The sequence below is a fragment of the Eutrema salsugineum genome, unplaced genomic scaffold (genome assembly GCF_000478725.1).
Source record: "Eutrema salsugineum unplaced genomic scaffold, Eutsalg1_0 scaffold_20, whole genome shotgun sequence".
Lineage (NCBI taxonomy): Eukaryota > Viridiplantae > Streptophyta > Magnoliopsida > Brassicales > Brassicaceae > Eutrema > Eutrema salsugineum.
The window spans coordinates 963,727-1,068,380 of record NW_006256828.1 but is presented as its reverse complement, the minus strand read 5'-3'; the positions used below and the strand labels follow the sequence as shown (position 1 = coordinate 1,068,380).

The window sequence follows — 104,654 nt, the reverse complement described above, 5'->3', positions numbered from 1 at the left end:
GAATGAATAATATGAGCTCCATATATGTGTATTATAGACATTTTGAGAAGATAATAGTATCGTTTCAGGTTTTTGGTATGATGCTATATATATAGAGAACAATTAAGCAGAAGAAACCCTAAACTTTTAATATTTGGAGGGATATTTGGTAATTAAAATATGGAATGAAATTCAAAATTGTGAATATTCGTATTGTGGTTATAAGAAGTTGTTATAGTTCAGTAAATGCTTTTTAATTCAAAGATTCAAATTGAATGAATTGCCATAGACGAGCGGTAAATATGGATATGTAATCTTACTGATTAAATTGAATTTATTATCGAAAGATCCTATATATGTGAAAAATGGTGGTAAAATATACTTTGGATAGTTGGTCCTGTATTCAGTCTTGGGCCATAAGATGTTTTTGAAAGACATTAAATTGAGTCGGGTCGGGTATAAGGAACCGCGTCTTTATCCCTTTTTTTGTTTTTAATTATTTTAATACAGCAAAAATTGCAGACATAATACACGTCGGAAATTGTGAACCAATAAAATTTAGCCGAGCAAGCGCTCTTGCCATGTCACATTTTACGTGGATTAAACTTCATCATTGATGTGGCAATGGCATTCTCTCTCCTCGTTTTAGCCAATCAAATTAAAAAAAATAAGCGGATTTCATTAAACTACATTCTCATTTAATAAATATGATATCCTATATAAAAATAAGATTTATTCTATTACAAACATACTTCTACAAATTTTCTTAAATTTTTTCATGACTGATAAGAAATTCAAAAAAATAGAAAATCACGATGAAAGAACTTATGATGAAAATGGATTACTGATCATTATGCCACCACCAAAAAAAAATCATTATGCCACCACCACTGAACATGCGATTTGGTGTGGCAGAACCAACGTCACCCCCTTCGATTTTTAAATCAGATATTCAGGAAACTAATATGTGGGAAGAGATGCATGACTACCTGAGCAAATCAAATGCAAAGGTCATTGAGATTCCTTCTGAGGTAATGTAATCTTAAAATTAACGGTTTTTATTATGTACTTTGTATTAGTGAATGGTTAATTCAACATGTAATCTTTGCAACCTGATACAGATATATCAACTGATGAAACAACAAATGAACTTTGCAAGAAAGGAAAACACGATCTCTATCTAGATCTGGAGATAGGTTTGAAATGTATACAATGCGGCTTCATTGAGACAGAGATCCGCTACCTAGATGCATCGGAGTGGGTAAGCTGTTAATATTCCATTAAGACATTGATTTGTTTAACTAATATGTTTGATGTTAATAATATTATATGTTTTTGGATCTTATAAGTACATAAGAAGAAAAGTGAAAGGAGAAACTTTAGAGTCTAGCAAAAATTATCTTTGTTTAAGAGAATATTATCTCTTAATGTTTGCTACAATAAGGTGTTTTATCTTGATTCTAATAAAATTGTCTTATTTTACATAATACAATATGTGTGTATTGCTTGTTACTTATAAAATTCTATGTGGAAAGATTAATCTTTTAGGAACTGAAAACAGATAAAGTTTGATAATAGATAAACGTCAGTTGTCAAAACTGAAAACAATACGTCAGACGAAATTAATTTCTATCTATTTTTACATGTGAATTTTGATAATAGTTCAATAATGAGCATTGGTGTCATTATTAGTTACATAGTATCTCGTAAAATATCCTGTCTTTATAGATTATTATAGTTGTATTGTTTGGGATAATTATAATTAGGGAATTTTATAAAAGGTCGTAGTAAATGTAAATGTCCAAGACTGCTTACGTATATAGTTATGATATTAAATTTGGCAAATATGGAACATGACCACTATTATATCATAGTAGTATATTTTGATAATATCTTATTATTATGGAAATATGCAATATTTGACAGAAGAAAATGTCTATAAAGAAAATAACATTTTTAAAATCAAATGCATTCTATATATAACTCGTATATGTTATATCCAAAACTATATATATATACATGTAAAAGATACAAACCATACAGACAAAAGATAGTAAAGGACATAAATAAATTGGCAATTAAATATTTATAAATCCTATATATTACATTCCAAACTTAGGAAAGTAAATTCAAATCTATCCCAGTTAGTAGGGAAAATATTACATAAATATCATAGTTTAACAGTTATGAAAAAATATTAGTACATAAGAGGGATTCATCTTAGGGTCAGCTCGGATCTCCATAGATATTGGTGAAATAAAGCCTGAAAATATAATACAACTTAACAATTGTAAAAAAGATCAAAGTTTACCATAAAACATGTTAAATATATTAAACCCAATTAGAAAAATTACCAGTCAAGAAAATCAGAAACCACTTTGATGTGAAGATTGAAAAGTATTTCAGATTGGTTTATCGCATTCTTTATGTGATATCTCCCTCTCTGATTTTAAAATATATGTTTCCATGTTACAACCCAAGTTATCATATTAACAAATTGTAAATGAATGTTTCTACTGGATAAAAAAATGAATTACTAACTTTCAGAATCATAGGTCAGACGAAACATCCGCAAAGTCAGGACTGTTTTATAAGTACCGGCCTATTTCTTCCCACTTCTTCCAGAAATCCAGAGCCGTCTTCCCAGTGAGTTTGATGTCCATATCAACACAACTAAAGAAAAAAAATTATGTTACAACAACCTTAACAAAGAAACATATGTACAACATAAAATAAATTCTTTGTTTTTACACATATAGATGATAATATCAAACATCTTACTTCATGTCCCTTATCTGAATGTCCAATTTGTGCGTCAGTCCAAAAATCATCTCGTAGGGGTCATCAATGTCAGTACTTAGTTCATCATCAACATAAATGATTACGCCGATCAAGTCTACCAAGAAAAAAGTTCATTACACAATATTTATAATAAATTTTATAATGAATAAGGGTGAGAAGCCAAACCGATAGAGTACTCAGTAGTGAAATTCCCTCTGATAATGGCATTAAATGGCAAATCCATCATATACTTATGATTGACTTTAAAGGTCTTGTCTACAACAGTATCGGCGTTCATGGTGATGAAGTGGTCGTTGATGGTATTTTTGAAAGATCCGAACGCATTGACAACGCTGAAGAATTTGACATAATTCCATTCTCTTTCTTTAAACTTTAAACCGAGAACAGAAATAAGATCCTGATATATTGATGCCTCTATTTTGTAGCCTTAAATTCGTGAACCAAGTAATTATTTAAGAGATTCATGGTTTTAAATATTCATAACATGCAACAGAGAAAAATAGTTTATAAAATAGAACTTACATTTTCGTCACCAAAGATAAGACGTATGATTACGATAGTTGAAGTGTTCCCAAACTCGTAGTACTTTGATAAGAATTCTGGAATCAGATTTTGTGGGAGAAATATACTCTAGGGTGCAATAGCAAGGCATATTTGACGAAAGTGGTTGTTTTCTGAAAACTTTTGTTTTTTTGGTTAAGATGGCCAGACATTTTTTTTCAAACGCTTATGAATGCTTTATATGTATAGCAAAGCAAGTATAGGGTTTGAAAGATTGTGTCGTTTAGTAAAATTATACTAAATTGTAAATTTTGACATTTATTGCACCGAGTGACTTCCGAACAAACCAAACTGCTTATATTCAATTCATAGGTATAGTTGACTTTAAACTTGTAGTATACATAGAACAATAAGTGAAGATGAAAGAAAAAGTCAAATCTGGTAATATCTGTTTTTATTTCATTGCGTCAATTATTTTCTTTAAAAATATTACAAATAATTTGCTTTGTGTGAATTAATTAAAGTATATGACCGGAAATTATTAATGCTACATTTTAATACAGACACATATCCCGGACCATTCAAATTTTTAATCTCAGATTTATTATTAAAAAAAAAACTTAATAACATTTACGAAAAAATGCTAACACAATTACACAATTTTATAAGATATAGTAATTGAATAAATCTCACAATTAGAACTAAATCAAAGTTTAGTTTTTCAAGTATAAAACTTTAAAAATAAGAAATAGAAACAATAATCTCTTTTACGGAGACTGCTCTTCATATTCATCGTAGACCAGAGTAAAATCAATTAAAGTTGCAAACCTGAAATAATATGACAATTTTCAATCATTATAAAAATTTAAGGCAATATTATTAATGTATAGGATACCATATCAAAGATGGAATAAACATACATCTACTTAGCTCTTTCCACTTCTGGACCCGTTAGAAGCCCGAGGAACGCCTGTTACTCTGATTGAGACTGTAAAAGGTGGGAAACTACAGGGTAAGAGGATTCTCGACAATATCAGATATGAATCTTTCAGATTCAACCATCCACTCATCTAATCCCATAAACATACTCAGTAAATGGAAAAAATATATATGTCAAACTTGTAATTAATTGCTGTATTGAAATAATGATATAGTTTCTATTTAGGTATCTCTCCATCTAGTGAAAGAGAAAAATCACAATTATTTATGTCTAGAAGACCTATCACGATTTCTCCAAAGTTCTTCAAATTTTCTTACTAGGTTATCTCAAGCAATACATTTTAAAGATTATCCACTGTTTACTTATACCAAAATAGAACATTATTAATATACTATCATGTCACGAAACTATAGTACGATAACAGTTGTTTTTAGGATAAGTTGTACTCACCTGAAATCTTCTAGCATAAAATGAATGAGTGCACGTTCCCTGGATGTGTTCGATGTTGAGTTACTTGTATCGATCAATTGAAGTTTTTGAACATAAGTGACAACCCCGAAAAGATCAACTGTAAAAATAAATAAATCAATTGAAAATTCATTAGGAGTTTCTTAGTTAAAGGATTAAAAATAAAAAGTTATAAAGAACATACCAAGATATGTGTTTGTATGAATAAATCTGTATAAAAAATTTTATGAATGCACAAAAAGAGAATATTCTTCTGGAAGACTTCAAATCGGTTTTCTCAATAAAGGTCTCCTCGATGAAATGTATATGATAGTTGGTTGATGATATACTTGGACTAATAACTCTGTCAGTAACTTCAAAATTACCAATAAAATACCATTCTCCTTCAAGCAATTGATAATGGAATTTCGACAAATTTTCATATTGAATAGTAGAAAGGATGCGATTGCCTTACACGGTTTATAAAAAAACTCCAATTAACAAATATATTCCAAAGACATACTGACGATTTCTAGACCTCCAAAATTTACAAATTCATCCGCAAGAACTAACATCCGATCAGGGCGATCGAAGAGATTAAAATTATAATAATCTCTTACTATTTGGACACAAATACGATATCCGCCGTATTTAAGCCAATATTTGGCAAATGTCTTCTCTCTCCTCGTTTTTAGCCAATCAAATTAAAACAAATAAGCAGATTTCATTAAACTACATTCTCATTTAATATATAATATCTTCTTTTGTGTATTTCTTTATAAAATCATATTGTATCATATTTTTTTAATAATTTTAGTAATCTTTTCTGTCTATTTTTAATAATTATTTGTTTTTATACTTTGAAAAATCTATATATATTTTTATTTTTATTTTCACAGATCTTCCAGTTATATATTTTGTCATTTTTTATTTTTAAATATTTTATTTTCTCTATTTTTTATAACTTGTTATCTCTTCCATTGAATATTCTTTTTATTATAATTTTATCTTTAGTGTCTTGAAAATTTATTAACCTATTATCATTTTTACTCTTTTTGTCATTTTCAGTGAGACTGAATTATCCTCAAAAGATGTCGATTAAATCACACAAAATAATATTTTAAAATTTTGTATTATTTAATAAATAAATAAATATATCTATATACATATATATATATATATATATATATATATATTAATTTTCTGTATTATTTAGTATTTATATGTTAGTGATGTATCAAAACTAAATAGTAAATGATGGTTTTAATATAAAAAGTTTCAATAAAATGGTTTTTATATGTAATTTTAGTTGAAAAAATGTCAACTTTTCATTTCCTGGAGAGTTCCTTTCATTAGATTTATGTGGCGTAGCAGAGTTAAATATGAAGCTTCCAAGAATGAGAATTCAACAACAATACAACTTGGAAATAGCCTTATTCATTTTTTTTTGGTCAACAGCCTTATTCATTTTAATGTTATAGTGTTAATATTTAAATTGCTGAGACTTGTTCAAAGAGATAGAGTGTTGCCGTTAAAAAAACCCACCAATTCAAATAAATTTCTGGTTGCTTTTAAAGAAGAGCTTTACGATGAAATATGAATAAGACCCACCATCATGGAAATTGCTTTAAAACAGAAAAACATATTATTTACATCAGCAAATTGCACTATAAGTTAAGACTCTATTGTTCACCATCCCCTGTTCCCAGAAACAGAGCATTCCCAATAAACCACCAATCTTAAGATTTTCTCAAGCCATGGCAGCTCGTAACAAGGTCAAAATCAGCTTCGATAGATCGGATGAGACAATAAGATGGTCTCTCGTCCCCCATCTATCGGCTGCTTTTGGTCGAAAAGGCATTTCTGTGCTCACAGATAAACATGATGAATTCTCCATGTCCATTGCTTCTGTTTTGATTTTCTCTAAGAACTACGCGTCCTCCAAGGAATCTTTGGATGATTTCTTAAAGACTATACAAAGGAGACATGACAAAGGTCATGTGGTGACCACTGTATTTTGTGGAGTTAGTAGATCTAATGTGAAGGCAAATTTCGCCAAGGCTCTCTTTGAGCATTGGACTTCATATCAAGCAAGTCAATGGTGCAATGCTCTTGAAGAAATTGCAAGCTTACCTGGCCACGAAGATATCAATTTTAAAAGGTTAGAAACACTTTTATTCTATTTTCGGTTAATACGTTATATAGATTATAAGTTACTAGTTGAAGATCTGCCTAATACGCAATACACAGTTTAACGATAAACATGGTTTCTCTCCAACTGATCCAATATTAAATAAATTTTGTTGTTATTTTAGGCTCCAACATTCATTTTTCCTTGGTTGATATCTCATGAGAGGCATCAAGTGATATAAAATAACATAGTAACTCCGTAATTAAGAGCAATACGAATTTCTTTTGTAGTGACTGCGAATTTGTGGAAAAGATTGCTAGAGATGTTTATGAGAAGATTTTTCCGAAAGAACGAATCGGAGTCTACTCAAGGATGCTACCGGATATAGAAAACTTGCTATGCAAGCAACAATGGGGAGTCAAAACCATAGGAATTTGGGGTATGCCAGGCATAGGCAAGACAACGCTTGCTAATGCAGTGTTTGATCAAATGTCTGGTGACTATGAAGCAACTTGCTTACTTCAAAACTTTCATGAAACCGTTCAAGAGAAGGGACTTTACCGTTTGCTGCAGGAACATTTCAAGACTCTTCCAAATCAAAAACTTAAACAAAGAGTTCTTGTTGTTCTTGATGACGTGAGGAATCATTTAGATGCAGAGTCTTTTCTCGCTGGGCTTGTCTCGTTTAGTCCTGGAAGCTTGATCATCATAACCTCCAGAGACGAGCAAGTGCTTTCTCAGTGTCAAGTCAACCAAGCTTACAAGGTTGAAGGGTTAAACAAGCGCGAGGCTCGTCAACTATTCTCCTGGTGTGCCTTTGAAAGAGATGTGAGAGAGACGAATCTTCTTACAGAAATTTCTATGAAGGTGATCGAATATGCTAATGGAAACCCTCTAGCTCTAAGAGTATACGGCAAAGAAATGTCATCACACGAGAAACCAATTCAAAAGGAGACTTTGTTTCTCAAGCTCAAGCAAGCTCCTCCACATCAGATTATGGAAGTAGTCAAGAGTAGCTACTATGCACTTAGTGACAACGAGAAGAACATACTTGTGTATATTTCTTTTTTCTTCACAGGCGAAAATATTGAATGTGTGTCGAAACTACTTCAAGACCTTGGTTTCTTTCCAGAGATTGGAATCAACCGGCTTGTGGAGAACTCTTTGGTGACTATTTCAGAAAACAGATTGGAAATGCATAGCATGATTCAAGCGGTAGTCCGAGAAATTGGGAGGTGTCATCAGCTCAAAATCAGTGAAGACCCCAAAACAAGTTTTAAATGTTTATTGGTATGTCCCTTTTCAAACCAATTAAGTTTTGAATTTCCCTCCTTGATCATCCATTAAGCTCTTATGTTGTGTTGTTTCAGGGCACTACAGACATCGAAGCCATTTCTCTGGATGCATCTATTTTTAACCAAGGTATCAAAATTTCTTCATTCGGATCCATGTATAATCTTAGGTACTTGAAGATTTACTACTCGAATCCTGGAAAACATCACAAGGCCCTCGAGTCTCTCTCTCTGCCTTATGGGCTTAGATATCTCTGTTGGGAACATTATCCTTTGACGTCCTTACCACAAGATTTTGATCCAAGCAACCTTGTTGAACTCGATATGCCTTACAGTCAACTCCAAACTCTTTGGGGAGGAACCAAAGTAAGCAAACCCAAATAAAAGTGTAAAGACATTCTTATTGTTATTATTTTCCTTTAGCCATTCACTTACAACTGTGTTTCTCTGTGCTCTCAGAACCTCAAGATGCTTAAGAGGATCAACCTTCGACATTCTCAGAAACTGCTTGAAGTTAATGAACTCTCAGAAGCAAGAAACCTCGAGCAAGTTGATCTCCGCGGCTGTAAGAACTTGCAGAGTTTCCCAGCCATTCGTCATTTGCAGAAACTCAGACTTGTTCATCTCCCTAGTTTCACAAAGATAAGTTTCCCAGAGTTCCCATCTAATGTTGAACTGAAGTTCGAGGGATCATCCATTAAGACCATCAACATGCAGAGCTTATTCATAGACAATCAGTTAAAACTTCTGAAGTCAGAGCCTCCTGAGCCCAGTAGCCAAGAAAGGGTAGCGGATCATCCAGACATGGTGGAATCACCGCCTACATTTAAAAATATGATGTGTCAAAAAGTCGTGTGGATGAGCCGCAGAAGTTTAGAGTGGGCTGTGGCAAATCTAATTGAATTTGATAGGTTCAAAATTCCTCTTCAGAATATGGATTCCAAAATGCTCAAGGAGGATAAGGCCTGATTCATGTCATGCGGACCAGATTCAGAATATAAAAATAATGTCTTTTCATTGTTTAATTTCTTGTGATGCGTGGTTATAAATTTTTTCTGTTTTTGCTGTCATAACGATGTAAATTTTCACTGTTTTCGATGAGCTTATGCTGTTAACAGACTCATTTATTATTTGTTTTATATCATTTGCTTAATCTAATAACATTTCTTTTTGTTAGAAACAACAAAGTGTAGAAACAAAAGAAAACGACAGAACTTTCACTTGATTTTCTACCTTGGAAAATTATACCAAGAACCAAGAATCATGTATAGACTAAACTAGTTTTTAAAAGAATGCTTATTAATCCATATCAAAGCCAAACACAGAATCTATTTACAAACGTAAAGGAAATAATATAACATGGGGGTATCTTTTAAGATCTTCACCTCTATATATGATGTAGGCGAGTGCTGTTCCATGATACACTCACGCCAAGCGTATTCGAATAAAGGCAAAGGCAAGCAAGCAGTAAGGATCGCTAATGCCTCCATTAATAAAATGATGGCAACCAAGCTAATGCAACCCACAATGCACCTCAACCATTCTTTTAATGTCACTAAATCGGATAACCAAGAGATCTTGCGAAAACCAAAACTCGAAAAAGAGTAGTTTATATGCATCCAACCATATCTCTTCTCTCTAGTCGACTTCTCCATATACATAACCTTCTTTAAATGCATCCCCTACCTCTTCTTTCTAATCAACTTTACCATTTCCTCAACCTCCAATTTATTCCATTCCGCATAATACCGAGAAATCAGCAAACCCGTTATGCTTATGTCACATTCCGATTTCTATTATTTATGTCATTAAAGTGCACTTATCTTTTCCGATCTATATCTTTTCCGATCTAGTGTCTTGAGAAAACTCCATATTTAAGCGTGCTTGAATTGAGAGCAATCTCAGGATGGGTGATCTACCGGGAAGTGGTCTGCGGTACCGTGTGAATGAGGACAAAGCACGAAGAAAAATCACGTAGTGATTACAGGAACAGTATACAAGTTTTACGACCCTTCCTGACTAACGCACCGACTGTTAGACTGTGGTGGACCAATGGGCCTAGGACGTTGGGCCAATGTGCCTAGAAAAGAGGGTGTTGGGCCAATGGACCTAAAGAGAGGACCCGGGTGTTGGGCCAACGGACCTAAAGAGAAGACGTTGGGTCCACGAGCCTAGATAGAGGGCGTTGGACTCACTGGAAGGAGCGGTTTGGACGTTCAGAGTTAATAGCCAATCTAAATGAAAAGCGGATCGGATCTCATGGATTTGATAACCGGTCTATCTGGTTCTCGGAATGGAAGACGGGAACAGGGTTTCACAATTGGTATCAGAGCCAAGGTTAGCCAAGCGGCTCTGATCCGGGTGGCGTCTTGGGACGTGGTTGAGTTAGAGAGAATCCGAGGGCGAATTCTTTGGAAGTCAGGGACAATTGTAACATCCTAATTTCTAGTATATATGTCATCAAAGTGCACTTATCTTTTTTGGTCAAGTGTCTTGAGAGAACTCCAGAGTTAAGCGTGCTTGAATTGGGAGTAATCTCAAGATAGGTGATCTACCGGAAAGTGGTCTGTGGTACCGTGTGAGTGAGGACAAAGCACGGAGAAAGATTATGTGGTGATTTCAGGGACAGTAGACAAGTCTTACGAGCCTCCCGGATTAACAGACCGACCATCGTACAGTAGTGAGCCAACAGGCCTAGAAAAGAGGGCGTTGGACCAACGTGTATAGAGAGAGGACGTTGAGCGGTTGGAGCATTCAGAATGGGCGGTTGGAGCATTCAGAATTGATTGCCAATTCAGATGAAAAACGGATCGGTTTCATGGATTTGATAACCCGTCCGTCTGATTTCCGAAAGTAAAAACAAAAGGAAAGACGGGAGCGGAGTCTCACAGCTCTTATCCAGCTTCGGTCCTTCAGGTTTCCACTCTACATGTATCTTCTTTGCTCCTTGTACATCATTCAGCTTCAATAAAGAGCTGATCACAGTTCGATATCGCTCATCTTTTGCTTCTTTCTTACACTCATTCCAAAGAACGTGCACTTTTCTTTCACTCCTTGCAACATCACCGTACATCTCTATGGCTTTTTCTATTGAACCGGATGCAGTGAAAGCCCTTTCCATTGCAACGATCGTGCCTCTTTCGATTTTGATTTCTTGTTCAGCAACCCACGTTTTAAACCCCTCCATCTCGTTTATCTTGTTTGGATCGCGTATACACTCAAAACACTGTTCACCGTGGGACCGTCCATCTCCACGTTGTTTTCTAGCATCTCGTGTACGAGCTTCCCGACCATATCTTGATTTTGAAGCTGACCATAGAGAGAAATCATCGAGTTGTACAGGAAAGGTTTCAAGAGGAACCCGAGCTCTCTCATCTTCTCAAACGTGGACTCGGCTTTATCCACTTCTTTCTTTGATCTCGTGTAAGAGCTCAAGAGAGTGGCGTAGACAGAGTAATCCCTCATGTTCTATGGGATGCTTTTGAAGAACTTCTCGGCTTCTTCCAAACCAAGAAGATTCTCAACGAGATGAAACCGTGCTGTGTAGTCTTCAGGAAATATTTCAAAAACGTTTTGTTCACCCATCCATTTTGACGCCTGAAAGATATCAGAAACGTTTTGTTACTAAATTACTAATGAAAGACTAAAAATATAAAATGAAAAACCTCAAGTGCTTTAGAGAATTTTTTGGAGTCACAGAGATTCTTGATGCTGGATCTGAGGTCAGAGGGCTTCACATGATGTTGCTCTTGTTTCCACTATTTCTCATTCTGATCTGAATCTTTCCCGACCCGACTCAGGGGAGTTCCATTTGGATCCGATAGGGTTTCAAAGGATCGAAAGAAACAACTTCTATTACTAAGTAGACGCCTTGTTTGTTGTTGAAGAATCTGCGTCTTAATCATGTTTGGCGATTGGAAAAAATCTTATTAGGATTTACGTGAGTTTGTATTTTTTTGGAATAGAAAAAAAAATAAGTTAAACTAGTTAAACATTTTTTTTTATTAACACTTCATTATACTCATCCGTAAGACTAGGGATTGTATTATTTTCTTAATCCACAAGGCTAAGGATTGTGTTACTTTCTGGGTCTGACTGGTTAATATTTAGTGTAAGGTTTTACTCTGGACCCATCATATTTGGAGTAAAACTTTTTTTGTTATCACATGTTTTTTTTTCAGTGTTAAATCTCCATTTACAATTTTACATAGAAATAGTGGGAAAATTCACTCTACTTAGTATGGGTCCATATTACTTTTTGTTATGCTCAAATCTCAATGACTTACCATTTCTAGTCTCTATTTTTCTAAACTCTTCACCTCATATTGTATGGGATAAAATACTTTAAAATAAAATAAAACTGAAATTTCGATGTGTTTCGAGGAATGATGTCATCGGATAATTTCCGATGGATATAGTTTTTTTACGACCTAAAACCAAAAATCCATTGCCCATTGGAAACAATAATTTGTGACGTATTTCCAATAATTTTTTATCGAAAAATTGACTATTTTAACGTAATGACATTCTTTATTAATCCATTATCACAGCCAAACTCTCTAGTAGGAGATGATCATAGTAGCTGAAGTTGGTATATCCTCTAGTGTTCTTTAGATATACCAAGAAAGATTGTATGGACATGAAGCAATATATACAATTCAAGAGTTCGACAATGATTTTCACAACTAGCTTCTTCCATGTATACATGTCAATGAAAGAAATATTATATGAGAAATTACCTAGAATGATTTTAGTTTTACGAAAAATTACTAGAATGATTCACCATTGACAGGTTTACTAGAATATGAGAGATAATTTAGAAAAGAAAGTTATGTGAAAACGTGGAACACACAAGCGATTGGATTTTTATATGGGTTTTTTTGCAAACCTTTATATGGATAATTTTTTTTGGTTTTCATATAACTCTATTTAGTATTTACTGGCTATAATTAATTTTTACATAATTGTTTTTGCATTTTATCTTGACGAATTTTCCTTTATAATTTTTTTTCCATTAGACAAGAATAAAGTTTAGAAGTCAGAATTCATAGTATTTCAGGAGTTTGTCTATCATTTCAAAAAAATTTAACGTCGTTTGTTTTGATTTCATAATAATGTAATATCTTTGTATTGTTTTTGGGTTTTTGTTCTAACGGAAGGTATATTATATTCTCAAAAACTTGGATCTTTATCCAAAACCCGAATACCCTGAGAAATACATTCAACGTGTCGTGCATGGCTCACCTCTCTGGCTCTCTCTGCCACATCTCTGTCTCTTTCCCTATCGAGTTTCCTTTGCTTCTCTCTGACTTCACTCGCTGCAACTTCTTCTCTTACAGTCACTCTTACTCTTACTCTGTGCCTAAAATAAAGGTATGCTTTTAATTTCTCCTTTCTTTTATGGAATTCTGATGCCGCTCTTAAAATAACTATAACAATAAAGCCATAAGAGTCAATTCTTCGAGATTCCCCAAGTTATAAATTTTTGGTATCGAAATTCACTACCTTTTAGGATATTAATCTCAAAATTCTCGACCTTTTGTGGAAATTCCTTTACCTAATGACTCATTGTGTGTGTTCATGTTGTCAAAGGGACAAACAAAATTTTGTCGGTGAAGAAAAATGGATCTTGGAGGTTTGGTTTCAGGGTTGGTCTCATATTCAGTTTATCTGATGACCAGACCTTTCTTTTTCTGCATATCTGCATGTGTGTTCTGTGTTAGAACAGCTCTTGTTACAACCTTTGTGTCTACTGATATGGTGAGCTCTGCTATTTGGTTCAACTTAAGTATGTTCTGGAGAGCTTTGTGGGGCACAATCTGGGGATCTGTTCTTCTCTTTACGTTTCCTATTCGCTTCTTCGCTTCTATACCAAGGGAAAGACTGGTTCGTTTCGGTTTGCAATCCTTTTCTTGTTTTCAGTTTTTGTAATCTTTGATTGGTTCTTACAAAAAGTTATTCACTTTGATTGAAATGTACAAGGTTCGAAATACATTTGTTTTAATCATCTTCGATTGATTTGAGCAAGATTTGGTATTGAGATTTTGATGAACAATTTTGGCTAAGTTCAATTGTTGTTTTAGTCATCTTTGATTGATTTGTGGAAGATTTGGTACTGACCTTTTATTGATCATTTAGGCTAATTTTGACTAATGTTTTAGTAAATCTTTTTTTGATTCTAATTAATGGAATGATCCTCAAGATTAGGCGAACATATCTTAAAATTGTTTCAGTAGTTATTCAAAATAAGTCTATTGTGTCCTCTTTTGATTTTAGAGAGTTAAGTAACTTTTGATCAAGAAATTGATGATATTTGGTTTATTTTAAAGCAGCTTCTTGAAAAGTTGATAAGATTTTCCAATTATGCATTTGAAGGGGATCTTTTGTATATTTTCAGCTTGAGCAGAGTATTTATGAGTTGCGGTATGAGCTAGAGAGTCTTGAATGGAATAGAAAAGAAATTGAAGACAATCTTCGAGCAGCGATCAAAGAATATCGAATCATGGAACGCGAGTTAGATGAACTAGAAGATGAAAATGAAGAAGCCAGTTCCAGAATCAAAAAGCTAGAGGCAGAGGTACCAAAACCAGTTTTATCAATCTTCTCATAACCAAATACATTTTATGCTGCCCGAATATTCTGGTTTAATTGACTTCTCGCTTAACAAAATATACATATGTTCTAAAACATTTGGATTTTGACAGTTGCAAGAACTAAAGGAGGAAAATCTTAAACTGAAGGAAGTTTGTGAAAAAGACTATTGGAGCAAGAAAAGCAAAGTCAAAGCCGAGGAAGAACCGAGTGAGATTCTTAGCACACCAAAGCCAAAGAATATCACTTATGTGTCAAAGGGAAGAACCGAGTTTACATCGGTTAAATCACCTCTTTACCCGTTTGCAAAATCGACAATCCCTAAAGACGAAGAGCTAACACCAAGAGTTCTAGGTTTGGAGAGAGACATTGCGGTTTCAAGAAGCATGTTCAGCGCGATGCTCGCTCTCGTGGTGGGTATAGTAGTGTATGGAGCCAAAGAACGGGAGCTTTGTACTCCACTCATAGGTGCACTCTTCACTGTGGTTGGTATCTCTTTGAGAAGTGTGGTTCAGTTTTTCAAAACGGTCAAGAACAAACCGGCTTTAGATGCTGTTGCTCTTATGAGTCTCAATTGGTTTATCGTTGGTACTCTTACTTACCCAACTCTACCGAGAATTGCTCGAATAGTGGTTCCACGAGTCTTTAGCACTGCTGGCTCGGTCTTGACTTTGCTCGGTCGTGGCTCGGTCCCGGTCCTCTCGCCGCCAGAGTTCGTGGACTATGTTGGTTAAGTTTTTTTGTGAGTCTTTTTATACTTCAAAAATATTTTTAGTACTTTTTCTTTGTGAATTATTCGAGTCTAGTCAAACCAGGATCTAGTCAAACTAGGATCTCATATATTTTGTAATAAATAATTTATGATGATACTGTATCTATAAGTTCTGTGTATATGATTTTATGATTATGAACATATCAAATCTAATCTTTTTACCAAAAAAAAAAAACATATCAAATTTATAGACTATAGGCGACTTTCCTGTGGATCGGAAATAACCGAGTCAAATCGAAATTCATAAATTAGAAAATAATTCGAATAGTGCATAAACATTTATACCGAATAATATTTGTAATTAAATTTGGATATATATCCAATATATCGGAATTGATTATTTATTTTTTAATTTGATTATACTTTTTTACATGAATTGAATAAAACTCAGATTCACGGTCGAGAAAACCGAACCATACCACATTAAACCGAAAAAAACCCAATGAGAGAGTGGCATAGTCGCATGTTTATGTTCACGTGCAGGTCGCGTGATAGTACTTAGACCGTCTCCATCCGAGAGATGTAGTGAGATATAAAGATTTTGAAGCAATAAAAATAAATCATAAAATTAGTAAAAGCTTATATCCTGAGTTAATAAACTCTTACGAAAAAGTTTCTCTTTCTTGAGTATATATCCATGTGGCGGTTTTTAATTGGAAGAAGCTTTTTTTGGATTTGGGCTTAAAATCATATATGACCTAATAAAAATCTCAGTCCAACCCCATTTTTCTTGTGTTTTTCGGTCCAAGTTTTTGTCGAGGTAAGAGAGTCGACATCGTCGAGAAAAATCAGAAAAAGTCGACGATTTGGAGTTTCAAGAATCAGTCTTTGACGGAGAAAATTGATCGGTGACGGAGGATGAAATCGATGGAGCATCATGCGGATGGACGAGCTAAACGATTGGCGGTGAATCAGCACAGCATCAGAGCAACTCTCGAAGGTAATGATTTTAGGGTTTTTTTTTCTAGTGAATTTCTGAGTTGAAATTGCGAAGTTGAGATGAAATTTGTAAGTTTCTTTGTGAGATTTGTGAGTTTCTTTAGTGAATTTTGCTTTCTCCTTGCTTTAGGGTTTGATCCAAACATTGAATCATTGAGTTGCATGTTCTGAGTTAAGTAATTTGCATGTTTTGGGTTGTCTGTAGTTATAAATCTCTAGAAATTGTTTGAATTCGATCAGTTTTCATATGTTTCTCAATTTGATTAGCTGTGATATATCGGTTAAAGGTCATGTTGGTTTACAGTTGTAATCGGTTGTCTTATTTCTTGTATTCTAATCGGTTGTTCTTGTTCAGCCTTGATTCTTGTTTGGTGTATGAGTCAAAGTCTGTTTGTTTGGTGTATGAGTCACTAGTTTGTTTGGTGTATTCTAATCGGTTGTCTTTGTTTGTTTGTAATCGGTTGTTTATTTCAGAAAGTGATTGGTTTACTGCTTACACTTGTAATCAGTTGTTTATTAGCTTGAACTAGTTTGTGATAAATGTTTGTTAGTGGTTTGTTAGGTGAAACAATTAAAGGTCTAGTTGGGTTTAATGCTTGGTTCGTTTACATGACTTGGAACTTCTCTCTGTTTTTTTTTTAGGACAATGGAGGAAAAATGGAGAGCAGCTCTTTCAAGGCCCATCAATTTCATTGAATCTGTGATGCAAGGTAAACCTTTCCTTACTCTGGTTTGCAAATTTACTTTGTAGGAGATAGCTTTTAGGTTTGTTTAGGATTTGTTATAAATTCTGGTTAGCTTTGTGATAAATGCTCTGGATAGCTTTTAACTTTGTTAGGTAAAAGTCTTGTTACACTTAAAAAATTATCAATGCTTGAGTGTTTGTTAGGTAAAGATGTAGATGATGTTAATGCTTGCTTGGTAAATTAACTTCAACACTTTCTGCTATTTAAAACTCAAACAGACTCGGTAAAAACACCTAATCACAAACACAAACTTCTTTCTTCTAAACACTAAAACCTTAACTCGCTAAACACTTGCCTTTGTTCTTCTCAACTTTGTTCAAAAAACACACTAGGCTAGAAAATGGATTCCACCGATCCCTTGAGTAACCCGCATGGCTTTGTTAACCTCTTAACTAGTCAACTAGTTAATGATGGTTACTCGCCATGTGTAGACCTTGGATCATCAGAAATGGTTCTCTTAAGTAGCCAAACTCCTGATGATCCAAATGTCACCAAAGGTACAAAGAAACGCAGGGAAAGAAGGCAGTGGTTACCAAAGGAGGATGTGGCTTTGATCACCGCATGGCTAAACACCTCAAAGGATCCAGTGGTGGGGAATGAGCAAAAGGCTCCTGCGTTTTGGAAGAGGATACAAGATTACTTTAATGCTAGTGAGCAGCTCGCAGAATTGCCAAACAGAGAGCTCAGTCATGTTAAGCAGAAGTGGGGTAGGATCAACGATCATGTTTGTAAATTTGTGGGGTGTTACGAAGCTGCTCGGAAAAGTCAGTCATCAGGCCAAAACGAGGATGACGTGATGAAAGCAGCACATGCTATCTTTTTTAACGATTACAAGATTAAGTTCACACTTGATCATGCATGGCGTGAGTTACGGTATGACCAGAAGTGGTCCTCGGCTTCTAAGGTGAAAGGTGGGTCAAGCTCGAAAAGAAGGTTGGATGAAGAGGACGAAGAACATTCATTTAGCACTCAACCAGACACTCGACCTCCTGGAGTAAAGGCTTCAAAGAAAGCTTCTAAGCAGAATGGGAACAAGTCAGCCGGTGGTAAAGAAGATCTCATCCTGTTACAAAACATCTGGGATATCAAAAAAGCAGATTTGGACATGAAGGACAAGGTCTCGAAGAACAAGATTCTACAACAACTTCTCGCCAAACCAGAACCACTATCTGAAGTGGAAGTGGCTGTTAAGACCAAGTTGCTGCTTGAATTGTTGTCTTAATAATTTTTTTTCGGTCTTTTCGTTTAAACTTTTATGATGCTTTATGTGTTTTATGTGTCATTTGTGTTTTTAACAACTTAAATGTCTGTTTTAATGAAGATGAATTATTATTACTTGTTTGGATGTCTTTGAATAAGTTTAAATGGTAATGTGAATTATTATTACTTGTTTGCAGGAATCTGTGCTTTCTTATGAAGAGAAGTGGCTAGTGCATTCATCAAGGGGCAATGTACTTGTTTGGATGTTTTTCAATATTCGATTTCGACGTGGAAGACAAGGGTCCATTTGATGTTGTTGTCTAGTATTGTAAACCACTCTTTTGTAATATGGGTCCATTTGCTTTTGTTTTGTAGTATTGTAAACCCACATATTTGTTAGTGGATGAAAACCACAAACGTGTAAGATTATTGTAGGTCATTCCCTTGTTATATATATGAAGACATTTCTCTTTGTTATTGTATCAAACGAACTCAAAGACTTTGTTATACAATTCAAGTTCTCACAAACTCAAACTTTTAATTTTTCTTTGTTGATCATTGTAGACAATTCTCTTTTATTCAAATTCTATTTGATCCAAACCCTATTTTCGATTTTCTTGTTTAAAAAAACACTAAAAGGATGGCATCTTCATCAAACAACAATAATAGTGATGATGATGGATCGTTTGAGGAAAATATTGAAGAAGCTTTTGATCGACAAATCAACAATATGTTAGAAGCTGTTCTTGATCGGCAAGCCGCAAGAAGGCAAAAGAAGAAATGAGCATATATAGAAAGACACCGTAAAGAAGGCCACAACCGTTTATGGAACGACTATTTTAATGAAGATGCTACATACCCTCCTCATATATTTCGACGTCGTTTTAGAATGAACAAGCCTATGTTCATGCGTATTGTTGATCGACTCTCCCAAGAAATTCCGTACTTTCAGCAAAGGAGAGATGCTATCGGACGGGTTGGTCTTTCTGCACTACAAAAGTGTACGCCAGCAATCCGTATGATGGCATACGGTTGTGCGACTGATGCGGTTGATGAATACCTCCGACTTGGTGAATCTACTGCAATTAAATGCTTGGAAAAATTCGTACAAGGAATAATACATTTGTTCGGAGATGAGTACTTAAGAAGACCCACCCAGAAGATCTTCAACAATTACTCGATATTGGAGAGGTACGTGGATTTCTCGGGATGATAGGAAGCATAGACTGCATGCATTGGGAGTGGAAGAATTGCCCTACCGCTTGGAAAGGGCAGTATACACGTGGATCAGGAAAACCGACAATCGTGTTAGAAGCTGTAGCATCATATAATCTTTGGATATGGCACACATTTTTTGGACCGCCATGTACTTTAAATGATATCAATGTTCTTGACCGTTCACCCGTGTTTGACGATATATTAGAAGGAAGAGCCCCAAAAGTGAATTATTGGGTCAACGGACACAAGTATCGTATGGCGTACTATCTCACCGATGGTATTTATCCAAACTGGGCAACATTTATACAATTTATTAATCGTCCTCAGGGTGAAAAAGCAAAATGCTGCAAACCGACAAGAATCCACTAGAAAAGATGTCGAGCGAGCTTTTGGCGTCTTGCAAGCTCGATTTGCTATCGTTAAAAACCCAGCTCTTATATGGGATAAAGAAAAAATAGGTCAGATTATGAGAGCATGCATCATATTGCACAATATGGTAGTGGAAAACGAACGAGCAAATCACACTCAGTTTGATGTATCTGGATTCCAACAAGTAGAAGGAAGCAGAACTTCACAGGTGGATATGACGTATTCAAGGAATATGCCTACAAATATTAGCAATATGATCGGCATCCAGAATGAAATTCGTGATAACGAAATACATGACAGATTGAAAGCCGATTTAATTGAGCATATATGGCAAAATTTTGGCTAATTACATGTATTTCTGATTTTAATAATGATTTTATATATATTTTGTATAATTTTCATGTTTTGAATGTTATAAATTATGTGTAATGCAATAAAATTTGGTTTACGGATTGATGTCGGATGATTTACAAATTGGGCCAGAAAATATGTTCACATTGTTTTGGGCCTTAGAAGAATATTTTTCTAAAAAATCAGCCCATTAATTCAGCCCATTTAACATTTTAACAACTCTTAAAGAATATGAAGAATGAACTTAAAAAGTAGAGAAGGGATTCTTAATTTTTAAGGATATTAAATTTATTATTAAATAATGTTAACAACCTCTCATGAGTATAAGGGGTGGAGATGCTCTTACTATCCATTAATTCAACCCATTTAATATTTTAGCAATTCTTAAAGAATATTAGGAATGAACTTAAAAATAGAGAAAAGATTCTTAATTTTTAAAGATGTCAAATTTATTATTAAATAATGTTAACAACCCAGGGGTGGAGATGCTTACTGCTTTATTTCACTCAAATCTAGTTAGGAACTTTGGAAAATAATGTGTTGGAAGAGAAGACCTTTTCAGAAGACACGCGTCAATATATGATTAGTCTGTTATTTTCGTTAAAACCCATCAAAGGAGGCTAATTAATTCTCGATATTTGATAGAGAGATAAAAATCTTTGCCAGATATGGCAGCTGTTTCTCGTTCTCTGTTCTCTTTATCTTTTTGCAATGAGAGAGAGAGATAGAGGAATACGATGATGATGATAAAGTTACCGGCGGTCTCGGATTCGCTTGGTGCAGGTCGGGAACTGATTGGCTGACACCGCCACGTGGCTTGCCATGTTTGGCTTGTGAGCAGGGATCGGATCCCGCCTTGCATCAACTGAATCGGAGCTCGAGGTGAAAAGAAAGAAAGGAAAAGGATCTAACTTTCAGATCTGACACAATCTTGTTTTAAGTTTTTTTTTGTTTGAAAAGTTGCGTAAGTTGTTTGATTCGGTATATGGTTTTCTCCAAATCCAGAAACTTTAGTTCTTTCTTCAAAGATTGATTGAATCCTTTATTTGATTTTGAAGGCTAAGAATAATGTACATGTTCTGAATTTTCAGGATCTAGGGTTTTGTTTGGTAGCTATAGATCTTGTCTTCGAATTCGCTTCATTGGCTAATTGAATTAGGGTTTTAATAGAATCTTCAAGGTAGAGATTCTGATGGAAAACTCTGTAAATATCGAAACTTTATGCTTTATGGGGTTTTGAGTATTTTTTAGGGTTTTATGTTGGTTTTACATTGGCCTAAAAATGGTGATGATGAGATTCAATATGTTCAATTAAGTTCCTTTACAGGTAAATATGTAATTAGATCTCTGAGTTTACCTTGATCTTGTGAATTAACTGATTTCTTGACTTAGTTTCGTGTTCAGATTTCTTGAGTTACCAAGCAAGCGAGATTGTGGCTATAGGCTTTTCGATATGTGTTTTTTTTCCATTTCAGTTAGGTTCTGCGGATGCATTTATTGTGTCTGGATTGCTGGTGAAACCATCATTCCAAAAATGGTGTTGCAGTTTGGCAACGACTTGCTAAATGCCTCTAAGAATGGGATCCTTCTCCCTACAACACACACACAGTCAGTTTCCAAGCATGGAAGATAGCTTGAGATTGTTAGGTATACTTAAAGGTACAGATGAACCAAGCAATCTTTCCTATGCTTCAGTAATTGATGGAGTTGATCTTGAGGCTTATCTAGCACGAAAGAAGGTATATTTCCTTTCTGGATGCTCAGTTCTTTGGCATTTGTACATCCTTCTACCACATTTCTGTAGAGATTTTTCTTTAAATCTACCAATCATAGTAGTCGTAAACTTTTGTATTGACAGTTAAAGTCTGCTGTTTTGCATTGGCAATTTTTCTTTAATTTCCACTGTGTTCAAGACTCTAGAATCTCTGGTTCTTATGTGGCAGACAAGGTTGGTTTTCTGCTTTGCTCGTTTGCTATATTTGCAGTTGTCTCAGTGATGCTTACTATTGAAGTTTTTACCATTGGAAAATAAGTTAACGCTCAAAACCCAAACGTTCTTCTCTACCTTTTTATTTTCCGAAAAATATTCTTCTCTACTAAACTAGCATTTTCGTTTATTCTTCAGCTATGACATTGCTTTGGTCATAACACAGTTGCATTTATTTTAAGCATCTTCTTCCATGGATATACAGCATGAAGGTGAATCATAGTCATTAAGAACCAAAAAACCAACAGCTGCTTAATACATTGCATAACGTAAGAGATAAGACTCGAGCCAAGGATTTTTGTTAGTTCTGTAAAATATGCTTGGTTTAACTATGTTATACTGTTCTTCCAGATTACCAAGTCCCGAGGAACAGCTCTTCAACAGTTATTACAGTTATAAGGTCGCTTACAACTTGTTACAGCCCAGGTTACATATCAATCATCCTCTTAATTAATTATCGACTTGGTTAGTAGCATATATGGCTATTTAGTTTTCAATAAAACTTTTCTTTTATGGCAGATCAATAAAGCTGCAGGAATCAGAGTCAAACAACAGGTCATGATCAAGAGATTGATGAAAGTGAGGATGAGGAAGAAGATGTAGTAAGAGCATTTCTATAATGAGAATGATAATGAATCTGCAGATACGTTTATTACCATTTTGTTAGTTAGTTGTTAATTTCTTTTCTCATTTTTAGATATATGAATGAATATAGGCTTTGTTTCTTAGTCCATGAACTCATAGACTACCGTCAACTCAACTGTAACCAACATAAATTTCTATAGCTTCTTGCCTAAAAGAGGACATGTTTTGTCTTTTTTTTTTATCTTCTTTCTTACTCTGGATAGTGAATATTTATATGTTTTATCAACAATGTCAAATGTATTGATGAAAAAAGATGAAATGCATTGATGAAAAGGTTGAAATTTCTGGATTTTATCGCCATATCTTGTGTATTTACAAGAAAAAGGATGTGGTCAAGGATTTTAGGGTTTAGTCAAAAGGATTTGTAGTCAAATTGCACATTAATACCTTCTTGTTTAGGTGCAACACTAAGACTTGTTAGTGTTTTGGTTTGAAGAATTTGGAAAAGGTAAGGTGTTAAATTAGTTAGTTTATCATTATCATCAACTAGTTAAGTGTGTAGAGGTTTACAATAAAAGATCAACCTTCTTAATTTTCAATCTTCTTAATTTAGGCCCTGAGAAGTGAGAAATAACAAAACAAAACAGCTTCTGAACTTTCGAACAAGACTAACTCTGTTTTGGTTTCCAACCACTGTTTATCTCTGCATGTCTCCTGCAAAGAAACAAAACAGAGTTAGAAGAAACATCAACTTGGCAATGCAAATAGGCGCGATAGATTGTGCGTGTGTACGTGCGGGAAAGCCTCACCGTGCATGCGTTTTATAAAGTAGTCCAAATCTGCAAAGCAAGACGATCCTTGAACCAGAGGAGACGGTTGGCGATAAGTGAAGAAGGAGAAGTGACAGCTATCTGGATGGTTTCTTGGTTTAGCCATTTCGATTAATCTCATGCAACCTTCTCTATCGAAACAAGTAATCGCATTCTCTCCTCCAATAAGAAGTCCCTTATCCCACGCTGCATTGATCACCTGCCACAAATATACCAAACTTAAGCTCAAGAATAAAATTTGCAGAGATTCAAGAAAGCTAAAGTCATCATCACATATTAAAAAATGTTTCATTACCTGCCAACTTAAACCTTCTGGATCAGCTAAGCCTTCTTCGTGCTCATTAGTAGACATTAGCTGACCAGGGCACACAAACTTCACAGTCACTGAATATTTCTTCAGAGTTTCGAAAAGAAGAGAATATCCATCACGATTCGAAGGATTATAGTATCCTGCAGTTAATTCAGCCGCATGACTAGCTGTCTTATATGACCAGTAAATCGCCGGTATCTGCATTTTTGTTGATGTATGAGTCTCACTGTTATGGTCGTTACTGATTTTGAAGGTCGAGTGACAAAAATATTGTACCTTGACGATAATCTTTGTCTCTTCGAAAGCAAGATTTGCAAGAGAGAGGACATTCTCTGCATGTCCTATTAACAACTGCGAATACCAGTTTAGGAAGAAGCGACCGTAGTAGCTGTCGTATTCACCTCTTTCCTGGAAGAAACCAGTTTCATGAGGTTGAGAATTGTATTGACCAGCATTCTCTGGTCCTTTACCCCAGAAAGCGAATCCTCGTGATTTTGCTTCCTTTAGCAGACTCGTTTGTGAATATTTGTCATAACACTGCAATAAGACATAGTAGATCAAAATATTAACCATGCTCAGACTTCATCATTCACAAGTTGGAACTAAGAAGTAAAGTTCAGCAATCTGAAAAATACCTGAAACTCACCAATACCGGGATAAATCCAACCCATCCTTTCCGGGAAAGATGGATACTTTAGTTCACCGGAAGCTCCAAGACCAATCTCAATTGCAGTAATTAGCCCCTCCTCAAAAAAATCATCGAACTCTGACCGGAAGCTTCTCATAAAATCAAAATAGACCTGAAATATTCAGTAACATGAAAATGCAATGTTCACATAATACACCAAGATGATTAGCAGTGTACGAGAAATGGATGTTCTTCTTACGTACCTCTATACCAGTTCGTCCATGCAATACCCGTTCCTTGTCAATGCACCAATTCAAACACTCGAAATTTCTTCTTCCTTCACGGTCAGTGAAAAATATGTCTGGATTGTCTTTTCCAATCTCCAAAACCCACTGTGGCAACGACACCGCATTCCCTCCATATTCATGAAATGCCATTACCACCTTCAAATATACCATACGCTCATTGCTAAGATAGTACGAAAAAAAACTGTTCTTTATCGCAATAGTTACAGTTTGGTCACATAAGATGAATTTGAAAAAGATATACAAGTAAGGATTTTCATACCTGTAGTTTAAGTTTGAACTCTCTGATAAGGTTAAAGAGCTCCTTATAGCCAGACCATACATATTTCTGAGGATTCCAGCCTTCAACTATTCCCCACCAACAATCTATGACCACTCCATCGACATTTAATGACTTCATGTAACTTAATTCTTGTTTCACACCTACAGGATCACCCAACTGGCCGAAGTTGTCTATAATGCCAACCTGAAAAGGCAAAGTATAGAACGTTAGCCCAAGAAAACTAAGCATGGCGGCAAAAGTGGTAAAAGAACACACAGTTCTCTCATCAGAAGCTCACTGGAAGCATGGCGTACACGGGGACATAAAAGCTCTCTGTGAAGCCAGTACGAGGCTCTGTGGAATGCACATCTTGTATAAGCTGAATGAACAACAAATTTGTTAGACAAAACAGAACTCTAGCTCAAATTCAACTCTCCTATCAATGCAATGCCAGTGTTCAATCGTTACCTGATTGGCTTCCACGCATCCCACTGAGGCGATAGGGCTAGCACCCGTATACCTTCCATTCCCGGGGTGATCATTCTCAGCGATAACCACAGAACCGAGAGACACAGGAGAGAGGTTCTCTTCGATTCTAAGAACGGGATGCTGCTGACAATCAAGTGTAGCCTTAGTACAGTTCTTCAAAGTACTAGAAGAAAGAGGACTCTCAATAGATCTCGTCGGAAACTGAACCTGTCCAGTGGCATGAAAACAATCAAAATTTTATATACCAAGCTCATGATGCTATATCTGTTACTGGTTTATAACTTAGCTTCAGAAACAAACTTAAACCAAGTGATCACAGAACAAGCTAATAACACAGGGAAGGTCTATACATATTTGAGATTAAATTGCTCAGCTTTTCAGATACACCCTAACTGAAACAGGTTAAAAGGAAACAACTTTGCTACATTTCGTTTCAGATGTATAACCAAGAACAGTGTAAGCTAACAACAACTGAGAAATGTTCGAGCTACGACAATCTACTGATTCTTTCTGGTCAAATGTCGTAATGGGTCTTTGAAAAGTTTGAATTTTTGAGAAAAAAAGGGTTCCAAAATCGGAATCGAACCACATGGTTTGGCTGATGTGATTGCCGATAAGTAGTACCGTCGGCGTCGACACTCCAGCCTGCTTCACGCGCCAAAGCAGCGATTACATCGTTCATATCCGCACGCGCCGGTAACGGAAAGTTCCCGTACTGTCTCAGTCCGGCGAGCATTCTACTAGTGATTGCTCGTCTGTGTCTTTCTCTCAGCTTCGTTCTCTCCTTTTCCTTCTCCCTCTCTCTCTTCCCCTTCCCTCCTCCTCCTCCTCCTCCTCCTCCGCTGCTCGTCTCTCCACCGCCGATTCCGGCGATGTTTCCGTTGTCGCTTTCAGCTGGACACATCGACGCCGCCGCAGCCGCGGCGAACCCGCGCGGCCGCCGAGACTGTGGATGATTGTTATTCCGGTGGGGAAACTGATCCGGGTCGAGATTTGAGTTCGGGTTCGGATTCGGGTTGATCGGATCTCGCGATCCGGTGGTGTTTAGAGTGTGCATTTTTTTTTGGCCGTGAAGCTTTTGCTCTCTCCTCTCTCTGCTGTTTCCACATTTGAGTTTTTTTGTAACTTTGTTAATTTACAAACGAGCGTCGGTAAATATGATTAATTACATAAAACGTCGGTGATCACCAAAATTACATATATAACCCATTTTCACAACCATTTTAAAACAACGGAATCCACCAAACCAAAACAAAACCAAATTGAAATCAAACCGAATTACTGGTTTTTTTTTTTTTCACAAAACTTCAAACCGGGACAACCAAACCGAATCCAAATTATAAATCGGATTGCACACCATAATCAACTGAAATAGGATCAGCTTGAAAATGGTTGTATAATCGGTTTAGTTTATGTAAACTGAAATCGTGTTTGGTTTGATTTTGATTTCGGCTTTCCGGTTTATCAGTTCAATTGATATCGGTTTATAAACAAATTTCAGTTTGATTTTAACTGAATCAGTTTTTTCTTTTTTCACACCTCTACTGACCATTTCAAGAAGAAAAAAAAAAGAAAAAAAAAGAAAAAAAATTCAATTGTAGTCGTCAATCGAGTCCAGTGATGATGATTGGAAAAGGATAAAATTTCAAAAGCAAAAAAACGTTAAAATAATTCGAAAAAAAGGAGAAATTGAAAATTAAAGAAATGGGAGTTTGGTTTATTGTTCCCTCTCCTTGGAACATCAAACACACACTCGTCCCGTAAAAGTCTCTCTCTCTATCGCAGATAGGTGCTTTGTCTCCTTCTTCGATAACTCCGATCACCTAAAAAAACAATCTTTTCTTTTGTTCAAAGCATTTCTCTTTGATAAAGAAACATACATAGCTTACTTAGCTAATTCAATTCCTCGCATTTTCGAGGTAGTTTTTGCAGTTTTTTTTCCCTTTCGATCGAGTTTCAGATCTGAAATTCAATTATTAGGGCTTTCGATTCTGCATTGTCAATGACGAATTCGCGTTTCAATGTAAAGATCTGAAGAAAAAGTTCCGATTTTTTGGATTTTGACTTGGAGATTTCCAATGGCTGGTTTTGAAGATGAGAAGGTCTTGTGGCAATGACGTAAATTTAAGCAGAAAAGTTGTTCGCTTTGAGATAAGAAGAAGATGGGATCTGGGCGGAGCAAATCATGTCGAGGCTCGTCGTTGCCGTCTTCGACGGCGAGAGAAGATTCCGTCACGGCTCCACCTCCGTCGTCTTTGAGTGGTGGTGGAAGGAGGAGAAGATCAATGAGTATGCTTTGTTCTCTTCACTCTTCTTGCCTTGCTTCATCTTCTACTTCTCACGACAGTGACGATGATGATGTACAGGTTTGGTTTTGATTTCTATACAACCTTCATTGATTTTGTTCCCAAAAAAGAATCTGTAATTGAGTCAAATTCATCTTCAGGTATGCAATAGATGGATGAGGAAGAGTAATGGAAGTGTCTCACGAAGAAGAACAGAATCTAGGAATCAAGGGGAAGCAGAGGATTGCTATGATAAAGAATTAAATGATAAGAAGAAATCTGAAAACGATGATCTTGAGCTTGATGATGATTGTGGTATTGAAGAAGAAGAAGAAGCAAGTGTAAGCACTGTACATGTTGGAGGTTCGATTCAAGAATCTACCACTCCAGGTCGCGTTTTCTCGCATTTCAAATTCATTCCTGGTAACATAAGCTCTAGACTTAGCAGAGCTTCAAGCTCAAGATCCTTTAACACCACTTATCCAGTCCCTTCCTCTCCTCAAACGATTGAACGAGAAGAAAGTGCTATTACTTCACCTTCACAATCTGCTATTAGGCTCGTTGATAGAATCGAATCTCCGAGAATTCCTGATAATGTAGTTAGAGATATTGATGGTAGCTTACGTTCTCCGATAGTAGTTAATGGCATGGACAGTACTTACGCTGGAGCTCTTGATAGAAGACACGTTGGTCGTGAACCTTCCATTGAGCGGAATGTTAGATTTAGCAGAACTCTGAGTGTTGGACGGCTCCGAGACAGAGTCCTTCGCCGATCTTCACTCTCTGATTTCACATTCCGACCGCGAGAAGACGATACTGATCTCTTCTCTGCTGATACAGCAGCAGCAGAAGATACTCCTGTGAGTTCAACATCTATACTTAACCGTTCCGCTACAACCATTCGAAGGACGTTATTTGGAATCCAAGATCATGAGACGCCAAGTCCTCTTGTCAGAGAAGGAAGGTATCAAGGTTTATTAGAGCACAGATCAGATTTTCTTGAAAGAAGGAGAAGAATAAGATCTCAGGTTTGTAAACTCTGTCGAATATTTCATCGTTTGATGTGTCTGTTCAACTCAAGATCTAATAACTGATGCAACTATAACTAAATTCCACAGGTTCGTGCTCTTCAGAGATTAGGAAGCCGGTTTGAAAATGTCACAGGGCATCATGATAGGGCTTGTGTCTTATCTGGTCAAGATCAAGCAGGTCGTTGCACATGCCGTGCAGTTACTAACCGTGGCTCAACTACAACAACTACAACTACAACCGATGAAACAAATGCAAGAGCTAGCATCTCAAGGATAGTATTGTTAGCTGAAGCTCTCTTCGAGGTAAATTTGCATGTCTTCCCATTAACAAGTATTGCCACACTCTTTCTCTCTGTATGCTGAGGATTTATGGTGTGTTCGTTTTAGGTTCTTGATGAAATTCATCAGCAATCTGTTGTTTTATCCTCTCAACAACCATCAGTATCATCAATAGGATCTGTTCCTGCACCCAACGACGTTGTGGACTTGTTACCTGTAAAAAAGTATACTAAATCACAAAGCGATGATTCGTCACAGTAAGGCCTACTAGTCCCCAGTTGCTTTTGTGTTCTTTTACTTGCTCGAAAGTCGAGACATTATTGACTAAACATATGTTCTTTTTTCTGGAATCTTTCAGATGTTACATATGCCTTGTTGAGTATGAAGAAGGAGACACTATAAGGACACTTCCTTGTCATCATGAATTCCATAGAACATGTGTGGATAAATGGCTGAAAGAGATTCACAGGTATGTTCTGATTTTGTGGCAACAATTTTTGACCTTTTTCGTGCTTGAGATGTGATCTAATGATGTTTTTATGACAATGCAGAGTATGTCCACTATGTCGTGGAGACATTTGTAGACATGATCCATCACCTGAACGACACTGATTGCAGTCTTAGATATTATGATTCTGCAAGAGACCAAGAACATTCATTGGTTTTTTTTCTGGAACTGGATCAAAATGTTGTATTTTTGCTTGTTCGTTGTACTTTACAGTTGAAAAAACAAAATTCACACTTTCTATCAAGAAAATGTAATCTTCTGTACTTAATTGATCCATCATATCTGTAAGAAGTAAATCTAATGATGTTTTGGGTGCTCATAAGCATCTTTGCTTCTCGATTACATTAAAAAAAAAATATATATATATCTAATTATATATGTGCTTCTCCATTGCAACTTCTGTCCATGTGGTGAAAGTCAAAGGCTTTATGGTCCCAAAAACATATAAGATTGATTCTTTATGAATTTTGGAACACTAAAAAAAAGTTGATAATAAATAACAGTTACATGATTGTTTGTAAGAGTGCACAATTTTTATTATTTTTGTATGTATAAGTAATTGTAATTAGTTATACAACATATTTAAATTTCAAGAACAATATTCCAAAGATGAATAAATTTATTCCAATGTTGAAACATCAATAAAAAATTTAGTCTTCAGTAGATACAGCAGGACAAGTAGGGTTGCAATTCAGCGATGGGCAATCAACGTTCTGAAACGTACTCCGCTCATAGAACCAATCTCCAACCGCCTTGGCCATTTTCTGAAAAGAACACCAAAATTAAGAGAAATTAAGTAATTCTAATTGCTAAATATAAATTCTCAAAAATACTATATATTTGATGTTTCATTTATAAGAAATTCGAATGCAAGCTTTGGAAAATTTTCGAAAATTTCCTTTATAGTTTTGTTTTGTATAAAAAAATCTAGTTTATGACATTTTTCTTTAAAGTTTTGCTTTGTATAAATACAAATTAGAGTGCTTACCGTATCCCCGACTTGGGGACCTTGAGCGCCTGACCAAGTAGCTGCGCTTCCACCTTGGCAATGAGCATGGCAAGAGTCTAGAAACAATCCTCTCGTCGTCGTGGCTCGAACCGGCGCCAAAGCAGCCAACATTTGGTCTCTATACCCTAAGAGAAAAATTGTAAAACAATCAGTTAAGACAAGTAGACATTATCTCACCAGATCGGTATGTTAATTTCAGTTTAGTAGGTAATCCCATTTTTCTTATATACATACCTTGAACGGTTTGAAGCTGAGCGGCCGTACATTTCTTAAGATCAAGCTTACAAGTTTTCCATTCTTTGCGTTTATCAACAGAAGTTGGGGCCAAAACGTTCTTGATCTGCAAGATTTAAAAAAAAAAAACAAATCCCAAATCAAATTTTAATCTCGGAAAATATTTCGGCGAAAAAATTGACAATCAGATAAAAATCGAACCTGCCAAGAATCAAAGGCGGCATTGATGACGAAAAGAGGTGTTTGCATGGTCTTAACAACGTATTGTGGGAAGAAACACTGCGATCAAAAACAATCAAACATAGAGTTTATAAGATATAATTAACCGACTCGCAAATAAAAAGTCTACATTAACGATGCTTTGATAGAGACTTACCAATTCTGGCTTCATACTTGAGGTGCAAGAAACAGGAAGACTCTTTGCGGAGCCCTACACATACGTAGTGATAAAGATTAGCTTCGACCAAAAGAGTCTATAATGTCTTAGAGAAATGCATGTAGCTGGAAAAGAGAGAGAGAGGCCGTACGTGGGTCGCTACGACTTTGCCGTAGTACGATTCGATGTAAGATCCTCCACTGATGTCCTTACTGTTTAAATCAGCAAAATTAACAAATAGTTTTCTAAGATGTTCTTTAGTGTTATGTAATAATGTAATTTTTTGAATGATTTTCTTAAGATTATGAATGTTACCCGTGAATGAAGAAACCGGCGTCGGAAACACATTTGACCTTAGCCGTTTTGGGGATAATGGACTTGAATTCGTCGCAATGTAAAATCGCAGCTAATGCTCCGGCTGAACAACCGGAAAGTATCGCCTAAAGATCGATGCAACAAAAAATTAACTTTTGCAACCCCAAAAGCTAAATAAAAAGATTAAAAAAAAATACTAAAATTTGATTTAGTTTTCTTACGTTTTGAGCGTTACTCATCCCCTTAGCCATAAGATCATCAATCACTGCACGCCAAACCCTAGCACCGCGGAAGAACAGCTTGTTCGTCTGAATTTTTTTTCAAATTTCCGGTCATATGAGATTACGCAATAATACATTTTTATGCATATGTCGACAACATTTCCACTATGTGATAAATTAGTTGTGCTTACAAGGATCGATAATACTGAAAACGCAGTATTACAGTTTACATGTTAAATATGAAATATGTAATTAATCCGTGATTTCAAAGAATTAAGATTAGTGATGAATTACCGGATCAACGGCTTCTATATCACCGGTGAAAGATGAACCATCGCAATACCGAACTTTGATTCTATTCCAGTTATAAAAGTCTGCAAAAAAAAAAAAAAAAACCCAAATCCGATTCAATCTCATTGTAAACATGAGAAACAAATTAAATCATCAAATCGAACAAAAAAAATAATAAAAAGTTAAGAACCTGGATTGGTGCTTTGCTTGCCACCCAAGATACCGGAGAAACCGAAGTCTTTGTTCATGAACTTAGACGAACCCTTCATTGTACTTTTACGTTTTACGCATGTAGCTATATCAGTGCACCATCCTCCTCCCTAATGTACAAACATAGTTATATATTTAGTTAACTTAGTCGTATATTCTTAATTAACTACATATTTGTGATATATTATATTCAATATAAGATAGAACTTAGAAGTTAATTCAATTAACCTCCATATGAACGATCCAGTTGTTCACTCCTGAGCCAGATCCTTTATCGAAATGGTAAGCTGGTGCGCTACCATCCAAACACACTACAAAAATATAGTAATTAATTATAACAAATCAAATTAGTTTAAAAACAAATCGGTTAGTTCGTAGTTTTCGTATGAGGTCGATTCGAAACAATTTAGAATACAATATGTTTGATTTCAAAATTTTTATATCTCGAGAAAAGAAGTTTAGATGAAAAATATTCACCAGTCAAGTTAGTCTTGAAAAAAAAAACTTAGTATTACGTACCAAACAATAATAATCCGATGTTCTATTTGTAAATCCAAATTATTCAGTTTTAGTTCAAACCCATTAAGCATGGCATTCGGTTATAGAAAGAATAGGTTTGAACTAAAACTGCATTTTCTTTTCATCCCATCAGCAAAATTTCGGTTTGGTTCGGTTTGATTTTTTCTTTTTCCAAATTTTGATACAAAGTTATTAAAAAATAATATTAATCTTAATTCGGTTGCACGATATCTTTGGGTTAGCTTCGTTTGGGTTTAAATTTGTCGCTGTTCAGGCTAAAATTAGATTTTATTCGGTTTCGGTTTAATTTTCTTTTGTTCAGTCTGGTTTATTCGGTTCAGCTCATTTTAGCCTCACCCCTACTGTGAAAAGAAGAAACAATAAAGTATTTTGGAAAGAATAATAAAGTTGCGTACCGGCTCCTTTAGCCACAGCAGATTCAAGATATGTGATGGGCACAGCTCCGGTTCCGATCACCACCACGGCTAACACCATAAGACTTGACCATAGTTGCCTTAGCCTTCCCATTCTGTAATAAATAAATAGATATAACTCACGATTTAGTTAGTTAAAAGAATCTTGTTGTGGCTAATGGTGAGAAATTTCGATTAGAATGTTAAGTTGTCTCCCAGATAATGGTTCAAACAAATGCTTAGAGATCACGAGATGTGATCGGATCTCAAGTAATTGTAATTGTGTAATTTGTTTATTTATTTTTAGTAAACAAACGGTGTTAAAATAAGGCTAACTTCTGTTGGTTACCAAAAATACCACCGTTCTTAATCAACAGTGTCTCAAAGTACTAAATTTTGAATTGAGAAAATATATAAGTATTAAAAATAAAAAATATCACCATTGGTCTGTTTGTGCACCAAAAAGTCGGGGAACAAAATGACAAGTCCATGTGTGTGTTTTAGTTGGATTTAATAGTTACCTCGATTGGTGTAGTCCACCGAAATAATTCAATTTATATTCATACTCTTTTTTTTTATTTGGTTAAAATTATACTGTTACATAAAATTGTAGTATTAAGTATGAAAGATATTAAACAAATGCCATTAATATATTAGGTATAATATAATTACTTACTCGCTAGTTAACACACCACGTTGCAATTGTTAGTTGTTAGATTGCATTTGAATTGAATGCTCTATGAAAATGAATTAAAATACGGAGTATTCGAAAATATCATTCTAGGCCAAACTTAAACAGACCGAAATTTTTGGCGTCGGGAGGGGCAAAATGAGAATCATGAAAATAATGAGAATTCGATTAAGATATAACCCTTTTTAAATTCAAATAAATTTTCAATATGTTGAACCGTCTTCTATTTGGGAATAAAAGCCTTTTCCTGAATGAAATAATAAGATTGAAACAAAAAAAATTGCAGGACTTCTACATTATTATTATACGACCGTAGCTACTAGGTTAAGTGCTAAAGATTACTTTCTCTTTTTTGCCGATGAATTCCAGAGATTACTCACAAGTTACAATTTACAGGTTAAAAACTGAATAAATCAAGAACAAACTTCAAAACATAAGAAACAAGAACTACGAAGCATATCTAATAAGCTATGTTTTTTTTGTTTCAACGGGTGAACAAGAAAGTCTGAGTTATATCAATATGGAATAGAAGATCTTTCGTTCGTATAGAGCAAGATGGAAGAAACCATTGTCCAAAAAAATGGAAGAACTGAGAAACATCTAAGAAAATAGAAAATAACTCTTTACCAAAAAAAAAAAAAAAATAGAAAATAACTTCATCTTTATGAAGAAAAAACAGCTTTACCTTGAGAAAATGGTTCTTCAGATTCGTATTCACGTAATGAAATGTGTAAAAGAGGAGTCTTCGAGAGTAAGGTTTAGAAGTTCATAAAAAGCCATTGCTGTCTTCTTCGTTATATAGATGGATACAGAGAGTACCACACGTTCGAAAGAAAATCTTTTTTTTTTCATTTAATCAAATAAGCTTTGGCCAGAAAAAAAAGAAAAAAAAAAAGCATAAAGTTTTCTGTTTCTTTCATGTATTCGCCAGGTCACGAGACATTAAACATTACAGAGTTTCAAGAAAACTATCTTTATAGTAATATAATTATTATTCACATTTTATAATTCATAATCATTAATCAGCTTTCAGATTTTTTATCTATATCTTTATTCTATTTCCTTAAAGCATTTTGTTTATTTGTTTCACATCAAAGATTAATAAATTGAGCATATATTTTTCAGGGTTATGTATGCAACTTTTTCTAAATAAAAATTAATAACATGCTATATGTTGCAAATTAAATTAGATCTATTGAAAAAAGATATATCGATATATAATGGATGGGTTCTTGTGGCTAAAACTATATATAGAATACCAAATTATAGCACGTAAAAACAAATACGTGCAGTAAAATTATATTATTAAACAATAAAATGATTTTTGCCATAATTTTCTTGAGTTTTATTATTACATCTTAGAATTTTTTGTTTAATTTGCATATCACAACTGACACATAAACTGCAAACCCATATAATTGTGAATAATTGATCAATTGTGTGTGTCGACAAAAAAAAAAAATTGATCAATTGTGTAGAATCACAAAAATATTTTTTGTCATCAAACCATTCATTTTTTTCCATTTTATGGATTACCAACCAAACCAAATATTGAAACAAAAGAAAGGATGGATGAATAGAAAAATCAATTTTTATATGTAGTAGTAGGTGTAAATACACTAGTAAGTAGTAACCTATACTGAAATTAAAATCTCTGTCTTGACGGAATCTAACAAAACTACTGTACTAACGTCCATCTGAGTTTCGAGTAGATGAATTCTTTCTTTGTCGGCTCGCTTGGATGATTTATCTCCAAAATTTTAAATTTTGAAACAATTGCATTAAATTATTTTTCTGCATATACCCCAAATAATTTGCCACGCGTATTGTCGTGTCGGTACTTCAAATGCAGCGAACCGAGTTAATGTAAAATACCAAATGTTTAAGACCTTATGCTTATGGTATTTTACTTCTATTATTAAGTCTGACTTTTATCTCTTTAAATTTTCTTCATATTGTATTCCAATTAGGTTAGAAGTGTAAATTGGGACTAAATGGATTTAGATCGCATCAATGCATGATTGAGTATGTAATGTATTACAAATTGATTGATATTTCGGTCCAAAAGTCAAACCTTTTAAAAGTTGGTTGTACATATATTTTTTCTTTTATTTGCGGACAAATATAGGTTGTAAACTAGTAATTATAATTAGATAGTATGAGCAAAAAAGAGAGCGAGAGAGAGCTCAATAGTAGAACACATAAATTCGCGGTGAAGTTTGAAATTGTGACTATAAACTCGATTTTCATTGGAAGTTAATTCTCTTAGTTAATTTGGGTAATCAGTTCACGACAAAAACATCACCTACTAACTACTAGCGCCCCCCACCACACACACACACACAAATAAATTTAAAACTTAATTCAATCTCAAAATTTTGGCCGATTTCCGCAAGAAACGAATTTAAATACCTGATATATAATGAATAGGTGATATAGGTCTATAATTCGTATGAATTAAATGAAGTTTGGAAAATTATTAAAATGGTATAAGAGAAGTAGGGTCCGTAGTGAGTCAATATGAAAAGGGGATAAGGAAGCGGCCCGGAAGATCTCGATTAAAATCTGCAAATATTAAATTGTCTGTTTTTCTCTTAAAAAAAAATATTTCGTAAAAGAATTTTGTTTTCTCTTTCTAAAACCGCGTTCAATTATACAGAGACAGCATATAGATAGGATTTGACTTTTGACTTTGAATCACAACCTCGTTACATTTCATTATAATAATTTGAGATCACATGATGTTTTTATTTAAAAATAATCAGGATATATGTTTTTAAATCGATTAATCAATGGCTGTGATGGTGAACGAAACAAAATCAGTAAACAAGTTACAAATATATATGTAGACAAAATTATGAATTTAAGAAAAAAAACTATCAATTGTATAATACCAAAAAACAAAAACTAGCGATAGCAGAGAATAAAGAAATATATTAATACACTAAACAAAATTCTGAGTAATACTGATTTCAATGTACTTTCTCTCTTTCTCTCCATAAAATAAATACCTTGAGAAAGAAAAGAGAGAAAAAAGTCAAAAGACAATGGATGTAGATCATCAATCTGAGGATTAAGATTTGCACAGACAAGGTTTGTCAACCTTACTTCCAAGTAACAGATATTACCAAACCTATTTGTCTAGTTTAAACTTAGATATTTTTGTAAAGAAAAACTAATAAATATTTTTGATTAATGTTATTAAAGACATACAAATCATTGTGTTGACGAGTAAAATCAGTCTAATTGTAAATAAAACCAAAGAAAAAACCTAAATTTATAACCAGTGCCGTGCCAACACATTTAAAGACTTAAAACAATTTAGAAATGATGGCCTTTTATAAGTGTATAATTTTCACAAATCATAGAACTTGAAGATAATCAAACTGTAAAATCTATATCACTGAATATGTAAAATTATGTATAAAATAAATATAGAAGACATTTTAATGAGTTTGTCATTTAAAAATATATTAAAATATCAAATACCTATCAAAATATATTAAAATAATAAAATAACAAATAATATATAGATCAATAAATTTAAGTTCATCAGATTTATAGTAAAAAAAGATAGATAAATTATGATTTGAAAGTAAAAATTATTATCACATTGAACTTTTGAATAAAAAGTCTCCTAGAAACTCTAACAACAAATCTTTCACTAAGTTAACTAATATTGTTATTAATATGTGGCTTAAAAAAATGTGGTTAAGGCCATTGCCTTTTTTCCACTAAAGGTGGCACAGCTCTGTCTATAACAATTTTAATTCATTAAGCGATGAACCACAAAAAAGTAGCATATCGGAATTTGAATACAACATAATTTTATTATCTTATACTTTTAATTTTTAAATCCTAAATTTCATTAATTCGTGGTGATCTAGTGGTTGAAGATTTACTTCGCTAGTTGAAGATTAATGTTCATGTCCTAACACTGTATTTACAAGTTTTATAAAACATTTGTTAGTTTTCTTTAACACATTCTGAAAATATTTATAAAAATAACATTTCTGAATTCTGATATTGTATACACACGATATTTTCGATTTTGACCAAAAAATGCTATAAAATTAAAGAAAACTATCTATGCAAATATCTCTAATGTTTCAAGTAATGCATAAAATTTAAAAATATCACAACTTTTTTAGGAAGCCTTATTTACATAGATTTAGTGATATGTTTAAAATTTGAGGATATCACTAGGCATACAAAATAAAACAGAAAATATATTTCTGTTTGTGTCAAAAGAAATTAAAATATATAAAAAATAATGACCAAAAATAAAAAATGTTTTATTTTTTTAATGAAAAATTAACTTTAACCTTAGAATTGATTCATTTATTGACAAAAGAGATTAGTCTTTATATGAGATTTAAAATTTTGGAGACAACAAAAAATATTTAATATTTCTCGTCATGTCATGTCATAAAGCAGTAACAAATTCAATGTGTCATAAATTAAAAATAACTATGTTTTGATTTTATTTTAAATATGTCATAAAATTAAAATACATCTATTTTTGGTTTCTTTTCTTTTTTTTAATATTTCATAAACTAAAATATCTATGTTTTGATTTGTGCCTAAAAAATAGTGGAACAAAAGACAGTGTCTTTAAATTGATCAGATCTATGTTATCATTAATTCGTTACTTATTACCACATATAGTCTTGTCATTGTTTGCTATATATATGTTGATCAATAAGTTGAAAGATTATAATTTATCTTGCTAAGTAAAATCTGACAAAAGAGAAAACACAAAATGCAAAAGAAATGTCCAATCGCTGATCCTATATGTGACTTCTGTTCATGCACAGGGAGGGGATGCCAATATCCAGGTAATGTACATCTATACCTTTTTTTCTACAGAAGATATAACCAAAAAATCTATTAACTACTGTAAAAAATCATAACGTTGATTGAGTTATTAGTCGTGTTCCAAATCGAGTTAGCTTTTTCTATTAGTTTACATACTAATAACTTTTTCATTTGGTATACATACTAAGTTCGTTTCAAAAGTTTTTTTTCTAAATTTTGAAAATCCATAAAAAAATACGACGGTTTAATCCAAACTAAACTATAGTGCAAAAACCCTAATTGACCAAATATGTTTCTACAAGCAGTAACACCATATACATTAATACCAAAAATTAAAAACTTGTAGCATGGTGTGTGCAGGATTGAAGGTGGAATGGCCAGAGCTAATAGGTGTGAGTGGAATCGAAGCAAAGAAGAAAATTGAAAGTGATAATCCATATGTGACTGCTTTTATATATCCTCAAGATCTTTTTTTACTACCAGCCATCTGTTGTTGTAACCGTGTCCTTCTCTATGTTCCAAACGACAATTGCCCCAACGGTCTAGTCACTAACCGTCCCATCGTCGGATGATCTACTATATGTTGTTGTTTCTTTTTCATGACTCAGTTTCATGTTAAGCTTTATTAAGTCTTATAACTATTTCGTGTGTTTCTCATGAATAAAATGGAAATAGAAAAGCTATTTCTAAGCTATATTGTATCGTTAAGTTTATATATCTGTTATATGGGATTTCGATTAGTAACTATAATAGATTTTCTTTTTAATCATATATAGAGTCATGAATTCGTGATGTATCGAATATCAGAAACCAATATTAGTGGGTAAAATATGAATAATTTGGTTGAGAATTTTGGACAATGGAATTGGGGTGTTATTCTTAAAGCTAATTATATCACTGGACTTTTAACAATTTAAATGGATGAGAGTCCAATGAACCTACATTAAAATGGATGAGAGCTTAATGGGTCTTATTCTCCATCAACCGTCACAATTTTAACTAAAGAAAAATCTCTTCTTCGCCCGTTCATAGTCAATATCGTCCTTTTCTTCATTCTTCTTTTGGTCTTCTTCCTCTTGCAGAATCACAGACTGTCACTACACAATGATACTCCCACTTTCTCTCTTGTACGTCACATTTGTTCTCTATCATTTTAGTTACTTGTTTCATTTCTGTTCTTTTTCTTCTATGCCTTACTTTCATCCAATTAGGGATTTTTTTTTTGGGTGTATCCTTGTGATGTATTCATCAGTGAGACCTAGCTCGAGTTTTTCTTGAACATTAAGCTTATGGGTATGTTTGATTTTTTTTTTTGTTAATTTTCCATCTAGGGTTTAGTTTCACTTCTGGGTATATTCTCCTCTGTGACCTTGTTTGAGTTTTTCTTGAAGTTTTGCCTTCTGTAATTCTGTATGTTCGATTTTTCAGTTATTTTTGTGCCTATGGTTTATTCACCTACATAAATTTTGTGATATGTTTAAAGTTTGAGGGTATCACTAGGTTTACAAAATAAAACAGAAAATATGTTTCTATTCATGTTAAAAGGAATTAAGATATAACAAAAAAAATAATGGCCAAAAATATAAAGACATTTTACCTTTTTAATGACGAATTACCTTTAACTTTATAAAAGATTCATTTGTTGACACAAAAAGTAATTAGTCTATAAATGAGATTTATAATTTTTTGGAGACAAAACAAAAGAATATATAATGTTTTACGTCATGTCATGTCATCAGGCAGTATCAAATTTAATATGTCATAAACTAAAATAACTATGCTTCGATTCTATTTTTAAATGTGCATCAATTAAAATATCTTTTTTTTAAGGTGTCATAAAATAGTGGGAAAACAATCAGTGTCATTTAATTGAGATATGTTACTATTAACTCATTTTTAATGACAACAGATAGTCTTGTAGTTGTTAGTTTCCTTAGTAAAAGGCAACATATATGTTTGATATATATGTTGATCAATAAGTTGAACTAAAATATTATCATTTGAAAGATTATCAATTATCGTAAAATCTGACGAATCAAGAAAAGACACAAAATGCAAAACAAGTGTCCAACTGTTGGTCCCAAATGTGAATTCTGTGCATGCTCAGGGAAGGCATGCCAATCTCGATTTCCAGGTAATGTACATCTATACTTTTTTCTACAAACGATATTAGCTCAAAAATCCATCAATTACTGTAAAAAATCATAATGTTGATTGATTTGCTAGTCGTGTTCTAGATCTAGTTAGTTTTTTCAATTGGTTTACATATTAATAACTTTTTTATTTGGTATACATACTAATAACTTTTTTATTTGGTATACATACTAAGATCGTATGTCAAGTAGTAACCATGGTCCTATGCAAGAGGTAAAATGGTAGTTATTACTTTTACCGTGATCGGTAACTCGTGATCTGTGAAACCAAACTAGTATAAATCAGTTTTGATGATGTTTCAATTTTGGTTTTGTTTAGATTCAGGTTTGATCAATATTGCATCATTTGTTTTCTATATTGAAATTAATTACATTTGATATTCTCCTTTGTGCTGGTATTCAGATTCATTTTAAGTAAAATTATTTTTAACTTAATAGGATAAATTTTAGGTTGGTTTTTGATTAGATCGACTCCATTTATCTAGAGTGAGCACCCTTGATCATTTCTATTATGTTTATCTCCCATGGCGATTTACAAAATGATAAAGAAGTTTGAAATATAAAGTTTTTGTTTCCAAATTTTGAAAACTCACAAAAACAAGTTGGTTTGATCCAAACTACCATATTATATTTTAGGAGAATTGAATCTGAAAACCTAGTGCAAAATCTCTAATTGACCAAATATGTTTCTACAAGCAGTACTACCATATACATTAATACCAAAGATTAACCACTTGTAGCATGGTGTGTGTAGGATTGAAGGTGGAATGGCCAGAGCTAATAGGTGTGAGTGGAATCGAAGCAAAGAAAAAAATTGAAAGTGACAATCCATATGTGACTGCTTTTATATATCCTCAAGATGTTATTTATGTACGAGCCATCAGTTGTTGTAATCGTGTCCTTCTCTATGTTCCAAATGACAATTGCCCCAACGGTCCAGTCATTACTCGTCCCATTGTCGGATGATCTAGCTACTATATGTTGTTGTTTCTTTTTCATGACTCAGTTATAACTATTTCTTGTTTTCTCCTGAATAATGCAAATATCTCTAATATTTCATGTAATGCATTAAAATTTTAAATATTTTAGGAAGTCTTTTTAACATAAAATTTGTGATATTTTTAAAATTTGAGGATATCATTAGGCTTACATTATAAAATAGAAAATATTTTTCTATTCTTGTCAAAAGGAATTAAGAGATGACAAAAAAGTAATGGCCAAATCTATAAAGACAATTTACCTTTTTAATGATGAATTAACTTTAATTTTATAAACGATTCATTTGTTGACACAAATAGAGATTAGTATATATGTGGGATTTAATTTTTTTTGGAGACAAAACAAGTAAAAAAATAAATGTTCCAGGCTACAATTGCCCCAACGGTCCGGTCACTAACCGTCACATTATCGGATGATCTATATATGTTGTTTTTTTTTCATGATTCAATTTTATGTTAAGCTATGATAAGTCTTAGAACTATTTCTTGTTTTCTCCTGAATAAAATAGAAATAGAAGTGCTATTTCTAATATTTATTGTATTGTCAAGTTTATATATCTATTTGATGGGATTTTGATTAATAATCTTTGTTTTCATCTTTTTTTTTCATCATCTATATATGTAAGAGTTGTGAATTAATGATGTCTATTTTTGAATATCAAAAACATAGAATAGCGGATAAAAATATGAATAATTCGGTTCTAAAATAAACTTAATCAAATATGAGATGAAAAGTTTGAACAATGGAATTCAGATGTTATTTAGTTTTTTTTTTTGGTCAACAAGTCCATTACTAGAAAGCCCAAAAAAAGTAATTACAGAGTGTTCTAAAACCCACAATAGGACCAATACAATTTGAGATCAACACAAAAAAAAGATAAAACACGTCGAAACACGTGTTGATCAAAAAAAGAAAACAAAGGCACATGGCATCTGAAGAGAAAAAATGTTGCTTCACTGTCGAAATCTCTGCCAACTGTGGTCTTCTTGCCGACGGTCTTCTCACCGCCAAATCATCATCTGGCGCCACAAAGACTTCATAAGAAACACTTCTGCTTCTTCCTTCTTTTTTAATGACTCCTCCAATTAGAATCTGTATGAGAAATTGGCCAAGATTTGATATCTTCGATTAATCATGCCGATCATCTTTGACTCAAGACTAATAACCCAACGTCATCAAGGCTTTTAAAGGGATTTAGAGAGATCTTAATCTCTCAGTTAAGAGATGACGATGCCCAAAGTCGAAGAAAAATCTCAACACAAACTACCAGATCCGATAACCACCGCCTCACTATAAGAGGACCAAAGTGCAGAGGAGAAATGGGCGAGAAGACATCAGAACATATCCGGAAACCTTTGCTTTACCATAGAATCCATGATTTTTCTAGCAAGAGTTAATCCTTCACTTCATTAAGGACTAGTGATGGTTTTACAAGCTCCAATAGAACAAATCAACAAACAAATAAGATCAGCAAAAGAAATCCGAAAACCGGAAAACCAAAATCCAAATAAATCGGAAACTTATTACCGGTTGAAACCGGAGATTATTATCCGATATTAATCAGAATATGAACAAAAGGGAGAAAAAGTGCTTCCTCTCTCTCAACGATAGAGATGAGAGAAGAGAGAGGATGGAAAAAACTCCCTTAGCTAATAATTTTAAATTCAACAGATGATTAAAAAAAAAAACAAAAAGCTAATTATGTCATTGGACTTTTAACAATTAAAATGGATGAGAGTCCAATGGGCCTTTTTTCCTCCATCCGTAACAATTTGAACTAAAGAAAAATCTCTTCGCTCCGTTCATGGTCAATATCGTCCTTTTCTCCACTCTTCTTTTGGTCTTCTTCCTCCTGCAGAATCACAGATGTCACTAGTACTACATACAGATACTCCCACTTTCTCTGTTGTACGTCTCATTTCTTCTCTATCTTTTTAGTTACTTGTTGCATTTCTATTCTTTTTCTTTTTTTGCCTTACTTTCATCCAATCTAGGGGATTTTTATTTTATTTTATTTGCTTCTGAATGTATATATCAGTGAGACCTGGTTTAAGTTCTTTTTGAACATTAAGCTTCTGGATATGTTTCGATTTTTTTTGTTAATTTTCCGTCCAGGGTTTAATTTCACTTGTGGGTATATTCTCCTCTGTGACTTGTTTGAGTTCTTCTTGAAGTTTTGGCTTCTGTAATTCTGTATATGTTCGATTTTGCTGTTATTTCTGTGCCTATGGTTTATTCACTAACATTTCTCTAGTTTCTTTCTCTGTTCTTGCTCTTTAAACTTGAAGAACACTTTCTTCTTTGACCTGTGTGGTTGATTTTGGTATAATGTGTTTAGCTTCTGGAAACCTTTGATATAATAATTTAATTTCTAGCATTTTTTCCGTCGATTTTGGTTTTGATTTTGATTTTGAAGAACAGTTGTTTCCAACTTTGATCAATTTTTTCTTTTCTCTTGAACTTGGGTTTTGCAGGTTTCTATTTGCTCTCCTGTACATAGCTGTTGAATCCATTTGGTCACTTGCTATGGAGAACAATTGGTTCGAAGACGATTTTACACTTACTGTTTCCAAGAGACAGAAACTCTGCCATTCGTTGGAGAAATTAAAAGCTGAATCGTCTCAGATATTGAAGACTTTACATGACTATTGTGACATGGTTGGTGAGAAGAGGTCTAAGGAAGTAGAGCTAATGAAAGAAGAGCTTCAAATTCTGAGCTTGAAGTTAGGGAAACCAAAAGAAGATTGAAGCAACAGAGATCGAAGCTAGTGACAAAGAAAAGGAACTTGATTTGCTAAGGAACCATATCAAGTCAGAAGAGAAGACACTCATTGAGCTTAGGACATCACTGAAGAACACTCAAAACGAACTTGAGTTGAAGAAGACAGAGTTGAGACTGAAGAGCAGTGAGCTTGTTAAGCACGAGCAGCAGCATGTTGCAGCAGAGACTGAGCTGTCTAATGTGGAGGCTCTCTTGCTTCGTGAATTCTCCTCAGCTTCTCCTGGTCTTCATGAAGTATCCAGTTATCTTAGAGCTAAATCTAATCCAGCAAAATTTGTTTTGGACCTAGTAGAGGGACAAATCAGGGAGGCTCATCGAGGCCAAGAACTTGGTTTACAAGATTCAGTCTTGGAGACCTTAGTTCTGTGTTTTGAAGAGCTCGCAGAAATCGGAGGATCGAACAAGGCTCAAACGCGGAAGAAGGCTACGCAAGTGGCAAATCTCTGGAAAGGGAAGATAATAATCGAAGCGCCAAGATCATCTCTCGAGGCTTTGGCCTTTTTGCTATTCATCTTGGCGTATGATTTAAAGAGTTTGATCAATGAAGAAGAGACCGTGCTACTTGCCACATCTGTTTTTCATTACAAACAAGGTCCAGAACTCTTTCACTTGCTTGGTCTCAAACTCAAGATCCCAGGTTAAATTCTAAAACGTCTCTGATACATAATAAAAGAAGAATCACGAAGTAAGGTCTTATTACTCTTTTTTTTTTTCTTTTGCAGAATTTGTTAGAGATCTCATAGAGGTTCATCAATACATTCCTGCAGTCCGAATGATATGTTTGTTCAAGCTTAGAGACTTTTCAGCGACTACTCTTTTAATGAAAGAGATCACCGATTTAAGACGCTCTGCCCTGGAAAAAGTAAGAACTGGTTCTACATCTTCCCATGTGTTTAATATTGTTTCATTGGTGCTGATATTAGAGATCACTAATCTATGTTTTGGGATTCAATATACAGGCTGAAAACAGAGATGTTGGAAGATTGAAACCCATAGTTGAACTTGTGTCAGATTATAAGCTTGACATTGATCTTCCAGGAGATCTTATTGCCAAGCTTATGTTTCAGAGACAAAACTCAACACCACCTGTGCTTCATTGCCCTGTTGAAGCACCGCAAGAAACTAGCACCTCCTCATCGAAAGATACGACCTTTCAGGATGCTGCTACACGTTCAGGTGTGGATCTTCTGTTTCCTAAAAGTGAGACTAAACCCTTTGTCAACCCATCAGCCAATGGTATCAGGCTATCAGGCAAAAGTAGCTTTTGGGTGTGAGTTAGGCCCATTACTAACAGTAGGTTATAATGTCAGATTCTCAATACGTGTTAAAGCTTGTAGGAACTAATTATGTATGTATTATTAGCTTGTGATAGGTCTTAGGCTCTCTCTCTCGCTTATGGCAAGTTGGTCTCTTTGAATATATCTTCATAGGGAACCATTTTGCTTTTTTAAATCGAGCAAAGGAATCGATTCATCACCATCTTTGTTTGTTTTGGTAAACTTGTTCCACTTTTGGCTAGGCGTGTCTTACACATGTGTCTATTCTTTGCGTTGTTTTATAATGAAGTGTTGGTGAAGGTATCTATATGTGATTAGGGTTGCTTGCTCTTCTAAACACAACAGAGCCAAAGAGTTACCATTCGAAATTTGGCACATAATTTTTTTTACATAAACTAATAATTTACAAATTTCCTTCTAAAATACTGCCATCCACATCGATTTGTAATATGTGTAATCAATAATCCAGCAATTTGTTGGTTTAATATGGAAAATAGCATTTGATTATCTGACCAAGACAATCATTACTATTTTTTGATCATTTTAGTAGTTTGTATATTTAAATTTTTTTCTTTTTTTACAGTGAACAAATTAATTATAAAAACTATTACAAACATAATTCTATAACGGTCAATACTATTCACTCCACAAAGATCATATGATCATGATAAACGGCTCCATTTGTATTGTACCGAAAATTTCTTTATAAGCTTGTTTCCATTATTTAGTCAACCACTAGACTAAAGAGCTTCCATATATATATACACACATTTAACTTTAAAACAAGGAAAATTTATATGTTTTAATAAAAATTGTTAAAAATTGGAGAACTTTTAATGAAGTTTTCTCAATACATATAATAAGGACCATATAATTAATTATTAATTAATGTAATAATATTTTACAGATTGTATTTTGATTTGTTGCATGGTTTTAAATTTAAACCAACAAACAAACAAGGAAAGTTAACCGCATAAAATCGATCTTTCAACTCGGTTTACACCAAGATGAAGATGCCGCCACGTGAACCATATGATTCGTTTTTCGTTTTGGGCCTCTTTCTCAGATTCTAAAACCAGCGAAGCTACACAAGTCAGTCACTAACAAACTCATCGAATCCAGAGAGAAAAAACAAACCAAACAAACAAATCTCTCCGGAGATTTAGGAATCGACGTCGGCGATTGTAAAAGACGGTGGAAGAAGAGATGGCGGGACAATCGCGAAAATGGATGATTCTGGTGGCGACGATCTGGATTCAAGCTTTCACTGGTACAAATTTCGATTTCTCGACGTACTCGTCGGATTTGAAATCGGTTCTAGGGATCTCTCAGGTACAGTTGAACTATCTCGCCGTCGCTTCGGATCTCGGGAAAGTGTTTGGTTGGTCATCGGGACTAGCACTCTTGTATTTCCCTCTCTGGACGGTTCTCTTCGCGGCGGCGATAATGGGTTTCGTTGGCTATGGTGTTCAGTGGCTCGTCATCACTAACATTATCTCTTTGCCGTACATTCTGGTAACAAAATATTTCCTCGGCATTTCAATTTGCTGATCAGATTCTCTTTTTTTCTTCTTTTAATCGTGAATCAATTTGACATTTTGATGATTCCACAAAGTTCATGACGGAAGTTATAAAAACCACATTAGAGAATTCGAATTTGGTTTTATGATGGGCAAGTATAGTTGATCTTTATCAATTTCTTCAGCTTTACAGATAATCAAGTAATGTAGTTTCAGTACTCTATGGCTTTATCAATTAAATCACTCGTTTAGCTTTACATAGTTAACTCACATATTCAATTCTTCAGCTTTTTAGATAAATTAACCAATGTAGTTTCATTACTCTATCGCTCTAAAGACTAAGAACATCAATATCTATTTGTCTTCCAATTTTATATCAATGTTGTTTGTGACTTAATGTTTATATAAGAGATGTGTTTATAGTAATGTGCTTCATCTTAACTACATGTTGTTAGTATTCATATTTTTCTTTTATAAAATATTTTGGTGCAAATGAGACGAAATTAAGATTTGGAAGTTTGGAAGAAGAGTTGACTGGTAGTTCAGAAGTGAATTTTCATATGACTGTTTGGTCGCACGTGGTTTTCTTTGGCCTGTTTCGGCTTTGTCTGGGGTTTTATAAATCTAGAATCTTTGTTGGTTCTTGTGATTGGATCTTCATTTTGTGTATATATAAATATTATTATTCTTTGTCACCGAATTTTTTAAAAGTGTTTCTCTTGCAGCAATGTTTTTTTTTTCTTTTTCTTTGTCATGTGAGATCATATAATTTTGAGTTTTGCGATGAAAGTGTAAATGGCTGTATGATTTTTTTTTTTGGAATTATCTCACGCTGAGCCTAGTCAGTTTAAAAAAATATATATTTTTTTTCAGTGGGAATGATTAACTTTCTTATGACTAAGTATTGTTTCTGTGATGTTGTGGCAGGTGTTTCTGTGTTGTTTGCTAGCTGGGCTAAGTATCTGTTGGTTTAACACAGTCTGCTTTGTGCTCTGCATCAGAAACTTCCCTGCAAACAGGTCACTTGCACTATCACTCACAGTGAGCTTCAATGGCGTAAGTGCTGCGTTATACACTCTTGCTTACAACGCAATCAATCCTGTTTCCACACAGCTATACCTTCTCTTAAACGCCCTTATACCTCTTATTATCTCCTTCGCTGCTCTCATCCCTATTCTTCGCCAACCTCCTCTTGAACCTCTTCCACCAGATGGAGTTCGTAGAGACTCTCTCATGTTTCTCCTGCTTAACATATTAGCGGTGTTGAACGGTGTTTATCTGCTACTCTTTGGTTCAAAGACTTCTGATGTAACCTCAGCTCGTCTTCTCTTTGGTGGATCAATACTTCTCTTGATTCTCCCTTTATGCCTTCCTGGTTTAGTCTACGCTCGTAATTGGTATCTGCACAATGTCCACTCCAGTTTCCGTTTAGAAGGCTCCGGTTTCATTCTTGTTGATGTTGATGACCTTGAGATGCATAAAGGATTGGCCACACGTGAAGCCAGCCTCGAAGGCTATCAGTTGCTAAACGATGATGTAGTGCGAACAGCCATAACTCCTGATCAAAAGAGTTTCATCGAAGATGACAACGTATCTTGTTGCAATAAGCTCATTACAAGAAACCAGCTTGGAATGCTTGGAGAAGAACATCCTCTGTCTTTGCTCTTGTGCAGATCAGATTTCTGGCTTTACTATATAGCTTATTTTTGCGGTGGCACGATTGGACTTGTCTATAGCAATAACCTTGGACAGATTGCACAATCTTTAGGACACAGCTCCGAGACAACAACTCTTGTCACACTTTATTCGTCTTTCTCATTCTTCGGTCGATTACTTTCAGCAACACCAGACTACATCAGAGCGTAAGTCCCTTACACAAGCTTTTACATTCCTCTGGTTCTAACATCATGAGAAGATTTATGATGTTATTGCAATATGAAATTTGCAGGAAGTTTTATTTTGCTAGAACCGGGTGGCTTACCGTTGCTCTTTTACCAACCACAGTTGCTCTCTTCTTGCTAGCATCATCAGGAAGTTTGTCAGCGTTACAAGCCGGAACAGCTCTAATCGGTCTAAGCTCGGGTTTCATATTTGCAGCAGCGGTTTCCATAACATCTGAGCTATTTGGACCCAACAGTGTCGGGGTTAACCACAACATCCTCATCACAAACATACCGATAGGATCGTTGGTGTACGGTTTCTTAGCTGCATTGGTCTATGAATCCCATAGCATAGCCGGGTCAAAGACGGAGTCGGTTATATGTATGGGACGAGACTGTTATCTCCTAACGTTTCTGTGGTGGGGATGCTTGTCAGTGATTGGACTAGGTTCAAGTGTTTTCTTGTTTATGAGAACTAGACGAGCCTATAAACGTTTTGAACAAGATCGGATAGCTTCAAGCATGCTGTATTCTTAGATTTTTGACTCCAATGGATAAAAGAGTTGAAAATGACAACTGAAACTTGTGCAGCGCTGTGTTAGTGCACAGAAGTTTTGATCTTTTTTTTGTGGGTAGAAATAAGAAGGAAAGAGGGAATCTTAGGACATAACTTTGGCCAGAAGAAGAGTTCATAATATTATTTTTGTGGCAATGGATTGGTAAATTGGACCGGGGAGTTGAGTCTCGGGGACATTCAGAGTTTAGCGAACTGGGATCTTTCTTACAGAACAATCCTAACCGGGTTAAGAGTTTTTTTGTGTGTGTGGTTTCTGTATTGTTTAGTTGTTTAATAGACTTGTGACATTTTGAATTTGAATGAACTATTGGTGCTAGTGTCAGTAGTTTCCCTATGAAATTCGAAACTATGACATAAAATATCAACGTTCGGCTGGATTTAATCTCCCTGAAGACTCTCATTCTCAGTGGCTGCTCAAACTTTATCAACTTTAAGCTGGTTTATGAAAATCTTGAATTTCTACATTTAGATGGCAGTGCAATCGAGAGTCTTCCTCGGACCATCCAAAACTTCCAGAAACTTGTGTTATTAAATCTGAAAGACTGCAAAATGTTGGATTTCCTACCTGACTGTCTAGACAAGCTGAAGGCTCTTAAAGAACTAATACTCTCTGGCTGTGAGAAGCTTAGCAGTTTTCCTGATATTAAGGAGAACATGGAAAATCTGGAGATTTTGCTACTTGATGGGACCTCAGTAAAAGAGTTGCCGAAGATATTATTACACAGTGGGAACTTCAAAGACCAAGCACCGTGCTTAGATGCACATGCTTGCAGCTCACTGAAAACAGTAGCGAGTCCGCTGGCTCTTCTAATGCCAACGCAGCAGGTCCCCTCCTCATTCATTTTCACTAACTGTGAAAAACTAGAGCACGACGCAAAGAATGACATCATATGCTATGCTCACAATAAGAGACGGATGATTGCAGATGCATTGAATCGCCACAATAAGGTCTCTCTCTCTCTCTCTCACTTTCCTCTCTATATCAACGGTTTAAAAGTTATATTAATCATTCATCTTCGCTTTTACTTTACAGGGTCTTGATTTTGAAGCTTTGGTTACCACTTGTTTTCCTGGATGTGAAGTTCCTGCTTGGTTTAGCCACAAAGCTTCTGGAGCAGTGTTAGACCCGGAGCTGCCACGACATTGGAGTGAAAGTGGATTTGTTGGAATAGCTCTGTCTGCTGTTGTCTCGTTTCAGGACCACAAAATTCAAAATAACAACCTCCAGGTGAAATGCAGATGTGAGTTCAACAATGCTAAGACATCCTCTAGCAAATTTTAATTGCCTTATTGGAGGTTTATCCGAGACAGGCGATGAGCAACGCACAATTAAGTCGACTCATGTGTTCATGGGGTACACCAAATGGTTGAATATCAATAGATATCAAGAAGAGGATGGTGAGAAGGGATGTGTTCCTACCAAGGCTTCCATTGAATTTGAAGTGACAGATGGTAGTGGCAAGGTTACGAGTTGTGAGGTACAGAAGTGCGGTTTCAGTTTAGTTTATGAATCTGGTTCTTGGGAGGCAAGCTCAAGGACAGAGGACGTGGAACAAGGTGAAAATAGATGGTTGGATCTTTTGAGAAGAATCAGAAGACTTCTTAAATTATGATTGCAAACTGTGGTGCAACTACAACAAGTTGATAGTTGATGTATGTCATTGTACAACAGTTTCTGTTTTCTCATGACTCTAATTAAAACAGAGTCGGGTGCTAGACTTTTTGAAAGTCCAAGATACAAGGCTCTTTCGATGGAGTTATATTTCATCAAGATACATGATTTGACCTTTGTCTGAATCCAGCCTTGGTAGGAAACCATATGCTTTTAGCTAAGGAAATAAACACTCATGATTACAAGACGATTTCTTCCTTCACTGTTTTCCCATTCTCTATCTCTTCATCATCTTGCAAGCAATGACGACCTCTTTCGAGCAAAACAGCTTCACCCGAGGCATTTTCATGTCGATCTGCTTCGTTTGTGGATATCACTTAATCCCGGTTATTAATAATTGTTTCCTGGAGTCTGTAATAATTCTCATCCGGAGCATATAACAAGTCCGTTCCACACTTCACCAACTCACAGCTTTCTAGCTTCCTCTTGGTGTCTCGACAACTCCATTGCTCAAGACATTGTGAAGTGTGTTACTTTTGATGGTCGGTTTCAGTCTTGTCTAGTAATAGTTGTCCAACCTGGTTATTCATTATCGGATCCGTTCAGAGGCTCGTTTTGGCGTGTGAATTCCGCTTGTGCCTTTGTTTCATTTTGCTTATGCTCTGTTTTTTAAGAGCTCTATGCTCTGTTTTTGTGACCTTTGAGTACTCTTTCCCCTTTTTAGTTGAAATCAATCCAAACGATTAAAAAGAAAAAAAGAACCTGTTTTTCTGCGCGAAATGCTATTATAGTAAATCCCCTAAGTCAAATCATTTAATAAGGTGACCTTCAAACCAAAGCAAAAGCAGCAATACTATCTTCCTTTAATGTCTTGTCTAAGCTCAGAGAAAACATTTGAGTAACAGCAACTATTTCTTTCTACTCTGTTTTGAGTTTGCATTAGCGTAATCTCCTCCTGTGATTCCACTTTGATATTCATCATGAGTTATCTTAAGTAGAAAACATAAGTTATGTTACATAACTGATTTTTCAATCATCCTTTACCTCTTCTATGAACGATCATCATCATACCCATTTGCTCTTTACTCTTTCTGTACCTCTCTGTTCTGCTATGGTCTCCAGAAGTTTTTTTTAGCAAAATCTTTGGGTATTGTTAAAAACAAGAGCAGAGATCAACGCCAGGTACTGTACTCTTTATCTTACAGATGCATTTAGACATACAGAAACTAACATTCTGTGGATATCAGATATATTTTTGTCTTTCTGTAACAAAAACTCATCTGAGAAACTGTTTTCGCATCTATGTGCCTTTATCTCAAGGACTGAAAATTCTCAACTTATATGTTTGCATCTGAAGGTTTGAAATACATTTTTTCACATGCATAAAGAAGCTACTTGCTTCATCAATGGATCCACGTGGTTATTCTACAGGTCTGGAAACATTGCCGCTTTTAAGAGAAGTCGGTATAGAAGAAATGTTGAATCTGCAATCCTGAAGATTAGAAAAAGGAAACGAGAAGAGAGTTTCTCTAAATCCAATGGAAGGTGCAAATCTGAAACTTTTCTCTTTCAAGTTGTACTTTGTTTCTCTTCTGAAAACCTCTTATCTTATCTTTTTTTTTTTTTTTTTTTTTAACCCTTACAAACGGATCTAAAGAGCAACAAAAAATAAAGGGAAAGAGAAAAAGTTTCAGATATTATATTCGATTAAGCATTGTTGATTATGGTATTCAACTATTCGAGGTCGGTCCAGTAATTTGAGTTCGAAAGAGATTAAGTTGATTAAATTTTATTAAGTTCTCAATTACAGTTCGTTCAGTTCGGAGGTCTCTCGACGAACTCAATACAATATTCAGGTCTCTATTTTCCGGGTCCGAAAAAGATCCCTTCTACAGTAACAATTCTACAAGAACGAGGAGACGTCTTAGGGCTTCCCGTTCGGCTCTCACCGCCTCTCGTCGCTGGGCTTCTTTCTCATGGGCCGTGCCGTCAGGCCAGGCCCACTTCGGCTAAGACCTTCGTAAACCGGGATCAATTGGGCCGGTCTCGGTCTTTAACCGGTCCGAACCGGGGAGCGGAGCGTACCACCAACAGTATGTCCCCCCCCAGTTCGATAAACGGACCTGACTGACTTTTGCCGAATTAGAGCTAGATCGGTTAATGATCGAGGTTGGCGATGTTGGTTTCCTGACTTACACCTTTCTTTATTCCTTTGATATCTTCGCGAGGGTATTTTAGTATTTTTGCTTGCGGGGAACTGAAAAGACGCGTTGGTTCAGGCGGGAAATGGAGACGTTACAAAGCGCGGAACTCGAGAAATCGCAATGATTCGCTTTTTCCATATAAATAGAGCCCAGCTCTCCCCATTTCTCATTTTCGCTTCTTCTGCCAAGGTATTTTGCTCTCCCTTCTCTCTAAGTTTTCTGCTTTCTCTCTCTAGGGTTTCCGGTCATACTCCGCCGTGCTCTCCCGTCGACGCTCATTTCTTCGATCTGTCCCGACGATGTCTTCCGGTTCATCCTCCAATTCCGAGGCCGCCATTCTTCCCGAGCACCGCAGAGATGAATCTTCGACTGACATATCGAGCTCGGGGTCTACCGAACATTCTTCGAATGCTTCTTTGGTTCGGAAGAATTCCCGGGTCGTCAAGGTCGGCACGAGCAGCCGCATCCCGATCAGGGCTCTGGAACGGATGGATCGGGCTCTCCGTGAGCCCGAGGGTCAAGTTCCCGTTGATTTGGTCGTGGATCAGGAGCCAGATGTGAAGACGGATGAGGACGCTCTCCTTCTCGAGGGTGGGGACCAAAGAGCGCAGGACCCGAACGATGACGATATGATGCCGATCGTGGATCGTCCCTGTATCTGTGCTCCGGTGAAGTCTACTCTATCAACCCCCGAAACAGTCCGGGCTGCTATGCTGGTTGGTGGAGCCCCTCCTGGAGTCATAATTCAGGTCCCCGAACCGGAGGAGCGTCCCTGGGACGCTCCTGAAGACTTTATTTGCGTCTACGAAGCTTATTTCCGCGAGGCCGGGTTAACTTTCCCCTTGCCTCGCCTTCTGTTCGCGTACCGCAACCGGTGTGGCTGCGCGATAGCCCAACTCCAGCCGGCGTCGATTGTAAACTTCGTTGGGATTCTTCAACTCGGGCGCGATATCCGCACTCGAATCAATGTGGCACAGTTCGAGGAGCTCTTTATCATGAAAGTCTTGTCGGCCAAAAGCTGGTTCATGTCGGTGAACTGCAATCCAAAATTCGATTTGGTCACCGGGAACAAGGCCAGCAAGTTTACGGACTGGGACAAGAACTACTTTTTTCTTCGCGTTGACTCAATTTCTGCTGAGAATCCGGAGAGCACGTTCCGGACTGGCTGGAGTGTTGACTTTGGTACATATCTCACGGTTCATCTCTTTATTTCCTGACTGATTCTAATTGATTTCTCTTCCTATGTGCAGATCGTCACGTTCCAGGGTTTATCCAACGCTCTCTTACGTCCGACCTAGCGAAGCAGCTTAGTCTCGCCGGTTAGCGCCGTTGGCCTCTAGCGTATCGGGAGAAGATCGATCGCCGGATAAAGAGGGCTCAAGACAGAGGTATAAGTCCTTGATTTACTCTGAAGTCGTTATTTCTTATCTGTACGGGTTGTGCTAATCATACTTGTCTTTTTGTAGCCAAATCAAAGGCTGAACCCAGCTCGTCGAGGCCGGTGCCGAAGAAAAAGAAATCGAGGAAAAGCAACAAGAGGAGTCGGAGGATGGCGTTCGACAGGTCGAATATCCCAATAATGGAATTTGGGGCTGATGAGGAAGATGACAATGCCCCAATCGACATTGTCGGTCTCGATGGGAACGAGGCCGGTGACGGCGTTGGAGATGCTATCGGGGACGAGGTCGATAACGTCCCGGTCGGCCCGGTTGACCCTCTGATCCCGGTTGCAGAGCCGGAGGGCGATGTGGCGGGAACTAGTGTTCCCGAGGCGACTCCTCAGGCTCAAATGGAGGAGGGGGAAATTGGTGAGCAGGATGAGGACGAGCTCACCATTGCCGACCGCGTCCGTAGGAAGAAGGGCAAGTCTTTGAAGAAATCGTCTCGGAAGAAGGGTGGTGAGCCTGAGACGGCTGCGAGTGAGGGGACTTTGGTCCTTCACGAATCGCCTAACGCTTCTCAGGTTCTTCCAGCGGATCCGGCTGCCAAGACCGAGAACCCGAGGTCATCCAAGAGGCGTCGGACCTCTGACTCGTCCTCCTTCTCTGTTCGGCTCAAGTACAACAAGGACCAGTCCTTCTTCGACGACTCGTCCGCCTGTGCCGAGCTCTTCAGGCAAATCGTGCCGGCCTCGTCTCCAATGCCAGAGACCAAAGACCTCTTCTGCTCCAAGTCTTACGCTCGGGTCGCGAAATCTGCCTCCGCTGAAAGTTTCCCTCTGTCTTGAATACTTAAGCTTTTTTAGTTTTTGAAATGTTTTGACTTGGATTCCATTTTCAGCTCGTCTGTGATACCAACGAGCTCGTTCGCGAGTACGACTCCGAGGTCGAGAGGCTGAGGAAGATCAATGCTGATGTCGCGGCCGAGAGGGCGTCTTTGGAGGTGTCGTACCGGGACGAAAAAGAGAGGTACGAGGCTGCTATGCTAGCCTTCTTCGAAAAGGAGAAGGAGAACGCGGCCTTGAAGGAGCAAGTCGGGGCTCTGGAGAAGTGGACCGCCGAACTGGAGGGGGACATGGATGCTCTGTCCAAGTCGTTCAAGACCAGCGAACAAGAGAGGCGGAAGTACCGAGACGCCGAGTCCAAGGGTCGGAAGATGCTGGCCGCGCTTAGGGGCAAGTGCGAGGGGAAGCTTGCCAAGATGAAGGACTTTATGGACAAGTCCGAGCTCAGAAAGGCGCCGTTCCTCAAGCTTAACCAGGCGACTGCTCTGGTCGGCTTCTGCGACTTCCTAAGGAGGGAGCACAACATGATCGTCCCGTCTCACATCGTGGATACGTACGGGCGTAGGATCAAGAACTGCACAAAGGAGGTCGACGACATCCCCCTTCCGCGGTTCGAGAACGAAGATTTCCTCCTCCCGAGTGACGACGATCTCATTCCTCGGATTGTGCTTCCGCCGGGGACACAGGTTCCGGAGGGCTTGGACCAATTCGACTCAAACTCCAAGTCCATCTCGGCTGATCGGGCAGCGAGTCTCAAGAGTCTGGCGTCTGTCGCTCGCCAATGATTCTCCTAGTTTTCCTTAGTTTTATTTTGGTGTTGTTGTAAAGACTGTCTTGCCCGCGTAGCTCGGGTTTTTACTTAGTATTTTATTTTGACCGCCGTTTTTAGGCGTTGTATTTGTTGCCGTCTAGTTCGGCAAATTCGGATATTTTAATGAAATGAACATGGTTTCCCTTTATCTTGACTTTTACTTAGAATTTTTTTTTGACATTTCATTGCGGACTGTTGGGAGTTTGGCTTGTTTTGATTAAATTTGGAATTCGTGATGTTATTGTGACGATGCGGACGAACTCGGGAAACTCTTCGAATTTGAATCGCAGTTGGCGGATTGTTGTTCGAAAGAGTGAGTGCGGGTTGGGCTCCGGCTTTGAATAGTGGGCACCATGGGGGTGCGGGCGAGACGGATCTTGGCTTTTGAGATTGTATTCGTGGGGAATAGTTGGTTCGATCTCCTGGCCGGGGAGTCGTTATGTGGAGTTAGTTATAGATATGAAAAGATGGTTTTTATTGGATTTGTAGCTGGACTCGAAATCGAGCTGCCTACGTACCCTTTTGCAAGAGATCAAGCCACTCGTAGTTCAGTTTACAGGGGTGAGTTCGGCCGGGGCCGGACTGGTTTTTTTTTTTTTTTTTTTTTTTTTTTGGGTCCGCGCACATGTTGGCTGGGACTTAGTAATAATATCGTTTGAGATTGGCTGAGTTCCAAGATCGCGGGATCGGCGTTCCGTCGAGCTGCATGAGTTCGTAAACCCCAGGCTTGACGATTCTCATTATCTGATATGGACCTTCCCAGTTCGTTCTTAGTTTGCCTGCATTCAGCTCCTCAGTGTTCTGGAATACTTTGCGTAAGACGAGGTCGCCTTCATCGAAGTGCCGACCTCGCACTTTCTTGTTGTAGTACCGAGCAGCGAGGTTTTGATAGTTCTGAATTCGGAGGAGAGCTAAACAGCGTTGCTCTTCCAAGTTATCGAGATTGTTGAGCATCATCTTGTCGTTGAGATCGGGATCTTCGGGGAGCACTGAGTACCTTAAGGTTGGAATACTCACTTCTGCCGGGCAGAGGGCTTCGAGTCCGTATGCTAAGGAAAAAAGTGACTGTCCGGTCGATCGTCTGGGAGTAGTTCGGTGCGACCATAAGACTCCGTCGAGCTCGTCTGCCCAAGTACCTTTCTTAGCCTCGAGGCGTTTCTTTATGCCGTCCAGGATTTTCTTGTTGGTTGCCTCGGCCTGGCCATTGCCTTGCGGATATCACGGGGTAGAGAAACTAAGGCGGATTTTGAACTTTGCGCACCACTCATTGAACGTCCCAGCAATAAATTGTGGTCCGTTGTCCGTGACGATCTCATGCGGGACCCCGTGTCAGCAAATGATGTACTTCCAGACGAATTTTTGTACGTCCAGTGCGGTAATCTCCGAGTACGCTTCGGCCTCAATCCATTTTGTGAAGTAATCGGTCATAATCAAGATATACTGCTTTTGGTTTTTTGAACGGCATAAAGGGCCAACGATATCCATAGCCCACCGCATGAAGGGGTAAGGGGCCGTACTGGTCTGCAGCAGCTCGGTCGGCACGTTAATCATTGGACCATGGCGTTGGCACTTATCGCACTTCATGACAAACTTTTCGCAGTCCGCGTTCATCGTCGGCCAAAAATAGTTGGCTTTCTTGATTTTCAGAGCTAGGGATCGACCTTCGGAGTGATTGCCACCGGACCCTTCGTGGACTTCGCGCATGAGTTCGACTGTATCGTTCCCGGATACGCAGGCCAAGAGTACTCCGGATGCACTCCAACGGATTAGTTTATCTTTGTGCATTGTATAGTGGGCAGCCCGGACTTTAAGACGGCGAGCAGCCCATTTGTCATCAGGGACTTTGCCGTGGAGGAGATAGTCTTGCAGTTCTTCTGTCCAATCTTCGAATGACTCGTTTTCCTGGTTTTCGCTAGTTGATGGACTGTGGATTCCTTTGGTTATGTGCTCGAAGTCGTGATCGGCGGTTAGGTCTTCAGGAGCCTGTTCGGAGTTTTCCTTAAGTTCCTGCTCGGTACTCTTGTTCGTCCGGGTCGAGTTCCTGTTTCGGGTATTGACCAAGGTTGGATTTTCGTCGTAGTTCCGTCGACGAGTAGCAACATTGCATTCCAGCGTGGTTTTGATACTTGGCTCTGAGATACTTTCGACCGGGATCTTTCTCTTCATATGCGGGTCGGAACTAGAGGCCAGGGCGGCTAACGCGTCAGCAGAAGAGTTCTCGCCGCGAGGGATTTTTGTGAGCTCGAATGTCTCAAACTTAGAGATAAGAGCCTTAGTCGTTGTTACGTACGCGTCCATTCGTTCGTTTTTGGTCGTGTATTCTCCACTTAGTTGACTTGCGACAAGCTGCGAATCGTAGTAAGCGTGAAGATATCGCACGCCAAGATCTGTAGCCAATCGTAGTCCGGCAAGTAAAGCTTCGTACTCGGCCTCATTGTTGGATGCTGGGAACTCGAGGCGGAACGACTGTTCGAGGATCTCGCCGTTTGGGGAATTCAGGCGGATTCCGACTCCCGGTGTGATGACGACCCGTCGACATACAGAATCCATAGCTCGCGGGGCGGCTGTTCGACGACGAATTCTTTTGGGAGTTTGATCAGAAAATCGGCTAGTACTTGGGACTTCGCGCTGGTTCGATTCTTGTATTCTATATCGTACTCGCTTAGTTCGACGACCCATTTTGCGAGGCGACCCGACTAGCTCGGGCTGTGCAAAATGGTTCGGAGCGGCTGGTCGGTCAAGACTGTGATCGAATGAGACTGGAAATATTGTCGAAGCTTCCGAGCAGAAGTCACCACCGCAAGCGCCAGTTTTTCTAAGGTCGGGTATCTGGCCTCGGCGTCACTTAGCGATATGCTGACATAGAATATGGGACGTTGTTCCCCTCTGTCCTCGCAGACTAGGACACTGCTGACCGCCGACGCGGAAATTGCGATGTATAAGAATAGCATTTCGCCGTTCTCGGGTTTAGCTAGGATGGGGGGAGTCGAGAGATACGTCTTCAGCTGCTTGAAGGCGTCTTCGCACTCGGCGTTCCAAGTATGATGCTTATTACCTCGTAACAACTGATAGAAGGGCAGGCACTTATCCGTCGACCTGGAGATAAACCTGTTCAGTGCGGCGATTCGGCCTGTGAGTTTTTGCACATCCCGTTTAGAAGTCGGAGAAGGTAGGTCGAGAACTGCAGATATTTGCTTAGGGTTAGCTTCGATGCCGCGCTCAGTGACGATGTAACCAAAGAACTCGCCTGCTGTTACGCCGAAGGTGCACTTGGCGGGATTGAGTTTCATCCCGTACTCGTTCAGAACGTCGAAACACGTTGACAAGTGCGATATGTGGTCCTTAGCGTACGGGGATTTAACCAGCATGTCGTCAATGTATACTTCCATCGTTTTCCCGAGCTGACTGGCGAACATGCGGTTCACGAGTCTTTGATAGGTGGCTCCCGCATTTTTGAGGCCGAACGACATGACCTTATAGCAGTAGATTCCTCGATCTGTAATAAACGAAGTCTTTTCCCGATCATCCGGATGCATTAGGATTTAGTTATACCCCGAGAAGGCATCCATGAAGGATAACAGTTCGTTGCCAGCAGTTGCCTCTACCAACCGATCAATGTGTGGCAGTGGGAACCTCCGTGATCGAACCGGCTTTGAGCAACTTTTCGACCTCATCGTTTACTGCTCGCGCTTTCTCGGGTCCGAGCTCGGTCTCTTCTGTTTGATAGGTTTGTATGTGGGATCGATGTTTAGCTTGTGGCAAGTGATGTCGGGATTGATTCCAGGCATGTCGCTGATATTCCATGCGAATGTGGAGACGTTCTTCTGGAGGAAACTGATGAGTGCTTCCCGGATACTGTTGTCGAGCTCGGCCCCTATGCCGACACATTTCTCTGGATCTGTTGGGTCAATGCAGACTTGGTCGACCTGGCTCTGTTTGGGTGGACCGAACTGGCTTTCTGCGGCTGTACGACCTTCCTGAAATGGGCTTATAACGCACGTCCGTGCGAGACTTAGTTTGCATTCGGTGAGATGGCATAATCGGGACACGGTCTGGCTTCCTTTGAGGGTGAAAATCCCTGACGGGGTCGAGAACTTGACGCACTGATGGAACGTTGAAGCGACGGCCTTCATGTCGAATAGCCATGGCATTCCCAAAATTGCATTATATATCGCCGGTTTGTTGAGGACCAAGAACTTGATCATTCGAGCCGACCCGCCGACATAGATGGGTATCTTCACTGTTCCTACTGTTCTTGTTTTCTCTCCGGTGAACCCGGTCAATGATTCCATGTAAGGCTTGATCTCGGAGTCCGGAAAATCCATATTCTTTAATGTTTCTTTGAATATGACATTTACCGAGCTCCCTGTGTCGATTAAGATTCTGCTTACTTCGACATCTCCGAGCTGGAGTTCGACGACGAGGCAATCGTTGTGAGGCATGTGCACTCCCCGCAGGTCGGCTTCAGTAAACAACAGTGGCACGGTTGTTACCGTCGTTTGGGGCTGCGAACTCGATGCCTGCCGGCTATATTCTTTGAGGGCTCGGACGGAGTAGTTGCATGATTCGAGGGCTCCCATAATCATATTGACCTTCTTCCTGGTTTTGGGGACGTTCGCCTCTCTATTAGGTGCTTCGCGATCTCGTTTAGGGGGAGCAACCTGCTCTTCATCGGAGTCGGCTGCCTTAGCGGCTTCTTGATTGCCGGGTTTGTTTGGTCGCGGGTTCGGCCGCCGGGGTCCCGGTTTAGGCAAATCTGCGGTGTCGATCTCGCCCTTGCGGAACTGTTGAAGTAAGAAATCCCTCAAATGTCGGTATTCCTCTGTGTTATGCCCATATCGCTCGTGATACTCGCAAAAAGTTCTCTCAGTGGCGTATCATCGTTCTTGTGCCATGTGTTCCAAGATTTTGGAGGTCGTCCTGTCCTTTGGTTCGACGGTCCTGCCTGGTTCACTACTCCGCGCGGTTTCCCGGGCTGGACCTTCGTTTCCGAGCTCTCTTTGGGGGTTGGCGTTTGGCCTGGCTTTGTCGTTGAATACTGCCGATCCTTGACGGCTTCTTCTTCTTCTTCCGCGATGAAGATGTTTGACTTATGAAGCGCGTCCTCGAGGGTGAGCGGTCTGTTCCTGCGAAGCTCATTGTGAAAGGGGGATTTGTACCATGTTTTCTGATACAGAGCTTCGAGAGCGGCTTCATCGTCCACCGTACAGTGTGCTACGATCTGTTTGAAACGTGCCATGAAGTCTCGGAGCGACTCATTCTCGCCCTGTGATATCTCCCACAGCTCGGAGTTACGAGTTTTCTGCCCGATGAACATCGAGAAATGCTTTGCGAACTTAGTCGAGAGTTCCTTGTAGTTATCGATGGAGTCGGCTTCCAATCTCGAAAACCAATCTAGAGCTATGCCTTCGAGGTGTTCGACGAACAACTGACATTGAATCGCGTCCTTCTGTTCGGCCGAGGTGAACTTCAGTCGGTTAATTACGATACCGAATGAGGTAAGGAAATACCTCGGATCGGAGTTTCCCTCGTACGATCGTAGCTTAAACTTTTCTAAGTTTGGGACGGGGACGTTGGTGATCCGGGAAGTGAACGGTGTTTTCTGTGCTTCCTGGATTACGCGGTTGATTTCGGGTGCCGAGCTGGTGGCTTGGTGAAACTTGAACTGATCTCTCGCAGTTGGGCCTGCATCCGCTCGATCTCCAGGTCGCGCGCTGTTGGTTGAGCTCGCACATGCCGAGATGGGCTATTCGTCTGCTGGTGCTGCTGAACTACTGACCGCGCCACTGTGTACTGCAGATCTCGCTCTTCTTGGAAGTCACTAATGAGGTTCCGTCTTCTAATCGGACTCTCTTGCTGTAGGTTGGAGATCTGTGCGATGAGGGTTGCGAACTTCGCGTCGTTGCTTCAGACCAACTCTTGCATCTGCGCGGCGAAGGCGTTCATAAGCGCGGTTGGATCGAAGGCAGCTGGTGAGGTTTGGTGAGCCCCGGCGCTTGAGCTCGGCTCTGCCTTGATTTGTTGCGCTTCCGGTTGGGGTTGTACAGGGCTGCGTTTGCGTTCCTCCACAGGCCCTCCGACCTGGCCCGCAGGTCCTCCGACCTGGGTGGTCTCATCTGCACAGGTCATCTGACTCCCGACTTGGACTGAGGTCGGTTGTCTATCATCACTTGTCATGTCGTCCTGGCCGATTACTGAACCGGCCCCACGGTGGGCACCAATTGTTGATTATGGTATTCAACTATTCGAGGTCGGTCCGGTAATTTGAGTTCGAAAGAGATTAAGTTGATTAGATTTTATTAAGTTCTCAGTTACAATTCGTTCAGTTCGGAGGTCTCTCGACGAACTCAATACAATATTCAGGTCTCTATTTTCCGGGTCCGAAAAAGATCCCTTCTACAGTAACAATTCTACTATTTATAGTACAAGAACGAGGAGACGTCTTAAGGCTTCCCGTTCGGTTCTCACCGCCTCTCGTCGCTGGGCTTCTTTCTCATGGGCCGTGCCGTGAGGCCATGCCCACTTCGGCTAAGACCTTCGTAAACCGGGATCAATTGGGCCGGTCTCGGTCTTTAACCGGTCCGAACCGGGGAGCGGAGCGTACCACCAACAAGCATTAGCTGTAATCGTTTTTCACTCTTGCAATAAAAGTAGTTTGTGTTCCACAGAAACAAAAACAGAGTAAAACTTTACAAAGTTCAGTCCAAATCGGATGAAAGCAAACCTAGCAACACTATCTTCCTCTAATGTCTTGTCTAAGCAGAGGAAATAAATATTTAATAACAGCACATAGATCCATGACAGTCTTTGATCTGTGTCATGCATTAGCATAATCTTCTCCTGTAATTTAACTTTGGAATTGAGTTCTTCTGTATAGCAGAGAACATAATTGTTTATCTTAACCATCATTCACTTTAGCTCAAGCCTCCACACACTTTAGAGTATTCAACACTTTCCTCCAGATTCAGCTTCGTCATTTTAATTTCCTATCTCTTCTCTCATCATCATCATCGTTGTAATTATTTTTCCTCTTTCACTCTTTATATCTCTTTGTTCTGCAGCTGGATCAAACTAGAAACGCCTCCTGCAAAGAAAAAAAGAAGAAAAAAAATTAGTTGAGGAAGAGCAACATTAAGAGATAGCCATGGTACCTCAGCCATCTAGAAGAAACATAAGTAGCTAGATGCTCCACCTATAGACCGAACGAGCTATCTGAAGAAAGAAACAAAAACAATTCTTAGCTTGAATGAGGTTGACATTGATAAAGAAGTAAAAGAGATCAAATGTTTTTTTCAAGTAATAAACGGTTGCTCATGCTTACACGCATTTGATTCCTGCTTCTCATTGCCTCCGCGTCGTTCTCTCCATATTTGTCGTCGTCCTAGTTTCAGAGCTTTTCCTACTATCATCCCAGAGATGGAGAAACCTCCAAGAGTTGTACACCGCATTCTTTTATCTCTCTTATTTCCTTCGTATGGTCAAGGCAAAAAAACTCAAACTGCACATCGCTATGGTTCAACTCAGCTGGAGGATAATTGACTCCGTCAGAAGAGAGCTCAAAATTGAATATGATGAGATGATTCCTCTTAGAGTATATGTTTCTCGAACAACTAAAATATTTATTATCGTCTCTGCCTCTGAAAAGCGAAACTACCCCAAAGTCAAACCACGATACTCTTGATTCAACCACCATGCAAGCTTTAAAAGTCAAGATTTTTCTGGAAAGAGATATTCGAGGTAAAGTGAAGGTTAGGAAATTGCCATCAGCTCGATGAGTGAAATATGCAGGAAGTTCTCCACCAGGTAAGATAGCATACGCACAGTCTGAATGTAGAATGAATTCTCTCGCTTCGTGATTCAGTTTGAAGCAGTTAATAAATTGGAGAGCCATATGTCGGTGGTGGAAGGAGCCATGTAGACTCTCAAGTGATTCGCAATAATTAGCCGTCAGAATGGAGAGCGATGCAGGGAGCTCTGGCAGTGACACGATATTTATACAATTACCGAGGTCAAGATCTTTTGGTTGAATGGAAGTCCATGTGTCGGGAAGTCTCTCAAAACTGTTACCAGACAGGTTTACTTTCATAAGAGAAGTAGAGATCTCCCCATGATAATTTTGCCAGCTATCTTCAGTAAGTGCTTTGCATTCTGAAAAGTCTACCTCCACGAGATGTTTCAGTTTAGATATGTTTGGGGAGATCTTCCTTAACTTGTTGCAACCATTCATCGATAGGTAAGAGAGCCCAGAGATGTTCTCTATCCACCAAGGAACTTCTTCAATCGCAGTTCCATCAAGATAGAGATCTGAAATACTTCTTGAAATTTCAGGAAAACTTGTCAACCGTGAGCATCCATTCAGATTAAGGTAATCGAGAGATTCCAAGTTGATGCCGGTTGGAAGAACCTCCAGAGATATACAACGTTCCATGTCCAAATCCTTCAATTTATGGAGATGCCCAATAGAGGAAGGAAGTTTCATCAAACTCGAGCAACCGCCAAGATCCAATGTCTCAAGATTGGTGGCGTAAGTAAGATCTGGCATTTCTCTCAAGTCTAAGGAACTCCGTAGATTCACACACTTGAGACATTCAAGAGGCTGAACAGAAAAAATGGTGAAAAGTATAAGCAAAAATCAGAATCTTGCCAACAGTAACATTAATTTCCAAACTTCTGCTAGTATTATTCTTATCTTACGTTTACTAGTTTTTCACATATGTATCTCATCATTAATTTTATCACCCTTTTGATGACATCAACAATGGCACGACGAACTAGAAAATCTGATGCATCAACAAAACTTTTATTTTGGTGGTAACAAAAAGTCAACATGTACCTGAATTCCACTCCACAGCTCTTCAAGCTTGCTAGCTATCATTGTGAGTTCAACGAGGTATTTTGGAATGAAGTTAGAAGGCATGCATCTCAATGGGAAGCGCTCCCAATGCAGTAGTCTGAGATTATGAGACAGGAAATCAAGGCCATGAGGTAAGAGCACCTTAACTTCGTTATCCCCCAATTTTGTGTAGAATTTCAAGAACTGGAGATTATACATTTCATTGAACCCTCTCTCACTTATTAAAAGCTCCTTGGTTTCTGACATGTCTAACGATATCCCTAAAACTCTTCTAGTCCCCTGAAAAAAGTATCCAAATAGAAACATTTTACCTTAACATAGACTACCATCTATTAATAATCAGATGACAGGCTTGTTTAAAACTTACAGTGTTTTCTGCAAGGACGTTACAAATATCCACACAATCCACCAAAAAACGACGTTTTCCAGGCTCATGAATGCACTCTCTACGGACGATTTCTCTACCCAAGCGTTGTTGCAAATGGTGCATCGTAATATTTCCATGTTCTGATATATCTATGATACATTTCTCAGCTAATCTTTTAAGCCCAATCTTAACATCTAAGAAGCAGCTTGTAAGCAATCGTGTGAGATCTTCAACCGTAGCATGATTAAATAAACATGAGATGTAAAGAAATAAAGCTTTATCTTTTTCAAATAATCCATCATACCCAAATCTTAATATGCTCTCAATTTGTCCATCCAAGCTTTCTCTGAGCCGAGGCAACGCTTTCAACCATTCCTCTTTGTGCATCCCTCGCAAATAAGAACCAAAAACTTTGAGACCCAACGGAAGATTACCGGCACTCTCCGCAACTTCAGTTGCGAGTTCCATGAAACCAGCAGGTGGAGATTTTTGCCCGAAAGCGTATTGGCAAAACATCCGAAGAGCTTGCTTTTTAGATGGTAAACCCACCTTGTAAATATCAAAAATCTCATGAGCCTTCAGAAGATGTGAATCGTTTATAATCACAATAATTCTGCTCCCTGAACCAAACCAGCTATTATCTTCTGCCACAGTTTCTAGTTGCTCCAGATCATCCACACCATCCAAAATGATAAGAACTTTCTGATCCTTTAGCCTTTCTTGCATCGCACCTAAATGATTTATCTTTTTATCCGTTTGGTTAAAAATTTCGGATAAAACTAGTTGCTGAAGATACACCTTCGCACCATACTCATCCAGGGGGCGATTACAACGAAAGCTTGCTAACTCTACGAAAGCGGTTTGTTGGAATTCTGAAGAGATTTCACTAAATAAAAATCTAGCAATTGTAGTCTTACCAATCCCCGAGGGACCCCAAATTCCGACCATCTTTACTTCCTCGGATTCCAAGCACAGCAGCGAATTCATATTTGCAAGATGAGCTTCGATTCCAACAAAACCATCAAAATCAGTCGATGACGTGCAGCGCAATTCGTTTGAAACATCAACTGATGCCGTACGGCCCAGTTTGTTTGAAACATCAAGGACAACTTTCTCAATCATGTTTGCCTGGTAATCCCTAACAAAGAGAAAGATCATTATTAGACATAAATTACCAGAAATAGATTTCATTGGCTAAAATTCTCCAAAAATGCATATCAGTCCTTTATAGATTCATATAGTATTAGCAAACAGGAATCATTAATTTCAGCATAGAATTCATTATTCCAAATGTGAGAAAGATTTGTGGTAGTATTATTTATTTTATTTTTTTTGCATCAGTCACAGTTCAGACAATGCAACTAATAATAACTGAAGAAAATGTACCTATTCGCAATATTGTATCCAGAAATGCTTGTTATGCCGTTTAGAGCTCGCAGCCATTGTTGTTTCTCATCCTCTGTTTTGCCCTTACAAGTCTGTTTGAAGTGCCGTCCGAATTCACCGGTCTGTTTTCGTACTTCCGAAGGATCAACATCATAGAAGATTGGTATCACGTGTTGACCCAACTCTTGCCTGCACTTTGCGATCTCCACCAACTCGTTCAGAAGCCAGCTTGAAGAAGCATACTTTTTGGAGAACACAACAATCGAGATCCTCGACTCTCTTATCGCTTGTACAGGGATCAACTGGCCTCTCTCTATTACAGTAACCTTAAATATGTTGATTGATTTATGTTTGAATGCCGAAAAGAAGTGGCTGAGAAATCCAATTCTGACATCTTGCAAACAGAAGCTCGGGTAAACATCATTATTCCAATTGCGAGATGAAGAAGAAGCCATGGACACCTTCTCAAAGTCTCTTGTTAAATCTTTTGAGCTACCAGGCAGCATTGATTGTTTATGGAGAATTTCTTTACCCATTTGTCGTACCAAACTATGCATCACTATTTCCCCATTGGAAGATACACGTATAAGAGACCTATTGGCTAACGCCTTGAGCCCAGAGCTGATGTCCACGCCAATGCTAGCAATAAGTGGATCCAAGTCAAAATCGTCATCATTGAACAAACATGCTATATAAAGAAATAAATCTTTGTCTATCTCCTGTAAACCATCATAGGTAACTCTCGATACTTCATCAACTCCATTATCGGAAAATTCCACTGGATCGATGGACAAATCTGCTGAAATATGCTCAAGACTTGTATTGCCAGTTGGAGCAGTTATAACACAGACTCCACATCTTGTCACTGTGCAAGTATCATCTAGAAGCTTCGTCTGCTTGTTAACAGGAAAGAATTCAAATACAACTAAATCAGCTAAGATATCGGGGTCGTTTCCTTCATCAGTGCTTGGACGCATTTTGGCATCATAGAAGACAAACATATGATCCTTTTGGACTTTTGGAACAACTTTTCCTGCAGCCCAACAATGAAAATTTCTTTCTATCCTTCGAGAGAAGCCTTCCTTGTTTTTCCATCTGCAAACACAACTAATGCCTAAACCAGTAGCATCATGGAAATCCTCCGAAAATGCAACTTCCACTAGCATAGCAAAGCCCACAAGCGTGTTCCTCCAAGAAGGTTTTAGTCGTGTCATTACAGAAGATCCTAGTTGCAAATCAAGGGTGGAATCTTGATTTGTGTGTGAGGGGGCACAGAAGCTGAAAGCCAGAGCTTCGTTGAGTTCCTGTTGCAGTAATGCAATAAGTCAGATATGTTATGTTATGAGTGTGAGAGTGAGTGAGTGTGTGAGAGGGAGAGAGTAAGAGAGAGAAAGAGACATAGGGGGTGATGGAGAGAGTGAATATTTACCTGCGGATGTTCTCTTGGTATGTGTTTTACACTATCCAGCACTTCGACTAAAAAATCGCTAACCACTTGTGGAGATAGATCAAAACAATTACTGAACGTGTAATGCATAGGAAAATGCTCGTGGTCCAAACAAATTGATTTCAGAGAGAGACAACCATGTGCATACAAAAGTTCTAGACTTTGAGGAAGTTGTGGCACTTTTCTTACCGCAGTGCCAGCAATATATAACTCTTTCAGGTTTCGTGGGAAACCCTTAATAGTCTTAAGCTCTGAGCAGCCAGACAGATCAAGAACTTTAAGAAGTTCCAAATTAGCCATGTTAGGCAGAATTCGCAAACGAGAACAATCTTTCAACTCCAAGCAAAAAAGCTTGCCAAGATCTTGACTAGATGAGCTAGATTTCGCCAGACTTGTTAGCTCAAGTTTCAAGGCATCTGGAAGACCCCGGAATTCTGCTAGAAGATTCACAAGCTCTCCTTCATTTTGCTTCACAATGGAAAGTGGTAATTTTCTTATGCCAGTACCCTGGAGATGCAATGTCTCAATATTTGGTGGAATCTCAGGGAATTTTTTAATCTTTGTGCAGCCTGAGAGGTTTACAACTCGGAGATGCAGCAATTGACCTGTGGGTGGGAAACTCTGTAGTTTTTTACAACCTTGGAGATCAACTACCTCAAGATTTGGCGCTTTTAGAATATCATCAATATCTACCAGATGCCTGGAATGAGAAAGCCTGATCGTCCTTAGCATCTCCATATTCTGAAAAACAAAAAGTGCCAAATGAATAACAGAAAATTCATTCAAGTATTAAGTGAGATGTAAAAGGCATGTCAGTGTTTTCTCGCCTTGGTTCCACCCCAAAGTTTCTGAAGTTGACTATATGGCATGTTGATTTCAACAAGGTGTCTAGGATCAAAATTTTGAGGCAAGGATTCCAGAGGATAATTCTCCCAATGGAGGAGTCTTAGCTCATTAGGAAGAGAATGGAGAGAGCCTTTGCGGAAATTGATTACAGGACGGATTTCATGATCGGAACAGTAAATCTTCAGAAATCTAAGGTTCAACATATACACAAAGGCATCAGGCTTGATATCAAAACTTAAGTCTGATGTGTCCAGAAACATGCCTTCGATCTCTTCAGTGCCCTGAAAGAATATTAAAAATAGATAAATGAGAGGAGGTTGGCTCAAAAAGTATTTTAAATATTAAACAATCAACATATAACAGACCTGAGCACTCCGAATTCCATTTGCTTCGTCTTCATTATCTTCTAATAAATATTTGATGCTGTGAGGTTCCCATAGTCTGCTGCGACTCTCGATCTGTATTTTTCGGCCAAAGTCCTGGATCAAGTTATGCATCCGAACTCGGCTTTCTGAGATAGTCACCAAACACTTCTCAACAAGGACATCGATTCCAACATGTGGAAAGAAACCACAACCCTCGAGTAGTTGCATCACATAGTCGACATTTTCTCCCTGAAAAAAACAAGCTATGTCCAGAAAAATGTTCTTTTCACTGTCATTGAGTGTGCAATAGCTGCTCTTGATTGCCTTAACAAACTTAAATGGAGGACGTTCCTTGAGTTCAAGGAGTGCAGTCTCCATCTCTGGCGGTCTTTTCTTGCCCGTCAGCTCTCTGCCATAGGTGCTTAGAGCTAACGGGTTTCCATTAGCATGTTTTATTAATTTCATTAACAGCTTGTGGAGATTCGGCTCTCTCATATCCTCTATAGATGCACACAGCTTGAAGAGCTTAAGAGCCTCTTGCTCATTTAGACCCTGAACCTCATATATTTCGTTGATTCGGCAAAGGCGAAACACCTGTTTATCTCTGGAGGTTATGATGACCAGGCTTTCGGGACCGAACCAGTCAAACCCTTCGAGAAAAGACTCTACAACCACAGGATTACGCACGTCATCGAGGACAACAAGAACCCTCTTATTCTTTAATTTGTCTCTACGCAATTTCAGTTTCGTAATGGTACCGCTATTTCCAGGCTGGTCTTTCACTAATTGTTCCACCAAACTACGATAAAGTCTGTTCTCATCAGTAGCTTTATCATCGTCTTCGATAAAACAACAAGCATCAAATCCGCCAGATACCTGATCAAAGACAGCTCTAGCAAGTGTTGTCTTGCCTATGCCAGGCATACCCCAAATTCCAACACAACGGATTCCCAACGGTTGCTTGTTAATCATGTTTTCTAAATCTACCACCTTTGAGTCGATTCCAATTCGTCCCATATGTAAGAGCCTCTCATTCACATCTCTGACAATCTCTTCTACAAGTTTGGAGTCACTGCATTCCTTCCTACACAATATTTGCTCAAGTCAATTAAAAAAAATGTACATTTTACGCTAATCTTCATAAGTGAATGCCAATACCTAGACTGGTGGACTGGTGATAAGCCCCTCGAATCCAGCTTGACAAGCCATTCTTCATTTAATGGAATTACGCCGTACAACACTGGAACCAGAGCCTGCGCCTTCTCGGAAACCTTCACGAGCTTGTCAAGGCATACCGTACGGTTTCCGGGTAAAACCATCACAGAAACCCGAGCTCCCTGCACCTTTTCCTGCAACTCCTTGGAAAGCACATCGTCGCCATCGACAAATACAGAGATGCCTTCTCGCCGGAGAGCATCGGAGAGGTGGCTGACAAAAGAGTACCTTGCCACGTCAACACAGCTGATGTAGACATATTGCTCCTCCTTTTTCCAATCAGTCATGATTTCGAACCGCCGAAACCTTAGATCTTGCTGTATGCACTCGAAATTAACTTTCTAGTATGATTGATTCGAGAGCTGGCTTTGGATTGGGTCATTTGTGGGTTTGGCCAGAGCTGGCTTTGGGATCTCCATTATTATAAAAGACAAAAAAATGAAGACTTGGAGAGGTAAAAACTAAAAAGTTTCCTCCTTGCCCACTTGGTCGACTTGTTCCTCGTCTTTTATATAACCCTTTCTAATATGACTAGATTTTTTACATGTGGGTATTTTATTAATAAAAATTATATTTATTAAGATATAAATTTTATATATTAGTGTTTTAATATATTAAATATATTATGGTATTAATCTAATAATTTTTATATAAATTTTGAGATTTTTTACGGTTTTGTTTTAAATCTATATACAATATGTCTTATTTCAAAATCTATATACCGATATATTCACGTGTTCATGTGTACTACAAATGCTTTTGTGCAGATAATATGAACTAATATCGAAAAGTCACTAAGCAAGCACCGGCGAAATTTGATTTTTTTTTCCACCTGCGATGGTTATTTACTATCAAAGATCACTATTTTCAGTTTTGGACTTGTTCATGTGTACTAAAGGTGATAAATTTTAATGTGGATGCATTCTGTGTACAATCAGTTCATTGTTACCGCAAAATCAACAACTAGAAACATCAAACCATAAAGAATTTTCTTTCTATTAAATACGGATGGTCTATGACCACATAGATTGGACTATATTGATATGATCGCGTCCTATTCATTGGGTTTTGTCCACGTGGATAAATCTATCATAAAACTATCGTTTGCTAAATATATAAGGAACAAAAAAAACAGAGTTGCCTTGATTTTTCTAAATTAATTACCAGCCATAACCATAAAATGTCTAAACTTGAACTAATTTAATTATTATAAGCGTTGGATTCTTTGTGTCCAAATGGATGGATAACCATGTATCCAAAACGATTTATCCACAAGAATTTATCCAAATTGCATTATTCACACAAAACTATCTAAAATACATTAAATAATCATGATGTCATGAAAAAGTGTATATCGGTTAACCAATTTAAATTGAACCGGATCTGAACTCAATATAATGGAAGGAGGGACCAAAATGGGATTTCACGTATGTAAACTTAAAAAAAGTGCCATCAAATTTGAAAGTGTCATATTCTGTAATTAATAACTCAACAAGTGTCATTTTGTGTAAACAACTCTTAATTATATTTATTAAGATATAAATTTTATATATTAGTGTTTTAATATATTAAATATATTATGGTATTAATCTAATAATTTTTATATAAATTTTGAGATTTTTTACGGTTTTGTTTTAAATCTATATACAATATGTCTTATTTCAAAATCTATATACTGGTTAAACACTTATAAGTTAATATACCCAAACCAACTTATATTTTTACAAATTAATCAAATGCTATTTTTAAACATAGTATTGACTTGATGATAAAATATTATACATTCACTTCTTTCAATCATAAAGATAATTATTTTTTCATCATTTTCACTTTTATTCTAATTATGGTTCTGAATGGTGACAGCATTTTTGGTTGTGCGGAAGAAACGGTTTAAGAGTGTAGTACGGTTCAACTACGGTACGAGCGGAAAAATTAATTTGCGGAACAAGTGCGGTTTATCCTAAATAAACGGTACAAAATAATGTTTGATTGGTGAAAAACAGTTTACGGTCCATAATAAAATGTTTGAATATTGTAAATATAATAATAATTAGTATATATAGAAATTTAATTATCTGTTTAATGTTAATGAAGAAACATTTTTATTGTCTATAAATCTTAAATATCAAATTTATTTTTAAAATAAACATTTTAAAAATTTTATTTTGTTTAATCAAGTTGCTCAAAACATAATCATAATTAATACTTGAATATTTCATTACTAATAATTATTCTTTTTGTCAATAATTACTTTTTATTCTTGTGTTTTATTTTGAAGAAAAATATATAATCTTTCGATTTGTAATCAATATATCATATGATAAAAAACTATAGTATAGCATATATGTTTAATAATTAAAAAATATATTATTTAAAAAAATTAGTAGTCAAGTGCGGTTTTTAATGAAAACCGCTGGACAACGATTGCGTTCGGATTTATGAGTGCTGTACTTGATTTTACTCATTAGATAAAAAAGCGTTATGTTATTATTGTTTTAAAAAAAACGCTTTTGTATTAGAGAAATCTTTGATTGGTAAAACATCTGCGTTTTTCTAAAAATTGCTTTGAAATCCGCAGTGCTTTAGTTACCATTCATAGCATATATATGTGTTCTTTAAAAACAATAAAATTTAATATTTAATATTTGTTCTCTTGTTAACCGATACAAATATTTATTTTGTTAAATTAATTTAAAAATATTAAATTAATTTAAAAAATAATTTAATAAATAAAATGTTTGATTTGAGATTAATATCAACTTTAAATTTGAAAGTAAAATAATACTTGAATGTAAAATTAATAAAATCATAAAAAATTGTGAATTAAGTATATTTTTGTCAGTTGGTTGTGTAAACGTTTGAATAATTTTTCAATGGTTATACGTCATCTGTTATAATAAAAATAAATTTTTTTCATCATGTTCACTTTTATTCTTGTTATATCTGTTTTTAATAAATATATCATATTTCTTTATTTTAATGATTTTCGTATGATTATATCAGTTTTATTATATTAATTTTATTTCTTCTAATTATAATTAAGAAGGCAAAGCCAGTACAATTTAATACATAAAAATTATTAAAAAAAAATAATAAATTGAACAACTCAAAACTAAGAACTTCTACATTAATATATTGCAATTCCAAGTCGAATATACAAAATATAATTTTTTCGATCATTTTAGCATAATATATTACATGAGATTATGTGGAAATATGTTTTGCATACATGAAAAAAATTTAGATGAATATAAATCATAATTATTAGTAATTTAAAATTCTACGTGAAAAGCTTTGAAATCAAGTAACTTAAACTTGTATAAATAGCATATATTTTTTTATAGATAATAAATTTAATTTTGTAATTTAAACAGTGATAATGGAGATCATAATATCATGTTGGCTTTTTTTGTTAATAGAATTTTTTATTTTTAATTTATTTTCTTAACCATAATATTAAAATTGGAGAACTTTTTATAATTTAAAATTTTGATATATACGAATAAAATGAAAAATTTAAATATTGATGTGGATGTCTTGAAAATAATATAGCATTAAATGTTAATAATAATAAAATAATTTTTAATTAACAAATTTTCTATATTGTTTTGTATTAGTGTAATTTTATAATTTAGAAACTTTTTAATTTTAGTTATTGATGCACACTAATAAAATTGACATTTATATCTTATGTAGATGTCCTTAGTCCTTAGAGGCATATAGCTTCAATTTTTATTTTTCTATAAATTATTTTTTTGTTAACAAAACTTCTTTCTCTATTTTCAGTGCTTTGTTTTTCAAAAGTGTCATGATTTTGGTCTCTCCTCCTTGTTTTGAGGCTTACCGAATGTATTCGGATGCTGCTTGATCAGCTAATTGTTACCTTTGTGGTTAAAGTTAGGTTGCTAAAACCCCATCTGATGCTATGTTATTTCAAAAATATTCATCGAATACATCAGTCTCCTTCGTCTTAATGATGGAACCTCTTTCTCTATTTTCAGTGCTTCGTTTTTCAAAATGTCGAGTATCAATCACTTGATATGTTTCTCGGATTGCTTGAAATTTATCATTCTTCTCAAAATCGGTGGCTAAGCTTTGAATATTTTACAGTCTCTTTTTCAATATTAAAGCGGCTTGTAATGGTTTTGTGTATATATCTATTCTATTAAAACAGAAGCACATTTAGTGCTTGCATCCAAACACTCCTAAAGTTTTTTTTTTATAATATTTTATTTTATTTTTATATTTAATTTCCGAAAATTAATTATTAATTTAGATATTTTTAGATTTCCTAAAATCTAGGTCGTCTTTAATTTAAATTTCAAATTATTAAAAATTTAATTAAATTTAGTTACAAAAATTTGCATTCAATTTAATTTAAATTCAAAAAATTCAAAAAAATATATCAATAAATTTTATTACAAAAACTTAGATAATAATTTTAATACTTTAAAATTTCTTAAATACAGGAGAGATTTAATTTAAAATTTTAAATTTAAATAATATTTTTATAAAATGCATAGTAAATAAATATTTTATCGTATTTTATCATAATTAATTGGTCTAAAATATTAAATATTTGAGATTAATAATTATTTATATTATACAATAATATGATCGAGCTGATTAGAGTTATATATATATATATTTAAGGTCCATGAGTTAATTTATTAAAACTTGTAAGATATTAAGATGATTTGAGACAATTAAACTAACAGAATAGCTAGTTTATATATATATATATACACATTTTTTTAATAGCACAAATAATAAATAAATATTTTATTATATTTTTTCATAATCATTTGGTCCAAATATTTCATATTAGTAAATATTTATAGGGTTATACAATTATAATTATAGTCTTATACGGGTTAGTTTGTCAAAACATGTAAGATATTATAAACAAAAAAGATAAATGCAACTTATATTAGAAATAAAAAATAAAACTTTCTCGTGCGGACGCACGAGGTTAAAATCTAGTTTTTTCATTATAGTTAAACATATAGATTAGTCAAGTTGGTTCTTTTACGTTGTAATGACTCATATTTTAGTGAAACTCATAATGTAAAAGTCTCTAAATATGTGTGTATACATCTAATTTAAATTTAAAATTTCCTTTTCTAATATTATTTATTTTAATTTTTATTATTAAATTAAAGTTTGTATATAATTTTTTATCTTTAATAATTTAAAAATAATAATAGAATTTGGAAACTTTAAAATTTTCAATGTTGAGCTGAACCAATAAAAAAATTATACATAATTTCTTTATTCAGTAATAATATTAGAATTTGTCAATTTTTTAATTTTTTTATTCAGTAATAATATTAAAATTTGTAAACTTTCCTTAATTTTGATTACTGATGTGAACCAATAAAATTATCCTTTTAAATTTTATGTAAATACCTTTATATGGATTTAACTTCAACTTTTATTATTATAAAATAAGATTCATTTCGAGAAGTTTCATGGCCATTCATGGCAAAAAGGAAAAAAAAAAAATGGAAAAGAAAAAAGCTTTCATGGTCATTTGTGGGTTCGGGCAGAGCTGGCTTTGGGATCTCCATTATTATAAAAGACAAAAAATGAAGACTTGGAGAGGTAAAAGCTAAAAAGTCTCCTCCTAAATAAATCTTTTTTCTTTTTTGCCCACTTCGTCGACTTGTTTTTCGTCTTTGTGTTTAGTCTCACTTGACGGTCAACTTCCAAGCTTGCTCGTCGGAAAAAATAAACCATGGCGGCTCCCTCTTCTTCCACGGTACCTCATCCGCAACATCAAGTGTTCATCAATTTCCGGGGAAAGGATTTACGCCTTGGATTCGTCAGCCATCTCGTCCGTGCCTTTAAAAGGAATAAGATCAATGTCTTTATGGACGAATTCGAAGACCGAGGCAAACCTTTAGATTCCCTTTTAAAGAGGATAGAGGGGTCGAGGATCGCTCTGGCTATCTTCTCTGAGAGCTACACCGAGTCAAACTGGTGCTTGAAAGAGGTGGAGAAGATGAATGATTGCATGGAACAAGGCAATCTGGTGGTGATTCCCATTTTCTATAAGGTGGAGCCATCTACCGTGAGATATTTGAAGGGAGATTTCGGTGATAAGTTATGGATTCTGGTGAAGGGTGATGAGAAGAAGAAGAAGTGGGAGGAAGTCTTGAAGTCGATTCCTAATCTCTTCGGGATCACTGTGGACGAAAAAAGGTTAAGACTTTTTCCCTTTTTTTTTCAAAGGTTCCTTTTTTAAATTAAGAAAAAAAAAAGCTAGACCAATTGAATTGAGAGATTGTAGTTAACTAGTTTTATTCTCCTCACTCATATTTAGCAATCTCTTATTTAGCAATTCTTTCTCATGGGACTTTGAAGAACTTCATGACTTTAATAGTTATTCTCCTCACTAATGTAATTCCAAAGGTTCCTTTTTTAAATTAAGAAAAAAAAAGCTAGACCAATTGAATTGAGAGATTGTAGTTAACTAGTTATTCTCCTCACTCATATTTAGCAATCTCTATTTAGCAATTCTTTCTCATGGGACTTTGAAGAACTTCATGACTTTAATAGTTATTCTCCTCACTAATGTAATTCAGCGACGAGGGCCAAGCAGTCAATGAAATTGTGAAGGCGGTTAAGACAGTCCTGCTCAACATTTCATGTATAGCTAGCCAAAATGTCTCTGTTGATCCTTCAGAAAGTAGCAATGCTGGGACTTTCTCAGGAGGCGTAAAGCATAAGACGTTTGGTATCAAACAACGCCTGGAGGAACTGAAAGAGATGTTGGATTGTGACAAGCACAAGGGTACTCGTATCATTGGAGTTGTTGGGATGCCGGGAATTGGCAAAACCACACTCATGAAAGAGCTTTTTAAGAAATGGCAGCGTAAGTTTACAAGGCACGCGCTAGTCGATGATATCCGCAAAACAAAGGGCACCTGTATTAGTTCCTTGTCCTCATTGCTTGTGGAAGAGTTACTGCCGTTGGAAGATCCCAGTGTTGAGGACCCGTTCGAGAAGTACAAGGATCAACTGCTTAAACGTAAAGTTCTTGTCATTCTTGATGATGTTAGTAAAAGGGAACAGATAGATGCTCTTCTCGGGAGACGTGACTGGATTAGTGAAGGAAGCAGGATTGTCATTGCAACAAGTGACACGTCCTTAATAAGTGGTCTGGTTCACGATACTTACGTGGTCCAGAAATTGGACCACAGAGACAGCTTACAACTCTTTCACTACCATGCCTTTGGAGGTGATCCTCCCAAGAAAGACTACATGAAGCTGTCAGAAGAAGTTGTACATTACGCCAGAGGCCATCCACTAGCTCTCAAAATGTTGGGTGTAGAGCTTAACAAGAAGGATATGAATCATTGGAATTCAAAACTCAAGAAACTCGCACAGACCCCATGCCCTATTGTTGGAAGTCATGTCTTCCATGTCTTCCAAGCGAGTTATGATGAACTGAGTTCAGAGCAGAAAGATGCATTTCTCGACATAGCCTGTTTCAGATCCCAGGAAAAGGATTATGTAGAAAGTTTACTGGCTTCACCGGACCCCATATCTGCTGAAGCAACAAGTGCAGTAAAAGCTCTTGCGGATAAATTCTTCATTAATACTTGTGACGGCCGAGTGGAGATGCATGATCTACTGTATACTTTTTCTAGGGAACTTGATCCTAAACCATCCACTCAAGATTGTACCGGACAACGGAGGCTGTGGCTCCATCAAGACATAATCAAGGGAGGCGTAATTAATGTACTGCAAAATAAAATGGTGAGACCATAAGTTCCTCTAAACTTTATTGTTTGAGGCTTGCGTTTTTTGTTTTTCTCTTTGCTAATTTCGTGTTTGTCATTGTTGGTTTTGGTCGTTAGAAAGCTGCCACTGTCAGAGGTATCTTCCTAGACTTGTCTGAAGTGAAAGAGGAAACGAGCTTAGACTGCGACCACTTCATCAATATGCGTAATCTCCGGTATCTCAAGTTTTACAATTCTCATTGTCCTCACGAATGTAAAACCAAAAATAAGATCAACATTCCTGATGGACTTAAGCTACCATTGAAAGAGGTTCGATGCCTCCACTGGCTGAAATCCCCATTGAAGGAGCTTCCGAATGATTTCAACCCGATTAATCTTGTCGACCTTAAGCTGCCCTACAGCGAGATTGAACATCTTTGGGAGGACGACAAGGTGTGTCTCTGAATAATCTGTTGATAGCCTTTGTGAATGGTTAAATTAGTCTGGATACCTGTGTTTTTTACTGGTGGTAAAACGTTATTTATTTATTTTTTTATTTTATTTTTGTCACAGGATACATCATCCTTAAAGTGGGTCGATCTCAATCACTCAAGTAAGCTGTTTAGCTTGTCAGGCTTATCAAAGGCTGAAAATCTTCAAAGATTGAACCTTGAAGGCTGCACGACACTGAAAACGTTGCCATGTGGTATGAAAAATATGGAAAGGCTTGCTTTCCTGAATCTGAAAGGGTGCACAAGTTTTGAATCTCTTCCAGAGATGAATTTAATTTCTCTGAAAACGCTTACTCTCAGCGGCTGCTCAAAGTTTAAGGAATTTCCATTGATTTCAGAAAATATAGAAGCTCTATACTTAGATGGTACAGCAATAAGTCAGCTTCCTACCAACATGGGGAGCCTCCAGAGACTTGTTGTACTGAATATGAAAAACTGCAGAATGCTGGAGAAGATCCCAGACCGGGTTGGTGAACTGAAAGCTCTTCAAGAACTGATATTCTCTGATTGTTTGAATCTCAAGGATTTCCCAGAAATCATCAACATGAACTCTTTAAACATTCTACTTTTGGACGGGACAGCCATAGCAGTGATGCCACAAATACCCTCACTACAGTATTTGTGCTTAAGCAGAAATGATAAGATCAGCTGCCTTCCTGCTGGCATCAGACAACTTTCTCTACTAAAATGGCTGGATTTGAAGTATTGTAAAAGTCTTACATCTGTTCCAGAGTTTCCACCAAATCTTCAGTGCTTAGATGCACATGGTTGTAGTTTGCTGAAGACGGTTTCGAAGCCTCTGGCCCGTATCATGCCAACTGAGCAGAACCATTCCAGTTTCATCTTCACCAACTGTGAGAACCTGGAGCAAGATGCAAAGGAGGAAATCGCCTCGTATGCTCAAAGGAAATGCCAGCTGCTGTCGTATGCTCGTAAACACTACAGTGGGGTCTGTCTCTATACCTGTATCTATCTCTTTGTCGCTCTATGTATCCCTTCGCTCAAATTATTCATTTTCAAAGAAACTCTGCAGTTTTATGATTTTCCTTTATTGTAACTTTGCAGGGTCTTGTTTCAGAGGCTTTGTTCAGCACTTGCTTTCCTGGATGTGATGTGCCTTCGTGGTTTTGCCATGAAACAGTTGGATCCGAGCTAAAAGTAAAACTCCTCCCACATTGGCATGACAAGAGGCTTGCTGGAATAGCTCTTTGTGCTGTAGTCTCATTTCTTGACTGCAAAGATCAAATCAGCCGCTTGTCAGTGACATGCACCTTTAAAGTAAAAGTCGAAGACGAGTCTTGGGTCCCATTTACATGCCCAGTAGGAAGTTGGACCAGACAGGGAGGCGGAGAAGATAAGATTATGTCAGACCATGTCTTTATTGGCTACACCAGTTGCCCATATACTATAAAATGTCCTGAAGACGAGAACTCTGATGAATGCAGTTCTACTGAAGCCTCCCTTGAATTTACTGTGACAGGCGGTACAAGTGAAAAAGGAAAATTCAAGGTGTTGAAGTGCGGTTTGGGTTTGGTTTATGCAAAGGATAAAAGCAAAAGCAGTTCTCATGAAGCCAAGTATGATATGCTTGCCCAATTGAGTTTTCATGAAACTTCAAATGGGGTTGATGACGGACGGCCAAAGAAGAAGCAAAAAACAATAAGGAATGATAATATCCAGCGTCATTAAAACTGTGATGCAAGTGTAACTCCAAGAAGAAAAGGTAAATTCAGTGGTTAAGCACATTGTTGAGAATCTTAAAGGGAGAGATGAATCTGTTCCAGGTGAAGCACATTCTTAGACAAAACTCCAACTCTTGATGAAAAAAAATCCAGCATGAGTAGAGATGTGATTCAACTCAAAAGGCCTGGCAGTTTCAGAGGAGAAACAAAATTATCTGTATGGTGTGTCACCAGAGAGGGAAAATGATGACATTGGTGAAGCAAATCCTTTGCTGAACCCTTTGGATCTTCATAGTAAACAGGAACTCAAGTGCAAAAAGGGTCGTTAAAGATTAGATCAGAGCTTACCTGATTTTAAGAGTCTTTAGTGTCAAGTTACAGAGTATAAAGGTATTTTTTTTATCTACGCCCTATAGAAACTGTTCATTTGAGCCTGTTCCTTGGACCTTATGTTGCTCTTTTCTGGTTAGTGTTTAGTTATCCATCGAGTGTGACTCTAATATTAATTAAGCTCTCTGTAAGACTTTAACATGGTTGAATTAAGAAAATACTTTCCACACTTCTCTCGCACACTAATAACCAACCCCTTTCATTATGTTGACCCCTGCCGTTGTCTTTTAATCTCTGATTTTGACAGTCACCTTTCAGCCCACAAGCCGTTGTATCAGGTAAGGATGATCTCTCAGTAGGTTGATTACGGTGGAGAGCATTTGAGTTTGACTTTCTCTGTGTAACAGAAATTTTCTGCATTTAATTTAGGGTTCAAAGGTTTTATCTATGCTGTTACTGGAGGAACCTGTTCTTGAGTGTAATCTGTTCTTTTTCCCCTGCTTTGGATTGTCGCCAAAAGATACTTGAACCTTATGGAGAAACATTGTTTACTGCATTTTATTTAACCTGAAATGTGGTGTGGCTTCGTCAGCCAGAAGCTCTTCAGATTGGTGAAGATCTTACCAGTTCTTTGTGAGAAACAAGGAGTCAAGGTTCATTTGATGGTTCATATTATTCAGGAGGTATACGGAATCGATATGGTGCTTAGGCGAATCACGATGGCCACCATACTCTTGAGTCAACCACGATGCAAGCTTTAAAATGACGGTTAGGAAATTTTTATCATCTCGATGAGTGTAATATGCAGGAAGTTCTCCACCTGGTAAGATAGCATATGCACAGTCTGAATGTAGAATGAGTTCTGTCGCTTGGTGATTCATTTTGAAGCAAGTTAATAAATTGGAGAGCCATTTGTGGTGAGCCATATAGACTCTCAAGAAATAATTTGGTGTCAGGATGGAGAGCGATGCAGTGAGCTCTGGCAGTGACACAAGATTCATGCAATTACCAAGGTCAAATCGTTTGGTTGAATGGAAGTCGCAAAACGGGTGTTTCTTGTTGTGAAAAAAAAAGAAAAACAGGTTCATAAATATACATAAAGAATTACAACATCACAATCACAGATACATGGTCTTAAATTTCTTTTTACATTTTTTTTTCACACATTGTTATTTAGAAACTTTCAAAATAGAGAAACATTTTAATATTTTTCTCTTTCATGTTAACTTTCTAACTAGAGTTTTGGAAATCACATTGGTTTTAGAAATCAAGTTATAGTTCAAAATCATGGAAACTCAGAACCTCTTTGTGTTAATTCCAAATTTGTAGGGGTACTTTGTTGTTTTACCAGTTGAGAGAACTGTGTTGTTTCAGATCTTATTTCTCTTATACCTGTCCCTTCAAGATTCAATTCTCTAATGGTTCGTACAATATTTGGAAAACGTTTGATCCCATTGCAACCAGAAAGATTAAGAACTTGGAGACGTTCTAGCTTATCAGTGACTAGTATGCTCTCCAGGCTTGTGCAATCTTGAAGATCAATATGCTCAAGTTGACGTGCTTCCGAAATTTCTTCAACTTCAACCAATGTCACTAATTGTCCAAGCTTGATTCTCCTTAACATCGAGAAGCTCTGACACAGAAAAAAAAACAACAATGGAAAGATGAATCCATGTAACTTCAATAATGCAAAATATCTATGTAAAATTAATGTGTGAAATTATACTCCCTCCGTTTCAGATTTAATGTCGTTTTATGATTGTTTTGTGCTATAAATTAAGTCTCGTTTTAGATTATCAATGCAAATGGTTTTTTTTTCCTATATTCTTTGAGTTCTTGTGGTTTCCCTTACCTTATAATATCGTCCCCATCGCCAAAATTTAAGTTTCTGAAATTGACAAGCAAATTCTTGGTATATAAAAAATGGGTTTAGGGACAAGGTTTGCACTGCAGGATCATGATCTAAGTGGGAATCCCTTAGAGCACTTGGTACAGACTCAGAGACGTGACTGTGATGGAGCTTCTCAGATAGATATCTAGTGTCCTGAAAACACATCAAAACAAGAATTAAAAAGAAAGCCAACTGCTCTGTGAGTATAGGACATTCGCAAAATCCTGTAACATATAAATGTATCAGAATGTGACATACCAAAACGCCATGCTCATAGTCATTTTCATAGGAGATCAAGCAAAAAGATGTGTTCTTCATAGTGTCAACACATGCATCGACGATGTGTACTGGGGGCCCTTCAAATAGTTTGAGACGGTCTTGGACATCATGACATATCTTGAGCAACATTGACTCCATTTCGATCATAGTCTTACCCTTTAGCTCCTGGGCATGTGAAATGAGAGAAGATGGGTTCCCATCAGAACATTTAATCACTCTCATTGAAAGATCCAGAAGATTCTGCTCTATCACTCCATTCCCAAAGGCACACCTTGTGAAAAGCTTCAGAGCGTCTTCATCATTTAGACCTTTAAGCTCATAAATTTCATTCATCTGGCACTCCTCAAGAACTGTTTTATCTCTTGAGGTTATGATGATCAAGCTCCCTGGACCAAACTGATCAACCGCTCCAAGAAAAGACTTTGCATCTTGAGCAATTCGCACATCATCTAGAACAACAAGAACCCTCTTTTGGCGATGGCATGGCACGGAATCAGAATCGTTTAGGTCAAACTTTTCCATCGGAGTCCCACACAAGAAATCACTAGGCAAAGGCTCAAGTCTCATCTCAGTAAATTCGGTGTGGAAATCTTTGACAAAGATAGTAGCATCATAGCCTCCAAACATTCGGCCAAAGACCGCTCTAGCCAGTACTGTCTTGCCAATGTGAGGCTCACCGAAGATACCTAGGGTGCGAAGGCCCCATGCTTGCTTGCATAGTAAGTCTTCTATTTCCATTTGGCGGCTGTAGATCCCAATCTCTTTTGTAGGATAGAGTATCTCAAACACATATTCAACGATCTTTTCCAGAAATTCGGATTCTTCACTGTAAAAAAACTACAGTTAAACCTCCATAAATTAATAACTTTGGAGCTACAATATTCTATTAATTTATCGAATTATTAATTTATCAATATAAAAATCAGCCCGAAAAACTAATTTAGAACTTCAAAAATGTATTAATTTATCGAGGTATTAATTTATCGAGTATTAATTTATAGAAGTTATACTGTAATAAGTAGTTATATTCGCTAAATGGAAATAGATATGCGATAATTTTCTTGCATATTTTAAATGAATAATTTCGTATATATAATTTTTTTAACATATGAATTTTCATAGTTATAATTATTGAAATCTCTTTTTTTTAATTATAAGTAAAATACTCAGATATTAATGATTATGAAATTGATAATGGATGTGATGTGTACCTTCTAAAGACAGTTAAACCTATTACTAGATTTTACCCCTACATAGGGAATCATTTTTTTAATTCAAAATTTGTAATGTAATTTATGTTTTTTATAGATATAATTTTTTAAATTACTGACAAAAGTTTATTTTTATGTTTAGATTTAATTTATTATTTAAAATTTATTTCAAGCATTAAATATAACTATAATTATAAAAACATAAATCTAACACGTCCATTTTATTAATCTGAAAAAAAATCATGATTATAAAACATAATTTTAACCTACCCGTTTATATTACAATAACATAGTTTATCAATGAGAATATTATTTAAATTTGAATATTAAAATTAAATCAAAACTAATATCTTATTTTGTAAAGATATATTTATATATATATATATATAATAACAACTAATTTTGTGATTTTTAATAACTAATCTAATCTAAATTTATTGAAATCAAAATTAATCTAAATTAAAATTTGAAATTTCGGAATTATTTTTAAATATAAATTAAAATACAATTTTTATTGAGATTATATTAAATGAACTTGTTTGGGATTAAGAATAATAGTTATTCACAAACAAAATAACCTAAAATGAAAGAAATCATGTTTGAACACAAAAATATTTCTGTTTTAATAGAATAGATATAACATTATAATATTATTTTTAATTTATATAGCTATTAATTTTATTGAAGTATTATTTGGTCATCAAACTAAATTTTGAAAACAGAAAACTTTATTAATTTATCGAATATTAATTTAGCATATAAAGTTTTGTATTTTTCTTTTTTTTTTTAAGGTTTTCAAAACTGAATCTAAAATTACCAATAAAAAATTGTAAATGAAAAAAAATAGCAAAAAGTAATATAAAGTTTTAAATAGTTTAAAAAATTACATAAAAATACACAGACTGAAATTCTGTTACCACTTCAATACACAAACGTTTTCAAGTTCCAGAAAAATACATCGATTAATAATTTTTTGTTATATATCAACTTTTCAGTTGTACCTATTTAACACCAAGGAAAGTTAACGTTTATTTAACCTTTTCTCTCTAAAACAATAAATATATTTAATTTATTAAAAGTTTTAGAAACAAATCCTAAATATTTCCAAATTTTCCAATAGAAAATTATGTATGTGATCAATCAAAAACTAGGTTAGAAACAAAGTTGAATGATTCATCAGTTTAGTTGAGACTGTCCCTGGTTGCAATGGGTTTTATGAAGTATTCTAATTTAAAAATAAACTGAAAAAACACATCATACTACTGTTCTTAAATGAAAATGGCTACTTTTTTTTCTTTTTTTCTGATAGTAACCTTATAAAATGGTACACAGTGGCGGAGGCAGCACCTATGGAGGTGGGTCAGCTGACCCAGGTGAAATCAAGAAAAAAATTGAATTGTTGGATTATAAATTATCTCATATTGATAAAGTAGTATAATTTAGAAATGGAAGTTGCACTATTAATAAGAAATCATCTTAAAATATTAATTTATAAGTTGTGGACTCATTCTAAAACTTATACATATTTAGAAAAGAAGCTTCACATTAGTTTTTGTTTTCTAAAAAGGGTAGCTGCATATTGATCAACAAACTATAAATTTCAACTAATTCAAATGAAACTTCAATTCCCCTTTTATTTTTGGAAATCCCTTAAGAGGTAGTTAAGTTGCTTGACTATTTATTTTAAGTAATTTAAAATATAGACACCAATCATCGATGTTTGTGATAATAGCACACAAATTTTTAAATATTATATTAAGATTAATATATTTTTATATTCTTTTTGTTGCGACCGCAACCGTGAAAAAGTGTTTTTCTGCAGTAAAAATTGTGAAGACGACTTCGTGTATTAGCATTTGTGATGAGTCTTAAACGATTTTCTAATTTTTTTAATTAAAATATAGGTGCTTGAAACTATCACAAATGAAACTGTAATAAAACAATTTCAAAATATGAATGAGCGTAGAGTATACCTTTGAGATGTTTATCAATGGTCAATTTTTTTTTCATTAAAATTTAGATAATTTTTTATATTGTGACCCATGTCAATAATTTTTCTGCTTCCGCCAATAATTTTTCTGCCTCCGCCACTGATGGTACATATAGTGAACGTCAAGTGGCATCTTATTATGTTTGGTTTGAACGTCACATTAAGACACAAATAAATTTTAGTGAAGTTGTTGTATCGCATACCTTGATTCATCATTATACTCATGGCCTAGGAATTCCGCGGCTTCCTTTAGCGCACGTCGCCATTTAGTCACCTGATCCGCAGGATATGACCTTCGGTGCTCTGTGAAGGCATCACTGAACGTCGCCAATTGTTGTTTCACAGCTAATCGACTTACGCCATAGAACACCGGAACCACCACGTAACTGTTCTCATCACTGCGCGATGATTCGAGAGCCTTCACGAGTTTCTCTAGGCATGACACGGAATATGCGTAGTCCCTAGAGAAAATCACCAATAAAAGTGTGAACCCGTAAAATGAACTGGTCACTTTTCGTCTTATAGCCGGTATGAGGTGGCTGATGAAGGGAGAGACTGATGAGTCATTTTCGTTGTAGTTAATGTGGACGGGGTATTCGGTTTCTTCGTTTTTGTCCATGTTTTGATTAGTTGGACTTTTGAAGGATAAATATAACATGTCGTATATAAAGAATCAAAGATAGGAATATTAAGATAACTTAAAGTAAATGGTAATAAAATAATATTTAGCCATTTAGCCATGTAGGTGACTTCCACGACATTACTAAACTGAAAAAAAATTATTTAAAAGTAACTTCTATAGCTTATTGGTTGTTAGAATTGTAAACGCATGAGACGTGCGGCCAATTCCAACTTCTAGAAGTTGACCCGTTGAGGAGTGACATCGGTTTGTTTTATACGGTTCTGTTTTGTTAATTCAAATTGAAGAACCGAGATTATGGTGTTGATTGGTTCACCCGTTATCATCTGTAAATAATGTGTTTGTGGTTGGTAGCGGTTAGTAATGTTTTATAACAATCATACAAATCACTGCAAACCGCTCCGTACCATTTTATATTGCGCCAGCGTTTGCAGTTGCAGGCGGTAGCGGTTGAATAAAAAAATTAAAATAAAATAAAATCATGATAGAAAAAAAAATAATAAAAAATCACGTTAAAAACAATTATAAAATCTTAACTCTACTAATCTTTATATTACTAGACACAATTTTGAGTAATATTCCCAACAATTGAAATAGAATGTGTTATTATAAAATTTATTAATTTTTAAAATAATTATATAATGTTTATTTTTATTTTTTATTAATTATTTTGAACTAGTGATTTTGATATTAAGTATAAGAATATAGTTTTTTTGTCATTATTTTTGATGTTTATTTTAGTAATTTTATGTTTAAACATTCGCTGGTTTGCCAGTCAAAAATATTCCGTAAACAGATCCACCTTAAAAAATTTAACCAGTTGTACAAACTACTTAATAATGCTCCAAACCACAATCGCCTGCTTCTGCACACTTCTGCACTCGCACTTGCAACCGCAACTGCTGCGTTTAAACCAGTCAGGCCCTCTACCTATTTTCCACATTTTTATCATCAATGGTAATATATTACTATTTCAGACATTCATTGACTCCACACAACCTTATCATGGATCCGTCTCAGGTTTGATTTGTATTTTGGGTTTGATCGAACGGTTGAATTGTTTTTTTAATTTTCATATTTTATTAATAACTCGAACCGAGAATTTGAATTTGGTTATCAAATCAGAAATCGGAAATAAAGCTAGTTGAATCTGAAAAGCGCTTTTCGAAAAGGAGGAGGTTCCTGGAGATCCAGATTTGCCAGCAGATCCATGGGAATAGAGGGCCTGGCCCAGCACCAGAGGGTGGGAGGCAGATCTGCTTCTTGCCATTGAGGAAGCCCGATTTGAAGTCCGGGAATGAAGATGGATCAAAGGTTGATGTGAAGGGAGCAATCTCCCATATACTTGCAGCAAAGGGGTAATGGAGAAACAAGTGGTGTGCTGTCTCCAATTCTCCACATCTGGGACACATTGCAGTGGCTCCCATTCCTCTCTTTTCAAAATTCTCGCCTAGGGGAAGTGCTCCTCGGAGGATTTTCCAGAGGAACATCCTTATCTTTGGGGAGAATTGCCCATTCCAAACTTCCGCATTCCAATTAAAGGTATCATCTGGTGCTTGATCTGATTCTGTCTGTTTATATGTAGATAGGGCTGCGTGATATCCAGACTTAGTCGAGTATTCGCCCGAGGGGTTGGGGAGCCAGATGTCTTTGTCGTCAAGATGTGAGGAGCAGAGTTTGATGCTGAGGATCTGGTGTTTGTATTCCGGGAGGAGTTTCTCGATAGTGGGGATATTCCAGGTACCTTCGTCCTCAGATATGAGATGTGAGACGGTAAGATCTTTGGATTCTAGAGGCGCTGGTCCTACAGGTGCCGTTGGCTTTTTGAAAGAGAGCCATGGGTCCATCCACAAGCTGATTTGTTTTCCATTTCCTATTGCTTTACCGAGATGTTTGACGAGTAGATCACAGCCTATTAGAATGCTATGCCAACCGTGAGATGCAGAAGGTGATCGCGTGACCATGAGGAAGGGTTCCTGGGGGCAGTATTTGCCTTTAAGAACTCGGGCTAGTAGACATGAAGGATTTTTGAGTATTCGCCAGCTCAGCTTGGCCAGTAAGGCTTCATTGAAACTTTTGATGTCCCTAAAGCCTAAACCACCGTCTCTCTTAGGCTGTTTAAGCTTTTCCCAGGAGATCCAAGCCATTTTCCTCCTGTTTCTAAGTTTATAGTTTATGCTCAAGAGTTTTTCCGGTTCGTTCATCGGTCCAGTTTTAAAAATGACGAGAAGACTGTTCTAATCTCTGCAGCCAGTACTAAAAGCAACCATCACTATCAAAACTTTTAGTTATCATATATATATATTGTCAAACCTCTATAAATTAATAATTATCATAAAATAATAAATTTATCTGATTATAAAGCAGGCTAATTTAAAAATTTTCAAATTCAATAAGATAATATGAATAATATTTTTTTTGAAAGTCTTATGTAATTATATGGTCCCAACAAATATATAAATTAATAATTATATAAATTTATGTATATAAGTAAGAAAAAATAAACTAAAATATAACTATTTTGTTTTTTGTTTTGACTTAAAAGTTAAAATTGAAGCTCATTTTTTATAATTTATTTACAATAATATTTTTCTATCTGCATTCAAAATTTATGAATTTTTTTAATGTGATAATTGATTTTATTATGTGTAATAATTTTAAATATATTTTGGTATTTTCTTTGATTTCATCATTAACAATCAGGATACATTCTATAAACTTTGTACTAATGTATATATATATATATATGGATATCTATATATTTTACATAGATAATCTAGTCTACAATGAATATATATATATATAACATAAATAATGTAGTCTACAATGAATATATATATATATATTTATTTTTATTGTGATTGTTATAATTACTAATCATAATTTTAAGTTTGTGCATGTTATTTACAAGCTGATGCGTTTAGATTCTTAAATATAATAGTAGGATTGAATCTACTTTTTAGGTCAATTTTAGCAAAAATAAAAACCTAGTTTTTAGATCATTTTTAGGTCAGTTTTAAACTCAATCAGGAAACTATTATTATTCTATTTATCACAATTCAGGGGAAGGAGAAAGATCAGTTCTTTGATTTTTTTCCTCAAAGAACTAATGATCTGCTAATCAGTTCTGTTTTTTGGTTTGGAAAGTTACAACCAGTAAAGAGTTCGGATTGATGTCATTATAATTGGTTGTTTGTTTCATGAAATTAATGATCTGCTAATCAGTTCTGTTTTTGGTTTGGAAAATTTTGCGAGATTTATGTAATGTAAATTTGAAATGCTATTTCCTAATCACTCTTTTTTTTTTCATTTTGTGATTATAGAAAAGGAGAACTTGTGCCTCACTTTTTTTTCATTTTGTGAGGTTTATGTCATCTTAGTTATGGTCATCAGTTATAATGATCTTGAACTCGATTTGTATATAGTTTAAGTGTAATGGTGATATACTATTTTATACAGATGTCTTGTTTTTCTTGTTATAGTCATTAAGCAGAAGATATCAATGTGCCAGAAATTTAATGATTCCAAAGGAACCTTTGAATCAAATTACAATATACTAAAAATTCAGTCACAATTCAAACCGATCAAACATAAGTGAAAAGGGGTAGAAAAAATTCAAAAAAGAACTCAAACAATTCAAAATCAGATTTTCATTTGACAATTTTTTTTTTCAAATGAATACAACCATCTTAATTTTCATAGATTTCAACAATTATGAAATACAATATTTTTTGTAATAGATGGTAGGGTTTGAAATTTTTTGTAAGACTAATAGAACAAGAAAAATTGAACCATAATTATAACACATAAACATATTAAACTCATAGGTAGTTTTGTAAGAAAAAATCTCATTAGCAAACGTAATTACAAAGCACATTATAGCAAACAAAAATATCAAAAAATTTTACATAGAAGACTTCGTTTGAACTTTGAAGACTTCATAGACTGCAGGAAAAGTCTACTTTTATAAGCTAACTAGCTTATAAATCAATCAATTCCAGAATAAATATCGACTTAAATCAAATGAAAATCATTGAGTAGTTCAACCACTTGCTAACACGCATGTCCAAACCTAAAAATAAGAAAAACATTATAAATATTTTTGAAAAGCGTTTTTATAATAAATACAAAAGTAGCTTCCCAATTAGACTTCATCTGTAGACTGCTGGAGAAGTCTACTTTGATAACTAGCTTAAAAATCAAAAAATCTGATTCCGCAATAAATATCAACTTAAATGAAATGAAAATCATTGAGTAGTTCAATCACTTGCTAACAAGCATTTCAAAACCAAAAAATTGAAAATATACTTAATAAATGTGCCAAAAAAAATGTTTTTAAAATAAATACAATAAGTAGACTTCTAATACAGACTTCAAACGTAGACTGGAGGAGAATTCTACTTTTTCCTGTGGAAGTAGGCGAAAGAAGTCTACTTAAAAAAGCATGTTATTTTTGCAATTGACCAAAACATTGACTTTTTCGTAATTAGACTTCACTTGTAAACTTCAGGCATAAAAGGTTAGTTTTGCATTTGATCAGGTCATTGACTAACCGAGTAGATTTCTAGCATAGACTTCTGGTATGAGTAGACTTCTCTGACAGTTTACTAGTGAAGTCTACTAGTTTCAATAGAAATTTACATGATCAAATAGGTTATTTTTGCAATTGATTGTCCATAGTAGACTTCAGTGGAAAGTCTACTATAAAAAATATTCCTTCGATGTTTGACCAGAAAATTAAAGTAGACTTCAGGAAGAAGTTGATGAGTGGAGATTTTGACTCATTCTAACTTGTGTTTACTAATTGTTTTAGGAGTTTTTGGAGTCTTTTCAGGAAGTTTCAGGTGACTTAGAGGCCTTATCAAAGGATTGGAGTGTTTAGGAGGCATTGGAGCAAAAAGAGATGAATTTGAGCAATAAGGAGCTATTTCACACGTTTTTGGAGAAATCATCCCCGGAGCACCTGCTCCCGGTTTGGACCCTTCGTAGAGCACCTGCTCCAGACGGGAAAAAAATAAGGAAATCGACTTTTACCTAATTTTGGGAGGAGAAAGAGAATAAAAAGCCCACAGCCGCCTGTGTTTTAGAATCACGTTTTTCTACAGACTTTCTACGCTTTCTTTTTACAATTTCCTGAACCATAGAGTTTTTACTTGTAAGCTTTTGGGAGAAGAAATCTGCTACACTTTGAGAAGAATTCTGAACCCTATTATCTCTTCTGCGATTTTAATTCATGAATTCCTTTCCATCTGTTTCTGTGTTTCTTTTCTCCATGTCTGAGTAGATCTCTTAGCTAGATTAAAGCGTTCAAAGGATTTCATGAGTTAGAGGATTAGATGCAAATAGGGCTTGATATCTATTGTCTTCACCATTGTTAGACTTAATGCTTAGGTTGAATTGATCACTCAATCTGCGATTTTAGGTCAATCTATTCATCAAAAGTGTAATAGGTTGCTAGAATAAACATTGGTGAGCGATTTGTCCTTAGCCAACGACAGTTGAAGTTAAGGCAAATTGTGAACAGATCAAATCTGCTAGCTAATGCTTGTCTGCAATTTTCTAGGTTCAAACGACAGTTTAGGATTTAGGTTGTTAGACAAAGTTATCGAGATCACGACAGTGGATCGATAAGCTTTTCTGTTTGAGTTCGAGACTTGCATTACACTTGTGCCCTGAATAGTCATCTGGTTCTTATCTCTGAAATTCCTGCGAATTGCTTTGGTCTAGTGCTTGTTTTAATTTGAATTTAAATCGTTGTTTGCCATTCTGTTACTTTTTAGTTTTCAAAACAAACCATCTTTCGTCTTAGCTTTAATTCAATCCTCACAAATTCATAGAGTAACACTGGTCCTCTGGATTTCGAATCCTTTATATTACAACTACATCACTGTTCTATTGCAGTAGAAACTAGGAGCATATCTAGTGAGAACCAAATTTTGGCGCCGTTGCCGGGGACCAATTCGTTACCTTTGATTTTTGGTTTGAAATTCAGACTAAGGCTTTACTAATTTTTCTCTCTTGTTCTCTTGTTTGCGTGTGTTTCAGGTGTATGTCAAACATATCCACAAGGAGCAACTGCACCGATCTTGTTTCTTTGTCGAACACCGATCTAGCAAGAGTCGAGCGAGAAAACAGACGTCAAAGGCCTATTCAAGCCAACATGGGCGATCAAGGCAACAATGGCAACATGGCTGTCGAGGTTCAACAGCTTCGACAGCAATTGGAGCAGCTGCAAAAGGCGCAGCAAGACAGGGAGCAGCCACAACCTGCTATTGGAGACAAGGACAGTCCGCATGCTTACTATCACAACAGGGCTGCGATTGCTCCTCCAACCATTCAGAGGCAAGACTTTGAGATCAAACCTCAGCTGATCTCATTGGTGAAGCAGCACCTCTTTCATGGGCTTCCTGCTGAGATTCCGATGGACCACATCGAGAATTTTGAGGAGATTTGCAGCACGACTGGATCATATGGGATACCAGCCGATTTCTTGAAGTGCAAGCTTTTTCCATTCTCACTTGCGGACAAAGCTTTGCGCTGGCTGAAGTCATTACCACCTGGGTCATTGACTACATGGGAAGAGTGCAGATCAGCGTTTTTGGACCATTTCTACACTAAGGCAAAAACTGCAGCTCTGAAGAACAAGATCTCGTCGTTTAAACAGCAACCTGGTGAAGCTTTCTGCGAAGCTTGGGAGAGGTACAAGGAGTACCGAAGAGAGTGCCCTCACCATGGGTTCTCTGATGAGCAGATCCTGTCAACCTTTTATGATGGTGTCAACTGGGATTACAGGAATGCTTTGAATGCAGCTAGCAATGGCGATTTCATGACTAAGTCCAAAGAAGCTGCTTATGAGTTGATTGAGAACTTAGCTGCAAGCTCCAGCAACAAATCCCAAGAGTATGACAGGTCTAGCAAATCAGTTCATAGTGTGGAGTTGAGCAAAATCGATGAGCTTACAACAAAGGTGAATCTGCTGTTGAGAGAGAACCAGAGATCTGTGCATTTTGCTGATGAGGTTGGTGATGCACCTCTTGCTCAAGAGTTTGTAGATGCAGAGAATAATGATCAGATGGAGGTAAATTTCGTGAATGGACAAGGGTATGTGCAGAATCGCAGTTTCAACAACTTCAGAAGCCACCCGAATTTATCCTACAGAAGCAACAACGTTGAGAACCCTCAGGATCAGGTCTATCCGCAGCAAGGAGTGCAGAATCAGTCAGGATTTCAGAAGAACTTCTCCAGCAACTTCCAAGGAAAGCAGTTCATCACCAATCAGAATCGATTTCAAGGTGGAAATCAGCCGAAGTTGCCTTTCACAAGTCTACAGCCTTCTTCGAGTTCCTCGAATAACTCGCAGGATGAGCTGAAAAACTTGATGCAACAGCTGCTGGTTAATCAGCAAAAGTCTTCCATGGAGATTAATGCCAAAGTGGACACCATGTACAATGATTTGAATGGCAAGTATGAGGCTGTGTGGACTCATGTGAAGAAGCTGGATGTTCAGGTAGCTCAGACTGCAGAAGCTGTGAAGAGATCACCTGGAACTCTCCCTGGAAAAGGTGAAAACCCCAGGAATGAGTTTGTGAATGCTATTGAGCTTAAAAGTGGGAAGACTCTACATGCTGCACCAACAAGCTCTGTCTCAGAAAAGAGGAAGAAAAAGGACGTGGAGCACCTGCTCCAAGAAGAGGAACCAGCTCATGACGTAAAAAAGACGAAGGAGCACTCTTCCTCCATCGGAGCACCTGCTCCAAAAGCTGGAGCACCTGCTCCAGACGCAGATTTGACGAGGGAGCACCCTGAGCCAACGAGGGAGCACCTGCTCCAGCCACCTGCCCCAGCAAACATTCCTGCAAGAGTTTACACGCCTAAGGTACCTTACCCAGTTCCACCAAAGAAGTCTCGCAAAGACTTAGAGGATGCAAAGTGCAGGGAGATGCTGAAGGATTTGACTGTAAAACTCCCTCTAGCTGATGCTGTTCAGATGATACCAGCCCTTAAAAGATACATGAAGGGGTTGGTGTCTGGGAGAGCTGTTGAGGAAGAAAGTGTCATGATGGTTTCGAAGGAGTGCAGTGCTGTGCTTCATAACAAAGTGCTGAAGAAGAGAAGTGATCCAGGAAGGTTTGTTCTCTCAGTTAGGATTGGGAATGTACTTTTTGCAAAGTCTCTCTGCGATCTAGGTTCAAGTGTGAATCTGATGCCTTACTCTGTAGCCAAGCGATTAGGTTACACCAGATTCAAACCGACGAAAATCTCGCTGGTATTTGCTGATAGATCAACCAAATTCCCTGTTGGTATACTTGAGGATCTGCATGTTCAGATAGGTGATACACTCATTCCAGCAGATTTTGTGGTTCTGGAGCTTGACGAGGAACCCAAGGATCCTTTGATATTGGGTCGATCCTTCTTATGCACAGCTGGTGCAATCATAGATGTGAAAGAAGGAGTGATAGATCTCCAGCTGGGAGATATGGTGGTGCGATTTGAGATGAATAAACTCTTCAAGAAACCAATGCTGGACGGACAGACATTTGTCATAGATGATGGTTCAGGCATTGCTGAAGAGGTTGCTGAAGAGGTTTTGGCCATCGATCCTCTCGAAGTTGCACTCACCAAAGCTGAAGGAGAACATGGGTATTTGAGTGAAGAAGCCGATGGGTTTGCAAAAATGCTGAATGCAAGCACGAGGATGCAAAGGCAGGTGGCTTACATGAGCTTGGAAGGCAAGGAGAGCTCACCTGCAGAAAAGGCCGACGGAGCACCTGCTCTGAATCCTGGAGCACCTGCTCCCGACGGTTTGATCGATGGACCTTGGAGCGAATTGAGAGCTCCAAAGCTTGAGCTCAAACCCCTTCCTGTGGGGCTCAGGTACGCGTTTCTAGGACCCAATTCGACATTCCCTGTGATAGTGAACTCTGAATTGAACAATGTAGAGATTGCCTTGCTTGTTTGTGAAATTAGAAAGTATAGGAAAGCTATAGGATATTCACTAGATGACATTCCAGGGATTTCTCCTGATCTTTGCATGCATAGAATACATCTAGAAGATGAATCAATGACTTCTGTAGAACATCAGAGGAGGTTAAACCCGAATCTACAAGATGTTGTAAAGAAAGAGATAATGAAACTTCTAGAAGCTGGTGTGATCTATGCAATTTCAGATAGTAATTGGGTTAGTCCGGTTCATGTAGTTCCTAAGAAAGGTGGCATCACTGTGATAAAAAATGATAGGAATGAATTGATACCAACTAGAACTGTTACTGGGCATCGAATGTGCATAGATTACAGGAAATTGAATGCTGCAACTCGCAAAGATCATTATCCTTTACCATTTATCGATCAGATGCTTGAACGCTTGGCTAACCATCCTTATTACTGTTTCTTAGATGGTTATTCAGGTTTCTTTCAGATCCCAATCCACCCGGATGACCAGGAGAAGACGACATTCACATGTCCTTATGGCACTTTTGCATATCGCAGAATGCCATTTGGGTTGTGTAATGCTCCAGCAACATTCCAACGCTGCATGATGTCGATTTTCACTGACCTGATTGAAGACATAATGGAAGTTTTCATGGACGATTTTTCTGTCTATGGAAGCTCCTTTTCTGTCTGTTTGTCTAATCTGTGCAGGGTCTTGCAGCGGTGTGAGGAGAAGCATCTGGTGCTTAACTGGGAGAAATGCCATTTCATGGTAAGAGATGGGATCGTGCTGGGGCACAAAATCTCAGAGAAAGGGATCGAGGTGGACAGGGCAAAGATCGAGGTGATGATGAGTCTGCAGCCACCAACATCAGTCAACGGGGTTCGCAGTTTTCTGGGCCATGCAGGTTTTTACAGACGCTTCATCAAAGATTTCTCGAAGATTGCCAGGCCCCTGACGCAGCTGCTGTGCAAGGATGTGAAATTCGAGTTTGATGATGCATGTTTGGAGGCATTTCACAGGATAAAAGGAGCTTTGGTCAGCGCTCCTATTGTCCAGCCACCAGATTGGGAACTACCTTTTGAGGTCATGACCGATGCTAGTGATTATGCAGTGGGAGCAGTGCTAGGACAGAGGAAAGAAAAGAGGCTCCACGTCATCTATTATGCTAGCCGAACACTCGACGAGGCTCAGTGCAGATATGCCACAACTGAAAAGGAGCTTCTTGCAGTGGTTTATGCTTTTGAGAAGTTCAGGTCCTACCTTGTTGGGTCGAAAGTTGTTGTTCACACAGACCATGCAGCTCTGAAATACCTGTTGACGAAGAAGGATGCCAAGCCAAGGCTCCTTCGATGGATCCTTTTGCTGCAGGAGTTTGATTTGGAGATTAAAGACAAAAAAGGGATTGATAATGGTGTTGCAGACCACATGTCGAGGCTGAGGATAGATGATGACATTCCACTAAATGACAGCCTTCCTGATGAACAAGTTTACGCCATAGAAGTTTCTGGGTTCGACGAGCACCTGCTCCCCACCGGAGCACCTGCTCCCCACCGGAGCACCTGCTCTCACGAGTTTTTGCAACCAAGTTGACATAGATCGGCATTCTGATTTCCCATGGTTTGGAGAGATTGCAAATTACCTTGCTGCAGAGCAGGAACCTGCAGGTTTTGTGGGAAACAAAAAGAAGAAGTTTCTAAAGGATGTGAGGCACTACTTTTGGGACGAGCCTTATTTATACAGGCATTGCTCTGATGGAATCTTCAGAAGATGTGTAGCTGACGAGGAGATACCAGGAGTGTTGTTTCATTGCCATGGATCCTCTTATGCAGGTCACTTCGCCACTTTCAAGACTGTGTCGAAAATTCTCCAAGCTGGGTATTGGTGGCCGACGATGTTTCGAGATGCAGCGAGTTTTATCTCCAGGTGTGACACATGTCAGAGACAAGGGAACATCAGCAGGAGGACTTATGGGAATGAGTATATTCTGGTGGCAGTTGACTATGTATCAAAGTGGGTGGAAGCTCTGGCTAGTCCCACAAATGATCTTATGGGAATGAGTATATTCTGGTGGCAGTTGACTATGTATCAAAGTGGGTGGAAGCTCTGGCTAGTCCCGATGGAGGCTCTCACTTCATCAACAAAGTCTTTGAAAACTTGTTGAGGAAGAATGGTGTAAGGCATAAAGTGGCGACCCCATACCATCCTCAGACGAGTGGGCAAGTTGAGGTTTCCAACAGGGAAATCAAGAACATTCTGCAGAAGACTGTGAGCACCACAAGGAAGGATTGGGCAGTGAAGCTTGATGATGCTCTTTGGGCATACAGAACAGCTTACAAAACACCTTTGGGGACTACACCATTCCACTTGGTGTATGGAAAAGCATGTCATCTTCCAGTGGAACTTGAGTACAAAGCTGCTTGGGCAGTGAAGCTGCTGAATTTCGATGCAAAGAGTGCTCAGCAGAGGAGAGTAATGCAGTTACATGAGCTGGAGGAAATTAGGCACCTGGCCTATGAAAACTCGAAGATTTACAAAGAGAGGACAAAAGCTTTTCATGACAAGAGGATCCTCAACAGAAGCTTTGCACCAAACGATCCGGTATTGCTCTTTAACTCTAGATTGAAATTGTTTCCAGGGAAGCTGAGATCGAGATGGTCTGGACCATTCACCATCAAGGAGGTTCGACCATATGGAGCTGTAGTGTTGCTGGACACTAAAGGAGGCGAGTTTGTTGTCAATGGACAGAGGTTGAAACCATACCTTGCTGGTCCAAATATCGCACAAGGTGAATCAGTCACCTTAAGCGATCCTCCTCAAGCCTAAATGGCTTTCCAAGTCAAGCTAATGACTTAAAACAAGCGCTTGGTGGGAGGCAACCCACCGGTAAGAGTCTCTAACTTTGTGTCTTTTATTCTTAGCTACTAACTTTGTTTTTAAGTTCTTTGTTTTTCCAAAAAAAAAAAAAAAAAAAAAAAAAAAAAAAAAAAAGAGATAAAGCAGGTAGAGAGGTTTTCAGCGATGGAGGTGAAAAGAAGAAGAAGGAGGGACCAACCCACCGGAGCACCCTGCTCTAGTTTGGAGCACCTGCTCGGCCAGGGTGTTTGGCGCTTCCAGGAATGCCTCCCAGAACAATGTTCAAGAAGAAGGGAAAGAAGAAGAACGGTGAGGGAAGTAAACCTACCTCATCGACGTATCCATGGCCTCGCGAAGAAAACACACTGATCGAATTGCCTGATGAGTTGATACCCGAGCAATCGGACGAGCAGTGGGACCAAACGGACTCGTTCTATTACAACAAGCTGCTCAACATCAAACTGCAACCAACCTTAGTGATGTGCACAGACACACTAAAACGGTTGGGAATCTTCGATGAGGTGAGCATCATCTTGCGCAATACGAAGCTGACGCAACTCGCTTTCGAGGACGACGATCTCTACCCTGATCTGGTCTGCCAATGCCTCGCGTCTGCAAAATTGAGGTACGCAAATCCGAAGAAGCCAAAGGCCGATGAAGCGACTTTCACTTTCTTTGCTGAAGGGAAGCGCTATAGCATCGACATGGCAACGTTTTGCATGGCTTACGGGTTTCACGACGAGGACAAAGAGCTGCGCTTCCCGAGTAAGTTCGAGGTTGCCAACCAATTTTGGCAAACCATCGCCTCCGGCCACTACAAGTCAAACACGGCAAGCGTATCAGTCATTCGCCACCCAGCTGTTCGAATCTGTGCGAAAATCTTCAACAACATGCTGTTCAACCGCGATTCTGGGAATAAGGTAGCGCTGGATGTTTTGATGTTGCTTTACTTTGGTTGTGGTGATTTGGTTGCAGACTCTTACAGCGTCAGTGTCCCGGTCGAGCACAGTATCAACTTTGGCGTTCAGCTGGCGCAAACCATATGCGCAGTGCGGACCAAACCTTTTGGTAGCTCGCAGGTCATTTACATTGGGAGTCTCCTCACAGCGCTTTTCACTTTTGCTCATATTCCTCTTCGGTATGCTACAAAAGATGTGAGCCGAAGGAGAATGGACACAGCCCATCTGCTGACTTCAGGTTTTCTATGCGATGAGAACACCTACAGCTACAAAGGTGCTTACGGAGTTGCACAGCGCACGCCTCTCCCAAATCCTGCCATGACTGCGCTAAACACTGCAGCTAACCTGCGTTTCCTGATGGAGGTGCCCCTCTTAGCTGATGCAACACAAGACGGAGCACCCGCTCCGAAATCTGGAGCACCTGCTTCGAGTTCCGGAGCACCTGCTCGCGCCAGTTCTTCACGCTATCCACATTCACCGCAGGGAGATGAGGAGCTGCCTGACTACGTTTCAGCTGATGCTGGTGAGTTCGATTTAGCTCCTATCTCTGATGATCCTGATGATGCAGAGTTTCGGAGGTGGATGGTCGCGTCTACAAAGAAGAACAACAGCCTCATGAAGAGGTTGTTGCAGATGCTTACCAGTGGATGTCGTAGCAGAACAGCGACCGCAGCCAGTTCTCCGGAGAGGCACCCGAGACGCCGACGTCGCACTGGTGGATCTGGTAGTGAGAGCCCGGAGGACACCACCACTCACTGACCGCTAGTAACATCTCTCTACCACCATTGTATTATCCGCTTTGGTTTCTTTTCTTTTATTTGTTTCGACAAGATTTTTCTCTGCTCCTATTTGTACACCAGGGACGGTGTATAATAAGTTCGGGGGAGGATCTTGTCATCTTTTGTTTCTTGTGTTTTTCTTGAGTCAGTTTTAGTTTGTTTCTTTGAGTTATTTTGTTTCTTTGAGTCAGTTAGTTATATGAGTCAAGTCAAAGCTTGTGGGAATGAGGACCAATTCTATGATGATTTCAGACCATTTGTGAATCTTGACCATCTTCTTCTAGTGATTATTGCTGCAGAATCATCTAGATCGACTAATGGAAAATCCAAAGACAAAGCAGTAGTCTAGAGGAGCCCAAAATTCTTGACACATCCGATGAACCTGAGCTAATTTCTCAGCTCTTCATTTTCCTCATCGATCAGGTTAGTGCTCATAGGGCTTGACTCCTCATTCTTACCTGACAAATAAAGACCTGTGTGATAGATTTGGTATTCCTCTCTCATGTTCTAAGCATTGTTTCAGGCTGTTTCTAAAAAAAAAAAAATGATCAAAAGGCAGAAAAGATTGATATGATTTTCTTTTAGAAGTAAAGGGTTAGGAAAATTTCCAAGGATCCCATTATTTTACTTCTAAAGTGGAATGATCACACAAGGGATGGAAGCGAGGGGTAGGAAAATTTCCTGTGACCCCATTATTCGCCTACACCTTTGATATATGATGAGGGGACAAACCGGGGATTCGGTGGCAATCACCATCAATACTCGCGTCTTTGAACCTTGTTATATGTGCCGAAAAAAAAAAAAAAAAAAAAAAACGAAACAGCTTGAAAAGTGAATAAGTTCGGGGGAGAGGAAAGGCACTTTTGTGTAGTATGGTCAATTTGTTGAGGTATAAGTATGGGAACGAGTCTAGAAGGTCCTTAGCACTGGTTTTATCGATGAGACTCAGCGATGATGGGACATGGATGATGTTATGAAATTGAGGGACTAACTTGGAAAGCTGCAGCGTCTACGGAGAAGTACATGGAGGTTAGAGTTTTGATTGATTTTGCAGCAGATTGTCACATGCCTTGGTCAGGTTTACGGTCTTTTGAGTTTTGCGAGTTCCCAGCTTTATCCAGTCATTCTTTTGGAGTTGAATTTGAGTTTGTTTGAGGACAAACAAGGATTCAAGTTCGGGGGAGTTGATGAGTGGAGATTTTGACTCATTCTAACTTGTGTTTACTAATTGTTTTAGGAGTTTTTGGAGTCTTTTCAGGAAGTTTCAGGTGACTTAGAGGCCTTATCAAAGGATTGGAGTGTTTAGGAGGCATTGGAGCAAAAAGAGATGAATTTGAGCAATAAGGAGCTATTTCACACGTTTTTGGAGAAATCATCCCCGGAGCACCTGCTCCCGGTTTGGACCCTTCGTAGAGCACCTGCTCCAGACGGGAGAAAAATAAGGAAATCGACTTTTACCTAATTTTGGGAGGAGAAAGAGAATAAAAAGCCCACAGCCGCCTGTGTTTTAGAATCACGTTTTTCTACAGACTTTCTACGCTTTCTTTTTACAATTTCCTGAACCATAGAGTTTTTACTTGTAAGCTTTTGGGAGAAGAAATCTGCTACACTTTGAGAAGAATTCTGAACCCTATTATCTCTTCTGCGATTTTAATTCATGAATTCCTTTCCATCTGTTTCTGTGTTTCTTTTCTCCATGTCTGAGTAGATCTCTTAGCTAGATTAAAGCGTTCAAAGGATTTCATGAGTTAGAGGATTAGATGCAAATAGGGCTTGATATCTATTGTCTTCACCATTGTTAGACTTAATGCTTAGGTTGAATTGATCACTCAATCTGCGATTTTAGGTCAATCTATTCATCAAAAGTGTAATAGGTTGCTAGAATAAACATTGGTGAGCGATTTGTCCTTAGCCAACGACAGTTGAAGTTAAGGCAAATTGTGAACAGATCAAACCTGCTAGCTAATGCTTGTCTGCAATTTTCTAGGTTCAAACGACAGTTTAGGATTTAGGTTGTTAGACAAAGTTATCGAGATCACGACAGTGGATCGATAAGCTTTTCTGTTTGAGTTCGAGACTTGCATTACACTTGTGCCCTGAATAGTCATCTGGTTCTTATCTCTGAAATTCCTGCGAATTGCTTTGGTCTAGTGCTTGTTTTAATTTGAATTTAAATCGTTGTTTGCCATTCTGTTACTTTTTAGTTTTCAAAACAAACCATCTTTCGTCTTAGCTTTAATTCAATCCTCACAAATTCATAGAGTAACATTGGTCCTCTGGATTTCGAATCCTTTATATTACAACTACATCACTGTTCTATTGCAGTAGAAACTAGGAGCATATCTAGTGAGAACCAGAAGTCTACCTTTTTAGATTTCTTTCTGAAGTCTACTTCAATTTTCGGAAATTTCTAATTTTTTTCTTTTTTTTTTCAATTTTAGTCAAACACAAAAATGACCTCTACGTTTTTGGTCAAAATACAAAAGTAACTTAAATTAGACTTCTTGGACAGACTTCAATAGTAGACGTCACAAAATAACAACAATTAAAAAGTCAAAATACGGTCAACTACAAAAATAACCTCTTTTTCTCCGTAAACTTCTTGCGACTTCAAACGAAGTCTACTACGTTTTTTTTTTGTTTTCAAAGGATATCGAGTAGATTTCAGAAGAATCTACTAAAGTCTACTGGTTACAAATTTTAAAAAGTCAATTGCAAAACTAACCTTATGTTAAATGAAGTCTACTAGACTTTCGCGATACAGATATAGATATTACCAAAATTGAAGTGTATCATTACCTATATCGGTTTTGAGTTCGTTTTTAGGTCTCTCATGCACCCGGAACTCTGAATTTCACAAAAAAACAACACATGTCTCGATTAAGCTGAAATCACTAAAAATGTATAACTTTTGACATTGTAACTCAGCCCAGAATTTTTGGAGAAGAAATTAGGAAAGAATAAGGAAGGTTATGAGTGTATGAGCTCTCATATTAACTTATTACAGCTTTAAAATCGGTTGAGAAGCATTTATTCCATTTTTGGGTTGTTCATGGTGGTTGAAGATATTGAAGAAGATGGCATTATCGTAATAAAAAGGGTTTTAGAAGGTCCAAGGAGACTTTAACCAATATTTTAAAAATCAAAATAATGGGTTTATAATGGCATTTTCGTTAATAGCTTGAAGAGAGAGATAGAATTATGACGGAAGTTGGAGAGAGAAAAAGAAGTTATTTTGGTGTTGGACTTTTTTTTATTGAGGTTAATCTAAAACTCTCCCAACATTTAAACATAAATGTATCATTAAAAATATTACAATATGATAAATGTATAACATATCGCAGTAGTATTTAAACAATATGTATCCAATGAGCCCTTTAATTAATAGCAATTAATATTACAAAATTTTCAATAAACAAAATCTCAAAAGAGATTATAACTAAAATTAAGACCAGTATTTGTTTCTTATAACGAAA

At 37.0% G+C, this 104,654-nt stretch overlaps 15 protein-coding genes, 1 long non-coding RNA gene and 1 other non-coding gene across 22 annotated transcripts; 10 read left to right on the top strand and 7 right to left on the bottom strand.

Moving 5' to 3' along the window:
• Positions 1–6,426: 6,426 nt before the first annotated feature.
• LOC18016084 (probable WRKY transcription factor 16) lies at positions 6,427–51,751 on the top strand. Its single transcript, XM_006398138.2, has 10 exons — positions 6,427–6,830; positions 7,091–8,090; positions 8,171–8,458; positions 8,552–8,761; positions 20,088–20,093; positions 33,743–33,751; positions 50,456–51,010; positions 51,096–51,303; positions 51,374–51,619; positions 51,735–51,751. Exons 1-10 carry the CDS (start codon positions 6,427–6,429, stop codon positions 51,749–51,751), a joined length of 2,943 nt encoding a protein of 980 aa, XP_006398201.2.
• Positions 10,887–11,997, bottom strand: LOC18016083 (putative pentatricopeptide repeat-containing protein At1g43010). The gene is given in 3 exon segments (XM_024155321.1): positions 10,887–11,297; positions 11,300–11,689; positions 11,758–11,997. Coding segments are annotated over 3 exon segments (1,041 nt in total).
• Positions 13,338–15,596, top strand: LOC18016082. Of its 2 annotated transcripts, none has more exons than XM_006398136.2 (4): positions 13,338–13,465; positions 13,685–13,978; positions 14,490–14,669; positions 14,797–15,596. In XM_006398136.2, the coding sequence occupies exons 2-4, from the start codon at positions 13,715–13,717 to the stop codon at positions 15,415–15,417; spliced, it is 1,065 nt and encodes a 354-aa protein (XP_006398199.1). In that variant the 5' UTR covers positions 13,338–13,465; positions 13,685–13,714; the 3' UTR covers positions 15,418–15,596. The 2 variants fall into 2 exon arrangements, with proteins under 2 accessions (XP_006398199.1, XP_024010981.1); XM_024155213.1 differs by lacking the exon at positions 13,338–13,465 and adding an exon at positions 13,472–13,580.
• On the top strand, positions 21,048–23,061 carry LOC112086393. The gene is made up of 3 exons (XR_002899511.1): positions 21,048–22,534; positions 22,617–22,691; positions 22,785–23,061. It is a non-coding gene; the product is annotated as an uncharacterized LOC112086393 (long non-coding RNA).
• Positions 23,247–26,768, bottom strand: LOC18016311 (beta-amylase 8). The gene is made up of 10 exons (XM_006398135.2): positions 26,261–26,768; positions 25,654–25,881; positions 25,484–25,564; positions 25,186–25,389; positions 24,882–25,061; positions 24,626–24,790; positions 24,267–24,527; positions 23,976–24,188; positions 23,660–23,879; positions 23,247–23,564 (listed from the first exon to the last, which is right to left on the bottom strand). Exons 1-10 carry the CDS (start codon positions 26,729–26,731, stop codon positions 23,548–23,550), a joined length of 2,040 nt encoding a protein of 679 aa, XP_006398198.2. The 5' UTR covers positions 26,732–26,768; the 3' UTR covers positions 23,247–23,547.
• LOC18016310 lies at positions 27,441–30,112 on the top strand. Its single transcript, XM_006398134.2, has 6 exons — positions 27,441–28,040; positions 28,121–28,987; positions 29,078–29,293; positions 29,378–29,526; positions 29,628–29,738; positions 29,821–30,112. The coding sequence occupies exons 1-6, from the start codon at positions 27,837–27,839 to the stop codon at positions 29,879–29,881; spliced, it is 1,608 nt and encodes a 535-aa protein (XP_006398197.1). The 5' UTR covers positions 27,441–27,836; the 3' UTR covers positions 29,882–30,112.
• LOC18016309 (pectin acetylesterase 11) lies at positions 30,292–34,987 on the bottom strand. Its single transcript, XM_006398132.2, has 13 exons — positions 34,742–34,987; positions 33,369–33,481; positions 32,662–32,744; positions 32,414–32,543; positions 32,227–32,306; positions 31,933–32,019; positions 31,712–31,836; positions 31,548–31,608; positions 31,397–31,450; positions 31,222–31,299; positions 31,021–31,126; positions 30,766–30,911; positions 30,292–30,541 (listed from the first exon to the last, which is right to left on the bottom strand). The coding sequence occupies exons 2-13, from the start codon at positions 33,478–33,480 to the stop codon at positions 30,428–30,430; spliced, it is 1,176 nt and encodes a 391-aa protein (XP_006398195.1). The 5' UTR covers position 33,481; positions 34,742–34,987; the 3' UTR covers positions 30,292–30,427.
• On the top strand, positions 38,819–39,468 carry LOC18016308. The gene is made up of 2 exons (XM_006398131.2): positions 38,819–38,894; positions 39,235–39,468. The coding sequence occupies exons 1-2, from the start codon at positions 38,819–38,821 to the stop codon at positions 39,444–39,446; spliced, it is 288 nt and encodes a 95-aa protein (XP_006398194.1). The 3' UTR covers positions 39,447–39,468.
• LOC18016307 (inhibitor of trypsin and hageman factor) lies at positions 40,880–42,079 on the top strand. 2 transcript variants are annotated; one of them, XM_006398130.2, is made up of 2 exons: positions 40,880–41,008; positions 41,782–42,079. In XM_006398130.2, exons 1-2 carry the CDS (start codon positions 40,927–40,929, stop codon positions 41,991–41,993), a joined length of 294 nt encoding a protein of 97 aa, XP_006398193.1. In that variant the 5' UTR covers positions 40,880–40,926; the 3' UTR covers positions 41,994–42,079. The 2 variants fall into 2 exon arrangements, with proteins under 2 accessions (XP_006398193.1, XP_024010984.1); XM_024155216.1 differs by having other exon boundaries at positions 40,888–41,008; positions 41,768–42,079.
• On the top strand, positions 44,768–46,281 carry LOC18016306. Of its 2 annotated transcripts, none has more exons than XM_024155215.1 (3): positions 44,768–45,400; positions 45,531–45,670; positions 45,768–46,281. In XM_024155215.1, the coding sequence occupies exons 2-3, from the start codon at positions 45,581–45,583 to the stop codon at positions 46,080–46,082; spliced, it is 405 nt and encodes a 134-aa protein (XP_024010983.1). In that variant the 5' UTR covers positions 44,768–45,400; positions 45,531–45,580; the 3' UTR covers positions 46,083–46,281. The 2 variants fall into 2 exon arrangements, with proteins under 2 accessions (XP_024010983.1, XP_024010982.1); XM_024155214.1 differs by having other exon boundaries at positions 44,768–45,445.
• On the top strand, positions 47,216–50,429 carry LOC18016305 (protein NUCLEAR FUSION DEFECTIVE 4). Its single transcript, XM_006398128.2, has 3 exons — positions 47,216–47,600; positions 48,533–49,467; positions 49,554–50,429. The coding sequence occupies exons 1-3, from the start codon at positions 47,292–47,294 to the stop codon at positions 50,020–50,022; spliced, it is 1,713 nt and encodes a 570-aa protein (XP_006398191.1). The 5' UTR covers positions 47,216–47,291; the 3' UTR covers positions 50,023–50,429.
• Positions 51,752–54,177: 2,426 nt separating the features above from the next.
• Positions 54,178–56,887, top strand: LOC112086429 (meiosis-specific protein ASY2-like). Its single transcript, XM_024155346.1, has 4 exons — positions 54,178–55,060; positions 55,129–55,197; positions 55,345–56,063; positions 56,159–56,887. The coding sequence occupies exons 1-4, from the start codon at positions 54,178–54,180 to the stop codon at positions 56,885–56,887; spliced, it is 2,400 nt and encodes a 799-aa protein (XP_024011114.1).
• A 3,703-nt stretch (positions 56,888–60,590) lies between these two features.
• LOC112086428 lies at positions 60,591–63,090 on the bottom strand. Its single transcript, XM_024155345.1, has 3 exons — positions 62,827–63,090; positions 61,895–62,380; positions 60,591–61,697 (listed from the first exon to the last, which is right to left on the bottom strand). The coding sequence occupies exons 1-3, from the start codon at positions 63,088–63,090 to the stop codon at positions 60,591–60,593; spliced, it is 1,857 nt and encodes a 618-aa protein (XP_024011113.1).
• Positions 63,091–63,529: 439 nt separating this feature from the next.
• On the bottom strand, positions 63,530–71,803 carry LOC18016303 (probable WRKY transcription factor 16). Of its 3 annotated transcripts, none has more exons than XM_024155179.1 (10): positions 71,337–71,803; positions 70,179–71,262; positions 69,795–70,094; positions 68,950–69,708; positions 67,521–68,824; positions 66,135–67,272; positions 65,747–66,046; positions 64,235–65,509; positions 64,065–64,125; positions 63,530–63,997 (listed from the first exon to the last, which is right to left on the bottom strand). In XM_024155179.1, the coding sequence occupies exons 1-8, from the start codon at positions 71,678–71,680 to the stop codon at positions 64,319–64,321; spliced, it is 6,420 nt and encodes a 2,139-aa protein (XP_024010947.1). In that variant the 5' UTR covers positions 71,681–71,803; the 3' UTR covers positions 63,530–63,997; positions 64,065–64,125; positions 64,235–64,318. The 3 variants fall into 3 exon arrangements, with proteins under 3 accessions (XP_024010947.1, XP_006398189.2, XP_024010948.1); XM_006398126.2 differs by having other exon boundaries at positions 64,106–64,125; XM_024155180.1 differs by lacking the exons at positions 63,530–63,997; positions 64,065–64,125; positions 64,235–65,509; positions 65,747–66,046 and having other exon boundaries at positions 67,077–67,262.
• A 5,233-nt stretch (positions 71,804–77,036) lies between these two features.
• On the top strand, positions 77,037–81,619 carry LOC18016301 (disease resistance protein RPS4). The gene is made up of 5 exons (XM_006398121.2): positions 77,037–77,597; positions 77,981–79,157; positions 79,259–79,573; positions 79,694–80,581; positions 80,698–81,619. Exons 1-5 carry the CDS (start codon positions 77,131–77,133, stop codon positions 81,319–81,321), a joined length of 3,471 nt encoding a protein of 1,156 aa, XP_006398184.1. The 5' UTR covers positions 77,037–77,130; the 3' UTR covers positions 81,322–81,619.
• Positions 81,620–82,264: 645 nt separating this feature from the next.
• On the bottom strand, positions 82,265–87,634 carry LOC18016300 (protein DA1-related 4). The gene is made up of 5 exons (XM_024155344.1): positions 87,219–87,634; positions 83,794–84,640; positions 83,497–83,688; positions 83,037–83,277; positions 82,265–82,464 (listed from the first exon to the last, which is right to left on the bottom strand). Exons 1-5 carry the CDS (start codon positions 87,632–87,634, stop codon positions 82,265–82,267), a joined length of 1,896 nt encoding a protein of 631 aa, XP_024011112.1.
• Positions 87,635–94,286: 6,652 nt separating this feature from the next.
• On the bottom strand, positions 94,287–94,393 carry LOC112086458. The gene has a single exon (XR_002899536.1). It is a non-coding gene; the product is annotated as a small nucleolar RNA R71 (small nucleolar RNA).
• Positions 94,394–104,654: the final 10,261 nt, after the last annotated feature.

What these genes read in the sequence shown, in the direction of transcription:
- LOC18016307 (XM_006398130.2), top strand. Translation starts at nt 40,927, where the DNA reads ATGCAAAACAAGTGTCCAACTGTTGGTCCCAAATGTGAATTCTGTGCA. An exon ending in ATGCCAATCTCGATTTCCAG is followed by an intron (nt 41,009 to 41,781) that starts GTAATGTACATC and finishes TGGTGTGTGTAG; the next exon opens with GATTGAAGGTGGAATGGCCA.
- LOC18016306 (XM_024155215.1), top strand. Translation starts at nt 45,581, where the DNA reads ATGATATGTTTGTTCAAGCTTAGAGACTTTTCAGCGACTACTCTTTTA. An exon ending in GACGCTCTGCCCTGGAAAAA is followed by an intron (nt 45,671 to 45,767) that starts GTAAGAACTGGT and finishes TTCAATATACAG; the next exon opens with GCTGAAAACAGAGATGTTGG.
- LOC18016300 (XM_024155344.1), bottom strand. Translation starts at nt 87,634, where the DNA reads ATGGACAAAAACGAAGAAACCGAATACCCCGTCCACATTAACTACAAC. An exon ending in ACTATGAGCATGGCGTTTTG is followed by an intron (nt 83,689 to 83,793) that starts GTATGTCACATT and finishes ATGTGTTTTCAG; the next exon opens with GACACTAGATATCTATCTGA. An exon ending in GATGGGGACGATATTATAAG is followed by an intron (nt 83,278 to 83,496) that starts GTAAGGGAAACC and finishes TTTCTGTGTCAG; the next exon opens with AGCTTCTCGATGTTAAGGAG.
- LOC18016082 (XM_006398136.2), top strand. Translation starts at nt 13,715, where the DNA reads ATGGATCTTGGAGGTTTGGTTTCAGGGTTGGTCTCATATTCAGTTTAT. An exon ending in CTATACCAAGGGAAAGACTG is followed by an intron (nt 13,979 to 14,489) that starts GTTCGTTTCGGT and finishes GTATATTTTCAG; the next exon opens with CTTGAGCAGAGTATTTATGA. An exon ending in TCAAAAAGCTAGAGGCAGAG is followed by an intron (nt 14,670 to 14,796) that starts GTACCAAAACCA and finishes GGATTTTGACAG; the next exon opens with TTGCAAGAACTAAAGGAGGA.
- LOC18016308 (XM_006398131.2), top strand. Translation starts at nt 38,819, where the DNA reads ATGCAAAAGAAATGTCCAATCGCTGATCCTATATGTGACTTCTGTTCA. An exon ending in GAGGGGATGCCAATATCCAG is followed by an intron (nt 38,895 to 39,234) that starts GTAATGTACATC and finishes TGGTGTGTGCAG; the next exon opens with GATTGAAGGTGGAATGGCCA.
- LOC18016309 (XM_006398132.2), bottom strand. Translation starts at nt 33,480, where the DNA reads ATGGGAAGGCTAAGGCAACTATGGTCAAGTCTTATGGTGTTAGCCGTG. An exon ending in ACTGGATCGTTCATATGGAG is followed by an intron (nt 32,544 to 32,661) that starts GTTAATTGAATT and finishes TTTGTACATTAG; the next exon opens with GGAGGAGGATGGTGCACTGA. An exon ending in ATATAGAAGCCGTTGATCCG is followed by an intron (nt 32,020 to 32,226) that starts GTAATTCATCAC and finishes AAAAAAATTCAG; the next exon opens with ACGAACAAGCTGTTCTTCCG.
- LOC18016311 (XM_006398135.2), bottom strand. Translation starts at nt 26,731, where the DNA reads ATGCACACTCTAAACACCACCGGATCGCGAGATCCGATCAACCCGAAT. An exon ending in GATGCGTGGAAGCCAATCAG is followed by an intron (nt 25,565 to 25,653) that starts GTAACGATTGAA and finishes TTGTTCATTCAG; the next exon opens with CTTATACAAGATGTGCATTC. An exon ending in CCGGTATTGGTGAGTTTCAG is followed by an intron (nt 24,528 to 24,625) that starts GTATTTTTCAGA and finishes GTCTTATTGCAG; the next exon opens with TGTTATGACAAATATTCACA.
- LOC18016303 (XM_024155179.1), bottom strand. Translation starts at nt 71,680, where the DNA reads ATGACTGATTGGAAAAAGGAGGAGCAATATGTCTACATCAGCTGTGTT. An exon ending in TCACCAGTCCACCAGTCTAG is followed by an intron (nt 71,263 to 71,336) that starts GTATTGGCATTC and finishes AATATTGTGTAG; the next exon opens with GAAGGAATGCAGTGACTCCA. An exon ending in ACGTCCTTGCAGAAAACACT is followed by an intron (nt 66,047 to 66,134) that starts GTAAGTTTTAAA and finishes TACTTTTTTCAG; the next exon opens with GGGACTAGAAGAGTTTTAGG.
- LOC112086429 (XM_024155346.1), top strand. Translation starts at nt 54,178, where the DNA reads ATGTCTTCCGGTTCATCCTCCAATTCCGAGGCCGCCATTCTTCCCGAG. An exon ending in TGGCTGGAGTGTTGACTTTG is followed by an intron (nt 55,061 to 55,128) that starts GTACATATCTCA and finishes TCCTATGTGCAG; the next exon opens with ATCGTCACGTTCCAGGGTTT. An exon ending in GAAGCAGCTTAGTCTCGCCG is followed by an intron (nt 55,198 to 55,344) that starts GTTAGCGCCGTT and finishes GTCTTTTTGTAG; the next exon opens with CCAAATCAAAGGCTGAACCC.
- LOC18016305 (XM_006398128.2), top strand. Translation starts at nt 47,292, where the DNA reads ATGGCGGGACAATCGCGAAAATGGATGATTCTGGTGGCGACGATCTGG. An exon ending in TCTCTTTGCCGTACATTCTG is followed by an intron (nt 47,601 to 48,532) that starts GTAACAAAATAT and finishes ATGTTGTGGCAG; the next exon opens with GTGTTTCTGTGTTGTTTGCT. An exon ending in ACACCAGACTACATCAGAGC is followed by an intron (nt 49,468 to 49,553) that starts GTAAGTCCCTTA and finishes TGAAATTTGCAG; the next exon opens with GAAGTTTTATTTTGCTAGAA.
- LOC112086428 (XM_024155345.1), bottom strand. Translation starts at nt 63,090, where the DNA reads ATGACAAGTGATGATAGACAACCGACCTCAGTCCAAGTCGGGAGTCAG. An exon ending in CCGCGCAGATGCAAGAGTTG is followed by an intron (nt 62,381 to 62,826) that starts GTCTGAAGCAAC and finishes AACCGACTGAAG; the next exon opens with TTCACCTCGGCCGAACAGAA. An exon ending in AAGAGAGCTCGGAAACGAAG is followed by an intron (nt 61,698 to 61,894) that starts GTCCAGCCCGGG and finishes TTACTTCAACAG; the next exon opens with TTCCGCAAGGGCGAGATCGA.
- LOC18016310 (XM_006398134.2), top strand. Translation starts at nt 27,837, where the DNA reads ATGGGATCTGGGCGGAGCAAATCATGTCGAGGCTCGTCGTTGCCGTCT. An exon ending in GGAGAAGAATAAGATCTCAG is followed by an intron (nt 28,988 to 29,077) that starts GTTTGTAAACTC and finishes TAAATTCCACAG; the next exon opens with GTTCGTGCTCTTCAGAGATT. An exon ending in TAGCTGAAGCTCTCTTCGAG is followed by an intron (nt 29,294 to 29,377) that starts GTAAATTTGCAT and finishes TGTTCGTTTTAG; the next exon opens with GTTCTTGATGAAATTCATCA.
- LOC18016301 (XM_006398121.2), top strand. Translation starts at nt 77,131, where the DNA reads ATGGCGGCTCCCTCTTCTTCCACGGTACCTCATCCGCAACATCAAGTG. An exon ending in ATCTTTGGGAGGACGACAAG is followed by an intron (nt 79,574 to 79,693) that starts GTGTGTCTCTGA and finishes TTTTTGTCACAG; the next exon opens with GATACATCATCCTTAAAGTG. An exon ending in CTCGTAAACACTACAGTGGG is followed by an intron (nt 80,582 to 80,697) that starts GTCTGTCTCTAT and finishes GTAACTTTGCAG; the next exon opens with GGTCTTGTTTCAGAGGCTTT.
- LOC18016084 (XM_006398138.2), top strand. Translation starts at nt 6,427, where the DNA reads ATGGCAGCTCGTAACAAGGTCAAAATCAGCTTCGATAGATCGGATGAG. An exon ending in CAAGTTTTAAATGTTTATTG is followed by an intron (nt 8,091 to 8,170) that starts GTATGTCCCTTT and finishes GTGTTGTTTCAG; the next exon opens with GGCACTACAGACATCGAAGC. An exon ending in CCTCCAGGTGAAATGCAGAT is followed by an intron (nt 51,304 to 51,373) that starts GTGAGTTCAACA and finishes TATCCGAGACAG; the next exon opens with GCGATGAGCAACGCACAATT.